General features: G+C 42.1%; 1 protein-coding gene across 2 annotated transcripts; it reads left to right on the top strand.

Moving 5' to 3' along the window:
- The first annotated feature begins 24,024 nt into the window (after nt 1-24,024).
- On the top strand, nt 24,025-118,308 carry ONECUT2 (one cut homeobox 2). Of its 2 annotated transcripts, XM_060761312.2 has the most exons (3): nt 24,025-26,658; nt 90,042-90,131; nt 105,720-118,308. In XM_060761312.2, exons 1-3 carry the CDS (start codon nt 25,257-25,259, stop codon nt 106,004-106,006), a joined length of 1,779 nt encoding a protein of 592 aa, XP_060617295.2. In that variant the 5' UTR covers nt 24,025-25,256; the 3' UTR covers nt 106,007-118,308. The 2 variants fall into 2 exon arrangements, with proteins under 2 accessions (XP_060617295.2, XP_060617296.2); XM_060761313.2 differs by lacking the exon at nt 90,042-90,131.
- The last annotated feature ends 2,542 nt before the right edge of the window (nt 118,309-120,850 follow it).

The following is a 120,850-nucleotide window of genomic DNA, read 5'->3' as shown; positions in this document are numbered from 1 at the left end:
CCCTCTGAATAACTCTTGCCAAGAAAACTCTGTGAAAAGTTCACCTTAGTGCCTTTCCACACAGCATATAACCCAGAACATCAAGGCAGAAAATCCCACAATACAGTATCTGCTTTGAACTGAATTATCTGAGTCCACACTGCCATATATTCCAGTTCAAATTGGGATTTTATTCAGCTGTGTGGAAGGGGCCTTAGGGACGGAAATGACGTGAAGGCAGAAAACAACAACAACAGCAGCAACAACAACAACAACAACAGACAGTCCTAACTGTTGAATCAGATGCAAAGAAAATATGGCTGGGTTAAAATCAATCATATTTATGAGAAATCAAAAAAATTAATTGCATTATGAAAAGCGTGAGATTTGGGAATGTCATATACCTTGGATTGAGATGGACCCCAAATTAAAATATTCAATTTGGCACTTGTATGGCATTGTATTGCAAAGTGCCACAGAGCTGGGTTGCTGTGGGTTTTCCGGGCTGTATGGCCATGTTCCAGAAGCATTCTCTGCTGACGTTTCGCCTGCATCTACGGCAGGCATCCTCAGAGGTTGTGAGGTCTGCTGGAAACTAGGAAAATGTTGGGGTTTTTTTTGTTTTATTTTGTTTTGTTTTTTTGTTTTGTTTTTATTTTTTAAAAAACTAGGAAAATAGAGTTTCCCACAGACCTCACAACCTCTGAGGCTGCCTGCCATAGATGCAGGCGAAAGGTCAGGAGAGAATGCTTCTAGAACATGTCCATACAGCCCGGAAAACTCACAGCAACCCAGTGGTTCCGGTCATGAAAGCCTTCGACAACACATTATCACCAAGTTGCTTATATGTCAAAGATTTTCGGTGATGCACAACATGTTTCTTTGTCTGCGGATATCTATCTTAACATCACACTTAATTATGAGATATATTTGTAAGTTTACTAGAGCGGCCTCCGTCTCTTTCGGCTGTTTAACTCGGTTTTCTTGGAGTCACTACTAGAAAATAAACCGAAATCCAAGCAGTAGAACAAATACACCGGCGAGGATCCAGTTAGTTTGAATCTCGGGGTCTCTTTGGTTTCCTGGGAAGGGAAATAGAGAGAGAGTCGCCGAGACTTTCTATTTTTCTTTCTGAGTTGTAGGTTTTTCGGGTTTTATGGCCATTTTTCTAGAAGTATTCTCTCCTGACCTTTCGCCTGCATCTATGGCAGACATCCTCAGAGGTTGTGGGGTATTTTTCTTTCATTCCTTTTCCACTTCTTTCTTCCTTCGCTTTCCATTTGGAAGTACTTCTCTCCCTCGCCTGTCAAGGAAAACTCAATTTCCCAAAGGCTTCCAGGGACAATCCGTATGGCTGGGCTCCAGTCCTATAAATGGCGTGGTCTCTTCTCAAATAATATGTTGTTGTGAGTTTTCCGGGCTGTATGGCCATGTTTCAGAAGCATTCTCTCCTGACGTTTCGCCAGAATGCTTCTAGATGCAGGCGAAACGTCAGGAGAAAATGCTTCTAGAACGTGGCCATTCAGCCCGAAAAATTCACAACACCCAGGGCCCTTCCACACAGAATATCAAGTCAGAAAATCCCACAATATCTGTTTGGACTGAGTTATCTGAGTCCACACTGACATATATTCCAGTTCAAAGCAGATAATGTGGGATTTTGTTCAGCTGTGATGCTTCTAGATACAGGCGAAACGTCAGGAGAGAATGCTGCTGGAACATGGCCATACAGCAGGGAAAAATCACAACAACCCAAGGCCCTTCAACACAGAATATCAAGGCAGAAAATCCTACAATATCTGTTTGGACTGTGTTATCTGAGTCCACACTGACATATATTCCAGTTCAAAGCAGATAATGTGGGATTTAGTTCAGCTGTGATGCTTCTAGATGCAAGCGAAACGTCAGGAGAGAATGCTTCTGGAATGTGGCCATACAGCCCGGAAAAATCACAACACCCCAGGGCCCTTCCACACAGAATATCAAGGCAGAAAATCCCACAATATCTGCTTTGAACTGGGTTATCTGAGTCCACACTGACATATATTCCAGTTCAAAGCAGATAATGCGGGTTTCATTTTTCAGCTGTGTGGGAGGGGGCCCAGTGATTCCGGCCATGAAAGCCTTCGACCAAATACAACATGTTCTTTCTGTACCTTTCTACTTCCCAATTTAATTAATTGTTTGAACAAATGCGTAATTGAGTGATCTGGAGGCAGAAGGGATGCGCCTCCTCCTGTTTTGTTTTCCTTCCCTCGGTGTCTTTCTTTCCCTTCTTCTTCTTCTTCTTCTTCTTCCCTTCCTTCCCTCCCTCTCTCTCCCTCCCATATTAAGAATTTCAAACTCTCCCTGATGTCCTCTTCGGTGGGTTAGAATAGAAACAGGATTAACTTTCTCTGACCTTAAGAGAAGGTGACATTTTCATCTAGCCGATTCCCAGCAACAGCCGCGCCGGTGGCTGCAGCAAGAAACAAGAGTCCTGGAAGGAGAAGGAGAAGGAAAAGAAGAAGAAGAAAAAGAGAAAGGGGGGAAAACAGAGGGAGGGTGGGAGTTGAAAAGATGGGCAGGGGGAGGCTTTCACAAAACAAAAGAGGACCAGCGGGTTGGGAAAGATAAGATCGCCCGACAAACAAGGAGAGAGAAAGAGGGAGCGAGGTGTCGTTTCAGAGGTCTTGCTTCAACACAAGGGGAAATGCCAGCCTTGGTTGCCTAACCCTAACCCCCCCCCCCCCCCCAGCCCCAAAAATGTTTGTTTTGTTTTGAAATTGGAGAAGAATATCATGAATTCCGCATCAAAACACGATTTCCCGGTTGGGAAAAGACTCCTTGCTGACAACAAATAAAGAAAAACTTTCACAAACAGGGGAACTCCAGACAAAAAACAATCAGGGACAGCTAATCACCTCTCAGCAAACTGCTAGGCCATGAAAGTGGAAGTGTTTTCTCGGAAGCTGTGTGGCTTCCGTTTGGGAAAAGACTCCTTTCTGACAGTAAATAAATAACAACTTTCAAAAACAGAGGAACTCCAGACAAGAAACAATCAGAGACAGTTAACCACCTCTCAACAAAGGAATCCTCCAGGCAGTAGGAAGGCACACTTTGAAAGGGCTAGGCCATGAAAGTGGAAGTGTTTTCCAGGAAACTGTGTGGCTTCCGGTTGGGAAAGGATTCCTCCCTGGCAGTAAATAAAGAACAACTTTCACAAACAGGGGACTCCAGACAAGAAACAATCAGGGACAGCTAATCACCTCTCAACAAAGGATTCCTCCAGGCAGTAAGAAGGCACATCTTGAAATTGCTAGGCCATTACATGCTAATCAAGGTAGCCAAATGAAACATTCACCTCAGCAGGAGTCTACTGAATACCATGAAGCAGTGGACAAGTCTACATAAGGACCACCAAACGCAGCATTGCCCAAACACGAATCAAGGAACATGAAAGGCACTGCAGACTAATCCAACCAGAGAAGTCAGCCATAGCAGAGCACCTGATGAACCAACCTGGACACAGCATTTTATCTGAGAACACAGAAATGCTGGACCACTCTCACAACTACCATGTCAGGCTACACAGAGAAGACATTGAAATCCACAAGCAGGTGGACAATTTCAACAGAAAGGAGGAAACCATGAAAATGAACAAAACCTGGCTACCAGTATTAAAAAAAATCTAAAATCATAACAGTAAAAAAACAAACTTTCAAACACAGGGGAATTCCAGACAAGAAACAATCAGGGACAGCTAAGCACCTCCCAACAAAGGATTCCCCCACGCAGTAGGAAGCCAGACTTTGAAACTGCTAGGCTAATGCTAATCAAGGTGGCCAATTGCAACATTTACATTTACCTCAAACAGACAAGACTTCTTTCTCCCACCTTGGACATTCCACAGATATAGAAACCCAATTTCCCTAGTTTCCAACAGACCTCACAAGCTCTGAGAATGTCTGCCATCGATGCAGGTGAAACGTCAGGAGAGAATGCTTCTGGAACATGGCCACACAGCCCAGAAAACTCACAACAACTCAGCTGTTAGGAATTGTGGGAAACATCTGGAGGGAGGGTCCAAGTTTGCCCATGCCTGCTCTACACTGTGGAGTGAATTCAGTTTGAGACAGCACTTTAGCTGCCTCAGTGCCATAGCATCATGGATTTTGCCCTTTTATAAGGCCTGTAAGCCTTCTCTGCCAAAGAGTGGTGGAGACTCGCCATACTACAAATCCCAGGATTCCATACCATTGAACCATGGTAGTTATTAAAGTGGGGCCAAACTGCATTCATTCTGCAGTGTAGCTGAACCCTTAGATTACTTCCCAACCATCAGTTCTCAGGACTGAGCGAACAGATAGAATTTGGGTGGCCTTCTTCTAGCCCTAGAAAGCCCTTTCCTCTCTTTTCTTAACAATAGATGTTTCTAGGGGTTTTCCCCTTTCTTTTCGCCTCTTTTCTCCTCTATGCAGTGTCTCCTAACTTTTTAAGGAAAGTGGGAAGAGAGGGAAGCATGCTGACAGGTGGTCAAGTTTAGAGTACACCTCAATCACCACCCATTTTGGGCACCCGGCCTTAGAGGATTATTATTATTATCATTAATATTATTATTAATTATGAGAGAACAGTTTCGGCAACTTGTTTCTTTCGCCTCTTATCAGGCTCTCCTCATTCCAGAATACAATCCAAACCGGAGGATGCTTTCCTTGTTCCAGCAAGTCAGGTTTCCATCCATCTAAATTGAGCTGGATATGTGCCTTTTTTCAGTTGTTCCTCTCTTAGGCCCCTTCCACACAGCCATATAACCCAGAATATCAAGGCAGATGATCTACAATATCTGCTTTATTTGAGTCCACATTGCCCTATAATCCAGTTCAATGTGGATTTTATACTGCTGTGTGGAAGAGGTTAAAGTCTCTCCCCCCCCTCTCTCTCTATATATATGTATATAGCTTTCCACTTCTGCTTTGAACTGAATGATCTGAGTCCACACTGCCGTATCATCCAGTTCAATGTGGATTTTATACTGCTATGTGGAAGAGGCCTAAGATAGATAGATAGATAGATAGATAGATACACACACACACACACACACACACACGCACACACTAGCTGTCCCCTGACACGCTTTGCTGTGGCCCAGTCTGTTTATATGTGTTTTGTGTGTATGTATGTGTATATGTGTGCATGTGGTTTTGCGCATGCGTGGTAATGTATTTTTATTTATTTATTTTGGCTTTTAAAGTCTCTTCCGCTGTGTTTTTCAGTGTTTTTTTATGAGTGATAGTCACTCCTTGGCCTGATAGGTGTATTGTGTCCAAATATGGTGCCAATTGGTCTAGTGGGTTTTGAGCTATGTTAATCCCACAAACGAACATGGCATTATATATATCTATATCTATCTATCTATCTATCTATCTATCCATTCATCCATCCATCCTGCTTTTCACTTCTGCTTTGAACTGAATGATCTATGTCCACACTGCCATATCATCCAGTTCAATGTGGATTTTGTACTGCTGTGTGGAAGAGGTCTTAGTCATATACATACATGTATATACATATACATATACATATATATCTGCTTTCCACTTCTGCTTTGAACTGAATGATCTATGTCCACATTGCCATTTCATCCAGTTCAATGTGAATTTTATACCGCCTGGAGTCTCCTTTCGGTTGAGAGAGGCGGTATATAAATATAGTAAATAAATAATAAACAAATTATATTGCTGTGTGGAAGAGGCCCAAGTCACTTGTGTATCTCCTGCTTTCCACTCCAACCCTTCCTCTCCCTTCCTCCCTTCAACTCCTCAAAACCATAACTCTTAAAAATCTGGGCCCCTCCACTTGGAAAGGAAGATCCATTCCTTCCCATTCTGTCACACAAGAAGACATAATCAAAGCCCTTTCGACAAATGGTCATTCGGCTTCTCTCCAGGGAAGGAGACCCCGCCACAAACTTCAAGGCAACATGTTCCACTGGCCAACAGCTCTTACCTCCAGGAAGTTCCAGAGAGGAGGGAGCAAGCTTGTTTTCTGCTTCCTTGGAGACTAGGACGTGGAACAATGGCTTCAAACTACAAGAGAGGAGAACTTGAGGAAGAACTTCCTGACTGTGAGAGAGCCGTTCAGCAGTGGAACTCTCTGCCCCGGAGTGTGGTGGAGGCTCCTTCTTTGGAAGCTTTTAAACAGAGGCTGGATGGCCATCTGTCAGGGGTGATTTGAATGCAATATTCCTGCTTCTTGGCAGAATGGGGTTGGACTGGATGGCCCATGAGGTCTCTTCCAACTCTTTGATTCTATGATTCTATGATCCTGATGTTTAAGGACCTCATCACATTAGAGAATGAATCCACTTTAAATCCGGTTTCTGCCTCCTGCAGACTTCTGGTGTTTGTAGTTTAGGGAGGAGCCTTTAACAGCCTCACTAAACTACAAACCCCAGAACTCTGCAGGAGGTAGAAACCGGGTTTAAAGTGGATCCATTCTCTAGTGTGATGAGGCAGCGTGTAGAAATTATTTTTCCTTCCATTTGGATCCATTGCTTTGTGTCCGGATTTTAAGTGGATTTTTCCCCTTCTAGTGTGATGACGTGGCTTTAGAGCAGTGGAAAAGAAGCTTTCCCCTTCCTCAATGGGACATCCTTTCCAATCTTGCGTATCTTTCTCTTGTGCCAACCTCAAAAGAGAAGCTTTCTCCCTCCTCGCCCTCCTCGCCCTCCCGTTTCCCCTCCATCCAGGAAAGTGTCTCTTTTCCATCTCTACCCCCCTTCCAGGATCCCAAGGCCTTTGGAAGACGAGAAAGCTCTCTCTCCAAGGGTGGCCTTTCTGCCCCTTCCCTGACCAGTGCCAGGAAGGGACAGGCAGACTGGCAGATCAATAGGTCTTCCTGCCCCTCCTTGGCATTCATCCCTATGGACTTGTGATTTATCTGTCTCCTTCTCAAAGGCCAAGAAGCGCCACTCGTGGCCTCCTCCACGCGGGGCCTTCCTGCCACAGTGCCAAGTTCCTCCTGCCTGCGGGTGATGGGCTTTGTGGACTCCCACGGCCCTTGCCACTGAGTTAGAGCCATGGAGCCAAAGCAAAGGACTCTCCCTGCCTGGCACGGCTTCTTTTCTCTCCCCCTCGTAGGAAAAGGAAAGGAAACGGACTTACCTTCAGCTGGAGTTGGGGCAAAGGGACATAGAGATAGAGATATAGAGGTGCTCGATTCCCAAGGCCGGCGAGGACGAGGTCTGTTTGGGGCTCGGGCAGATGCACTCAAGTCGCCAGGCGAAGCCGAGGGCCGGCAAGGCGATAGATTAGCATGGGGTCAGCAGCACACACGGGTTGGATCAATACCCCGCACTCACGTGCCAGATGGTTTGGGGAGAAGGGGGCAGGGAAGGGGGGAGGAAGGGAAAGAGAGGGGGCACCCCAAACCCAAAGAAGGGCGAGAGAGAGAGAGAATGGCCCACTCCTTGGTCCTTGGTTTGGCCCAGACCTGTTGGAAGAAGAAGCACTGCAAAAGGGAGCACGTCCTGTGTTGCCGTGTTGAAACTGGGCTATTGTCATAGCCTCACTCAATAGAAGAAGGCCGAAGTAGAGACCGACATTCTGGATCAACATATGTTGTGGAATATACACTGTAACCCAGGATATGTATCGATCCATAAGTATCCTGTGTCGGTCTATCTGTGTACTATAAATATAGATATCTAATGTCCGCCTATCTCTGCTAAATATAGGGAGACAGGGTAGGTATTTATGTACATATACATAAAGACAGTATGTATGTAAATATACATAAAGACAATATTTTTATGTACCTATTTGTGAGTGTGCGTGTGGATACACAATCTGCTATCTAGCTAGCTATACATCCTGTGTATATGTCTATATGTGTGTTTGTGTATCCTGGTCTATGTATACCATATAGAGAGAGACACAGGGTATTTATATAAACACATAACATATTGCAGATTATATATGTGTGTGTGTGTGTGTGTGTGTTAATTTGCTATCTATATATCCTGTGTATGTGTTTATATGTGTGTTTGTGTATCTTGGTCTATCTATACCATATAAAGAGAGACACAAGGTATTTATATAAGCAGATAACATATTGCAGATTATATATGTGTGTGTGTGTGTGTAAATTGCTATCTATATATCCTGTGCATATGTCTATATGTGTGTTTGTGTATCTTGGTCTGTCTATACCATATATAGAGAGACCGCAGGATATTTATAAACAGATAACATATTGCAGATTGTGTGTATATATATATATGTGTGTGTGTGTGTGTGTGTGTGTATATATATATATATATATATAATTTTCTATCTATATATCCTGTGTATATGTCTATATGTGTGTTTGTGTATCCTGGTCTATCTATATCATATATAGAGAGAAGCAGGGTATTTATATAAACAGATAACATATTGTAGATTATATATATGTGTGTGTGTTTAATTTGCTATTTATATATCCTGTGTATGGGTCTATATGTGTGCTTGTGTATCTTGGTCTATCTATACCATATATATAGACAGGGTATTTATATAAACCGATAACATATTGCAGATTATATATGTGTGCGTGTGTATAATTTGCTATCTATATATCCCGTGTGTATGTATGTACACACACACACATATATATAAATGTATATGTATTTGTGTATCTTGGTCTATCTATATTATATAGAGCGAGACACAGGGTAGATATTTATATAAAAAACTAACATATTTTAGATTATATAGGTTTGTGTATAATCTGCTATCTATATTTCCCGCTTGTATGTGTATATTTAGAGAGAGAGAGAGAGAGATCCTGGTCTATATACTTTAGATAGAGAGAGAGATTGGGTAGATATTTATATAAATATATAACATATTGCAGGCTATATATGTGCCTCTGTGTGTGTATTTATCGATCTACCCCGCGTGTGTATCTGTGTGTGCATATATGCGTGTGTGTTTCTATCTGTATCTCTCTATATTATGTACGTCTATCTATATTTAATACGCATATATATTAAATATATAAAAATATTAACTATTTATTTAATAAAAATATAAATATATTATATATAAAATCTATAGTATATAAATCATATATATATATAATATTACATAAATAGATAATTTATAAAATAGATAATAGATAAAATCTATAGTATATAAATCATGTGTATATATATATATATAGTATTATATTATACATTATATAAATATATAATTTATAAAATAGATAATAGATAAAATCTATAGTATATAAATCATATATATATTACATAAATAGATAATTTATTAAATAGATAATAGATAAAATATTATATATAATATTTTATATTTTATATATTTGTATATTTATATTTTATATAATATATATTTATTAAATAGTTAATATTTTATATATATTTAATATAATGTGCAGATTATATATGTCATTCTATGTGTGCGTTTGTGTGTATGTAGTTAATATTTTATATATATTTAATATAGTGTGCAGATCATATATGCCCTTCTATGTGTGTGTTTGTGTGTATGCGTGTATGTATATAAATATATCTGCAATCCATCGACCGCATTTTGCTGATTAGGAGGAGGAGGAGGAGGAGGTGAGGAGTTGGACATCTTTCCTCCCTTCCAAAAGAACTCAAGAGGGTTTCCAGCCCTCTTTCTGCGTGGGTCTGCTCCCACAGACCAAGGCAGGCAGGCAGGTGCACACGTGCAAGGGGAAACACCCGTGTGAGAGACAAAAGAGGGCAGCGCTGGACATCTGTCCTTTTCCCAATCCCCGATAATGAAGCAGCGAAGTCCTGCAAGCAAGCCTCCCTGTGGCTCTGGCCACATTTACTTCCAAGTAAGCCATAAGGAGTGAGTGGGCTGACCGCAGGAGTGGACCCTTCCCTCACGACCGGCCTTTGCCGAGCCAGACTTGGAGCAGAATCAATATATTTGCGGATGGGGAAACATTTCCATCGAGGAGGGTGAATTTCAATCTCTCCCACTGAAACCAGCAGCACTCCATTCAGGCTGCTTGGGTGACTGGCTACCGTGGAATATTCTCTGATTTTATATTAATATTTAATTTAATGCCGTGCATATATGAATGAGAAAATCTGTCTCTTTATATATATTTGATCTCCTTCCTCGCCTGCGGAAGGAGAATCCATACACAAGGATGCACAAATCTTCCTTGTGTGTGTGTGTGTGTGTGTTTCTCAAATATTAATGGTGGGGATTGTGGGAAGGATCTGAATTGACTTCTGAATTGAGTGGTCACCTTTTTGGGAGGAAAGGAAAGCCAGGAAGGTTTCCAGCGGTTTCCAGTGGGTTTCCAGTGGGTTTCCGTGGAAGGAAACCCACTGGGCGACCTGGGCCGCATCACACTCTCTCAGCCTCAGAGGGAGGCAAAGGCAGTGAACCCATCTCACCAACAAAACCCTATGGTAAGTTCACCTGAGGAGGAGGGTCAGTCACCAGAAACGACAGGAAAGCACAAAACAACTTCTCAGGACAGAAAAGAATAGCAAATGGGGGAAAAAATGACAAAAATAATAGTATCCCCACTGATCAGTCGCCCACGGGCTGAGAAAGGTGGTATACAAATATAGTAAATAAATAGTAAATAAATAAATAAATACGAAGATTGTGGATTGCTGTGAGTTTTCCGGGCTGTATGGCCATGTTCCAGAAGCATTCTCTCCTGACGTTTCGCCCACATCTATGGCAGGCATCCTCAGAGGCTGTGGGGTCTGTTGGAAACTAGGCAAGTGGGATTTATATATCTGTGGAATAATAAAGAACTCTCGTCTGCTTGAGAATGTTGTGAATGTTGCAATTGGCCAACTTCATTACCATTTAATGGCCTTGCAGTTTCAAAGCCTGGATGGTTGCTGCCTGGGGGAATCTTTTGTTGGGAGGTGTTAGCTGGCCCTGATTGATAAATATGACCCTGTTTATATATGAAAAGACACGCTGTGACTTTGTCCAGAAAGGAATACAAATAAATGGTAGAAAAACAGAGTCGTATTTATAAATCAGGGCCAGCTAATATCTCCCAACAAAAGATCCCCCCTATGAAAAGACACGCTGTAACTTTGATAAGCATACATACACGCATAAATACATACACATATACTCTCTTGTTCACGGTGAAGGACAAAAATGTAAACAAACGTCAGAATTATAAGATATTAAGGGTGTGTGTGTGTCTATATTGATAGATAGATACATGATAGATGATTGATAGATAGATAGATAGACAGATAGATGTGTGTGTGTGTGTATGTATGTATGTATGTACGTACGGCCTCCACGGTGGAGAGCAAAAATGTAAACAAACGTCAGAATTATAAGATATTAAGGGTGTGTGTGTGTCTAGATAGATAGATAGATAGATAGATAGATAGATAGATAGATAGATAGATAGATAGATAGATAGATGTGTGTGTGTGTGTGTGTGATCGGACTCCACGGTGGAGAACAAAAATGTAAACAAACGTCAGAATTATAAGATATTAAGGGTGTGTGTGTGTCTAGATAGATAGATAGATAGATAGATAGATAGATAGATAGATATGTGTGTGTGTGTGTGTACGGCCTCTCCACGGTGGAGAACAAAACATGTAAACAAAAGTCAGAATTATAAGATATTAAGGGTGTGTGTATATGTGTGTGTGTGTGTGTGTATGTGTGAGTGTACGGCCTCCACGGTGGAGAACAAAACACGTAAACAAAAGTCGGAATTATAAGATATTAAGTGTGTGTGCGTGTGTATATGTGTGTGTGTGTGTCCTCCACGGTGGAGAACAAAAAATGTAAACAAAACTCAGATATTAAGGTTGTGTGTGCGTGTGGTGTGTGCATATAAATTCACACACACATATACATATATACACACCCTTAATATCTTATAATTCTGACTTTAGTTTACATTTCTTGCCCTCCACCGTGAACAAGGTTAAAAATGGCAAGAGTAGGCACTTGTCGCGACCTTTAAGCGAGGTTTTCAACTCTGTGTTTTGAGCACAAAATGTCAATTTCCGATGGAATCCGTGACTCGAACGAAAACATTGTTCCTTCTTCAATATAAACGCATTTACATTGGCTTCGAATAATCATCGCCAGAGCTACAAGTAGCAGTTAAAAGGGTGTGTACATATTTAAGGGACACTGTGTGTTTCTAGGTCGGGGAGGAGGAGGGAGAAATCTCCCAAAAAGCAAGGTTTCCAATCCCTAATCATAATAATAATAGCAACAACAAATACAAATACAAAAGCGAGCATAGTGATCTTGTTTGCTGTGTACTAATCTTGTGATGTGTCTAATAATTAATAATAATAATAATAATAATAATGTAATAATACTAGCACCTTTACTAATAGTATTAATGATATATATATAATTATATATAATATATATATTAAAAACCAGAAGGTTTCCTAGCTGCTCTTTCTGCTGTTTTCCTTTTTTCGAAATCCAACGCAGGGCTCTTTCAACACAAAGGGAGCCGCTGGCCTGGTTTTCGCTTGGAAACGGTGTATTGATCCGGAGGTGGGGACAGCCAACGCGCCTCACCTTTAAACCCTCGCCCACGTGACCGCCGACAGAAAACGGGTTTATTTATTTCTCTGCCTGAATGCTCCCCTCCCCTTTGGAAAAACAAAAAAGAAACCTATTGCGTTTTTCTCACCCGAAATGAAGGAGAATGTGGAAAAAAAGGCCGATGTAAACAAGAGCCTCTCTTGCTGGGGAATGAAGGCGCTTAATCAACCTTTTTTTCATCTACACTGTAGAATTAATGCAATTTGACCCCCACTTGAATTGCCCTTGTTCATTGCAATGGAATCATGGGATCTGCAGTCTGGTGCCTTTGGCAGAGAAGGCTGGTACATCACAAAACGACAACTCCCACCACCCATTTATTTATTTATTTATGACATTTCTCACCCGAAGGGGACTCAGAGCAGCTTACAAGTTATATGTACATACAATATATAATATTATTAGCATAGCACAATATATTACTATATTGTACTATTACCACTATACTGCAATATTACTAGTAATATTACATGTAATATAAAATATATAATTATTATATTGTATTATTGGTATTATATTGTATTTCAGTATGATGATCAATATATTATAATAATTGGCATAGCACACTATTAGTTTTATATATTACTATATTCTTTACCACCATACTGTAATATTATTAGTAATATCACATGTAATATAAAATATATAGTTATTAAATTATTATATTGTATTACAATATGATGATCAATATATTATAATGATTGGCATAGCACACTATTAGTTTTATATATTACTATATTGTACTTTACCATCATACTGTAATATTATTAGTAATATTACATGTAACATCAAATATATAATTATTAAATTATTATATTGTATTACAATATCATGATCAATATATTATAATGATTAGTATAGCATAACATAAAATATATAATTATTAAATTATTATATTGCATCACAATATTATGATCAATATATTATAATTATTAGCATAGCACACTATTAGTTTTATATATTATTATATTGTACTATACCACTATACTGCAATATTATTAGAAATATTACATGTAATATAAAATATATCATTATTAAATTATTATATTGTATTATTAGTAGTATTATATCGTATTATAATATTATGATCAATCTATTATAATGATTTGTATAGCACACTGTTAGTTTTATATACTACTATATTGTACTTTACCACCATACTGTAATATTATTAGTAATATTACATGTAATATAAAATATATCATTATTAAATTATTATATTGTATTATTAATAGTATATTGTATTACAAAATTATGATCAATATATTATAATGATTGGCATAGCACACTATTAGTTTTATATATTACTATATTTTACTTTGCCACTATACTGCAATATTATTAGTAATATTACATGTAATATAAAATATGTAATTATTAAATTATTATATTGTATTATAATTAGTATTATATTGTATTGCAATATTATGATCATTATATCATAATGATTGGCACAGCACACTATTAGTTTTATATATTACTATATTGTACTATACCACCATACTGCAATATTATTAGTAATATTACATGTAACATAAAATATATAATTATTAAATTATTATATTGTATTACAATATTACGATCAATATATTATAATGATTAGTATAGCACACTGTTAGTTTTATATATTACTATATTGTACTATACCACTATACTGCAATATTATTAGTAATATTACATGTAATATATAATATATAGTTATTATATTGCATCATTATTAGTATTATATTGTATTACATTGTAATATTATTATCAATATTATATTTATATACAATATATTATATTATTAGCACAGCACAATATTAGTATTATATATTACTATATTGTTGCTATGGGGAGGGGCTTCCCACTGATGACCCAGGAGAAATGCTAGAATGTCTTCCTGGCTTCCCTTCTTCACTCTGGCTCCAGAGCTGGAGCTGAGGAGAGGAGCTTCCCACTGAGGACCAGGAGAAAAGCTGGAACTGTCTTCCTGGCTGCCCTTCTTCACTCTGGCCCCAGAGCTGGAGTTGGGGGAGGGGCTCCCAACTGATGACCCAGGAGACATGGTGGAACTGTCTTCCTGGCTCCCCTTCTTCACTCTGGCCCCAGAGCTGGTGCTGTGGGGGGGGGGGGGGGAGAGGAGCTCCCAACTAATGACCCTAGAGACATGGTGGAACTGTGTCTTCCTGGCTCCCCTTCTTCACTCTGGCCCCAGAGCTGGTGCTGAGGGGGAGGGGCTCCCAACTGATGTCCCAGGAGACATGCTGGAATTGTCTTCCTGGCTTCCCTTCTTCACTCTGGCCCCAGAGCTGGTGCTGTGGGGGGGGGGGGGGGGGGAGAGGGGCTCCCAACTAATGACCCTAGAGACATGGTGGAACTGTGTCTTCCTGGCTCCCCTTCTTCACTCTGGCCCCAGAGCTGGTGTTGAGGAGAGGAGCTCCCAACTAATGACCCTAGAGACAAGGTGGAACTGTGTCTTCCTGACTCCCCTTCTTCACTCTGGCCCCAGACCTGGTGCTGGGTGAGAGGGGCTCCCAAATGATAACCCGAGAGACATGCTGGAACTGTCTTCCTGGCTCCCCTTCTTCACTCTGGCCCCAGAGCTGGTGCTGAGGGGAGGAGCTCCTAACTGATGACCCAGGACACATGGTGGAACTATCTTCCTGGCTTCCCTTCTTCACTCTGGCCCCAGAGAAGGTGCTGGGGGGAGAAGCTTCCAACTGATCACACAGAAGACATGGTGGAACATGCTGGAACTGTCTTCCTGTCTTCCCTTCTTCATTCTGGCCCCAGAGCTGGTGCTGAGAACAGGGGCTTCCCACTGATGACCCAGGAGACATGCTGGAACTGTCTTCCTGGCTTCCTTCTTCACTCTGGCCCCAGAGCTGGTGCTGGGGGGAGAAGCTTCCAACTGATCACACAGAAGATATGCTGGAACTGTCTTCCTGGCTTCCCTTCTTCACTCTGGCCCCAGAGCTGGTGCTGGGGGGAGAAGTTTCCAACTGATCACACAGAAGACATGGTGGAACTGTCTTCCTGGCTCTCCTTCTTCACTCTGACCCTAGAGCTGGTGCTGGGAGGAGGGGCTCCCAACTGATGACCCAGAAGACATGGTGGAACTGTCTTCCTGGCTTCCCTTCTTCACTCTGACCCCAGAGATGATGCTGTGGAGAGGGGCTTCCCACCGATGCCCCAGGAGACATGCTGGAACTGTCTTTCTGGCTCCCCTTCTTCGCTCTGGCCCCAGAGCTGGTGCTGGAGGGAGAAGCTTCCAACTGATGACCCTGGACACATGGTGGAACTGTGTCTTCCTGGCTCTCCTTCTTCACTCTGGCCCCAGAGCTGGTGCTGGGAGGAGAGGGTCTCAACTGATGACTCAGGAGACATGGTGGAACTGTCTTCCTGGCTTCCCTTCTTCACTCTGGCCCCAGAGATGGTGCTGAGGGGAGAAGCTTCCAACTGATGACTCAGGAGACATGGTGGAACTATCATCCTGGCTTCCCTTCTTCACTCTGGCCCCAGAGCAGGTGCTGAGGGGAGAAGCTTCCAACTGATGACTCAGAAGACATGGTAGAACTATCTTCCTGGCTTCCCTTCTTCACTCTGGCCCCAGAGCTGGTGCTGAGGAGAGGAGCTCCCAACTGATGACCCTGGAGACATGGTGGAACTGTCTGGAACTTAAACCATGGAACTTAAACCATGGCAGTTGAAGTGTTGCCAAACTGCTTTAACTCTACACTCTTGAAACCACGGTTCGGGTAGGAAAACTTTTGTGTAAGTCACATTCTCTCAGCTCCACACAAAGTCCAAGGCAAACTAGGCTTTGGTTAGTTCTTCCAAGACCCCCCCCCCCCCCCAATAGCTTTGCCTTAGGATTTCCATAATTGAGGCCCATCCGTGTCAACACGCCCTTCCCTGGGAGGCATGAGTTGGAGTTACTTTCCAGGAAACGGGTTTAGGATCGCCGAGCGTTACTAATCCTAGTTAATCGTTTCAATCTGACGTGGTCCCCCCCTCGCTGCCTCCTCCCCCCTCCTCCTCCTCCTCTTCCTAAGCCAGATCATTGGGACGTCCATTCAGGCGTGAATCGGTTTCACTCCCAGCAATTACAAGTTGGGGAAGGAGTTGAAGCAACATTGGTTTCAAGGGAGGATCTACACCAAGCATGGGCCAACTTTGGACCCTCCAGGTGTTTTGGACTTCAACTCCCACCATTCCTAACAGCCTCAGGCCCCTTCCTTTTCCCCTTCAGCCGCTTAAGCGGAAAGGGCCTGAGGCTGTTAGGAATGGTGGGAGTTGAAGTCCAAAACGCCCGGAGGGCCCAAAGTTGGCCCACGCCTGCTATAGAATGAAATAGATTTGATGCCACTGTAACTGCCATGGCTCAATGCTATGGAATCCTGGGAGTTGCCCCTTGGCACCAGTACTCTATGGCAGAAAAGGTCCCAGACCTTGTAAAACTACAACTTCCTTGATTCCAAAGCATTGGGGAGGCATCAGTAGAGAAGCCATTGATGGGTAAATCATTGGGTGCATCAATACCTCCCTTCTCAGTTTTCGAAGGTTTTCATGGCTGGAATCACTGGGTTGTTGTGACTTTTCTGTACGGCCGGGTTCCAGAAGCATTCTCCCCTGACATTTCACCCACATCTATGGCAGGAATCCTCAGAGGTTGTGAGGTCTGTTGCAAACTAGGCAAGTGAGATTTATGCATCTGTGGAATGTCAGGGTGGGAGAAAGAACTCTTGTCTGCTTGAGGCAAGTGTGAATGTTGCAATTGGCCAGCTTGATTAGCATTGAATGGCCTTGCAGCTTCAAAGCCTGGATGATTCCTGCCTGTGTAGTCTGTTGGAAAGTAGGCAAGTGGGGTTTATATATCTGTGGAATAATGTCCAGGGTGGGAGAAAGAACTTTTGTCTGCTTGAGACAAATGTGAATGTTGCAATTGGCCACCTTGATTAGCATTGAATGTCCTTGAAGCTTCAAAGCCTGGCTGATTCCTGCCTGTGTAGTCTGTTGGAAACTAGGCAAGTGGGGTTTATATATCTGTGGAATAATGTCCAGGGTGGGAGAAAGAACTCTTGTCTGCTTTAGGAAAGTGTGAATGTTGCAACTGGCCAACTTGGTTAGCATTGAATGGCCTTGCAGCTTCTCTTCTGACCATCTTACCTTCCAGCTTTCACCACTATCCATAGAAAGAGGACTGCCTTGACAAGCCTGACTTGTCTGCTTGAGGCAAGTGTGAATGCTGCAAATGGCCACCTTGATTAGCATTTGATAGCCTTGCACCTTCAAAGCCTGGCTGGTTGCTGCCTGGCATGGGGATCCTTTGTTGGGAGGTGTTAGCTGGCCCTGATTGATAAACATGACCCTGTTTTTCTAGCTTTTTTTTTGTATTCCTTTCTGATCAGCGTGTCCTTATACACACACACACACACACATATATATGCACACACACACACCCAAACACAATCACACACACACACACACTTGTTCACGGTGGAGGACAAAAAATGTAAACAAAGGTCAGAATTATAAGATATTAAGGGTGTGTGTGTGTCTATGTGTGTGTGTGCCTATGGCAGGCATCCTCAGAGGCTGTGGGGTTTGTTGGAAACTAGGAAAATTGGGTTCATATATCTGTGGTATGTTCAGGGTGGGAGTATATAAACCCCATTTTCCTAGTTTCCAACAAACCTCACAGCCTCTGAGGATGCCTGCCATAGATGCAGGCAAAGCATCAGGAGAGAATGCTTCTGGAACATGGCCATACAGCCCAAAAAACTCACAGCAACCCTTCCTTCTCTGGTTGTGCCTTATCAAACTAAGACTCCCAGGAGTCCATAGCATTGAGCCATGGCAGGTAAGGTGGGCTCATACTGCATTAATTCTACAGGGTCGATGCCCCCAATAGTCTCAGTCTTAAACCAAAGTGCAGGGAATGAAACCTCAGTAAATTTCCTTCTTTGTAAAAAGACCAATTTCTTCTCCTTGAATTCAATTCTGGGTATTTTTGCCTATAGGACTATTTACTTTTTTAAAAAACAACAGGCTTGTAGAGTATGTATTGACAGTTCAATTGTCAAGCAACTAGTCCTCAAACCCGCTGCTTCTCAAAAAGCCCTCTTGGATTTAGTGGAACAATCCCACTAAATTCAGATTCAGGTTTGCAAGTTTCCCATCCGTAGGTGACAGCAGTGGTTCTCACAACCTCTGAGAATGCCTGCCATAGATGCAGGAGAAAAGTCAGGAGAGAATGCTGCTGCAACATTGTCGGGAAAACTCACAACAACCCAACAATGGAAGTGCTTTCTTTTGAGGATTAACTCAGACCATCTCTCCAGAAACACTGGGTTGCTGTGAGTTTTCCGGGGCTGTATGGCCATGTCCCAGAAGCATTCCCTCCTGACGTTTTGCCCACATCTATGGCAGACATCCTCAGAGGTTGTGAGGTCTGTTGGAAACTAGGCAAGTGAGGTTTATATATCTGTGGAATAATGTCCAGGGTGGGAGAAAGAAGTCTTGTCTGTTTGAGGCAAGTGTGAATGTTGCAAATGGCCACCCCCGATTAGAAATGAGTGGCCTTGTAGCTTCCAAGACTGGCTGGTTGCTGCCTGGGGGAATCATTTTTTAGGAGGTGCTATCTGGCCCTGATTGGTTTTTGTCTGGAAACAGAAACAGTTCTGAGTTGTTGTGGTTTTTCCTTGGTATATGGCCATGTTCCAGAAGCATTCTTTCCTGACGTTTTGCCCACATCTATGGCAGAAATCCACAGAAGTTGAGGGGTCTGTTGGAAACTAGGCAAGTGGGGTTTATATATCTGTGGAATAATGCCCAGGGTGGGAGAAAGAACTCTTGTCTGCTTGAGGCAAGTGTGCATGTTGCAATTGGCAAGCTTGATTAGCATTGAATGGCCTTGCAGCTACCAAGCCTGGCTGATTCCTGCCTGTGTAGTCTGTTGGAAACTAGGCAAGTGGGGTTTATATATCTGTGGAATAATGTCCAGGGTGGGAGAAAGAACTCTTGTCTGCTTGAGACAAATGTGAATGGCCACCTTGATTATCATTTAATGGCCTTTTAGCTACCAAGCCTGGCTGATTCCTGCCTGTGTGTTGGGAACTAGAAAAGTGGGGTTTATATATCTGTGGAATAATGTCCAGGGTGGAGGAAAGAACTCTTGTCTGCTTGAGACAAATGTGAATGTTGCAATTGGCTACTTTGATTAGCATTTAATGGCCTTGCAGCTTCCAAGCCTGGCTGGTTGCTGCCTGGGGGAATCCTTTATTGGGAGGTGTTAGCTGGCCCTGATTGATTTTTGTCTGGAAACAGAAACAGTTCCGAGTTGTTGTGGTTTTTACTTGCTATATGGCCATGTTCCAGAAGCATTTTCTCCTGACGTTTTGCCCACATCTAGGAAATTGGGGTTTATATGTCTGTGGAATAATGTCCAGGGTGGGAGAAAGAACTCTTGTCTGCTTGAGACAAATGTGAATGTTGCAATTGGCTACTTTGATTAGCATTTAAGGACCTTGCAGCTTCCAAGCCTGGCTGGTGGCTGCCTGGGGGAATCCTTTGTTGGGAGGTGTTACCTGGTCTCGCTTGATTCTTGTCTGAAAACAGAAACAGTTCTTCCCTTTCGCCTTGATCAAATGAGATGACAAGTGGCTAGTAAGGGAAATGATCAATAATTCTTTTGCTGATCTGTATTTATTATTCGATCTCCTTAGGGATGGTCTACCAGCTTTCTTAGGGCGCATCTACATGGTAGAATTAATGCAGTTTGACCCCCACTTTGAACCATGACTCAATGCTATGGAATCCTTGTAGTTGTAGTGGCTTTGCTACTTGGCAAAGAAGGCAGAAGACCTTGTCAAATGGCAACTCCCCAGGATGGGATCTTGGGAGTTGTTTAGGTGGAGACAAGAACCCTGGCAAGATCTCTTCTCCTTGCCTGCTCTTCAATGGTGGTCGCCTCCCCAAAAAGTGGGGCTCTCCCCCTTTCCTTCCTTCCTTCCCCCTCCCTTCCCAAGATGTGTTTTTTTCTTCTCCTGAGCCAAGTTTCCCCTAACAGCTGGAAGTGGTTGGCAAGGGGCTGTCTTAAGGAGACCCCCCGCTCTTCCTTTGACAGCTGATCAAAAGAAAATAGGTCACGCTTTTCAAACTTCTGTCCCCTCCTGCCCTTAATTACTGTCTCTTTAAACAAAGGCAACATCTGCGCAACCTCCGCCGCTTTGCAGGCCTTCGGCAAGCAACCTGCTCCAAGGTCCCCCTCCCCAACTATTTTTCCCCCCTCCCAGAAGCGGTTAACTTCTTGGACTTTTGGAAATAAAATCGGAAGAATAAATCTAGATACACCCTACAAGCCAAAGTTTGTGTGTTTGGGGGGATTTGCACTTGATACACATGACCACCAGAAAATACTAGGGGGGGGGGGGGGGGTTTGGGGGGGGGGGAGGGGGGTTGGACCTGGAATCCTGGACTTATATCGTTCACCCACATCCAGAAAGCATTCTGAACCCAACCAATAATAGATCTAGACCAAACTTAGCACTCAACTTGCCCAACTTTGGATACTGGTGGGATTTGATTGACCTTAGAGGTTTGGGAGTTGTAGTTCACCTACATTCAGAGAGCACTGAGAGCCCAAATGATCATGAATCTGGACCAAACTTGGCACACAGACCCAACAGGTCCAACTTTGAATACTGGTGGGGTTTGGAGGGAATTGACCTTGAACTTAGGGAGTTTTAGTTCCCCTTCATCCAGAGAGCATTGTGAACCCAACCAACACTGGATCTGGACCAAACTTGGCACAAAGACCCAACATCTCCAACTTTGAATACTGGCTACTAAGGGTTTGGGGAAAATTGACCTTGAATTTTGGAAGTTGTAGTTCAGCTACATCCAGAGAACACTGTGAACCACACAGACAATAGAATTGGACCACATTTGGCACACAAAGCCAACATCTCCAACTTTGAATACTGGTGGGGTTTGGGGAAAATTGACCTTAAATTTTGGGAGTTGTAGTTCACTTACATCCAGAGAGCACTGTGAAGCAGGTGGACAATGGATGTGAACCAAACTTGGCACACAGACTTACCATCTCCAACTTTGAATACTGGTGGGGTTTGTTTGGGGAAAATTGACCTTAAATTTTGGGAGTTGTAGTTCACCTACATCCAGATAGCACTGTGAAGCTCTCTGGATGTAGACAATGGATCTGAACCAAACTTGGCACACAGACCCAACATCTCCAACTTTGAATACTGGTGGGGTTTGAAGGGAATTGACCTTGAACTTAGAGAGCTGCAGTTCCCCTGCATCCAAAACCCAACTGTTAACCCACCTGTGAACCCAACCAACAATGGATCTGGCCCAAACTTTGCAAAAAGACCCAACATCTCCAACTTTAAATACTGGTGGGCTTTGGAAGGAATTGACCTTGAACTTAGGGAGTTGTAGTTCACCTACACCCAAAGAGCACTGTGACCCCAACCAACAATGGATCTGAACCAAACTTTGCACACATATCCAACATGCCCAACTTTGAATACTGGTGGGGTGTGAAGAGAATTGACTTTGAATTTAGTGAGTTGTGAGTCCACCTACACCCAGAGAGCACCTTAAACCCAACCACCAGTGATGGATGTGGGCCGAACTTGGTATATATACCCAACATGCCCAACTTTGAATATTGGTGTGACTGGAACAATTTTGGGAATAGATTCAGAGGCTGTTAGGAATGGTGGGAGTTGTAGTCCAAAACACCTAGAGGGCCCAAAGTTCGCCCATGCTTGCTGTAGACCGAACTAAAAATTTATGGAGTTTTGGACCACCCCAGATCATTTCCCAGCAAAGGTGGGCTCTGTCGGAAAGAGGAGATTTGCTGGACACCAACAGTCGTGGACTTTGAGCCCGAGGAGAAAAAGCCAAGCCTCTGTGTTTGCACCAAGACCGATCCCGACACGCGTGTTTCCTGGAGGGAAGGGGGGGGGAGGAATCCCACGAGGAGTGGAGAGAGGAGATAGAGCTCCCGCCATCTCAGTCCTCGGTAGGAGGAGGGGCAGCAGGAGGAGGAAGGAGAAAAGGAGGAAGAGGAGGGGAGGTTGGAAGGGAAATGTTCGGGTTCTAGTCGCACACTTGGAGTGGGAGTGTGCCTCCCCCTTCCACACTGAGTGAGCGCTCCTAAACGTCCAAGCCAGGCGGGGGCGAGCCTCGGGGCCGCGCATAGGAGCGCCCATACAGACCCAGATGTTCTGGGCCTCTCCTCTTATTCTCTCCAGCTAGGATGCGAGAGAGAGAGGCAGGCAGGTATTGGGAGAGATGGGTTGATAAGCTCTTCTCCATCCCTTCTATGCTGGCTGCGTCTTGGTACCCACATCCCTCCTTTCCTTTCCGTTCCTTTCCTTCCCCCACTCCCAGCCACCTTTCCCCCTCCTTCCCTCTTTCTTTTCTTCCCCCCTTCCTCGGTCCTTCCTTCCCTTCTTCTTTCCTTCCCTTCTTTCTTCATTCCTTCCCTCCCCCCTTCCTTCCCTTCTTCTTTCCTTCCCTCCCTCCTTCCTTCCGTCCTTTCTTCCCTACTTCCTTCCTCCCCTTCTTCCTTCCTTCCTTCCCTCCCTCCTTCCTTTCCTCCCTCCCTTCTTCTTTCCTTCCCTTCTTCTTTCCTTCCCTTTTTCCTCCCTTCTCTCTCTCCCTCCCTTCCTCCTTCCTTCCCTCCTTCCTTTCTTCCCTCCCTCCCCCTCCCTCCCTTCTTCCTCCCTTCCCTCCCTCCCTTTCTTCCTTCCATCCTTCCCTTTTTCCTTCCTTCCCTACTTCCTTCCTCCCTTCCTCCTTCCTCCCTTCCCTTGCTCGCTCCTTTCTTTCTTCCTCCTCCTTCCTTACCTTCCTCCCCCTCCTTCACTTTTTCCTTCCTTCCTTCCCTACTTCCTTCCTCCCCTTCCTCCTCCTTCCTTCCTTCCCTCCCTCCCTCCTTCCTTCCTTTCTTCCTTCCGGGCGTGGTTGCCACCCCCTCCCCCTCCGTCTCCGCGACCTCCTTTGTGCGGATTCTTCCCCCCTCCCCCTTCATCCACAACCAAGCCTTTCTGGCTCTAAGAGGCCAGAGACAGAGAGAGAGAGAGAGGATGGACGCGGTGCCTCGAAGCCCTCGCCCTTTCCTTTCCTTTCCTTTTCTCTTCTCTCTGTCTCTGTCTCTCTCTGTGTCTCTGTCTCTCTGTTCTCTTCGGCGTTGGATTCCGCTGCCTCGGAAATGGCCAGGCCCTCTCGCCCGGCCTCCAAAGGAAGGCTGGCCCTGACACATGCCCCTCCCCTTCTCCCGTTGCGAGCTCCCATTGGCCACTCCGCCGGCGCCCCCTCCCCGCCTGCTCGCCCAGGGTGGTGCTGAGTGGGCGAAGGGCCCGTCCGTCGTGTTTGGAGGCGCCTGGCCCTCCCCCTGGCCTTCTCCCCCTCCCCTCCTCCGCTCCTCCCTCCCTCGCCGGGGCTGGGCCGGGCTTGGCTGCTCTCTCTTCCCAACTCTGGACAGCTCCCGCTCGACCCAAACAGACGACGTCAGAGCAGGCGAGGGCTCGGACATGGCGAGGAGGGCGCCGCAGCCGCAGCAGCAGCAGAAGGAGAGCAGGCAGCGGCCGGAGCGGCGGAGGGGCTGCTGCTGGCCGGGCTGAGGAGCCGCGGGGGCGGGCGCCTTCCCTCCCTTCCCCCCTTCCTTCCTTCCTTCCCTTCCTCCCTCCCTTCCAGATCTCTCAATCTCTCTTTCTCCCCCCTCTCTTTCTCCCCCCCTTTTGACACGCAAGCAGCACACATTCACACCCGCACCGCCGGACGGAGAGGAGAGGAAGGGAGGCCTTCCTCCGGAGAGAAGCCCCCCGTGTGAGGGAGGAGGGGGAGAAAGGGAGGAAGGGAGGAAGGAAGGAAGGAAGGAGCCTGGCTTGGCGAGAGGCAGCCCAAGCCAGGGAAGAGCCCTCCTTTCCCCAGGCCCCCCAAAAAGGGGAAGGGAGGGAAGGAAGGAAGGAAAGGAGAAGCAGGAAAGAGCCTTCTTTTCCCGGGGCCCCCCAAAAAGAGGGAGGAGGAGAGCAGGCAGCGGCCGGAGCGGCGGAGGGGGAAAAGCAAGAAAGAGCCCTCCTTTCCCGGGAAGGAAGGGAGGAGGAAGAGGAAGGAAGGGAGGAAGGAGCCTCGCTTGGGCAAGAGCAAGAAAGAGCCCTCCTTTCCCCGGGCCCCCCATAAAAGGGGAGGAAGGGAGGAGGAAGAGGAAGGAAGGGAGGAAGGAGCCTCGCTTGGGCAAGAGCAAGAAGGAGCCCTCCTTTTCCCGGACCCCCCAAAAAGGGAGGAAAGGAAGAAACCTCGCTTGGGCAGAAGCAGGAAAGAGCCTTCCTTTCCCCGGGCCCCCAAAAAGAGGGAGGAGGAAGAGGAAGGAAGGAGCCTCGCTTGGGCAAAGGCAAGAGAGAGTCCTCCTTTCCCCAGGCCCCCAAAAAGGGGAAGGGAGGGAAGGAAGGAAGGGCAAGCAAGAGCTCTCCTTCCCCGGGAGCCCCAAAGAGAGCGAGGGAAAGGGGAAGGAAAGGAGGAGAGAGCATCAGCCTCCATCCCGAGCCCAGGAAGAGCCTTGCCGGCCCAAGAAGGAAGCCCACGCCAACGGGCCGAGGAGGTCTCCCCTTCCTTCCCCTTCCTCCTCCTCCTCCTCCTCTTCCTCCTCTCGCTGCGCCCATGGACTGAATGAAGACCGCCTGCCCCCCGCTGCCTCCCGCCTCCTCCTCCTCCTCCTCCTCGGCCTCCTCCTCCTATCGATGCCTCCTCACCAAAGAGCTGCTGGGGGACAGCTGCGCCATGAACGCGGAGGCCACGCTGAGCCTGGAGACGTTGGGTCCGCTGCACGGAGGCCATGAGCCGGAGCTGATGGGCAGCCCCAGCCCGCACCACCACCCTTCCAGCCGCAGCGGCGCCGGCCCTTTGCGGGGTCCCGCTCCCCCTCCTCCTTCGCACCAGGAGCTCTCCTCGGCGGCTGCAGCGGCGGCAGCGGCGGCGGCGTCGCGCTCGGCGATGGTGAGCAGCATGGCTTCGCTGCTGGAGGGCGCGGGGGAGTTCCGTCCGGAGCTGTCCATCCCGCTGCACCACGCCATGAGCATGCCGTGCGACTCCTCTCCTCCGGGCCTGGGCATGAGCGGCACTTACACCACGCTGACGCCGCTCCAGCCCTTGCCGCCCATCTCCACGGTCTCGGACAAGTTCCACCACCCGCACCCGGCCCACCCGCACCACCCGGCCCACCCGCACCACCACGCCGCCGCCGTGGCCGCCGCCGCGCACCACCACCACCACCACCACCACCAGCACCACCAGCGCCTCTCCAACGTCAGCGGCAGCTTCGCCCTCATGCGCGACGAGCGCGGCCTGCCCGCCATGAACAACCTCTACGGGCCCTACAAGGAGATGGGCGCCGCCGCCATGGGGCAGAGCCTCTCGCCGCTCGGGAACGGGCTGGGCCCGCTCCACCACCCGCAGCACCCCCAGCCCGGCGCCCTCCACAACTACGGCAGCCCCGGCGGGCACGACAAGATGCTGGGGCCCAACTTCGAGGCCCACGCGGCCATGCTGACCCGCGGGGGAGGAGGAGGAGGCAACGGAGGAGGCGGAGGAGGAGTAGGAGTCGGAGGGGGGAGCGAGCAGCACCTCTCCCGGGGCCTGGCGACCCCCCCGGCCTCCATGATGGCCCACCTCAATGGCATGCACCACGCGGGACACCCCGGGGGCGGCGGCAACGGGGGCGGCGGGGGCGTGGGGCACCCTCAGGGCCACGTGGGGCCCGTGCTGGGCCGGGAGCGCCCGCCCTCCTCCTCGGCGGGGCCCCCGGGCGTCAACAACGGCGGCGGCGGGCAGCTGGAGGAGATCAACACCAAAGAAGTGGCGCAGCGCATCACGGCCGAGCTGAAGCGGTACAGCATCCCGCAGGCCATCTTCGCCCAGCGGGTCCTCTGCCGCTCTCAGGGCACCCTCTCCGACCTGCTAAGGAACCCTAAACCCTGGAGTAAACTCAAGTCCGGGCGGGAGACCTTCCGGAGGATGTGGAAGTGGCTGCAGGAGCCCGAGTTCCAGAGGATGTCGGCCTTGAGACTTGCTGGTAAGTCGCCCACCCTGTCTCCCTTTCATCCCTTTCCCCTCGCTTGGCTGGCCTTGAAAAGGGTTGCTGTGAGTTTTCCGGGATGTATGGCCCCAGGGAGCGAGTGAGTTCTCGCTGTTAGCCCCAGCTTCTGCCAACCTTGCAGTTCGAAAACATGCAAATGTGAGTAGATCAATAGGTACCGCTCCAGCCTGCAGTCATGCTGGCCACATGACCTAGGGGGCACCTACAGACAACGCCAACTGTTCGGCTTAGAAATGCAGATGAGCACCACCCCCTCCCCCAGTCATGCCGGCCAAATGACCTAGGAGGCGTCTACGGACAACGCCGGTTCTCCAGCTTAGAAATGGAGATGAGCACCACCCCCCAGTCATGCCAGCCACATGACCTAGGAGGTGTCTACGGACAATGCCAGCTCTTAGGCTTAGAGATGCAGATGAGCACCACCCCCAGTCATGCCGGCCAAATTACCTAGGAGGTGTCTACGGACAACGCCGGCTCTCCAGCTTAGAAATTGGTATGAACACCACCTCCCAGTCATGCCGGCCAAATGACCTAAGAGGCATCTACAGACAATGCCAACTGTTCGGCTTAGAAATGCAGATGAGCACGACCCCCGAGTCATGCTGGCCAAATGACCTAGGAGGCGTCTACGGACAACGTCGGCTCTCCAGCTTAGAAATGCAGATGAGCATTACCCCCCCCCCACCCCCAGTCATGCCAGCCACATGATCTAGGAGGTGTCTATGGAAAATGCCAGCGCTTAGGCTTAGAAATGGAGATGAGCACCATCCCTGCCCCAGCCATGCCGGCCACATGACCTAGGAGGTGTCTAGGGACAACGCCGGCTCTCCAGCTTAGAAATGGAGGTGACATTTCTCATCTCTACGGACACGATGTCAAGGGAAAAACTTTGCCTTTACTATGGCCATATTTCAGAAGCATTCCCTCTTGACGTTTCGCCCTCATCTGTGTCAGGCATCCTCAGAGGTTGTGAGGTCTGTTGCAAACTAGACAAGTGGGGTTTATATATCCGTAGTAGGTCCAGGGTGGGAAAAAGACCTCTTGTCTATTGGAGGCAAGTGTGAATTTTGCAGTTGGCCACCTTGATTTGCATTGAAAAGCCCTGCAGCTTCAAAGCCTGGCTGCTTCTTGCCTGGGGGAATCCTTTATTGGGAGGTGTTAGCTGACCCTGATCATTCCCTGTCTGGATTTCCCCTGGTTTTTGAGCGTTGCTCTTTATTTACTGTCCTGATTTTAGAGTTTTTTTAATACTGGTAGCCAGATTTTGTCCATTCTATTGACATGTTCCACATGCTTGTGGATTTCAATGGCTTCTTTGCATCGTCTGATCATTTACCTAGTTTCCAACGAACCTGACAACCTCTCAGAATGCCTGTCATAGATATGTGTGAAAGGTCAGGAGAGAATGCTTCTGAAATATGGCCAGACAGCCTGGAAAACTCACAGCAACCCAGTGAATCCGGCCATGAAACCCTTCCACAACACATTGATGTTGACATATTTGCGAGGATGTTGCCTTGAATTGTTTCCCCGCTGCTCTCTTTACTTCAAGGTGTTTGTCCCCAATCTCGCCTCCTTCTTTCCTGTCACCATCTTCCCCTGTTTTTGGGTCTGTCTCTCTGAGACTAGTAAGACACAATGGAGCAAGAGATCCCACCTAAAGGTTAGGATGGTAAGAGCTGTCCAATGCCTTGGAGCCTTGTGGAGTCCTCTTCTCTCTGGAAGGTTTCTAAGCAGAGGCTGATGGCCATCAGTTGGGAGAGCTTTGGTAGTATTTCTCTGCCTGGAAGAATGGGGTTGGACTGGATGGCCTTTGGGGTCTCTCTCAACTCCATAATTTCCTGATTCTATAATAGCCAAGCTCTATGACTTCACCAAATTTGCTAAAGTTCTTTAGATGATAAGACAGGCATGGGCCAAGTTGGGCCATCAAGGTGTTTTGGACTTCAGCTCCCACCATTCCTAACAGCCTCAGGACCCTTCCTTTTCCCCCTCAGCCGCTTAAGCGGCTGAGGGGGGAAAGGAAGGGTCCTGAGGCTGTTAGGAATGGTGGGAGCTGAAGTCCAAAACACCTGAAAGGTCCAAAGTTGGCCTATGACTCTGCTAAGACCATGACTGCTTGTTTGTCCTCAGCCTCACCTCCCCTTTTCACCCTTTTGCCATCTGCTCCTGGTTTGGTTCTTTCTTTCTGGGACTTCTCAACACCTGCCCTTCCTCTCCCTTCCTTGCAAAAGGAAAAATACAAAAACCCATGAGGTTTTTCAACCTCCTCTTGGGAAAGATCCAAAGCAACACTTGGTCTCCAGAAACCACATAATGGGATTAGAAAAATTGAAGGATCTTTCTCCTAAAGAGGACACCTGGTTGCTTCTTGGCTTTTGGGACACCAAGTGTGTGTGTGTTGTGTTTGTGTGGCTATCCCCAGATATCCAAGCTCTGCTGTTTGGGTTTTGACACATGAAAAGGCAAAAAAATCCTCAACCTTTCTGGAGAAAGAATGAGGTGAATTGTGGTAGGAGGAAATGTGTGAGGGGTGATATCCTTGCAAACACGGAAATATGGATTTCTCACCCCTCACTCCCTTTGTCCCAGGTATGCGCCTATCCAACACAGAAGATGAAAAATACATTCAAACCTACATAGAGGCAGTGGTGAGAAGGGGGGGGGGGGAGAGGTGCTGAGAATGTAAAGCTGCCAGATGCGTGGATCAAAAAGCTTCGGGGCTCTTCTGGAGGGGAAGGAGAGGAAAGAGGGGAGGGGGGAAAGCTGTGTGTTTTTTCCCCTTCTTTCCTTTTGGCATGAACAGATTGGATCTACAATTGGAGGGATGGGGGTGGGGAGAAAGAACAATCACTTTTGGGGGGATATTGTTCTTTTGATGTGTGCCGAGTTGTTCGTGGGCGCCCTCTAGTGGCACCCGGAGGAAGTCTTTCCCCATTTCTATTGTTCTTAAAATGGCAAGGCGTTTAGTGGATTAAAGGTTTGCCTTGTATAGGGTAAGGTGTAGTCCAAATGATTGATATATATATATATATATATATATATATATATATATATATATATATATATATATATATATGAAAGACAGATATACATAGCAGAATATATTGTATGTGATTGATATATATATATCTATATATATCACTAAGAAAGACAGATATACATACCAGAATATATTGTATGTGATATATATATATATTACTAAGAAAGACAGATATACATACCAGAATATATCCTATGTGATGATCTACACATCAGACACTGTGTGTGTGAATTTGCTTGTATGTATGTATATCTATAGTGCTAAAAAAGATATACATAATGGAATATAGTTTATGTGATGATAAACATACCAGATTGTGTGTGTGTATGTCTGTGTGTGTGTGTATACATACATGCACACTATCTAGTATATTTATCATCACATATATTATATTCCGGCATGTATATCTTTCTTAGCAATATACTATGTGTCTACATAGTGTCTGGTGTGTAAAACATTACATACAATATATTTTGGTATATTTATACACACACACACACATATATATATATAGCTGAGATAATCAGATTCTCTGTGTGTGTGTGTGTGTGTGTGTGCATATATGTATATATATATAGCTGAGATAAATATACCAAAATATATTGTATGTAATGTTCTACACACCAGACACTATGTAGACACATAATATATTGCTAAGAAAGACATACATGCCGGAATATAATATATGTTGTGATAAACATACTAGATAGTGTGTATGTATGTATGTGTGTTTATATATATATATATATAGATAGATAGATAGATAGATAGATAGATAGATAGATAGATAGATAGATATAGATAGGGAGAGAGAGAGAGAGAGCTGTGATAAATATATCAAAATATGTTGTATGTAATGATATGCTAAGAAAGATATGTATACTGAAATGTAATATATGTGATGATAAACATACAGGATTGTGTGTGTATGTGTGCGTGTGTGTGAAGCTGAGATAAATATGCCAAAATATGTTGTATGTAATGAGCTACACACCAGACACTGTGTGTGTGTGTATTGCTAAGAAAGATATGCATACGGGAATATAATATATGTGATGATAAACATATCATACCGGATTATATATATATACCAGAATATATTGCATGTGAATATCTAAACAGCAGATACTGTGTGTGTGCGTTGCTAAGAAAGATATACATACCGGAATATAATATATGTGATGATAAACATACCATATATACATATATACATATACACACAATATATATTCTGGTATATCTATCTCATATATATATGTGTGTGTGTGTGTGTGTGAGAGAGAGAGAGAGAGAGAGAGAGATACCAGAATATATATATTGTATGCAATATACATACAAATCAGATGTTTATATGGGGGGGGGGGGGGAGCGTAGAGAGCTAAGAATAATAGATATAAATATTGGAATATATTGTAAGTGATTATTTATATCCCAGATGATCTATCTATCTATTAATCATCTGGTATGCAAATCACATACAGTAATTTCTGGTAGGTATATCTACCTTTCTTCAGAAATTCAATATGTATGTATGAATATCTATAGTGCTAAAAAAATATGCATAATGGAATATAGTTTATGTGATGATAAACATACCAGATTGTGTGTGTGTGTGTGTATTTCTTCAGCATTTCTTATGTATGAATATCGATAGTGCTAAAAAGATATGCATAATGGAATATAGTTTGTGTGATGATAGACATATCAGGTTGTGTGTATGTGCCTCTCTTTCTCTCTGTGTATAAATATATATGTTTATATGATTGGTGGGGGGGGGGGGGGAGCGTAGAGAGCTGAGAATAATAGATATAAATACCGGAATATATTGTATGTGATGATCTAGATACAAAAGATGATGATCTATCTATCTATTAATCATCTGGTATGCAAATCACATACAACAAATTCTGGCAGGTATATCTACCTTTTTCTTCAGCAATTCAATATATATGCCTGGGTGTTAGAATATATATATATGAGATAAATATACCAGAATATATTGCATGTAAATATCTACACAGCAGATACTGTGTGTGTGTGACAAATGGCAGGTGGCTATATGTGTTTGGCAGATTCTCTGGCATAATTGTGTTGAGTGGCATAAAGCCTGGAGATGTCAGAAGGAATGTTAGGTGGTGTAATCGTATAAATGAGGTGCTAATTTTGCTATGTGTATACATCCCACGGAAAAATAGACTGCATCCTTCACTGAACCCGGCTTGGATCAGAAACATACGTGGGTGTCTCTAATGCCCCCACCTTCCGTCCCAAAGTGATCTTAGATGCCCGAAGGTGTCCAAAAGGGAGCTCGTGGATCCCTACGAGAGGGGGGGGGGTCTTTTGTTCCACGCCTTCGCCCCAAATTGCCCCTTCTTGAAGGCGAACCCTCCATCCCCACGTGCCGCTTGAGCGTGTTTACAAATGCATATGGAGACCAGGCGGAATCCCGCCTCTTTTCCCTGCCAATTGCCTCATTCATTCACCTGGAGTTTGATTGATTCTGGGCCGGAGCAATTAATCGTTGGCGGGTATTGATTAGGGAGGGAAAGGGAGGGGGAGGGAAGGGAAAGGAGAGAGAGGCAGTTCCTTACCCTTCGGGTTTTCCTTCCCACTCCCCACTCTTTTCTATGCATTGGCACCCATTATTGTTCTGATTTTTTGAAAGAAAGGGAAGGGTGGTGCGTTTTGGGGGCGATTTATTCGCCCCACGCAGCCAGGTCGCGTGGGGCGAGACCTCCTTTGTTCCTCCCTCCGTGGACTGGATTCAAGCCATTGTCACCCACGTCCTTTTTTCCTCCTCCCCACTAACGAGGCGCTTCGGAAACCCCGTGTCGCCCCTTCCTCCAAACTCATTGGGATAATTAACGTGAGAAAGGGTGAAGAAAAAAAAAGCCGCGTCTGAATTGGCCTTATCGACCCGGCTTTTGCGTGGTCTTCCCCTGTTTAATAGCGAAGCTTGTTTGGCGCTAATAAAACAAAGCGCCGGGAATGCCTGGCCCTGGCTGCGGCGTGGGGTTTCCTCTCCTTTGCCTCCCACTCTCGCCCCCTTCTTTCCAATGGGGCTGCTTCCCAACCAGACTGCTAACTGGAGCGAATTAGAGGGAGCGGTCTATCCCCCCTGTTTAAAGAGCTCCATTGGCTACCTTTCATTTCGGGTCCCCATTCAAGACCTACAGAGACCCGAACTGTTTGGGACCCACATTTCCTTCCATAGGGAGGCCCTCCTCTCGTCCCACCTCCAACACAAGTGTGGTTTAGGGCCTTCTCTGTGGTGGCACCTAGGCTCTAGAACTCGCTACTCAGGGAGATCAGGCAAGCACCCACCCTGACAGCCTTCAGGCCCGCATTTCCTTCTAGAAACCTGCACGATCTCTTCCATGGAGAAGCCGTCCTCTCACTCCCACCTTCATCACAAGTGTAGCTTGGGCCTTGGTGGTGGCCCCTAGGCTCTAGAATTCGCTACCCAGGGAGATCAAGCAAGCACCCACCCTGACAGCCTTTAGGCCCGCATTTCCTTCTAGGAACCCGTAATATCTCTTCCATGGGGAGGCCGTCCTCTCTCTCCTACCTCCATCACAATTGCGGCTTAGGGCCTTCTCTGTGGTGGCCCCTAGGCTCTAGAACTCACTACCAGAGAGATCAGGCAAACACCCACACTGACAGCCCTCAAGCCCACATTTCCTTCTAGGAACCTGCACGAGATCCCCGTCTCGCTCCCACCTCCATCGCAAGTGCGGCTTAGGGCCTTCTCTGTGGTGGCCCCTAGGCTCTAGAACTCGCTACCCAGGGAGATCAGGCAAGCAGCCACCCTGACAGCCTTCAGGCCCGCATTTCCTTCTAGGAACCTGCACGATCTCTTCCATAGGAAAGCCCTCCTCTCGCTCCCACCTCCATCACAAGTGCGGCTTAGGGCCTTCTCCATGGTGGCCCCTTGGCTCTGGAGCTCGCTACCCAGGAAGATCCGGCAAGCCCCCACCCTGACAGCTTTAGGAGAAGCCTACAAACTTGGCTTTTCTGGTATGCCTTTGAGGGATTAACAACAAATCCCCATACCATGTCCGTCCCAGTGCAAAACTGTCCTTCGGATGCACCTGGCCTCATCCCTCAGTGCAGATTAACCCCATTGTTCATCCCATCTGGGTCTCCCCCTAGTTAGTTACACTACTGGATTTATCTATCTCATCCATGGGTTTTATAATTGTACCCTTTGCATTTGGCCCAGCCCACTGTTGGCCTTTTATCATTTTATATCTTATGTTTATGCCATTGTATTATTTTGTTTTTGTTTGCACTTTATTTGATGTTATTATCTGTTGTATGTATTTTATTTTGCTTTATTGTAATCCTTGGCCTTGGCCTCGTGTTAGCTAGCCGGAGTCCCCCTGGGGAGAAGGTGGCGGGGTATAAATAAAAATTATTATTATTATTATTATTATTATTATTATTTGAAACACAGTAAGATGAGTCCACAGCAGACACTCTGCTGGCTGTTGCATTGGATCACACGTCGGTCACTATTATTATTATTATTATTATTATTATTATTATTATTATTTATTCGCCTTGACTAGAGGAGACCCACAGACCTATGGAGACACTCGGGAAGATTCATAGGGGTCAAGGATTCAATAGCCATAGCATTCAAGCCATAGGACTCAAAGGGTCTACTTCAGGCATGGGCCAGCTTGGGGCCTCCGGGTGTTTTGGACGTCAACTCCCACCATTCCTTAAGCTGTTGAGGGGGGAAAGGAAGGGGCTGAAGCTGTTAGGAATGGTGCGAGTTGAAGTCCAAAACACCTGGGAGAGCCCAAAGTTGGGTCATGCCTGTGCTAAGACCATGACTGCTTGTTTGTCCTCAGCCTCACCTCTCCTTCTCACCCTTTTGCCATCTGCTCCTGGTTTGGATCTGCCTTTCTGGGGCTTCACAACACCTGTCACAACACAACACCTCCCTTGCTTCTGCAATGTAGTCTAGTTTCCAACAGACCTCACAACCTCTGAGGATGCCTGTCATATATGTGGGCGAAATGTCAGGAGAGAATGCTTCTGAAACATGGCCATATAGGCCGGAAAACTCACAGCAACCCCTTGATTCCGGCCATGAAAACTTTCCACAACACATTGACATGTTTGCGAGGATGTCTCCTTGAGTTGTTTCCCCGCTGCTCTCTTTGCTTCAAGGTGTTTGTCCCCAACCTCGCCTCTTTCCGACTGTCCCATCTTCCCCTGTTTTGGGTCTGTCTGTCTGAAACTAGTAAGACACAATGGAGCAAGAGATCCCACCTAAAGGTTAGGACGGTAAGAGCTGTCCAATGCCTTGGCGCCTTGTGGAGTCCTCTTCTCTGGAAGGTTTCTAAGCAGAGGCTGATGGCCATCAGTTGGGAGAGCTTTGGTTGTATTTCCCTGCCTGGAAGACTGGGGTTGGACTGGATGGCACTTGGGGTTTCTCCCAACTCCATAATTTCCTGGTTCTGTAATAGCCAAGCTCTATGACTTCCCCAAATTTACAGCACATGGGCTTTGCTAAACTGCCTTAGATGCTAAGACAAGCATGGGCCAAGTTGGACCCTTCAGGTGTTTTGGACTCCAACTTTCACCATTCCTAACAGCCTCAGGCCCCTTCCTTTTCCCCCTGAGCCGCTTAAGCGGCTGAAGGGGGAAAGGAAAGGGCCTGAGGCTGTTAGGAATGGTGGGGGTTGAAGTCCAAAACACCGGAAAGGTCCAAAGTTGGCCTATGACTATGCTAACACCATGACTGGTTGTTTGTCCTCAGCCTTGCCCCCACTTCTTGCCCTTTTGCCATCTGCTCCTGCTTTGAGTGTGCCTTTTTGGGACTTCTCAACACCTGCCCTTCCTCTCCCTTCCTTGCAAAAGGAAGAATACCCATGAGGCTTTTCAACCTCCTCTTTGGAAAGATCCAAAGCAACACCTGGTCTCGAGAAACCACATAGTGGGATTGGAAAGGCCTTTGGCCCCTCAACCTTTCCTAAAGAGGACACCAGATTGCTTCTTGGCTTTAGGGGCATCAGGTGGGTGAACTTCTCCTAAGAAGGACACCAGGTTGCTTCTTGACTTTAGGGACATTAAGTGTTGTGTGGCTGTCCCCAGATGTCCAACCTCTGTTGTTTGGGTTTTGGTCCCCCAATCTGACACATGAAAAGGCAAAAAAGTCCTCAACCTTTCTGGTCTAGTTAGCCATAGGGTCTACTCTAGCCATACAAGTCAAGCTTTAGGAACTAGAATTTCAATTAAAATAACCTAGTTGACTTCCAAAGGGTTTTTTTTTTCTGTGTCAGGAGCGACTTGAGAACTGCAAGTCGCTTCTGGTGTGAGAGAATTGGCCGTCTACAAGGACGTTGCCCAGGAGGGGACATTGCCTGAATGTTCTGATGTTTTACCATCCTTATGGGAGGCTTCTCTCATGTCCCCGCATGGGGAGATGGAGTGTAAAGGTGCCCCATGGCCACCCCGGGACTGAAAGAGATGGGAATAATAATGAACCTGGACAATGGAGAGCATCTTCGGAGCCTCTGATCTTGGTGGCAAAATTCCTCCTTCCCCTGAGTCAAAATGTGTAGGGTTTGCTTTGATCCATTATTTATTTATCATTTATGTACTGTACTTATACGCCATCTTGAAAGGGGACTCAGGGCAGCTTACAAACTATGGCAGTAATTCAATGCCATATTCAGACAATAACAATATCAATAAAACACAATATTATAAAACTGTAAAAATCTCGCCTGACACTCCTTGGCCTACTTTTTCTACTATAGAGAGCCATGAGTCCCCAGGGGGAGATAGGGTGGGATATAAATAAATTATTATTATTATTATTATTATTATTATTATTATTATTATTATTATATGAAACACAACAACATGAGTCCACAGTAGACAAGATCGCTCTGCTGGCTGTTGTATTGGATCACACGTCGGACACTTCCCATTATTATTATTACTAATTTTATTATTTGATACTCAACAAGATTGGTACACAGCAAACAAGATCACCAAGCTGGCTTTTGTATTCGATCACACCTGGGACACTTCACAAGTGTCTAGGACTGTGTGATGTATCAGCGTATAGATCCAAGTAGGGTAGCCTTTTGCAGCTGACAGATGGTAATTTTGTCAGCTCCCATTGTTTTTAAGTGCCGGCCAAGATCTTGAGGCACTGTACCCAGTGTGCCGATTACCACTGGGACCACCTTGACTGGCTTGCGCCAGAGTCTTTACAGTTCTACCTTTAAATCTTCATATCGGATAAGCTTTTCCAGTTGTTTATCTCGTCAATTCTGATGTCTCCTGGGATTGCAACACCGACGATCCATACTTCGGTTTTTTCCAGGACAGGATTGTGATGTCAAGAGTATTGTATTCCTATTCCTATTCCTATTCCTATTATTATTATTATTATTATTATTATTATTATTATTATTATTACTATTACTATTATTATTATTACTATTATTACTATTATTATAATTATGTTATTGTTATTATTACTATTACTACTGTTATTATTATTATTATTATTTGAAGCATAACATGAGTCCACAGCAAACAAGATCACTCTGGAATCATCTCGTTGTGTGTCTAATAATAATAATAATCGCAGTAATAATAATAATAATAATAATAATAGTAATTTTGGTGTGAGAGAATTATTATTGTTATTATTGTATTGTCGAAGGCTTTCATGGCCGGAATAACTGGGTTGTTGTAGGTTTTTTCGGGCTATATGGCCATGGTCTAGAGCAGTGGTTCTCAACCTGGGGTCCCCAGGTGTTTTTGGCCTTCAACTCCCAGAAATCCTAACAGCTGGTAAAGTGGCTGGGATTTCTGGGAATTGTAGGCCAAAAACATCTGGGGAACCCAGGTTGAGAAGCACTAATCTAGAGGCATTCTCTCCTGACGTTTCGCCTGCATCTATGGCAAGCATCCTCAGAGGTTGTGAGGTCTGTTGGAACCAGGAAAAAGGGTTTATATATCTGTGGAATGACCAGGGTGGGACAAAGGACTCTTGCTCCAGCAGACAAGGTACAAACCCTTTTTCCTAGTTCCAACAGACCTCACTACCTCTGAGGATGCTTGCCATAGATGCAGGCGAAACGTCAGGAGAGAATGCCTCTAGAACATGGCCATATAGCCCGAAAAAACCTACAACAACCCATTATTATTGTTATGGGCTTCCCTTTTTCCCCTTCGTGAATATTCATCCCGGGACGAGGGAAGGGAGTAGCGAAAATCCCCCAGACCTTGTTCCTTTTGAGCAGATGTTCTGCTGGGAGCGGATTTCCCCTTTGCGCCAAGGGATCCAAAAGGCGCATCTGCACTGTCGAATGATTGCAGTCCTATCCCACTTCAACTGCCATGGCGCAGTGCTATGGGATCTTGAGATTTGTAGCCTTGGTTGACATTCGTAGACCTCACTACCTCTGAGGATGCTTGCCATAGATGCAGGCGAAACGTCAGGAGAAAAATTGCCTCCAGAACATGGCCATATAGCCCGGAAAAACCTACAACAACCCGTTCGTAGAAGCCTTTCTTCTTTCTCCAAGTCCCAGAGCCGCGTTGAGTGGCCTTTCTTGTCTCAGAGGCCCCTTCTACACAGTCCTTATATCCCATGATCGGATCCCAGGCTTGTTTGTGTATGTGTGTGTGTCAGGAACGACTTGAGAAACTGCAAGTCGCTTCTGGTGTGAGAGAATTGGCCCTCTGCAATTCAAGGATGTTTTACCATCCCTGTCGGAGGCTTCTCCCATGCCCCGGCATGGGGAGCTAGAGCTGACAGACGGAGCTCACCATCTCCCCCGGATTCGATTCTCTGACTTGTCCATCGATCCACCGACCTGTCCCTCCGACCTGTCCATTGTGACACGAGGCTCCCTCCGGATCCCAGGTTGTCTGCTTTAGAACTGGATTATATGAGCCTGTGTGGATTATATGAGCCTTTAGAACTGGATGGATCCGATCCTGGGATATAAGGACGGTGTGGGAAGAGCCTAAAAGAGCTTAATCGAATCTCGCGGGACAAGAAGGCGCGTGGAGAGGGGGGCGTGGATGCTGGGGTCGGAAAGGCCCCCGAAGGGGACTTGGGGCAGAAAGAGAGAGAGAGAAGGGAGGGAGGGAGGCGGACAGAGAAAGGACAAAAGCCCTCTCCCTATGAATTATTGAATGAAGGCTCGCTTGGAGGGATTGCTGAGAGGACGGGGGCACCTTTGGGGCGGGGAGGGGAGGGGGGTGTTTGCAGGGCAGGTGACCCTGTGATCGGAGTGGAAAAGGCAGCCGGGAAAGAAAAGAGGAATTAGAAAGAGAAGGATATTGGGACCTTTAGGGATGAAGGAAAACACTGCCTATTTCTCAAGTGCAAAGGTATAACATTGAATACCCCAAGTCAGGCTTGTCAAGGCAGCCCTCTTTCTATGAAAGCTGAAAGGTAAAATGATCAGAAGAGAAGCTGCAAGGCCATTCAATCCTAATCAAGCGGGAAGGCCATTAAATGCTAATTGCAACATTCACACCTGCCTCTCACACCAGAAGCGACTTGCAGTTTCTCAACGACAAAAAAACCCCCAAAAAACCCTGCCTCAAACAGATCAGCCAGGTTTTGAAGCTGCAAGGCCATTCAATGCTAATCAAGCTGGCCAATTGCAACATTCGCACTTGCCTCCAACAGTCAAGAGTTCTTTCTCCCACCCTGGACATTATTCCACAGATATATAAACCCCACTTGCCTAGTTTCTAAAAGACTACACAGGCACGAATCAGCCAGGTTTTGAAGCTGCAAGAACATTCAATGCTAATCAAGCTGGCCAATTGCAACATTCGCACTTGCCTCCAACAGTCAAGAGTTCTTTCTCCCACCCCGGACATTATTCCACAGATATATAAACCCTACATGCCTAGTAAGGAGAAGGCCTTACTGGTACATTATTTCAACTGTTATGTTTATTCATATCATGATCTGATCACCATGCTCAATATATTCCATATGCATGGGGGTATTGGGGTAATGATACAAAAAGTTTGCTAGGGTAGACCCTCTTTCTCTCAGACTCAGCCCCCCCCCCAATCAAACTCACCCCCCCCCCGAAACAAAATCCTGGCTAGGGGCCTGGGTGGGACAGAAGGCAAGGAGGAAAGGAGGGAGGCCTCATTACAGATAGAGAGACCCAGTCCAGGAAGCTACAGCTCTGAGATTGCAAGATTTAGGGGCTGTTGAAGAGAGCGAGATGGCTATAAATCAGCGTTTCTCAACCTGGGGATTGAGACCCAGGGGGGTCGCGAGGAGGTAGCTGAGGGGTCGCTAAAGGACCCCTCAGAAAACACAGTATTTTATGTTGGTCGTGAGGGTTCTGTGTGGGAAGTTTGGCCCAATTCTGTCTTTGTGGGGTTCAGAATGCTCTTTGATTGAAGGTCAATTATAAATCCCAGCAGCTACAACTCCCAAATGTCAAGGTCTTTTTTCCCCAAGCCCTACCAGTGTTCACATTTGGCCATATTGAATATCCGTGCCAAGTTTGGTCCAGATCCATAATTGTTTGAGTCCACAGTGCTCTCTGGATGTAGGTGAACTACAACTCCAAAACTCAAGGTAAATGCCCAGCAAACCCTTCCAGTACTTTCTGTTGGTCATGGGAGTTCTATGTGCCAGGTTTAATTCAATCAATCGTTGGTGGAGTTCAGAATGCTCTTTGACTGTAGGTGAACTATAAATCCCAGTAACTACAATTCCCAAATGCCAAGGTCTATTCCCCCCAAACTCCACCAGTGTTCACATTTGGACATAATGACTATTTGTGCCAAGTTTGGTCCAGATCCATCATTGTTTGAGTCCACAATACTCTTTGGATGTAGAAGAACTACAACTGCATAACTCAAGGTCAATGCCCACCAAACCCTTCCAGTATTTTCTGTTGGCCATGTGAGTTCTGTGTGAAACGTTGGGTTCAATTCCATCATTGGTGGAATTCAGAATGCTCTTTGATTGTAGGTGTACTATAAATCCCAGCAACTACAACTCCCAAATGTCAAGGTCCATTTTCCCCAAACTTCACCAGTGTCCACATTTGAGCATACTGAGTTTTTTGTGCCAAGTTTGGTCCAGATCCATCATTGTTTGAATCCACAGTGCTCTCTGGAGGTAGGTGAACTACAACTCCAAAACTCAAGGTCAAACCCTTCAAGCATTTTCTTTTGGATGAGGGAGTTCTGTGTGCCAGACATGGTTCAATTCAATTGTTGGTGGAGTTCGGAATGCTCTTTGACTGTAGGTGAACTACAAATCCTAGCAACTACAACTCCCAAATGACAAAACATTCCCCACCCAACCCCATCAGGATGCAAATTTGGGCATATTGGGTATTTATGCCAAATTTTGTCCAGTGAATGAAAATACATTCTGCATATCAGATATTTACATTATGATTCATGACAGTAGTAAAATGACAGTTATGAATTAGCAAGGAATATAATGTTATGGTTGGGGGTCACCACAACATGAGGAACTGTGTTAAGGGGTCACGGCATGTGGAAGGTTGAGAAACACTGCCATAAGTCATATTAGACAGCAGTCCACAACAACCCTGGTCCATTTGGTGATGATTTTACAAAAATGGCTGTCTGTGTGTATTCCCTTCTCCTCCCCCATTGCTTCTCCTTTTTTCCCCTTCTCCCTCCTCTCGCATTTATTAAAAATTCATGCTCAACCCCCACAGGGCGAGCTGGGCCGCTGGGCCGGGCTCATTTCTTTACATATTTAATGTCTCTTTGGGCTGTTTGCCCAAGCAGAAACCCTCTTGGAAAAAGGCAAAGGCCAGCCAGAGAAAGAGAGAGGGAGAGAGAGAGAGAGAGAGAAAGGAGAGAAAAAAATAGGTAGGTGCCCTTTGGTAGATTATATTCCCATATAAAAAAGCACACTGTGAAATCAAACCCCCAAAAGTGCATAATAGTAATGATAACAAGAACAACACCAATTTTGGGGAGTTTGTTTGCATTATTTAAAAAATGTTCCTTTTGTTCCTTTGATAGGTTATATTCCCTCCCAAAATACACTCAGTGAAAGCAAACCCCCCAAAAGACCATAATATTATAATAATAGGTTGCTGTGAGTTTTCCAGGCTGTACAGCCATGTTCCAGAAGCATTCTCTCCTGACGTTTCACCTGCATCTATGGTAGGCACCTTCAGAGGTTGTGAGATCTCACAATCTGTGAGGAGGCCCGCCACAGATGCAGGTGAAATGTCAGCAGAGAAATCTTCTGGAACATGGCCATACAGTCCGGAAAACTCATAACAATGCAGAACTGTTTCTGTTTCCAGACAAGAATCAATCAGAGCCAACTAACACCTCCCAACAAAGGATTCTCCCAGGCAGCAACCAGCCAGGCTTTTAAGTTGCAAGGCCATTAAATGCTAATCAAGGTGGCCAATTGCAACATTCACATTTGTCTCAAGTAAGTCCCCAAAAGGGCATAATATTATAACAATAGGTTGCTGTGAGTTTTCCAGGCTGTCTGGCCATGTTCCAGAAGCATTCTCTCCTGACGTTTCACCTGCATCTATGGCAGGCATCCTCAGAGATAGTGAGATCTCACAATCTGTGAGGAGGCCTGCCACAGATGCAAGTGAAATGTCAGGAGAAAAATATTCTGGAACGTGGCCATATAGTCCGGAAAACTCACAACAACACAGAACTGTGTCTGTTTCCAGACAAGAATCAACCAGCTAACACCTCCCAACAAAGGATTCTCCCAGGCAGCAACCAGCCAGGCTTTTAAGCTGCAAGACCATTAAATGCTAATCAATGTGGCCAATTGCAACATTCATGTTTGTCTCGAGCAAACCCCCAAAAGACCATAATATTATAATAATAGGTTGCTGTGAGTTTTCCAGGCTGTCTGGCCATGTTCCAGAAGCATTCTCTCCTAAGGTTTCACCCACTTCTATGGGAGGCATCCTCAGAGGTTGTGAGGTCTGTTGAGAACTAGGCAAGTGAGGTTTATATATCTGTGAAGTAATGTCTAGGGTGGGAGAAAGAATTCTTGTCTGTTTGAGGCAAGTGTGAATGTTGCAATTGGCCACCTTGATTAACATTGAATGTCCTTGCAGATTCGAAGCTTGGCAGCTTCCTGCCTGGGGGAATCCTTTGTTGGGAGGTGTTAGATACATAAACCCCACTTGTCTAGTTTCCAACAGAGCTCACAACCTGGGATGATGCCTTCCATAGATGCAGGCAAAATGTCAGGAGAGAATGCTTCTGGAACATGACCATACAGCCCGAAAAACCCACAAGAACCCTAAGTAAGTGAGGTTTATATATCAGTGGAATATCCAGGGTGGGGGAAAGAACTCTTGTCTGCTAGAGGTAAGTGTGAATGTTGCAATTAATCACCTTGATTAGCACTGAGCAACCCTGCAGCTTCAAAGCCTGGCTGATTGCTGCATGGGGACCTTTGTTGGGAGATGTTAGCTGGCCCTGATTGATTCTCATCTGGAATCTCTCCCCTGCTTTTTGAGTCTTGCTCTTTATTTACTGTCCTGATTTTAGAGGTTTTTAAATTTAAATATTAGTAGCCAGATTTGGATCGTTTTCGTGGTTTCATTTCCATAATAATAACAGGTGTATTGTGTTAGTGGGGTTTTGGGGAGAAAGAACTCTTGTCTGCTAGAAGTAAGTGTGAATGTTGCAATTGATCACCTTGATTAGCATTGATAAGCCTTGCAGCTTCAAAGCCTGCCTGGTTGCTGCCTGGGGGAATCCTTTGTTGGGAGTTTGTTTTTGTTTGTTTCTTAATTCTGGTTGCCAAATTTGGTTCATTTTCATGTTTTCATTTCCATAATAATAATAGGTTTATTGTGTTAGTGGGGTTTTGGGGGGAAAGAACTCTTGTCTGCTAGAGGTTAGTGTGAATGTTGCAATTAATCACCTTGATGAGCATTGAGAAGCTTTGCAGCCTCAAAGCCTGCCTGGGGGAATCCTTTGTTGGGAGGTGTTAGCTGGCCCTGATTGATTCTTGTCTGGAATCAATCCCCTGCATTTTGAGTCTTGCTCTTATTTACTGTCCTGATATTTGAGTGTTTTTTTTAATACTGGTAGCCAGATTTGGTTCATTTTCATGGTTTCATTTCCATAATAATAATAATAATAATAATAATAATAATAATAATAGGTTTATTGTGTTAGTGGGTTTTTGGGGGGGAAAGAACGCTTGTCTGCTGGAGGTAAGTGCGAATGTTGCAGTTAATCACCTTGAGGAGCATTGAGAAGCTTTGCAGCTTCAAAGCCTGCCTGGGGGAATCCTTTGTTGGGAGGTGTTAGTGGGGTTTTGGGGGGAAAGAACTCTTGTCTGCTAGAGGTTAGTGTGAATGTTGCAATTAATCACCTTGATGAGCATTGAGAAGCTTTGCAGCTTCAAAGCCTGCCTGGGGGAATCCTTTGTTGGGAGGTGTTAGTGGGGTTTTGGGGGGAAAGAACTCTTGTCTGCGAGAAGTTAGTGTGAATGTTGCAATTAATCACCTTGATAAACATTGAGAAGCTTTGCAGCTTCAAAGCCTGCCTGGGGGAATCCTTTGTTGGGAGGTGTTAGCTGGCCCTGGAATCAAGCCCCTGCATTTTGAGTCTTGCTCTTTATTTACTGTCCTGATTTTAGAGTGTTTTTTAAAATATTGGTAGCCAGATTTGGTTCATTTTCATGGTTTCATTTCCATATTAATAACAACAACAACAACAACAACAACAACAACAACAACAACAACAACAACAACAACAATAGGTTTATTGTGTTAGTGGGGTTTTGGGGGGGAAAGAACTCTTGTCTGTTAGAGGTTCGTGTGAATGTTGCAATTAATCACCTTGATGAGCATTGAGAAGCTTTGCAGCTTCAAAGCCTGCCTGGAGGAATCCTTTATTGGGAGGTGTTAGCTGGCCCTGATAGATTCTTGTCTGGAATCAATCTCCTGCATTTTGAGTCTTGCTCTGTATTTACTGTCCTGATTTTAGAGTGTTTTTTTAAAATACTGGTAGTCAGATTTGGTTCATTTTCATGGTTTCATTTCCATAATAATAATAATAATAATAATAATAATAATAATAATAATAATAATAGGTTTATTGTGTTAGTGGGGTTTTTTGGGGGAAAGAACGCTTGTCTGCTAGAGGTAAGTGTGAATGTTGCAATTAATCACCTTGATGAGCATTGAGATGCTTTGCAACTTCAAAGCCTGCCTGGGGGAATCCTTTGTTGGGAGATGTTAGTGGGGTTTTGGGGGGAAAGAACTCTTGTCTGCGAGAGATTAGTATGAATTGTGCAATTAATCACTTTGATGAGCATTGAGAAGCTTTGCAGCTTCAAAGCCTGCCTGGGTGAATCCTTTGTTGGGAGATGTTAGTGGGGTTTTGGGGGAAAAGAACTCTTGTCTGCTAGAGGTTAGTGTGAATGTTGCAATTAATCACCTTGATAAGCATTGAGAAGCTTTGCAGCTTCAAAACCTCCCTGGGGGAATCCTTTGTTGGGAGGTGTTAGTGGGGTTTTGGGGGGAAAGAACTCTTGTCTGCTAGAGGTTAATGTGAATGTTGCAATTAATCACTTTGATGAGCATTGAGAAGCTTTGCAGCTTCAAAACCTGCCTGGGGGAATCCTTTGTTGGGAGGTGTTAGCTGGCCCTGGAATCAATCCCCTGCGTTTTGAGTCTTGCTATTTATTTACTGTCCTGATATTTGAGTGTTTTTTTTTAATACTGGTAGCCAGATATGGTTCATTTTCATGGTTTAATTTCCATAATAATAATAATAATAATAATAATAATAATAATAATAGGTGTTTGTGTTAGTGGGGTTTTTTTTTTCCTGCTGGCGAGGCGGGGACTGTCTTGTTGGGTCTCCCTCCCTCTCGGGGAAAAGGCAACCCGGCAGTTAATTGTTTTCACCTTTGCGATAAATATCACTTATGCAAAAGCAGCCCCGCCAGGTCTTCCCACTTCCTCGCAGCGGCATCCTCCTCCTCCTCCTCCTCCTCCTCCTCCTCCTCCCCACCTTCCTCTCCCCAGCCCGAAATTTAACGATTTTCCAATTAGAGGGGAGAGAGAGAAAGAGGGAAACATCACAAGAGGAGCTGTGGGGGGAGGAGAGGGGTGGAGGAGCCCGAGAAAAGATGCCCCGTGGATGCAAACACACTCCTCTCGTGGGAAGGGGGAGAAAGGACTCAGCCTTGGCCCATCGGGGGGAGAAGCTTGGCTGCCGGTTTCTATAGAGGCGAAGAGGAGCGGGGGGGGGGGGGATGAGTAAAGCCGCAGCTTCCATTAACACCCGGTGCTCCTTAATGACCCCCTCCTCCTTTTCCCTCAAGGGAAAGAGGAAGGGGAGAGAGGAAGACCTTCAACCTTCAACCTTCCTCTTTCCCTCTCTTCTCTTGCCAGGTTCTCAATGCGTCATGACGATTTTTGCGCATTTTTTGGACGCAAAATTCAGCTAACCCTATAAAAAAAAGCAGTGTAGTACGTGGACTGCACAGATTACACAGGCAGGAATCAGCTAGGCTTTGAAACTGCAAGGCCATTCAATGCTAATTTATTTATTTATTTATTTATTATTTAAAAGTTTTGTATACCGGCCTTCTCACCTCTCTTGAGGGACTCAGACCGGTTTCCAACCATAATATCACATACAATCAATAAAACATCATAATACATATTACAGTAAAACATTAAAACAGCAATTACAATCAATAACTATAATGGTCAGTCGTCACACTAAAATCGTTGCTCCTCATCCTCCATCCATATCTCAGGGTGTTGGCTCACTCGTCAAATGCCTGTCTCCATAACAAGTCTTCACCTGTTTTCTAAATGTCAGGATAGAAGGGGTGGTTCTCATCTCTAGTGGGAGAGAGTTCCAGAGTCGAGGGGCCACCACTGAGAAGGCCCTGTCCCTCGTCCCCACCAGACACGCTTGCGAGGCCGGTGGGACCGAGAGCAGGGCCTCTCCAGACGATCTTAATAATCTTGATGGTTCATAGGGGAGAATACGTTCGGAGAGGTAAACAGGGCCAGAGTCATTTAGGGCTTTATAGGTTAACACCAGCACTTTGAATTGTGCTCGGAAGCTAACTGGCAGCCAGTGGAGCTGGTGTAACAGCGGAGTGGTGTGCTCCCTGTACCCAGCACCCGTTAGTAGTCTGGCTGCCGAGCATTGGACTAACTGCAGCTTCCGGGCAGTCTTCAGAGGCAACCCCACATAGAGAGCATTGCAGTAGTCTAAACGGGATGTAACCAAAGCGTGGACCATCCTGGCCAAGCTGGCCAATTGCAACATTCACACTTTCTGTGTATTGTCGAAGGCTTTCATGGCTGGAATCACTGGGTTGTTGTAGGTTTTTTCGGGCTATATGGCTATGGTCTAGAGGCATTCTCTCCTGATGTTTTGCCTGCATCTATAGCAAGCATCCTCAGAGGTAGTGAGGTCTGTTGGAACTGGCTACCAGTAGTAAAAAAACTCTAAAATTACAACATCACAACAACAGAGAGGAAACAAACAAGGACATCTAATCACCTCTCAACAAAAGTTTGCTCCAGGCACTGTCAGACCATTATATGCTAATCAAGGTGGTCAGTTGAAACATTCATACCTAGCTGCAGCAGACAAGAGTCCTTTGTCCCACCCTGGTCATTCCACAGATTATATAAACCCCTTTTCCCTAGTTCCAAGCAAGGCAAACCTTTGTAAAGCAGGTTTCCCAGTCTCATTTTTGCTGGAATCAGACACACACCTATGTGACACAAGTTCTCTCCTCACTTGTTTAATATTATACATCATCTTTTTTTAATTAGCCATTTTGCCTTTTGTGCCTACCCGAAGGACTCCCTAAGGCTTCCTCTGGACCCCTGAACCAAAAGTCCTCCCTAGAAATCAGGGTGGATGTGCCTGACTTTTGCCTAAAACTATTTAACCTCCAGATGTGAAAATTCCTCCTTTAATCCCAAAGCAACCAGATGTTGATGCCGTGCTCATCAATTATGGAAGATCCAGACCTGCCTGTGCAGTAATATATGGCAGCACTAGAGGAGCCAGGCTTAAGCACCTTTAAGCCCCATTGATTGCAATGGGAAGATTTAAAAACAAGGTTCAGCCCCTTTGCCATTGGAATCAATAGGACTTGCAAATGTTTAAACAGAGGCTGAATCATGCCTGTGTTTGCTCATAGTATTTGTTTCATTGAATACATGCCCATTTATAGATTTTTCTCACAGAGCTTGTTTTCTTCTTCTTTTTAAAGCTTTCCTTGTACTGTTTTGCATTAAATTGCAATTTTCATTCCATTAGCTTCGGGCTGGGGATATAGGAAACATACATTGGGATGGGTTCTAGGCATAAAACACAGGAGATTCAAGTACAAATATATATATATATATATATATATATATATATATATATATATATGAATACTAAAGTTGGGATTGTCCAACTTTAGTATTTATATGGATGGCTGGGAAAGTTGGGCAGTGAAGAAAGCTGATAAGAAGAGAATCAACTCATTAAAAATGTGACACTGCAGGAGAATTCTTTCTGAAATGCCAAAATAACCACTGAATGATTCTAACAGCACATCAAGTTTGAATTTTTCCTAGGAACCCAGATGACTACATTGAGTCTTATAACACTTCTGGCATATTATGAGAAAACTCATTCGAAAAGACAGGCATGCTTGGCAAGGTATAAACCAAGACTCAATTGCTCTCATTACACCAGATCCTGTTTGATCTTAGAACCTAAGCAGGGTAAGTCCTGCTTAGTCTTTGGATGGGAGGCCGCCATCAAATACCACAGTGGTTCCCAACCTTTTTTTTGAGCAGGGACCTCTTGGCCAGGGGCCACTTTGACCAGGAACCACTTTGACCAGGAACCACTTGATCAGGGACCAATTTGACCACAGACCACTTTGACCACGGACCACTTTGATCAGGGACCACTTTGATCAGGGACCACTTGATCAGGGACCACTTTGACCAGGGACCACTTTGACCAGGGACTACTTGAACAGGGACCACTTTGACCAGGGACCACTTTGACCAGGGACCACTTGACCAGGAACCATTTTGACCAGGGACCACTCTCCAGCATTAGTACAAAAAGGGTTACGAACCAGTTTGTGGTCAACTTTAGATTTGATTTGGATATTTGGGGTGCTGATTCAGAAATTTGCATTGGATAGACCACATCAACTCTAGGGTCTGATGCAGAGCATATGCCATCCAATAGTTGCCATCTGCTCACCCACAGAAAATCATATTTCATAATCGAGAGCTGATGTGGTAGTAGTAATCTTTCGTGGGTAATCAGCCTCTCCCTTCCTGACATCCCTGTTTCCTAGGCACTATAAGAGGGTTTTGCAAGACCAGTCACTCTCGTTGCCATGTAGTTTTGAGGTCAACGGTGTAGTAATGGTGAGGCCATGGACCACAGGTTGGGAACCATGGAAATACCAGGTGTTATGGGCTATGTTTCAGTGGAAGGAACTGGCAAAACTATATCTGAATACTCCTTGTTTAAGAAAACTCTATGAAATTCATGGGATAGCCATAAGCCAACTGGCAAGTTGAAGGCGTATACACACACACACTCAAGGTAGATGACAGTAGGAAAAGAAGGAAGACCACATTACCCTACAGTCTTGCTCAGACTCAATCAAAAATATCATAATCCCGAGTTTACAATGTCTGAGGAGGGCTGTTGATAAGGTGATTTACAGGTTTCTCATTATAGGATGTTCATGTTGAAATCAATTTGATCGCAACTAACTAACTAACTACTGTAACAACCAGAATCAATGGTTTTAAGGTACCCAGTGAATACAATTATGTCTGGGAGCTTCTCCACACTCATCATTGAAATGGCTGAGAGATACTAAAGAGTTTAACAAAGGCCTTACCTACTTATCTTGATAGGGAAATCCATAATGGGTAATATCCATACATTTTAGGATATTTATAAAGACATCCAGGATCGGCCATTGTGACTGCTATAGCCAGCATCTCGAAACTACTACGTTTATCTCATTTAAGCTGCAATTTACACATCACATTAGTGCTGGCTGTTAAGCACTATTGGTTTGGAGATCATTAAAATAACTAGGTGGACAAAACTATGTAGGTGTTGTGGGGAGCAATTCCCAGTGAAGCTATGGCTACCTATTTCTGATTGATCGTGAAATATTTGTGTCTGTAGACGGAGTCCATTAGTTTCTTATGCTTGAAAGGTATAGGTCTAAAGATACTTAATGGCTGTATTTCGAAGCAAAATTTGTCTGTAATATCAGCAGAAGGGGAATAAAATGGCATGAATTAACCTGAAAGAATAATGATATTCTTGTGAATGTTTGTGTGTGCATTATGTAATTTGTTAATTGCTTTAAGATTTGGACTACTACACATAAGCAATCCATAAATATTTGGACTAAGAGGATAGTGGAGTCCTTATTTGAAGGTCTTTAAACAGAGGTTGGATGGTTATTTTGCATTTCTGGGCTAAATGATCCTTGCCGTACTTTCTAACTCTATGATTCTGATTTAACTGCCCCAACTTAGTAAATACAATAATGCTCATTCTAATAGATTTCCTTTGAGTTACAGTATATATTTGCATCTTTAGACATGCATGCCATGTTTGATATGTGTGTGTGTGTGTATGTGTGTGCGCGCGCGCAATTGCACCTAAATAATTGCTCTGGTTATTATTATGCCCATTAAAATGGGCTCCATGCAAAAGGAGCTCATAAAAAACCAGGCCTAACTGCAATTGCCTGAAGCTGATCAGCGTACTTATTGTATATTGATTTCCTCACCAAAGGTGAAGACAACTGTTCAACCATCAGCAGTGACTATGTCTTTAATGAAGAGTTCCTTTAGTGTAGTAAGGCTCATGTATAAGACTGCTGATGCATTGCGTTCCCTCACTTTTAGACATGTCATGGAATGAATTTCAAATTATGTCTGGATTTGTATGTACACTAGCCTCTGATTCTTATTCATGCTATTAACTTTTGTTACAAGATAACTAATGGACATATTACAAGTAGGTTATTCTTAAACATAAAGTCACACTTAAGGCTGTTTATATAGATGCACACAGATGCATATACAAAGAGCTTCCCCACCTTTCACAAGGTAGCATGCTTTATAATAGCATCCAGCATTATATTCTGTATTTTGAACAGGATATCCCCAAATTAATTTTGACATAGTTTTACATAATTCGGTACATCAATTATTATTATTATTATTATTATTATTATTATTATTATTATTTTACTGACACAAAAACACAGGATTGTCACAGCAAACGAGATATATATGCTGGATTTTGTACCACAAAATCACACGATGAACCCTTCCCAAGTGTCTAGGACTGTGTTCATATATTTTCGAATGATGTGTGCAGATCCAAGTAAGGTGGCCTTTTGCAGTTGACAGATCATGGTTTTGCCAATGTTTATTGTTTCCAAATGCCAGCTGAGGTCTTTTGGCATGGCACCCAGAGTGCCGATTACCACTGGGACCACCTGTACTGGTTTATGCCAGAGCCTTTGCAGTTTGATTTTGAGATCCTGATAATGGCTGAGTTTTTCCTGTTGTTTTTCATTAATTTGGCTGTCACCTGGAATGGCAACATCAATAATCCAAACTTTTTTCTTTTCCACAATCGTGATGTCTGGTGTATTGTGTTCCAAAACTTTGTCAGTCTGGAGTTGAAAGTCCCTTAGCATTTTTGTGTGTTCATTTTTCACGCTGTTGGCGTTTCGGAGGAAGATTCGAACAAGCATTTGACTAAACAGTGAAATTGAACATAGGAATACGGAACAATGGATAATGAGAGTGGATTCTGATTTTATTGTTGAGGCTTTATGAATACTGTTGTTAATTGTTGATATTATAATCTGTTTTAATTGCATTATACTGTTTTGTGATATTTTGCATTGTTGTGTAAACCGCTTTGAATCGCCTAAGGGCTGAGAAAAGCGGTATAGAAATAAAGTAAGTAAGTAAATAAATAAATACCTCTGAGGATGCTTGCCATAGATGCAGGCGAAACGTCAGGGGAAATGCCTCTAGAACATGGCCATATAGCCTGAAAAAACCTACAAAATACTGATCTTTCACTAAATAACCAACCAATCACACTTAAGAGACAAAGCTTTTATTGATCATGCAATTATCCAAATAACCAGATGATTATTATTATTATTATTATTATGTTTATTTATATCCCGCCCCCTCTCTCCAGGGGACTCAGGGCAGCTTACAACATAAATAATATAATAAGTGCAATACAATAAAATGCAGAAAATTGAATAAACAATTAATAACACATCAATAAATAAAAAGACAAAATACAACACAATCAAATAACAAAGATTAATAATAAAATTGTGAGCATTAGATTAAAACACAGTCATGCTGAAGGCTTGCTACCATAAATCCAGGAGTCCCCGGTAGTGCAATGGGTTAAACCCTTGTGTCAGCAGGACTGAAGACTGACAGGTTGCAAGTTCAAATCCGCGGAGAGCGCAGATGAGCTCCCTCTGTCAGCTCCAGCTCCCTATGTGGAGACATGAAAGAAGTCTCCCACAAGGATGGTAAAACATCAAAACATCTGGGTGTCCCTTCGGCAATGTCCTTGCAGATGGCCAGTTCTCTCACACCAGAAGTGACTTGGAGTTTCTCGATTATTAGAGTGATTAACCAACAGAACTATTTAAATGTTGCAGTTAGATACAAGTCTTCCAGCTTCTACTATGTCGCTGCACACAAACACATTCCTTTAACTAATTGGACACTTGATACTGGTAGCTATAGTAAAATCATATAACTGTATCTGTTCCTTCGTCCAATATGAGTTATTTCAAAATACAAACCTCAATCTCTGATATTGTCTATGATTCTGAAACAGCGAGACCATAATGTTCTTTTGTTTGGCTTTATCGGGAATGCTGAATGCTGTGCCTGACAAGTAGCATGTGAGGACTGAGCAGTTAACTCAGTTTATAGGTATTTGGAACAATATGAAAGTTGTCCTTTTTGAAGGATTATTAAACTGCGCACGTGAGCTTCCTCTTGGTCCACACTGCAACATCCTTGGGTAAATCCCTTGTATTGAGACTATTCCAATTTCAAAGATTGGTAAATCAAAAGCACAGCTTGCTTGCACATGCCTAACTAAGAGATCCCTGAAGTAGAATTTAAATCTAGAATGTCTATTATCCTCTTGAGTGCCTTGGATGCTTATATTGAGACAATGCACTTAATGAAAGGAAGATTTAGTGCAGGGTGGCAGGAACTTGATAAAATAGAAACATAGCATAGAAAGCAGGCCTGGACGTGATTCCTTTCACCCACAACATGCTTTAAACTCCAGCTGCTCCATCCCTGGCATTTTGTATGTTGCCTGAGAGTTCAAGAGTTTGCCATCCAAAATATATGGAGGGCAAACATTCCTTACCTTGAAATGGGTTCCTAATGCCAAGTTAGACCATTGGTCCTTGTAAGTTCAGGTGGACATTGTCTAGATCTTCAGATATTGCTTGACCATAATTCCCAGCATCCCAAGAAAGCATAGCCAAGGGAGAGGAATGGGGAGAGTCCAGCAAGATCTGGAAGGGTTCAGGATTCTTATCTTTGTTGTAAACCTGCACTAGCCTATTCCATCTCTTGGTGGCTTTCCCCAAGTTCTGAGATTGTTCTGTGAACTGAGATCTGTTACTGAAGATGTAGGACATTGTATCATCAGTTTAATACTTTCATTTTTTGGACAACAGCTTCCAGAATTTCTCACCATCCCCACAATCTAAACTAGTGTGTTTGTAGGTAGGAATTCAAAGAGGCATAGTCCAAAAAAGGAACTTTTGTGGCAGTCTTCAGTGAATGCCCAGGAAGGAGGTACAGGTTGAGTATCCCTTATCCAAAATGCTTAGAGCCAGAAGTGTTCTGCATTTTCATTTAGAATGCCTTTGTGTGTGTGTCAGGAGCGACTTGAGAAACTGCAAGTCGCTTCTGGTGTGAGAGAATTGGACCCCTGCAAGGACGTTGCCCAGGGGAGGCCTGGATGTTTTGAAGTTTTACCATCCTTGTGGGAGGCTTCTCTCATGTCCCCGCATGAGAGAAGGGGAGCTCCACGCATGGGGAGCTGGAGCTGTCAGAGTGAGCTCATCCATGCTGTCCTAGGATTCAAACCTCTGACCTGTCCGTCTTCAGTCTTGCTGGCACAAGGATTTAACCCATTGCACCACTGGGGGCTCTTTTTGAAACATCTGCATTTGCATAAATGTACATAGGAAGATATTTTGGAGATGGGAACTCATGTATAACCATGAAGTTCACTGATGTTTCATATATACATCATACACATAGCCTGGCAGAATTGAATATAAAATTTATTGTCGAAGGCTTTCATGGCCGGAATCACTGGGTTGTTGTAGGTTTTTTCGGGCTATATGGCCGTGTTCTAGAGGCATTTTCTCCTGACGCTTTGCCTGCATCTATGGCAAGCATCCTCATTAGCTCGAAGGATGTTTGCCATAGATGCAGGTGAAACTTCAGGAGAAAATGCCTTTAGAACATGGCCATATAGCCCGAAAAAACCTACAACAACCCAGTGAAGATACAATTATTATTATTTTATAATTATTTCCGGTATTTCTACTCCGTCTCTTCTCTACCCCTGAAGGGGGCACAGGACATTTTGTCAGCGATTCGATGCCGCTACAAATAAACAATTACAACAATACAACAACCATTAAAATATATAAAGCATTAATTAAAAACAGTACATGAAGCATTAATTAAAACAATAAACAATATCATCAGCTGTCTGCCATTCCAGTCAATTTCCAACCAAAGTGCTAATTAAGTCTGCCGTCCAAAAGCCTGGTCCCAAAACCATGATTTCAATTTCTCCCTGAAAGCTAGGAGGGATGAAGCCGATCTTATCTCACTTGGAATCGCGTTCCACAGGCAGGAGGCCACCGCCAAGAAGGCCCTGTCTCTCGTCCCCACCAGGCGCATTTGCATTGGATGTAAAATGATATTTTACATCATTTTGTATATAAAATGATATTTTACATCATTTTCTGCATGAAATTATCATGGACCCAATTAGAAGAAAGCAAAGGTATCATTGTCTCAGACACCCATGTGGACAGTTTTTAGTTTTGGAGGATTTCCAATTTCAGAATTCTGGATGAGGGATGCTCAACCTGTAGTGGCAGGTTTTGCTTCCAGTAGCCCTATCTGGCACACCAATGGGAAGGAATGCTTGAAGCTGCAGTTTTCATCCCTTTGTGACTCTGAATCTTTGAGTCTGGGTCTCTCAATATAAATGCACTGGGTTGATATATACTTTCACATACCTGCATGCCTACTTTACACTAAAACAGGTTTGGGAATCATTTAGCTCTTCAGATGTTTTGCATTGCAACTCCTAGCACTAATCATAAGCTATATTGACTATACTAAGGATGATGGACATTGCAGTCCAACACCTGAAAGGCCACATGTTTCTCACTGAATTTGTGAATTTGTGTCTGTGAATTTTTAAAATGCTTTATCCTCCTTTGGTCCAAGTGCCAGTTTCATTTTTTCAAAATGCTGTAAACTGTTTTTGAGATGGATCTTCTGCTTGTCAAAGTAGAAAAAGAGGTCCTTTGAATGGTTTAGCACACATTTCCAGGAAAATGCTGATGTTTGAATCAGAGTCATAGGTCAGCAGAATGGTCCAGGTGTGTCTGAAGGTCCTTTGTCTGCATTCTAGTGGGAGAAAAGGATCTTGGATAACCGTAACACAGCTGAGAAGGGCCAGAAGTTTCCCAACTGCGCCACCCAAATAGACAATCGGGGGGGGGGGGGGGGGGAGAGTTCCAGGGGTTTCTTTGATGGATTTGTATTCTAATAGATATCACTATATGATTGGTTAAAATAGTATATTTCAGAGAATTTCATAACCCACATTGTGAATGTGTTCAGCTTATTAGTTTAATAATTAGTTTAATTAGTGGGTAGATGCAGGGAATGCCGTGGATGTAGCGTATCTGGAGAAGGCTGAGAGGAGATTTGATAGCCATGTATAAGTATGTGAGAGGAAGTCATAGGGAGGAGGGAACAAGCTTGTTTTCTGCCGCCCTAGAGACTTGGACATGGAACAATGGCTTCAAACTACAGGAAAGGAGATTCCACCTGAACATGAGGAAGAACTTCCTGACTCTGAGAGCGGTTCAGCAGTGGAACTCTCTGCCCCAGAGTGTGGTGGAGGCTCCTCCTTTGGAAGCTTTTAAACAGGGGCTGGATGGCCATCTGTCAGGGGTGCTTTGAATTGGATTTTCTCTTCCAACTGTAGGATTCTATGATTCTAACTCCCACAGTTCCTTTACTTACTTTACTTAGGTGAGTGGTGGATACCTAGGGATACTGTAGAACCCTATTCTTGACCTACGTGTTCTTCCACAGTGAGGACATTGGTTTCCAAGTGGAAGGTGGTTCCAGGCAGAATTGGCTTGATGCACCTTCCTCTCGCCCTGCCTCTTCAAATTCCACAGCACTGCTGGTCACAGCTGACCTCTAGCTAGAGTACCCAAGGGCTAGGGCTTCCCAGTTCTCAGTGTCTATACCACAGTTGTTCAGGTTAGCTTTAAATCCATCTTTCAGTCTCTTTTCCTGTCCACCAACATCCCATTTCCCGTTCTTAAGTTGGGAGTATTGGGACAACCGTGGACAGTCTAGCAGAGTTGATGGCCTAGGAACATTGCTTCAATGCTGGTGGTCTTTGCTTCTTCCAGCACGCCGACATTTGTCTGCTTGTCTTCTATGATTCTAACTCCCACAATTCCTGACAGCCTATTGGCTCACAGCCTCAAAACCTCAGAGGATACCTGCCATAGATGCAGACGAAACGACAGGAGAGAATGCTTCTAGAACATGGCCACGCAGCCCGAAAAACTTACAGCAACCCAGCCTTCTGGCTGTTAGGGAGTGAAAGTCCAAAATACCTGGAGGGAGGGCCGAAGTTGGCCCATGCTTGGTTTAGAGACACCCTCCTCTCCTCTTCCATTTGTTTCTATTGATGCCCTCCCGCCTCCCCTCCCCTCCCCCTCCCTCCCTCCCCCCGCTGCGGTTGTGTCACTTTCTCGAGCCGATGTGTGTCTATGGAGCCGGATCGATGCTGATAATGTTGCGAAGATTAAAAGCGCCTTAATGCGGGCCACAAACAGAAGAGAGGAGCGAGCGCGCGCGACCCCCGCCCGCATTGATCGGCAGAGGAATCCAAGCGCCGGCGCCTTTCCAGGAAGAGCCAGGCGGGGGGAGATTGGGGAAGGGGGGGGGGGGGTTGGGGGCGCCGCCTTTCCCAGCAGAAGAAGCAGCCAAAGGAGACTCCTTTCCCTCCGCCCCGCCTCCCTCCCAGTCTCCCATCCAGGGGAGCCGCTCTTTCCTTGCTGCCTCTTCCAGCCTAGCCTTCCCTTGGGTCGTCGCAGACACAGCCTTGCTTTCCCCGAAACCCCAGGTTCAAGCTGAGTCTGGCAGACTGAACCTACCCTTTCATAGTAAGCTATGGTGATTCCTTGAAGGTATGGTGGAGACCTGGATTCCAATCATCATCACCACCACCGTCACCATCACTATCTCCATCTCCACTGCAAACTCCGTCTCCACCTCTATCACTATCATTATCACCAACTCCATCACCACCATCTCCACCTCCATCACCATCTCCATCTCCACATCTATCTCCATCACCATCTCCATCACCAACTCCATCTCAATCGCCAACTCCATCATCTCCATCTCCACCTCTATCACTATCATTATCACCATCTCCACCACCAACTCCATCACCACTATCTCCATCTCCATCACCATCTCCATCTCCACATCTATCACTATCATTATCTCCATCACCATCTCCATCACCAACTCCATCGCCAACTCCATCTCCATCTCCACCTCTATCACTATGATTATCACCAACTCCATCACCACCATCTCAATCTCCATCACCATCTCCATCGCCACCTCTATCACTATCATTATCTCCATCACCAACTCCGTCTCCATCACCATCGCTAACTCCATCACCACCATCTCCATCTCAATCTCCATCACCATCTCCATCACCACCTCTATCACTATCATTATCACCAACTCCATCGCCAACTCCATCACCACTATCTCCATCTCCATTGCCATCTCCATCTCCTCCTCTATCACTATCATTATCACCATCTCCATTTCCATCACCAACTGCACCACCATCTCCATCACCATCACCATCTCCATCGCCACCTCTATCACTATCATTATCACCATCTCCATCTCCATCACTAACTGCACCATTATCTCCATCTCCATTTCCACCTCTATCACTATCATTATCACCAACTCCATCACCAACTCCATCACCACTATCTCCATCTCCACCTCCATCACCATATTCATCTCCACCTTCACCTCCATTGCCAACTTCATCTCCATCGCTATCGTCATCAACATCTCCATCACCATCATAAGTGTATATTTATGTATACCCAGCTTCCCTCACTTAAGAGTGCATCAAGGAACAATGACATTTGGCACAATGCCATAGTTCAATGCTGTGGAGTCTCAGGAGTTGTAGTTTTACAAGGTCTTTGGCCTTCTCTGCTGGAGAGTACTGGTACATTCCCATGATTCCATAGCACTGAGCAATGGCATTTTTGGAGGAAAAATGCATCATCATAATCACCATCCAGAATGATAAACAGCTAAGGTTGCTTACTGGGCATGGATCAACTTGGGTCCTCCTGGTGTTTTGGACTTCAGCTCCCACCATTCCTAACAGCCTCAGGCCTCTTTCTTTTCCCCCCTCAGCCACTTAAGCAACTCACAAATGTCAAGGTCTATTTCCTCCAAACTCCACCAGTGTTCACATTTGGGCATATTGAGGATCCATGCCAAGTTTGGTCCAGATCCATCATTGCTTGAGTCCACAGTGCTCTCTGGATGTAAGTGAACTAGAACTCCATAAGTCAAGGTCAATGCCTACCAAACCCAGTATTTTCTGTTGGTCGTGGCAGTTCTGTGTGCCAAGTTTGGTTCAATTCCATCACTGGTAGAGTTCAGAATACTCTTTGATTGTAGGTGAACTATACATCCCAGCAACTACAACTCCCAAATAACAAAATCAACCCCTCACCTAAACCCACCAGTATTCAAATTTGGGCTTATTGGGTATTTTGTGAGAAATTTCGTCCAGTGAATGAAAATACATCCTGCATATCAGATATTTACTTTACAATTCATAACAATATCAAAATGACAGTTATGAAGCAGCAAGGAAAATAATAGTATGGTTGGGGGGCACCACAACACGAGGAACTGTATTAAAGTTTGGAGGTATTAGGAAGGTTGAGAAACGCTGGCTTAGAATTAGCTGAGTTTGAATTCTATGTACAAGTTATTTATGGGATCCGGATATGAAACCCCATGGAATCAATGTGTCATTTCCCCGGGTTCTGCCACCCAGGCCAGGGGACAGGGCAAGATGGCAGCTGGCTGACACCCCCTTACGACCCCACCAGGGGTCCTGATCCCCAGGTTGAGAAAAGCTGCCCTAAGCACTCCTTAAGAAGCCATCTTGAAAGCTAAGCAAGGTTAGCCCTGGTTCAGTATAAACTGCCAGATGGTATTACCTGAAAATAGATCCTTGGGCCATTTTGGAGTTTCGGTTGTTTTGCTGGCAGAAGGAAATTGGGAAGAAATTGTGTATGTACAAGCATTCTTGTCTTTGGGTTGTTGTGAGTTTTCTGGACTGTATGGCCATGTTCCAGAAGCACTCTCTCCTGATGTTTCACCCACATCTATGGCAGGTATCCTCAAAGGTTGTTAGATGTCTGCCATAGATGTGGGTGAAACTTCAGGAGATAATTTCTTTATTATTTATTTAGGGCATTTGTCTCCTGTCCTATCTCAACCGCAGAGGGTCTCAGGGCGGCTATTGGAACGCTTCTGGAACATGGTCATACAGCCTGGACACTTCTGGAACATGGTCATGAAAGCCTTTGACAACATATTGAACACCTCTATGGTTCATGCTCTATGCTGGTGGCAGCCATGGCCTCAAATCCAGCTCCAGTTGTGGTTCCATCTGTGGGTCTGCCACCCAGTGAAGACCCCAACAAGTACCAGGTGCTTTGGGCTATATTTCATAGGAAGAAGCTAGGTAAACTACCTCTGAGGATTCCTTACCTTAAGAAAACCCTACAAAATTCATGGGATCACCATAAAAATTGACAGGCAGCTGGGAAGCACATTCATAAACACAAGGCCTGTTGGGTGAAGAAGAATTTGCTCCTGAGGAAGCATGCAATAAAATATGAAAACACCTTGTGGCACCTTAAAAAGGTATGCATTTACAGAGCTTGGGAAGCCTTGCTTTTCTTGGACTAAAGCTCACACAATCCGCCAGTCAATCCACAGTGCTGTAGTCCATGAAAGGCAAGGTTTTCCAAGCTCTACAAATCTAGGATGGCTTAAGCTTGCATGGATTGGAACCCACTACATCAAGATCCCCAACCATATCCAACAATTCAGTGTAGGGTCTGGGTGTTGGAAGAAAGGAGTATGGAAAGAAAGATATTCAGTGCAGGAAGTAGTGAAGGTCACAATGATGTAATTAAAACCATCTGTTTACAAAATACTTGTTGATGCCAAGGGGACTTTGTTGTTCAACTTTTGGTGATCCTTTGAATGAGATACCTCCAAGTCCTTTGAATGAGATACCTCCAAGTTTTTGCTGCCAATGTGATGTGGCTGCAAAAAAAGCCAATGGGATTTTGGCCTGCATCAATAGGAGCATAGTGTCTAGATCTAAGGAAGTAATGCTACCCCTCTATTCTGCTTTGGTTAGACCACATCTGGAATATTGTGTCCAATTCTGGGCACCACAATTCAAGAGAGATATTGACTCTAAGCTGGAATGTGTCCAGAGGAGGGCGACTAAAATGATCAAGGTTCTGGAGAACAAGCCCTATGAGGAGCGGCTTAGGGAACTGGGCATGTTTAGCCTGAAGAAGAGAAGGCTGAGAGGAGATATGATAGCCATGTATAAATATGTGAGAGGAAGCCACAGGGAGGAGGGAGCAAGCTTGTTTTCTGCTTCCTTGGAGACTAGGACGTGGAACAATGGCTTCAAACTACAAGAGAGGAGATTCCATCTGAACATTAGGAAGAACTTCCTGACTGTGAGAGCCGTTCAGCAGTGGAACTCTCTGCCCCGGAGTGTGGTGGAGGCTCCTTCTTTGGAAGCTTTTAAGCAGAGGCTGGATGGCCATTTGTCAGGGGTGATTTAAATGCAATATTCCTGCTTCTTGGCAGGGAGTTGGACTGGATGGCCCATGAGGTCTCTTCCAACTCTTTGATTCTATGATTCTAAGTCACCCATTTCAACCACCCTGTTCTGGTCTTGCAAACTCAAAGCCATGGCTTCCTTGATTGAGTCTACCCATCTGTAATGTGGTTGTTTCTTTCCCTGCTCTTTTGTAGCTTGCCAAGCATTACTGTCTGTGCTTAAATTACTCTTTATGTGGGGTTACTTTGGGTTATTATATTTGTATTTACTGTTATTGAGGCATTGAATGTTTGCTTTTTTGGTTGTTGGTTATTGGGACTGCCCTGAGTTTGCCCCAGGAGAGATAGAGCAGAATATAAATAAAATGTTATTTTATATTATTATTCTAGGGAGTCATGTCTTCTCGTGATCTGTCCAAGGTATGACAGTCTCAGCTGAATCATTTTGGCTTCTGGGAAGAGTTCAGCCTGGATTTACTCTAGTTCTACAATATCCACAGAATTCTTCCCTAGTACCAAATTTTGATGTCCATCAAATTCTACATTGATGCATGTAGCCATTATGATGAAGCAAGTACACTGTCTTGATTTTAGACTTGGGAGATTTAGGTTCCAGTTCCCACAGAGATGTGAGATTCATTGGGTGACCTTGGATCTGTTACTCAACCTGATCTACCATGCAGGGTTGTTGTAATAAAGGGGGAAGGTGGAGAGCCATTCATGGAAAAGTGGGATATCATAATGCCAGTTATGCAGATGGACCAGAGGTGGAAGAATCCAAATTTAGATGGCAGGGCAGACCATGTTGCAACAGATTGCAGTGGAGAATCTGAATTACCATTTTTTTAAAGTCCTAGTGCATTTGTTTTTCCCCACAGGTCATGTGTATTGTGTGTGTATGTGAGATAGAGAGACAGACAGATTCAGAGAAAGAGACGGAAGGCAATAATCCTGCAAACACTTACTTGGGAATAAGCATCATATCAATGAATAGAGCTTATTTAATAATAATTGTCTACAGCAGCGATTCCCAAACTTTAATTCTCCAGGTATTTTGGACTTCATCTTCCAGAAGCCTCATAGGCCTTGGACAATGATCAGGGATTCTGGGAGAGGAAGTACAAAATACCTTGAAAAACAGTGTTTTGGAAGCTCTACTCTGTTCTGTTAGTTGAGGAACATTCATCCATTCAAATAATGTGAAATGATGCTATTCATCCATCTCAGGTCTGTATTTATACATGAGATCACCCTGGTTTCATTTAAGTTTAGACAGAATTTCTAAATGTAGCCACTGGAAGTGCCATTTTCCTTTGAAAGTTAACAGAATTCATTTCTGAATACATGTATTTAGGACTGAGCTGTCAGTTTATCCAAAGATACAAAAAGCAACACCCATTAAGGGAAAATTATGATTTATTGGGTAATTACCATTTGCATGTAAATTACACAATCTGGCAGATTTATTGAGTCTGGGGGGTCATATTTAGAGAAATAACACTTTTGATCCTATTTGCTGTCTTGGAAATGCAAATAGTGTTGTGTCTTTATAATGATCTGTGATTTTTTTTTTTTGCCAAAGACAAGCCAAACTGATTCAAAAAGGAGCTGTCCATGAATAACCACACTTTTCTGTCTCTTCCACATTTCTTTCTGTTTGCTTGTTAATCTAACTTGAGTCATAGTGAAGTCAAGTCTGCAATCCCAGAACTGCTTGTTATGGGGAAAGGAGGGGCATTCATGCAATGAAGGGCTGCAGTGGTCATCAACATCGCAGGACTTGCCCTTATCTCTGGTCTGCCCTAAAGCAAATACCTCAAGTATTAAGAAAAGTAATGTTATCGGTTTGTCTTGATTACTGTGATTGGGACCATCACTGTGAACTTGCCTGCCTAGCAACTAATGTGATCAATGGCTTGACAAAGAGAATTTAATAGTCCTTAATGGTAGAGAATCTCTCTCCCTCCCCCTCCCTTCTCTTCCTCTCCCACTACTTTGGGATATCTCACTTTTCACTATCTGGAGAACTGGAAGCTGCCTAGAACTAAAGCATCTTTGGGGTTCTTTTTGGAGCAACTATACAATTAGATCACATTGGCTTCTACTATATTCTGCCTGCAGATTTGAAAATAAACAGGTAGGAGGGTTGAATGAAAAGTAATGCCTCCACCTTTGTAACTCCTCAACAGATGGCAGTACTGGTATGCGGCAGGTACTGGCTTGTTCAGTAGACTCTCCTTAACAGTTCCATTTTGGCGGGAAGCCTTAGCATTGAATGGTTGTTTTGTTAAAATGCGAAGTATGGAACTCTATGCAGAGGGTCAGTCAATGCGACTTAAGGAATGTGCTGTCATTGAATTCTTGACAGCAGAAGGTGCCATCCCAAAGGAGATTCATCAGAGAATGCAAGCTGTTTATAGTGATTGTGTTGATGTGAGTACTGTGCGTCATTGGGCAAGTAAGTTTAAAGATTTTGAGATGGGAACATGTGACTTGTGTGACAAACAAAGAGTTGGACTTCCTGTGACAAGTTTCACAAGCAAAAGGTTGACAGATTGATTCAGGAAGATTGTTGTATCACTCAGAGAGAAACTTCAAGCATAATCGGCATTTTACAAGAACGTGTGGGTCACATTATTGCTTTGTTTGGCTATTGGAAGATCTGTGCACGATGGGTACCCAGGATGCTAACGCCTTAAATGAAAGCACACAGACTTGAAACTTCAGAGACTGGATCTCACCACCATAGGACATCCTCTATACAGTGCAGATTTAGCACCATCTGACTTCCATCTGTTTCTGAGAATGAAAGAAGATCAGCGGGGACATCATTATGCTTCTGATTTATTTATTTATTTAGACCATTTCTACCCCACCCTTCTCACTCTCAAGGGGGGGGGGGGACTCAGGGCAGCTAACACAGGCAACAATTCAATGCCAACAGTATCAAAACAACAATATAAAACAGCAATATAAAATCCATTACATAACAATTAAACAGTGATATTAATTAAAATTACATAATCATATAGAATAAATCACATAATCATAGGTCATATGATGAAGACATTGAGAGAACTGTGAGACGCTGGTTGCGGAAACAGAGTGTCGACTTCTTCTGTGACTGCTCCAGAAAACCTGTTCATCATTGGCAGAAATGTATCCAATTGTCTGGTGATTATGTGCAAAAGTGAATAGTGGTAGTTAAAAAGCACATTCTAAGGATTACTTCTGCTTTGATTTATTAAAATAGTCCCATCCAAACCCCAGTAACAAAGGTGGAGGCATTACTTTTTATTCAACTCTCGTATAATGAAGATGCCACTAGCTTTCATTATTCTCTCATCCAATGGAAAGAAGCCTTATATAGTGTGCTTTTGGACTTTTCACCATAAAAAGAATTAGGAAGCATGCAAATATAGTAGTATATCTGCAGAACTGATAGCTGCAGAGAGCAAAATATATCCTTTCAAAATGTTTTCTGTGTCCTCCAGAATCCTTTATTTCAATTGGATTTACTATTATCCACAGCATTGTGTGTCCTTACGAAATACAGAAATGCACCATGTATACAGTAGACATGTGCAAAATAAAAACAAAAACGGAAGAGTCGGAAATCAGAAGAAAATTGGAAGTTTTGTAACTTGGAAGTCATATCTGAAGCATTTGTGTGGCCCACACCCAATATTTTAGAATCAAAACTTATCCCATACTTTTTCATTTTAGTTTTGTAAATCTTGGAAGGCTGTCAAAGTTAGTTTCATATTCAGTGCAAGGAAGCAAAGCCATTAATGCCAAAAAAAGCTGTCTGATGCCTGCCTTAGTTGCCATTCCTCTCCTTGGAATTAATGGCATCTCCTCTTGGCATTAGAAGTGATGAAATAAGGGGGCAGTGCATTTTGGGAAGGGAGTGACTCTATGCCACAGAATTAAAAAGGTCCTGTCCTAAACTACATTTCCCAAACTGCATCAGCATCAGAAAGCACCAATCAGGAGAGCAGAGAGAGAAAGAGAAGGCTGTCCCTCCCTAAAACTTTGAAAATTTACCAAAATTCAATGAATAACAGAAACATTATGAAATCTGTAGCAATTTTCACCCTGACAGCTTTAAAAATGAAGGAGATAGAAGCCCCTGAAGTTTCCCAAATGATAGTAATTTATTTATGCGCATGCACAATTACAGTAACAAAATGGTAATGAAATTTCGTTATTCTTGTTATAGTAATAAAATTTTCACTAAGTATACTTTAGAAACATTTTACAAATGAAGCACCAGCAACCCCTTCCCCCCCTTAAGCGGCTGAGGCAAAAAAGGAAAGGGCCTGAGGCTGTTAGGAATTGTGGGAGTTGAAGTCCAAAATACCTGAGGACCCAAGTTTGCCCATGCCTTGGCTAAGCAGTCTCTTTGTTTTATTCCCCCGCTTAGGAGTTTATCTAGCATTGTTCACCTAACTGTGATGATGATGGAAGAGCCCAAGGGAAAAGATCCAAAATGAAGATCTAATGGAAGCCCAGCGAAACCTCTAATGCTTTACACATCAAACTTTCCTGACCTTGCATCCTCTGGATTTGCTGACCTATTGCTCCCATGATCCCACACTATTTGGGGATGATGAGAATTGCGGTCAGGCACTTCCGCAGAGTGCCAGATTGCAATCGGCTGCATCTATAAAACCCATCCTGGAGAATCTGAGCCAAACATACTGTATTCAAGAGCAGTATTTTCCCTAGGCACTGGAGGCAGCCGGCAAAATACTAATATGGTGGAAAAAAATATTAGCATTCATGCCTTAGTGCACTATATCATTTTAAAGATGAATTATTCTCATGGAAACAGGCAGGCTTTGTCGGGGTTATAAGCGTACCTCGACTGTAATTTAATCACATTTGGACTTTGGCTCCAGTAATCGAATATACATACACATTCTCCTTCAGGAAGAGAATAATTTAAATGTATATAGCTAGTATTGACTTTGGAGCATGTCGTAAGTACTAATCATATGAAATCAGGATGGAGCAGAGTTACTTTAAGAGGAAAGAATAATTGGAGACATTTTGTAGAGGACAAACGGACTTAGCTACGGAGATATATAGATATCTGGGTATTTCTTGGCATGTCTCATCCAAACAATTTATACCCCCATCTTTCACAGCCAGAAGTGGCCGATTTCTTGGCGTGTCTCGCCCAAGCAATTTATACCACCATCTTTTACAGGCTGTCAATGGGATGGTGAACCCATTATGGGTTTGAATCCAAACCTCAGAGGAGCTATCCAAGGTGCTTAACCAGACAAATGCAAACCCTCTTTCTATAAATTAAAATATTGCAGCCAAGATGCATGGTGTAAATCTACTTTCACATAGCTAAACAATGGTTGCACTACACCACCCTTGTATGTTTGTAGCCATATCTGTTTTTATTGTAAATCTGTCCATTTTGTAAAGTGCATTGAATTCCAGTTTACTGGAAGGGAGTGTTGCTGAATACCAACACAGTGGAATAAATTATGTATTGGAGATGGAGCAGGCTTGTTTTCTGCTGCTTCAGAGACTAGGACAGTATCAGCTTACAGAAAAAACAGATTGCATTTAAACATTAGGAATAACTGCCTGATAATGAGGGCTGTTTGATGGTGGAATTTACTGCCTTGGTGTGTGATGGAGTCTCCTTCTCTGGAGGTTGGGTGTCCATCTGTCAGAGATTCTTTTATTGTGTCCCCCTGCATGGCAGAATGGGGTTGGACTAGATGGCCCTTGGGGTCCCTTCCAACTCTATGATGCTATAGATCTGCTAATGTGCTTGCTTATTGTACAAATGTGTAATGGTACAATGGAAGACATGACATAGCTATTTCTGTGACCCTAATTAATAAGGTGGAAAACTGAAGGTATGCAGTGGTTCTCAACCTATGGGTCCCCAGATGTTTTAGCCTTCAATTCCCAGAAATCCTAACATCTGGTAAACTGGCTGGGATTTCTGGGACTTGTAGGCCAAAACACCTGGGGACCCACAGGTTAAGAACCACTGTGCTAAGGAATTGTAAACCACCCAGGAATGTGCAGTTACATGAGTAGAAGCTTGTTGATTCATCCCAAATTGGAGTAGATTAATTGACTCAATTTCTGAATGGTGAGTTAACGCATAAAATTATTGATTCAATGGCTCTCCTGTAATCACCCCTTGGGGGTGAGAAGGGCGGGGTAAAAGTGACGGAAATAAATAATCTAAAATAATACTTATGCTCATGTGACATAGTTAGTTACACTTGCAGAACTATCCTTATGCAACCATGCTGGCCATGTATTTGTCCCATTTGGGCTCTCTATTTCACTTATACATGTGTATGACACTAATAGGAATCCCATCACCATTTTCATGTGCATATGGTCCAAAGAAACTCTTAAATGTTTGACTTTTGTATGAGTAGATGTGTGACTGGATTTTGGATTTTTTTTTTCAAATTTGAGAAGATTTGCAAAAATACATACATAATTAGATGTCTTGGAGATGGTGTTGAAGTCTAAACATGAAAATAATTTATATTTCATATAGAACTTATAGCCTAAAAGTAATTATATACATATTTTAAAATAATTTTGTACATGAAACAAAATTTTTGTACATTGAACCATCAGAAAGCAAAGGTATCACTATCTCTGCCACCCAAGTGGACAGTTTTGGAGTATTTCAGGATCAGGTGTGAAACCTACCACTAATGCACAGATCTGCAGTTCAGCACCAAGAAGGAGATGGCAGACTTAGTGAATTAATAGTAGATGCACAGCTGTCAGGTAACAACTAGCAGTGCATTGTGGGAGAAACAGCTTTGTGCAAATGCAAATACTTGTTTCAGTTATTGCTTAGCATTGGAAAAATGCATTTTTTTCTTGCAAATATCTTGGTGGAGCTGTTAATCCCAATGGAACTTTGATGTAGGGCGAGGGTCCACTAACTTGGTGTAAGCACAGAATTTGCATATAAGATTAATCTATTTCTTTGCAAACAATTGTATATGGCTTGTTGTTGAGATTATATATTCCCCATCTTCAGCCAAAAGGTTCAGGAGCCCCCAGTGGCACAATGGGTTAAACCCTTGTGCCCGCAGGACTGAAGACCCACAGGTCGAAGGTTTGAATCTAGAGAGAGTGTGGATGAGCTCCCTCTGTCAGCTCCAGCTCTATGTGGGGAGATGAGAGAAGCTTCCCACAAGGATAAAGCATCAAAACATCTGGGAGTCCCCTGGGCAACATCCTTGCAGATGCCCAATTCTCTCACACAAAAGGCTCTCAGGAAAGTTATTATTGTGTTATTATGTTTATTTATACCCCACTTTATCTCTCCCAAAGAACACTCAAAGTGGCTGTTGTTGCATGCCTTCAAGTTGTTTTCAACTTCTGGTGGTCCTAAGGTGATTCTATCACAAGGGTTCCTGGGGCTAAGATTGTATTACTTGCCCAGAGTCACCCAGTGGGTTTCTGTGGCCAAACAGGAATTCGAACCATGTTTTCCAGAGATGTATTCCAACACCCAAACCCTATAACTTACAATATTACAAAATTCAACTTAGTCCAAACTTACTTTACTCCAAGGAAATCCAAACCTGGAGCTGTTACTCCTTGAATAACCCACAGCACAACAATATATAATGCAGCATTATGAGAAATCCCTTATGATGCACAGGCTTCATCTCTTGTTTTGTTTGCTAAGAAGCTTGACAGAAATACCCTTCCTGGAAGAAAATCAAGCTGAAAATGCCTTGGCGAAGTGCATGTTGGTTCACTAATGAATTATCTAATAGGCTTTCCAGATGGCATACTCTTCAGAAGACCTTGAACCAATGTAAATATTTTAAAATCATGTGCACATTCCCACTTGCAATGCCCTTTTAAGCATGACAGGGAAAGGGCAAGATAAAATGAAACGGCTTTCGGGAATAAAGAGTGGGAAAAAGTAGCACAGTGGTGGAAGAATACAGGAAAGGGGGTACAGAAGATTAAGAGGGTTGATCTGCACACAAAACTTTGGAAAGTAGATTTTTTTTAGAGAGGGCAAGCTGTCTTGGAGATTCTAAAGTTTTAATCCAAAACTTTACCTCTCTTGAGATATGAAGCAGTCACAAAGGTCTTAGTTGAACCACTAGAAATCCTGTTGCAGTAAACATAGTAGGATAGGGGATACTTACTAATGAACTATCCATTTATTTTTGGGATGTTTCCTGTAAGATCAACGAGCATGTTATCATGGACAACTGCAAAGCCATCCAATATTCCCCTCTGATTCTCCTTTCACCCATTTGAATTGTTTAGAAGCAGTTAGTCGCAAACTTTGGTTCTCCAAATGCTTTGAATGTTAGTTTCCATAATTCCTGAGCATTAGTCATGCTGGCTGGGATTTTTGGGAGATTAAGAGTAAGAGCAAATAGGAAAACCATGGATCTGGAGTCTTCAAGGTTGAAGAAGCTGTGTGACTAGAGTAAGCCAAGTAGATAGATTGTTGTTATGTGTCTTCAGATCACCTCCATCTCGTTGGTGACACTTGGCTTGGTAAGAAGAAGTTTGACGTTGCCTTCCTCTATTGGTATTTGATTCAGCTTTCCCCTCCCTGTCCCATAACCCATGGATGCTCAAATCCTATTATATAACTGGTGTAGTAAAATGGTGTTGCTTTTAAGGTTTTAGGATCCCAAATGTAATGGAATTGCTCAGAATATCATTTTGGAGGGTCCTTCCTTCCTTCCTTCCTTCCTTCCTTCCTTCCTTCCTTCCTTCCTAGAATATTTATTTGGAGCTTCACTCAAAGAGCTTAAGAATTTCAGCTCTATCCCCCAGAAGTATATCCAAAACTTCATCACACTAGAGAATGAATCCAGTTTAAATCTGGTTTCTGCCTCCTGCAGAATTCTGGGGTTTATAGTTTAGTGAGGCTGTTAAAGGCTCCTCTCTAAACTACAAATCCCAAAATTCTTCAGAAGGTAGCAACCGGATTTAAAGTGGATTCACTCTCTAGTGTGATGAGGTCCCTAGTAAATTTTCCAAGTGTTCCTCCCTAAGTTCATTCCACAGTTTGAAACACACACCATTACTGCTTACTTTGACAATGAATTGGAAGGCCTATAAAATATTTCCCATCAGGTCCCCAGGGCCTGCATCCACATTAAACACAAGGACAACTTCGATATTTTCCATTTTATATCCATTGGCTGTGTCACAAAGGCTTCTGGCAGCTGTCCAGCTGGTCTCTGTCCTTCCTTCCTTCCTTCCTTCCTTCCTTCCTTCCTTCCTTCCTTCCTTCCTTCCTTTCTCAGCCATTGGATCCTGTGAAGGCATTCTCCAAGCTGAGCCTGCTACTGGGATCTCTCGTAAACACTCATCCATTGATTTGCATTTGTCGAAGAAGTTAAACCAGGGAGAGAAAAGAAAGCCTCTGCCTGTTCCCTCCCCCCTTCTTTTTATGCAGAGCCAGGGAAACCTTTTCTATTGATCCTATTGATCCAATCTTTCCCTTTAAGGAAACCGCATAGTTAAAAAGGAACCCTTCCCTCCCCCTTCCACCTCCACCACACACCCATTCGATAGATTTATCCTTACGCCTGCAATATTCTTTTAAGTAGTTTCGTCTAGGTAACAACAGACAGTATTTAAACAAGTGAGCCAAGCACCGAGCCAGCTATTTCTATCAGAGAGAAAGACACTGGAATTACTAGGGAAATGCTTCCTGAAAATATCAGCACATTGCATACTGCACATGAAAATGTCAAGGAGGGCATTAAGAAATGAATGGAAAATAATATACTGACCCTCCATATCCCCTGCTTCTTCACGCATCTTAGGTACTCTGTGTATTTCTTTGCATTGTGATTTTTACTCTGGCTTTTCCCTCTGGCTCACTGTTCAATTACTGTCAATTGGTTCGATTGTATACTATTATTCAGCTTATACATGTGCACACACATATACTGTACATACATATCCAACCAAAAGTAAATATGTATCCCTTTCAATGGGCTTTATTCCTCCTTAGGGCTGATGAGTTTAATTTGGCATGTACAAGGGAAATCCATCTGTTTGTTGTTTATTCGTTCACTCACTTCCGACTCTTCGCGACCTCATGGACCAGTCCACACCAGAGCTCCCTGTCTGTCATCGCCACCCACAGCTCCTTCAGAGTCAAGCCAGTCAGTTCAAGGATACCATCCATTCATCTTGTCCTTGGTCGGCCCCTCTTCCTTTTTCCTTCCATTTTCCCCAGCATCATTATTTTATCCAAGCTTTCCTGTCTTCTCATTATGTGGCCAAAGTACTTCATCTGGAGATCAATCTGTATCATCTTATAATCCTATATGGTGTAGTAGGTTAAGTTGAAGGAAAGTTGATTGGTCCAAAGTTTCAGAGCTCAACAGGAATTTGATCCTTGGTCTTCCAGTGCAAATTCATTCCTTTGCTACTATACCACACTGTCTCATTGCCATCCTTGAGAGGACAGGTGAGCATGCTCTGAAATCTGGAAAGCTGCACCACATACATTTCATATCTTCTAGAGGGCAGAAGGGCATGGCTGTGGGGCAACTAGATGTGGCAGGTGCATTGCTTGCTTCTTGTTTTCTTTCAGATCTTTTGGGTACGAGCTGGCTGGATGTGTGGTCAGCCCACCCACCCATGCTGAACCATATCATGGCCTTACAAGAAATACATTTTAAATATAGTTTGACTGAAAAAGAATGCCAGACCCTTTAAATGATCAATAGATTGTTAAGACCACACTCAGACCACATACCCCTCAACAACAAATGGTCTGTGGGCTGCACAAGTCCAACCTCTACCTTAAAGGGAGAAGAGGTTTCCTATCTAGTATGTCTTTACTTAATTATTCAGGGTTTTTAGATGTCAGGGCCTGGTCCTGATTCTCAGTGCCTACCCTTTTCTTCCACTCCTTAAGGGAAAGAATAGGAATCCCAGGGCAAGAGTATTTCCTCGAGAAATGTGATATCCATGCTTTCCTCGTTAGTTAGACTTGAAATGCTTTGTTTGAATGAACATTCAGTTTGAATGTTTGAATACAACATACAACTGTGGTTGATGCTTCATGCATCATGTTTAATGCCCCTTGTAGCATCACCCTTGTTAACATCACCAGAGCCATTCCCTTGTGACATGACATAGGGTCATCCCTAGGTCTCTCTAAAATCTCAGTGCCTGGGACAGGCTTGACCTGACAATCTATTAATTAAAGAGTTGTCCAGGTTTTGAAACCATACAAATCTGGGTGACATGTAATGCACCATAAGGAGGAAATCCACTTTTGGGGGGACTCTGCTGCAATGATTGCTTCCCTTTCCTGGTTTGTATTGGCTTGTTTGTTCTATGTATAATTCATTTTATTATGTTCTTTTGAAAAAGGGCAAAATATGGATGCTCTCTGCATTAAGTAATGCATCATTGCTATCGGTCTGAAGAGTTCAGAGGCCAGGGTTCAGCCATGGTTCAGGTTAATTTCACATGAAGCCACATTCAATGGTTTCTGAGCTGTTCCTGGGACACATAAAGGCATTTTCATTTCACTGCCCCAAATCCAGAATGAGCAAATAGTCCCAGTGTTGGGCAATGGCATGGAGAATCCTGTTTACATTGATTGTAGAATTGGCAAGTCAGGTTTGTTCCGTTTGGTTGCAACATCCATATTTTGTTACATCAGTTAAATACTTGTTTTTTGGGGGAAACCTTGAAATAAACAGAACGACTGTTTGCCTTCTCATCTGGTTTTAGTGGTACCACTGATTTGCAGGACAGAAACAGAAATTAGAATTGGAGGAGGGCAAACAATGAAATAAATCAATAAAGCATGTAGCTAAGTTGGTTTATTTATTTACTGTATTTATATACCACTTTTCTCACCCCAGGGGGTACTCAAAGCAGTTTACAACAAATACTGGCAAAATGCAATGCCTCACATACATATAAAACCAAACCACAAATCTAAGCAAAACATATAACTGGGATGTTGTAGGCTCTTTGGGGCTGTATGGCCATGTTTTGGAAGCATTCCCTCCTGACATTTCTCCTGCATCTGTGGCAGGCATCTTCAGAGGTTGTGAGGTCTGTTGGAAACTAGGAAAATTGGGTTTATATATCCATGGAAAGTCCAGAGTGGGAGAAAGAACTCTTGTCTGTTGGGGTTAGTTGTGAATGTTTCAATTGGCCATCTTGATTAGCATTTGATGGCCTGACAGCTTTTAGGTGTGGCTTGTTACTGCCTGGCAGAATCCTCTGTTAAGAGGTGATTAGCTGTCCCTGATTGTTTCTTGTCTGGAGTTCCTCTGTGTTTGAGTGTTTTTCTTTCTTTACTGTTATAATTTTAGAGATTTTTTAAATACTGGTAGTCAGGATTTGTTCTTTTTCATGGTTTCTTCCTTTCTGTTGAAATTGTCCACATTCTCATGGATTTCAATGGCTTCTCTGTGTAGCCGCCTGACATGTTGGTTGTTTGAGTGGTCCAGCATTTCTGTGCTCTCAAACAATATACTGTGTCCAAGTTGGGTCATCAGATGCTCTGCAATGGTTGAAGTAGTTTGCAGTGTCTTTCATGCTCCTTGATTTGTGTTTTGGTGGTCCCTATGTAGACTTGTCCACAGCATGTCCACATAATGGTCTACATAGGGACCACCAAACGCAGTGCCCAAACACGAATCAATTCACACCTAGTTCCAACAGAAAAGAGTTCTTTCTCCCACCCTGGAATTTCCACAGATATATAAACCCAATTTTCCTAGTTTCCAATAGACCTCACAACCTCTGAGGATGCCTGCCACAGTTGCAGGTGAAACATCAGGAGAGAATGTTTCTACAACATGGCCATTCAGCCCGAAAAACCTACAACAACCCAATGATTCTGGCCATGAAAGCCTTCGACAATACATTAAGACATATAACTGCCTTAAAATCAACAAGATAATTAAACATAAGATAAAACAACATTTAGATATAAGAACATAAACATTAAAATCACCTAAATCTAAACATTAAAATCATATGATCCAAAAACATAGACCAGGGCCATTCCAAATGTTGATTGCACATATTCCATATTTATTTCTTGTACGGTGTTACTTTACTAATCAAAAGCTTGGTCCCATAACCATGTCTCTGTTTTCTTTTTAAAGGCTAGGAGGGAGGGCACTGATCTAATCTCACTGGGGAGAGAGTTGCAGATCTGAGGAGCCACCACTGAGAAGGTCCTTTCTCTTGTCCCCACCAACCGCACTTGCGAAGCAGGTGGGACTGAGAGCAGGGCCTCCCCAGATCTTAACCTCTGTGATGGTTCATAGTGGGAGATACGTTCAGACAGGTAAGCTGTCCGAACATATCTCCATTATGTCCATTGTAGCCATAAAGAAACTTCCACAATCATCTCAAACATTACAAGGAAATGGTTACACAATAAGTTGCGCTATAAGTGGAATTTCACAAGGAATAACCAAACCCCCATGAAGTAATAACTTCATTCCTATAATGGGAGCAGCATATAGCATATAGGAATGTCTGACACCATAGGCCAGCTATTTGTAATATTCTGATTTTTTAAAACAATAACTAAATAAAAGTTATTTTTTCCAATTGAAAACTTTAGAGGTAACTAATTCCTTTTGCAGCAATAAAACTGTAACATTGACTAATTACTTGTTAAGAACAGTGTTCCAGATTGTGGTGTTTAAATGGAGAGAGTTATATTGGTTATACAAAACCAGTTAACCTAGTCCCCATTTGTGGGCTGCTTTCAGAAGTCAAGGGTCAAGCAAACAATGACAGTCCACCAGAACAGCCAAAGACAGCAAGACTCTATTCTGCAATCGACAAACACAGCCTGCTGTCTGTTTGTAATTTTTTTCAGGGTTGATGAACAAAATGCTTGCATAACTTTGTTTGCATATCCAGATTGCTGGATCATGTTTTTGATGTCTGAAGAACATCTCTGTAGGTGCCAACACGGAGCGAGCTAATGGAGCATAGCAATCAAGACCTTGTGCCAAGGGACATCATTCTGGGTTTTAGGAGTAGACTGGGAACAAAAAAAAATCCCACAGATGCTTCCCCACATCCCTGGCAACAAAAATGTGGCCATGACAAAGTGAATAACTAGAGTATTGCCTTCCTGAGCCACCTTAAAATAAACCAGAGACGCTGTGCTTGTAGTGTTTTGGAGCAGTGTGATTCACACAAGGCCTACCTCTCAAGGGTCCAAATATGGCAGGACAATGACACCCCCCCCCCAATTGATCCACTTTTCCAACTGCTTTAAACACATCCCAATTTCTCTCTCTTCCTCCCACTTTCCCCTTTCAGCCTTGGCTTAATTGAGTTGCTGCAAAGAGAGTTCAAAGTGCAAAGGTAGTTTGCACGCTGTTCACTCAGTGGGGACAGAGGAGACAAGAGGGTGGAATCTTGCCCTTCCCTGTAGTCTCAGGCAAAAGCAAATTGCTGCAGGCTATTTTAGCTTTTGTGTTTTTCCTCATTAATAAATTCTGCCACCTTGACCACACTCTTATATTTTTGGCCACACAGCCCTAATTTCATCTCTGAAATATTGAAGGCTATAATATTTTGGGGGGAGCAGAAGGGGGGCGGAGGAGGGCTTGGTAATGGATTCCCCCCATTCATTAAAGTTCCAGATCCTACAAAGAGCTGTTTTTCTCCTAAAACCTTATCCTTTAGGAGCCAATTAAAATGTATCTTCAAGCTTCCAGGGGGATAAATAAATATTTGATCTGATCTGCCTTTTATTACTGTTTGTTGCTTTTACTGCAGTTAAGTAGAGTTATAGTTATTATTTCAGATATCTGTAGCTTGCGATTCTCTTTGTGAGTTTTTGTGTAGATGGTTAACCCCACTGAGCTTTTGTAAGGAATAGCAGGGGGTAAATTGGATGTGCTTCTGTTTTTATTTTGTGTGCCATATATACTCGAATATAAGCCAACCTGAATATAAGCCGAGACACCAAATTTTACTACAAAAAACTGGGAAAACTGATTGACTTGAATATAAGCCAAAGGTGGGAAATGCAGCAGCTACATGTAAATTTCAAAATAAAAATAGATACCAATAAAATTACATTAATTGAGGCATAAGGAGGTTAAATGTTTTTGAATCTATATAAAAAATGTAATGTTTGTTTGTGGGATTAACATAACTCAAAAACCACTGGGTGAACTGACACCAAATTTGGACACAATACACCTGTCAGGTCAGTGAGTGACCATTACTCATAAAAACACTGAAAAACACAGCAGAAGAAACTTAAAAAGCAAAAAAACCCACCCCAAAATACATTACAATGTATACATAAAACCACACAAATATACACATATATACACACACAAAACACATATACACAGACTGGGCCACAGCAACGCGTGGCAGGGGAAGGCTAGTATTTACATAAAATTGAAATTTAAGATAAGACTCCCCAACTCTAATTAAACCATTATTCTAACCTTCTTCAATATAACTATCCTTCCAATAATAATGAGAGGAAAATTATAAATGTTATAAAAATAATTATTATAAAGTAAAATAATGGAAACATAATAATAACAGTAATAATAGAGTAAAATAATAAATGTAATAATAATAATAGAGTAAAATAATAAATGTAAAATAATAACAACAACAACAACAACAACAACAACAACAGAGTAAAATAATAAATAACCTTGACTCGAGTATATGCCGAGGCGGACTTTTTCAGCCTACAAAAAGGGATGAAAAACTAGGCTTATATTCGAGTATATACAGTATATTCATGGCATCATATCTACTCCCTGAGTTAATTCTCGTTACCAGCAAATGGGATCAAAAAGCAGTCATAACTTGGAAATATACTTTTTTGAGATAACATTTTTTATTAGATTCATCCCCTCTTATAGGCTTCCCAAAGGCTTCTTGCTGTACATCCCAGGAACAAACTGCTGACTTAATTAGGCCTGTGACGGATCAAAAGTAGCTAGAGAAGTCTGAAAATGGTAGCCTGAAAAGGTCACTATTTCAGGTTATGTGTCTATTTTGTGGTGTACTGTGAAATAAACCATATTTAGTTCACATTTGATCAGTCCATACACTGCCTTGCCAGAGAAACAAAATATGACATGCAGATGAACAATGAATAACAAGTAGTTCACTCTTCATAGTTCAGAACACATATGTACAATGTGATCAGTTGTATCAACTCACATAATGTTCTTTTATGGGCGATTTATAATGGTCTTTCGTTGTCCATGTAGATAAACTCTTTCAGCAGCTCATGAAGTAAGAGCACACTCCAAACTCTGTCTCTCTCTGCTTTTCTCTCTCTGCTGTTCCAAGCACCTGCATGGCTCAAGCCTGAACAAAAATGCAACAGTATTCAAAAGTCCCAGGCTCAGCCTGCTCCCTGGGTATAGTCTGACTAATTAGCTTCATACATCTTATTTTACAGGACACACACACACACACACTGATTCCTTACATGCTCCAACATATTTGATAGGGTTTGATCTTGCTTACATGAGACTGCGGTTAGAGTTACTAGATTGAAAACAGGAGAGGGCTCTTGTAACATTAAGGGTCGGGTTGAAGTAGGCATTTCAGCATTCTTGTTACCATGTCCAAATATTCTGACTTTTAGAGACCTGCTAAAGATACAGAATCCACCAAATTTATAATTTTGTAAATACTATTGTTTGCTCTTATGCAGATCCTGATGTTTGCATTGAGGGCAGTGCTTTGTTTCTTGGTCAGGCTGAACCTGTATTGGTGACAGCAGATGATGCATGAGCTTCTTGCATTTGGCAGCAAGTTACAGGGTCCAGCTGCAGAAAAGCCATCCTGAATGGTCACATCAATTTCCAGAAGACTTACCTGGCCTTCATGCAGTCATATTTCCACCACTAGGAAGTGTTTTCAGACCTATTTTTATAAATCTTTTAGGAGCCCCAGGTAACACAATGGGCTAAACCCTTGTGCCAGCAGGACAGCTGACCGAAAGGTCAGCAGTTTGAATTTGTAGAGTGGGGTGAGCTCCTCTCTGTCAGATCCAGCTTCTCATGTGGGGTCATGAGAGAAGCCTCCCACAGGATGGTAAAACATTCAGGTGTCCCCTGGGCAACATCCTTGCAGATGGCCAATTCTCTCACACCAGAAGCGACTTGCTGTTTCTCAAGTCACTCCTGACATGAAAAAAAAATCTTTTAATAGCCTCAATGTTTTTCTGATTCGATATCATTCTTATTATTACAATCTATATCTTTTAATCCTGGTAACCTACACTGAAGGGAGGTACAAAATAATTCAAAGGCAACCAATCCGTAATGCAAAGGCAACAAGATGGAGGATACTCACAATAACACCAAACCTCTTTGCAACCTTTTTACCTTTGTTTGGTACTATGTCCAGATAGCAGATCATTTCTGTCTGTCTGGGGAAAAAGTGCATTTGCTTGCTTGTTTGTTTAAAACAGCTTCAAGCCTACCTCTTAATCTCCAGAATTAATGAGGCAGCTCACTGATGGAAAATATAAGATTGCAATAAACCTTCCAAACAGCTTCAAATAAAGCAATCAATGTGTGCACTTGAGGAAAAGCAGCAGCATCTTAAAGGAAAATTGAACATCAGTATAAGAACAAAAGAAGTGGCTAGCTACACCGTTGGAACTAGTTCCATCTAGGTCAAAACTGTGCGCTCTGGCAATAGATTCCACACAAAGGTCTTTCTCAGCTCGATCTGGACATTGGGGAATTGAACCCACGATTTTCTGTGTGCAAAACCCATGCTCTTCCACTGAGCTATGACCCCTACCATTTTGAGTGCTTTCGCTGAGATAAGGCTCAGAAAGCAGGCACGGGGAGAGCAAGCAGTGTAAGGAAAAAGTTCATTTATTCTATATCTCTTAAGGCAGCTCAAAAAAGAGACTCTAATAAAATAATCTGAAAACCTTATAATAGTGAAACACAGTTAACCAAGTCATTGTGTTAAAACACTTTTTTGGGTCTATCCTAGCAAAGTAAGGCACGTAAGTAAGGCATGTTACATTTTCATAACTAAAATTTTTACTGATTACATTTAAAAGTATATTCAAACATACATATAATATACATGCAGTGCCCAATCTCTAGCTAACTGCACAAAAGTTTCAAAAAGTGGAGTATTTATTTATTTACAGCATTTATACTCTGCCCTGAAGGGGACTCAGGGTGGATCACAGAACACATACACAGCAACCATTCAATGCCCTTAAGTAAAAGATAAAGGTTTTCCCTGGACATTAAGTCCAGTCATGTCTGACTCTGGGGTGTGGTGTTCATCTACATTTCTAAGCCAAAGTGCCGGCATTGTCCATAGACACCTCCAAGGTCATGTGGACGGCATGACTGCATGGGAGCCCCCAGTGACGCAGTGGGTTAAAGCGCTGAGCTTGTTGACCGAAAGGTCACAGGTTCGATTCCGGGGAGCGGCGTGAGCTTCCGCTGTCAGCCCTAGCTTCTGCCAACCCAGCAGTTCGAAAACATGCAAATGTGAGTAGATCAAGGTACCGCTCCGGCGGGAAGGTAACGGTGCTTCATGCAGTCAATGCACTTAGACATACAGAAAAGAGATCTGTGTCGGCTTTTTAGCTATGTCGAACCTGCATTCACTATTTTGATGAAGGAGGAGGAAAGAGAGGGAAAGAGGGATGAATCCTTATGTGCCTTCAAACACACCTGGAAGTTTTTTCTTTATAATCAAATTGTGATGGCACGCCCGAGCCTATGGGAAAACTATAGTGTCTGGCTTTACTCGGGGGGCTATCTGTATACCATCTGTTAAGATTAAGACCCTTTAACACAGAGAAGCACTTTAGGCAAGGTGAAAAGATAACCAAATGAGTTTACTGAAACAAGATGAATAAAGGGTTAACTCCACCCGGGACTACCATAAGGTAACTTAATACATTACAAAAGGAGATTTTGCTGGTTGCAGGCTATTAAAAGATTTTTCTGGAATATTTGAAAGTCTCTTGCCTCTGGTGCAAAGCAACGGTTATAAACTGTCTCAATCTTCTTCCTTGTGAAGCTTAGGCTGGCCAAAAGCTTCTGTTGTCCTTTGGACTGTTGATATAAAAACACTGCTAAATGGAGGTGCTAAGAATGCCTGTTTGAATTTCTTGGGCCTAGGGTACTAGACAATCTCTGCATCTCTGCTGCAGAAAAAAGGAGGAGTCCAGCAAAGAGCTCTGTATAGGGAAATGGAAAAGAGAGGAAAAGGCAGTGCATGTAAGCAATCACATACATCTCCATAATCTCCATAATAGATGTATTGTGCAAATGGGAAAAGTTCTAGAGATAGCATAAATAGATTCGAGACGTGCAAGAAACCCTTACTCTCTAAATCAAATGGGTCATGGGACTTAATGCTTGGTTGAAAAATGTTTTCGAATAGGATCTGAGAGCTATTTTGTCCTTGCACAGATATATGGAAAACAATGTCTCTTCCCTGGGTGAGACTTTTCTCTTCCACCTTATTGTCTTCCTCCTTCTTTCTTCTTTTGCTTTTCAAGACTTAGGCAAAACCCAATTGATGGGAAAATATTGCTTGCCCACACCCCTCATATTTTTGTACAGGAAGCATAAGCTTTACCCCATAAAACATACTGTTGACAGACCTTTTTAAGTCATGAGTCAACACTGTTGATACAAAACCCATAAAGATGTGGGGAGATGTGTGTGCTTATCACTTTGTTCTTGTTGAAATATGAAAAAAAGAATATCTCAATAGACAATTCTGTTTGGGGGGGCATGTTTCAATACATCTGTCTTTGCTGAGGATAAGTTTTGGAGATCTTCTTTTCTTCCCTAGTCTCTTACAACTTTAAACTGGCCCGATGCCCTCCCCAATCTCATAACCAGTGTTGAAACTAACTCTTATCAATATCTCTTTATGGAATGGAGAAGATGACATTTTGTCCTTAGCTTCAGGCAGCAAAATGTCTTGAGCTGACCATGCTCTTCAGAATCAGACTTGCCTTTTATTTTTCTTATTTTTTATTTTTTACTGGAAAGCCTTTCCTGGTATAAGGGAATGCCATTTAAACCCTGCGAACAAAACAGCCTTGAGTGCTGAAGTGAAGGGTCCTTTGTCTATGCCTGTTCTTGTCAGCCCCCCTCCCCCTTTCATTGATTTCTGGCTGGGATTTGCATGTGAAGAGTGTCTGGGATTGCACTCTTATCTCAAATAGCTCCAGTAATAAGGCAAAATATTCAATAGTCAACTAGACTTTCATTGATTTCAACTGTAAGAAGAAGGATGGCCGGTAGAGAGTGAGAAATATAGAACCAAAGCTGCTAAATTGTGAAAATATGAGATTGCAACCATATCAGTCTGTGCCTGGTAGGCCTATTTTGGGGGTGGTTTGGGGGACTGTATGCAGTCATGCAATCACTGACAGTGGATACATACTGGGATGAGCACCTTCATTATTGCACCTCTCTTCATTTGTGCAGTTGCACCAATTTATCCAACCATGATATCATGAGCATACTTCTGCATTCCTTCGTAATCTCACCTTCATGCACCTCCACATCTCTGTCATATTTTAATAGTAATTTTTCAGTTTCAACAATGCTTAATAAAAAAAGAGTTAAATATAACATTAAACTAAATAATCAGAAAACAGATAGCTTGGGATGGGGGAGAGGAGGAACGGGGAGAATCCCACCCACTGATGTCACTTGATTCCTAACACAGAAGTAGAGTGAATCCATCACACACGGTAGGTGACAGAAACATTGCAGGATTACGTTGCTGGATTATGAACTATTGACAGGTTCTTCCTGTCAACCGCAGTGGATGGATTAATCATAAGAAGAAGGTAGACAAGCAGTGGGATGCACATGGCATCATGAGATAAGGATGTGACGGTCCAGCTTCAATGCTGGTTTGCCTGCCTTGTGCAATAAAGTCCAGAGAGAGAGAGAGAGAGAGAAAGTTCAGAAGGATTAAAAACATCCTAGTTTGGGGGGAAACTAAAGTTCCTACATACTTCCACATGCTTAAGGACAGTTTAGGGTGTTCTAAAGAAAAGATGGAAAATAAAGCATAATCTACTTGGGGCATGTACAGCATTGCTTTCTATTCAAGGAAATACATCTCTCTATAGCACAGAACATTCATTATATGAAAAGGATCCTCACATTCAGTCTCCATCTGCTGCAGATAGATCTGGAGAAGAGTCCCATCTGAAACACAGGAAGGCTGCTACCAGCATAGATCTCCAGACCAAAAATACCCTTTGAGATAATCTACCTGCCCTTTCTTAATGTAGAATGATTAATTTTGGAAGCCCTACAAAATAAATGCAAACCAATGAGGCATAGCATCACAGTGCTGACCCTTAAGCGTGAACATATGGAACAAATACTTGAGGGTGGGGCCCATCTTCCAATTAAAAAAAGGAAGTCCTTGAAATGCAGTGTAATGTAGTAGTCAGAGTGCTTACCTAGGAATATAGAAATCCAAGTTCTAGACCCCTTTGAACTGAAAATCTCCCTGGGTGTTGTTCAGACATTTGCCCTGTCTCTTTTTCACTTTACATTGTTATGAAGAGAATGAAGTAGGAAAACCATATATGCTACCTTCATCTCATTGGGGAAAAAACAAGTCTAACTTAGTAATCATAGAATCAAAGAGTTGGAAGGAACCTCATGGGCCATCCAGTCCAACCCCCTGCCAAGAAGCAGGAATATTGCATTCAAATCACCCCGACAGATGGCCATCCAGCCTCTGTTTAAAAGCTTCCAAAGAAGGAGCCTCCGCCACACTCCGGGGCAGAGGGTTCCACTGCTGAACAGCTCTCACAGTCAGGAAGTTCTTCCTCATGTTCAGATGGAATCTCTTTTCTTGTAGTTTGAAGCCATTGTTCCTTGTCCTAATCTCCATGGAAGCAGTAAGCAAGCTTGCTCCCTCCTCCCTGTGGCTTCCTCTCACATATTTATACATGGCTATCATATCCCCTCTCATCCTCCTCTTCTTCAGGCTAAACATGCCCAATCTATTTATTAATGAATTTCTAGCCAATTGCCCTCTTTATTTTTAAACCATTTAAAGAGGGGGAGGCAAGATGCAACTCAAATATTGAAATAATGCAATCAAATATTATGGCCCTCTGGTGGCACAGTGGTTAAACCGCTGAGCTGCTGAACCTGCTGACTGAAAGGTTGGCAGTTCAAATCTGGGGAGTGGGGTGAGCTCCTACTGTTAGGCCCAGCTTCTGCCAACCTTGCAGTTCAAAAACATGCAAAAGTGAGTAGATCAATAGCTACTGCTTCTGCAGGAAGGTAACGGTGCTCCATGCAGTCATGCCAGCCACATGATCTGAAGTTGTCTATGGACAATGCTGGCTCTTCAGCTTAGAAATGGAGATGAGCACCTCCCTCCATGACTAGACTTAATGTCAGGGGAAACTATTACCTTTTAATCAAATATTGATTGATTGATTTTATTCAAAGCATTTTTATACTGCTCATCAGATGAAAGTCTCCCAAAGAGACTTAGGAGCAATCAATAAACAAGACAGGCTCTACCTGCAGGCTTGGGATCAAAAGTAGGTGAAAGGAACCACTTCCAGTGGCTAATTGGGAAGGAAGTGATACTTGGTGTAAGAAAATGGAGAGCATAAGATCCTTGAATTATGTAATGCATATAGATCGAATCCTTACCATGCCAAGAGAAACAGTAAAATGCAGTTGAAATTTATATTGTTTTGATAGTTTTTAGTTATGTAGTGGTCTCTCTTTCCCAAGGTTTTTGTTTTGTTTTGCTCATTTTCCTCCTCTCTCTTTGTTCTTTTTGGTGATTTATTTATTATTTATTTACATTATTTATATACCACTTTTCTCACCTTGGGGGGACTCAAAGTGGTTTACACAGAAATAATGGCAAAATTCAATGTCTTACATACGTAAACCAAATCACAAATCAACACCATATAACTAAGCATAAAATCAATAGGACAATTACAACACAAGATAAGATAAAAGGACATTTAAAACATGAATGCTTTTCTGATTTGGTTATACAGTTGGCCCTCTGTTTCCACAGAGTCTGCATCCATGGATTCAACCATCCATGACTTGAAAATATTTTCGAGAACTCCCAAAAGCAAATTTTAATTTTGTCATTTTATACAAGGGGCACAATTTTATTACACCACTGTATATAATGAGATTTAGCATGCATGGATTTTGATATCTATTGGGGTATACTTTCATGGTCAAACAGCTCTTACCTCCAAAAGTTCTTCCCAGTGGACTGGTGTCACTAAGAGGGTGTGAACTGTACTGGGAGAGAGCAGCAAGACAAGATAAAAACCAAAATGATTGTCCACAAAATTTTTGTGCAGAAAAGTATTATTTTAATAAAAAATATCACTGTATTAAGATATAATAGCAAAATAATCTTTGTTTATTTTGCTCATTTTCATGTTTCTACAGGAGTAATACCCAATGCAAATTTACTTTTTCAGATTTCTAATGTGCATATGATCAGGTTAGGGCTCCTATTAATACCATGCAACAATGATTATTCGATTCTCATGGTTTCATCTGCATGCACTACAAGCGCACTTTGCTGGTTTTGGGTTGTTGTAGGTTTTTCGGGCTATGTTCTAGAAGCATTCTCTCCTGAAGTTTTGTCTGCATCTATGGCAGGCATCCTCAGAGAATGCTTCTAAAACATGGCCATATAGCCCAAAAAACCTACAACAACCCAGTGATTCCGGCCATGAAAGTCTTCAATAATACATTGTTGGTTTTGTTGCTGCTGGGGCTTTTTTAAATGGCTTCTGATTTTGTCAAATTTGGTATTTCAGGTACAACATTGTGATATGACCTGGTACAGGAGGTGGTCCAAGCCCCGGGGGGGGGGGGGGGGTGGGTGTGAAGCTACTACACTAGGTGATACCAACCCTAATGATGCCATTGGTTCTTCCTGATGCCCAGTAGTTCTTCCTGATAGTTAGTAGAATCTCCTTTTTTGCATTATAATTTGGAGAAGGAGAAAGTTTTCAGGTGGACTATGTATCACTAGAGGGAAGGATATTAGAGGCAAAGATGAAGTACTTTGGCCATGAGAAGACAGGAAAGCTTAGAGAAGACAATGATGCTGGGGAAAATGGAAGGAAAAAGGAAGAGGGGCCGACTAAGGGCAAGATGGATGGATGCTATCCTTGAAGTGACAGGCTTGACCTTGAAGGAGCTGGGGGTGGTGACGGCCAACAGGGAGCTCTGGTGTGGGCTGGTCCATGAGATCACGAAGAGTCAGAGATGACTGAATGAATAAACAACAAAAATGTGTCATCTGTAAAAATGGAGGGAGATTGCCTGTTGATATCTCAGTTGCTGGAGAATGAAAGCTGGAGAGTACTATTATATTCACATCTTGGTTGTGGGCTTCACTTAGGCAACTGGACATCCCTTTGGTTGTGGACTCAATCGCATGTTGGACTCAATAGCATAGTTCTTCTTGTGCAACATAAGTTGCACAAGAAGAACTGATGCAACATAAGTTGAACATGGGGCATCTACTGATGCAACATAAGTTGAACATGGGGCATCTACAACCACACTGTGGTCACAATATTTGAACTAGAAGTAGAACCGTGGGCGATGCTTTGCTATGGTTTCTAAATCAAAATGAACACCCACGTTTCTTCATAAGGTACAGGAGAAATCCTTCACTAGTAGAGCCAGACCTAGCATTAGGCAAGATAAGATGGCCACCTCAGGCACAAGATTTTGAATGTCAGGAAAGGGTACCACATTCTTAATCATACAAATTATTTAGTTCCATGTTTGTAACTTCCAGGAAAAGGGGTGGGAGGCATTTGTGACATTTTTATTCCTGGAGCAACAGCATCAATTGTCCAAACTAGGATAATATGCATGCTGATTTTTGAAGGTGAGGAAGGGCACACTATTCACTACATGCCCTCAGGCAGCAAAATGTCTTGGGTCAGCCCTGACTGCTGAGTTGAGGACTTTTAGCTTGAATTGTTAACATTTGAGTGCCTGTTTTGCATTGTTCCTGGAGAGACTTGCGGGGATATTCCTAAGGTTAAAAATAACAGGCACGCTTAATGTGCAACTAGTTGACGGAAATAAGCAGATAAATATGTTTACCGTCCTAACCTCCCCCTTACACTATGTTTATTTGTGTCTTCATTCCAATTGTTTCTTGTTACATAATGGTTTTGTACACAGCGGAGTACTTAAACTAATTTATATCGATCTCAATTGCTCTCATTTGTGCATACTTAATTCAGAGAGGTAATCAAATTGATTTCTGGGGCCTACTTTTTAAGAGATTGTACTAACACAGATATACAAGAGGTTGCTGTAACTAAATTAGAAGGAAAAGGAAAACATTTTAAACCTCTGGAAGCCCCCTTTTGACAGTCATTTCATTGTGCTCAGCATTACTGACATAATTGAATTTCCCTTTGCTTTGAGGTCTGTTTGAAATCAGACTGAGAAACTGGTTTGGAGGGGGTTTTTTCAGCTCCATTGGGCAGATACTAGAATCACTCGATGTGCATAGAAAATAATGTAGAATATATCAATATGAAAAGATTTTTTTTCCTTTGCAGAAAATATAAAGTGAATTACAAAACTATTGACTATGGAAGCGAGGCAGTCATATTTCAATGAAAAAATTCAATGAATGAGTATGGCTGTGCTTCTTACCCTACTTACAATGGAGTAAGCAGACAGAACTCTAGATTTTTTTTATTTCTGAACTCAAGTAGGGTAACTGGGAAAGTAGGTACTTCCCAGCAACTGGGCAACATGAAACCCATTGGGATGGACAAGAGCAGTCTATTGAGATCAAGAAAGAAGGACAAGGGGATAGATGTGTATTTGAAGGGTGTTAACTCTCCCCCTCCAATTCTGACTATGCTCACAGTGTGGAGCCCTCAACAGCATTGTAAACCTACTTAACATTTATGGCAACCAACTTGGGTCCCATCTTCAAGGTATCTCATTATGAACTTACATGCAAAACACAGGTATTCCAACATCTGCAAAAGTCTGAAATACTTATATTACCAAGCATTTCAGAAAAGGAATGCTCAACTTGTATAGCAGATGCTGAATCTGTTTGGAGGCTGTGTTTCAACACCTTGGATAGCTCCTTTAGTCTGAAGCAGAATCAATGCTGTGCTGATATTGTCACTATTAATGAACACACCACTGATTCTGATTCATATAGAGCTGGTTCCTACATCAATATAACACAAAACTTAACCATTAGGATTTTTACCTATGCCTCCTCTCTTTCCACATTTGATTCCACTAGCTCTCCCTCCACATTCTCCCCTTTCCTACCTAATCTTCAATCATACTTCCATTTCATCAACTGTTCTTCCATAGTCCACAAGGTCCATCTAGTCCAAGTCACTGCCATGAAGAATATACAACTAGACCATGCCTGGAAGATGTCAATAATAATAATAATAATAATAATAACAACAACAACAACAACAACAACAACAACAAAAACTTTATTTATATACCACTTTATCTCCCTGAGGGGATGTCAGGGCAGTTTCCAAGTAACATCACCAAAACATACAGAGTAAACAGCATAACATAAAATTAACAAAACAACATAAGCATAAAATTATCACAATAACACATATATATTAACATAATCCCACCTGTACAGAGCAATTAAAGGCTAGGCCGAGCTAGTGCAAACTCAAAATATGAGGGGACCAGGAATTAAGTACAGTGCTATAACAGGCTAACAGCAGTAGCAGGTACAAGTCTATGGCTGCTCATTTCCAGGGACTATTAGAGGGATAACTGGAGTAATAGGTAGGAAATATAAGACCATATTCAACAATGTTTGGGGCTGGGCTAGAACTGGTCATTCTCAAAGGTTTGTTGGAACCATCAGGTCTTCAAGCTCTTATGAAAGGAGGGAAAAGATGGGGCCCCTCCTTTTATAAGAGCTTGAAGACCTTTAAACATAGAACTTCTGTTTAAAGACCTCCAAAGATGGAGAATCTATCACCTTCTAGGGCAGTCTTTTCAACTGTCAAATAGATTCCACTGGGAAAAACCATTATTCATAATGTTTGGGTGGAATCTCTATTCTTGAATCTATTGTTTTGTGCTCTGGTCCTGGAGCAGCAGTAAGCGAGATGGCTCCATCTTCTAAGACAGCTGTCATATTACTTTTCGGTCTTCCAGGCTAAACATATGAGGCTCCCTAAATAATTCCTCATAAGGCTTAGTTTCCAGAAGTTTAACTATCTTTGTCTTTGAACTGTGCTGCTTAGGAACAGACACGTACAGTTGGCCTAGAAAGGCCTTTTCCTAGACACTTCCTCCCATAGATCTGAGAGAGCAGACTTAGTCTGCAAAAGCTTATTCTATCAACTTTGTTCTCTCAGGTAATCTCAAAGGTGCTTACAAGACCCCTTTCCATGTTTATGTTCCAAATTAATGCAACTATCCTTTACATTTGAATGAATAAGCTTTCTTGAGACCCAATTTTGATGGACAAATAGTTAGTAATGATGTATTGTCGAAGGCTTTACCTCTGAGGATCCTCACTACCTCTGAGGATGCTTGCCATAGATGCAGGCGAAACGTCAGGAGAGAATGCCTCTAGACCAGGGGTCCACAAACTTTTTAAACAGAGGGCCAGGTCACAGTCCCTCAAACTGTTCGAGGGCCGGATTATAATTTGAAAAAAACATGAATGAATTCCTATGCACACTGCACGTATCTTATTTGTAATGCAAAACACTTAAAAACAATACAATAATTAAAATAAATAACAATTTTGACAAATATAAACTTATTGGTAGTTCAATGGGAAGTCTAGGCCTACTGTTGGCTGATGAGATAGGATTGTTGTTGTTGTGTGCTTTCAAGTCATTTCAGACTTAGGTTGACCCTGAGCGAGGGCCGGGTAAATGACCTTGGAGGGCCGCATCCAGCCCCCGGGCCTTAGTTTGAGGACCCCTGCTCTAGACCATGGCCATATAGCCCGAAAAAAAACCCCTACAACAACCCAGTTAGCAATGATGATCAGCAACTGGTAAAAGACAGGGGCTCTCCAAGCTGCAGGAAGGGGAGCAGGGTCTATAAATGGGTCTATAAATGTACCATCTCCAAGGCATCTTCAGTAGTATTTGCTGCTCTACAGATAAAATTGTGTCTGCAGGGCAAGCAGATTTTTCTTCTCTCCCATCCCAGAGTTTATGAATGCATTTAAATCTTTCTGTGCAGCATAAATGGATGGGAGGGGTATGAAATAAATTCTGGAAAGAGTTGTAATTCAGTAATGGAACTAATGCTTTGTATGCAGAAAATGCCAGACTCCCAGGTTCAGCTCTACAGTACAATTGCATAATTTCATTGCAAAGAGACAAGTGCCGCTGACAGCATGAAAGAATTCGTATCAGAAAAACTACAGCGAATGCCAGTAAATTATAAAAAGATGAAATCTGTCTCAGTATAAGGCAGCTCTGTATGTCTGGGAGGGTTGGGGTAAGGTTCTCAGCAAAGTTTTAAAGTTTGCTCTTGGATACGCTGAAGAATTCTGCTATGGTGTGCACTGCATATTGCAGCAATCCCTCTGTATCCACAGATTCTTTATCCATAGATTCAACTACCCATGGCTTAAAAATATTCTCTCCCCTCCCAGAAATAATCCAAAAAAGAAATCACAATTTTGTCATTTTATGACACTGTTTTACTATGTCTTTGTATATAATGGGACTTGAAAATTTATGGGTTTTGATATCCACGGGGGGTCCTGGAACCAAACCAAGGGTCCAGTGTAGTGTATCATTCATTGGTAATGTCTCTTTATAACTGGTTGAAAAAATTCCATCAACACCAGTCTTAAAAAACTAATAAACTTATTTTCCCCAGCCTCTTGCCCTTCAAGTATACTGGACTACAACCTTCATCACCCTGGCGGCCAGGTTGTCAGTGAGCAAGGACACATCTGGACAACATCAGGTAGAGAAATCCACTCAAGACATGCAAGAGAACTTAAATACCATATATAATAGAACATTATCATATACACACATGCACACACACATATATAAATATATATGATAAAAGTACCATAGCAATACTAGTCATAGCAGAATTCTAATGCAGAACCAGCACAGAGTAGTGGTTTGACTATTAGACTAGGAGCCCAGGAGTCAAATCCTTGCTCAGCCATGGAAACTCCTTGGGTGACTGTAAGAAAATCGTTCTCTCAGTTGTTTCCCAGCCTTATAAAGGACAAGCTTTCTGTCCCTCGAATAAGGCAACTTTGGTTTGAATCACAGGAAAGGAAACATACACCTCCCTTTTATTTATTTATTTATTACACTTGTATACCGCCTTTCTCAGCTTATCGGCGACTTTTCTCTTCCTTTAATGGTGCTTCATTTTCCATACAATGTACCCTCCAACTTTCCTGATTTTGCCCAAGAGTCCTGATTTTTCTGTCATCCAACTTTCTCAGCTGTGTTTTAAATGTCTCCGTTGCTGCCTCCCCTTCCACTTTCTCTCTTTGTCCTCTGCTTATTTCAATTGCTGCAAAAAAGAGTTTCAAATGCAAAGATAGTTATGATACATGTGAAAGCTGAAAAGGGACAAAAACTCACTCCTCCCAGTAGGCCCAAGCAAAAGCAAATTGTTGCAGTCACTTCTTGGTTGTGTGTTTTTGTTGATAACTTTTGTCATCTTGATCACTCTAATATTTTTGGCCACACATTTCCCCGTTGGAGGCTATGCATACAATTTCTCAGTTGATTTTGGCAACTCTTGATTATTGCTAAGTACAGCAGATCCACTGTTTCAATTGTTGATTGGTGAATAATTCAATGAGTCAACTTTAATCACAACTAACAAAGTCATAGGACTGAGCCCCTTGTGAGTGCAAGCGCAGAGACTTCAGGGACAGCTCAGAAAGATAGCTTAAGAATCATGAACTTCCCTGCCCTCCATTAATCTCACAACAGGATCAGCTAATATGCGAACACTTTTAATGTCAGCATTAAGTGTGATTTTTTTTTAGTATTCTGCAATGGTTAGGCTTGTGAGCCTGTTTCATTAAAGCTCTCACACTAATTGAACTAGCTTTCCAGTTCATACATATAGAGTGATTCATTAATCACTTGTCCTCATTACGCATCTGATCACTTCTCCATAATGCGTCCAAGGGGGACATTACGATGCTTTGCTCAGAGTTAGGGGATAGATTGTACAATTAGTTGTACGTTGTCACCCTGATGGTTGCAAAAAGATAGGCAATTTTTCCCTTATGGGCAAATCTGATGTCACACCTTTCAATCAACAAAGGTTTTGCCACATATTCTAGGATTACATACACATCTGTAATCATCTAACAGCTATAGGATCAAGCTGCAGCTTGCACAAGTGATTAGACTACAATAGACATAAAAAGAACTGAAAAAAATATTTTTTGGAATAGTATTTAAAGAACATCCCAGCCAGCATGGCAAGTAGCCATGTTATCTACATTTCTGGGAAGTTTCCTAAAACAAGACAGTTGAGACCAGTAATTTGAGTGTTGGACTTGAATACTGTGAGACCAGGGTTCAAATTATCTAGTCAACCATGGAAAGCCACCTTATGACTTTAGGCAAATTACACTCTCTAAGCCAGCATTTTTTAACCTGGGGGTCGGAAACCCTAAGGGAGTCACAAGTGGGTGTCAGAGGGGTCACCAAAGACCATCAGAAAACACAGTATTTTCTGTTGATCATGTGTGGTAAGTTTGGCCCAATTCTATCATTGCTGGGGTTCAGAATGTTCTTTGATTGTAGATGAACTATAAATCCCAGCAACTACAACTCCCAAATGTCAAGGTCTGTTTTCCCCAACCTCGAACAGTGTTCACATTTGGGAATATTGAATATTCATGCCAAGTTTGGTCCAGATTCATCATTGTTTGAGTCCATAGTACTCTCTGGATGTAGATGAACTACTACTCCAAAACTCAAGGTCATTGCTCACCAAAACCCTTCCAGTATTTTCTGTTGGTAATGAAAGTTCTGTGTGCCAAGTTTGATTCAATTACATTGTTGGTGAAGTTCATAATGCTCTTTGATTGTAGGTGAACTATAAATCCCAGCATTTACAATTCCCAAATGACAAAATAAATCCACCACCCCCCAACCCCACCAGTATTCAAATTTAGTTGTATCGGGTATTTGTGCCAAATTTGGTCCAGTGAATGAAAATCCATCCTGCATATCAGATATTTACATTATGATTCATAACAATAGCAAAATTATAGTTATGAAGTTGCAACAAAATAATTTTATGGTTGGGGGTAACCACAACATGAGGAACTGTATTTAAGGGGTCATGGCATTAGGAAGGTTGAGAACTACTACTCTAAGCTAAGAGGAAGGCAATGGCAAACCACCTATGAATAAATCTTGCCAAGCAAACCATAGGGTAAGTTGTGATAAGTTGAAGTTGTCATGAAAACATGTAACAAAAACAGTACATTAAAAAAAAACCAAAGAAATCCCAGCGAAAGCATACCCATGCCCTTCAGACAAAATACATTTCAATGCTTATTAGTATTCAAAATCCACGTGTTCTAGTATATTGGAATCAAGTGGCATGTGGCTGGCTATGTGTGGACCAACCTGTGATGAATATGTGAGTGACTGAACTGAAGCCATGAACAATGTGCAATCTGAAAGGGAATTGAAGCAGCTCTAGCTTTTTTATCAGGATACTAGTCATATCCAGCTCCCTTAGCTATTCCTCTTAGGGCATATTTCCCAGACCTTTTCCCATTTTGACCACCTTCTTTGGACACATTCTCACAAAATTGAATCCTGCATAATAAGGAGATGTGCAAAATTTCCAAAGGTAGAGCAGTTTCTTGATTGCAGCAGTGATTCCCTTTACAGAATGTGAATGCTCTGTTTCAAGTTTGGAGAACTTTCTTAACAGGGATTTGTCTCAGTTCCTCTTGACAGGTTTAGATTCATCATTTGTATTTGCAGCCAGCCTCAGGTATTCTAGTTACCAGGTGTTGGGTTGCTAAATGTCTAATGAGAGCTGAAAATATTCTTGTTTGACATGGCTTTTCTTCTCCTCCTGGCCTTCTCCCAAGGCTTTTTCTTCTGAGAAATGACCTGATGCTGCGGCAGTTTACTTCCCTGGCTGTGAATGCTAATGATTTTGCAAAACAGCTCACTGATAACTTCTATACAAACCTTTCTGATGTCTTAGTCTATCTCCAGATATTCCTTCTATTTCTGAATTTCAGGCTAAGGGCTTGATTCTACAAGGTTAACCATAATGTAAAAGTCCTGCACATAGAAGGCTCCACTACAGCTCCCCATTTCATCACCCCATGATCATTCCTCATATTCTAACATTTCATAGGTAAAACCCAGGGTGCATGCAACCAAGCAACACCAGAGAGTGGCCAGGAAGGGGAAAGTTATAATTAAGAAAGGACACACAAGCTAGGAGGGGCTGCAGGAGTTTCCTTTTGCCTAAGTCTGCTGGGAAGGGCAAGCCTCTGTTTCTAGCTCTCCACTAACCACATTGAATTGAATGATTATAATTACTTTTCATTCTAAACTTACTTGGGAAACTATTTTTTGACAATTGTTCAAATATTCCCACATATTCTTACACTTCTGCACTGCAGCGGATATAATGGATTCTTTTCCGTTAATTAAATATCATGTGGTGGCAAAAAAAGACAATGGGATTTTGGCCTGCATCAATAGGAGCATTGTGTCTAGATCCAGGGAAATCATGCTACCCCTCTATTCTGCCTTCATCAGACCACATTTCCTGGAATCACACTATGTCCAATTCTGGGCACTGGAATTGGAGGGAGATGTCAACAAGCTGGAATGTGTCCAGAGGAGGGCTACTCAAATGATCAAGGGTCTGGAGAACAAGCCCTATGAGGAGCAGCTTAAAGAGCTGGGCATGTTTAGCCTGCAAAAGAGAAGGCTGAGAGGAGACATGATGGCCATGTATAAATATGTGAGGGGAAGTCATAGGTAGGAGGGAGCAGGCTTGTTTTCTGCAGCTCTGGAGATGCAGAACAATGACTTTAAACTACAGGAAAGAAGATTCCACTTGAACATTAAGGAGAACTTCCTAACTGTGAGAACTGTTCAGCAGCTCTCACAGTTAGACTCCTTCTTTGGAGGCTTTTGAACAGTGGCTGGATGGCCATCTGTCAGGGGTGCTTTGGATGCAGTTTTCCTGCTTCTTGGCAGGGCGTTGGATTGGATGGCCTACGAGGTCTCTTCCAACTCTATGATTCTAAGTCTGCTGGGAAGGGCATGGCTCTGGCTCCAAGTCTCCACTAAGCACATTGAGCTGAATGATTGTAATTACATTTTATTCTGAACTCACTTGGTGAACTATTTTTTGACCATTGTTCAAATATTTCCACATATTCTTGCATTCCTGCACTGCAGAAAGTATAATATACTCTTCTCCATTAATTAAATGGCAAGTACTTTTTCTTTTCAAACAGGATAAATTGGTTAGTTGTCCAGCCGGCTGAAAGATAAACAGAAAGGCAGAGGGAGAGGGAAGCAACTTATCTCTCTTGCCCTGGAATAGGGAGGCAGAAGAGCTTTGGATGTAGTAGACAAATTGTCATGGGTTTGCTGCCCTCTCCCTCCCTCTCTTCTTTTCTTGCTTTATTAAAAATCCTTTACACTTACCAATAATTCAATTTGCTAAGTTATCCAAGTACAGAAACATCTCTTCAGAGTGTCTGGTCCAATCTAAGCCTTTTCATAAGAGGGTTCAATAGATTATATTTGCTGCCAATTATGTTCCTTTTAGATATGTATGCGTACAGATGGCTTTGTGACGCTGATGGCTTTGCAGTGAGCAATTTTCTGAGATGTAGGATGTGCTCTGTATCCACTTATCAAACTCATAAGGACATGTTTTTTAGGTAGACCTACCTAGACCTATGTGCAACTAGGCGTCCTTCTTCCTCTTATCTTTTAGATGCCAGCAAAGGCCAACCTATTCTTCCAAGCTTTTAATAGCAATTTAATTGCTTTTATGGTTTTGTTCTCTTTTAACTCCCTTGGCAATTCTGTTCGGCTATTTCTAGTCCTGCTTTTATCTGCTTTCCTTTTTTTTAAGGGGAAGTGTTTGTTTTTATTTACTATTCTTAGCCACCTTGAGGCTTCGAGCACATGGTGAGATACATATTTTATAAAATACAGAGTCTTGGATCCTGAGATGTCCTTCCACGAACAGAAAGGACGTGGCTCTCATAAAGGCTACTTAGAAGGGATGGCACATTCCTCAGTGCCAACCTCTCCGTTGTTTTTGCCTTTAGGTGCATCCCATGGGGGATATGCTATAATTTAGGATGCAGACTGCAATCAATACATTGACTGAGTGGTGGTGTGAAAAATAGAATACTAGATCAATTACCTTCTTGGGCTAAGTGCTGGTTGGGAGAGTGATGGGATCTGTAGTACAAAAAGGTCGTGTTTAAAATCTGGGTTCCTCAAATTTTTTAAAAGTGGGATTGCTTAATTTATCATAAATAAGCAGATGCCAAAAGTGTAAACAACCTAAAGTAGTATCTAGCTTGAAAAGAATTTTTGGAATTGCTATTTACAGAACTCTCCTATATTCTGGGTTGCAGAACAGCTGCTGGAAAAGCCTTGGGCAAGTCTCAGTCTGGTTTGGCACTGCTATATAGTGCAGTCTGTACTGCACTGAAGTGCATTATATAGTCTATACCAGGCATGGGCAAACTTTGGCTCTCCAGGTGTTTTGGACTTCAACTCCCACAATTCCTAAAAGCCTACCGGCTGTTTTCCACCCATGGATGCTTGAATATGTGGATACAGAATCTGTGGATATGGACAGTCAATGGCAGTGTGAAAGGGCCCCTACCATAGTTATTTACCATCTCTCTACTATATATGCTATACTCAGGCCCCAAAAAATTGCCTGTGCAGACTTCACATATTCATGTAAACACATATTCAGGTATTTATATGTAAGACCATGGGATCTCATTGAAAAATTGCCAGGTTTTGGATGCACAGTTGGGGAGCTCAGTGGTGGAAGGAAGGGAATAGCCTGGAATATCAAATGCACGATCAAAATGATCCCCTGCCATGCCGAGCTGTGCTTCTTCCATCATCTAATATCTCACCATGGAGAAAGCTTTCCATTTTTCTCTCTTTTAGAGGAATGCATCTCAGAGGCAAAGGGGAGTAGATGAGGAATAAGACCTCTACAATTTCGTTTCCAGAGCAAACTTAACAGCTGGAGGAAAGTATTTACCGAATTGTGCTGAGAAGCATGCAGCCTTTGCATTATTTAGTATGAGCTACTGATAAGTCTAAGATGCAGGATGCCTCAGGCCATGAATTAGTGATGTTATAAAATAACCTCCCCAAAAAACCTTTTAGGAACTACAGCAAATAGGTAAGAGCTCCCGATCATATTCCATAGCTGTTCTTGGCTTCTCTTGGAACCCGTTTGGAGACAAGCATCATAAATAAATAAGCTAAAATGAAGAAAGATGAAATGTGTGTCCTGGGGGGCGTAGGGGTCTCCTATGGTCCAATTAAACATATAATAATTCCACAGGCACCCAGTATAAAAGGGTGGGAAATTTACTGGAAACTAAACAGAGGATTCTCTGAGCTCCAGCCTCATCAAAACCACAACTAGGGAAAAGAAGAGTGGAAAGCAAAAATAGATGGAAGAAACTATATTAAGCCCTCCACATCCACATAATCTGTATCCACAGATTCAACCAGCCACAGCTTGGAAATATTCCTATTTCCTCCCCCAAAAGCAAACCATGATAATCTAGGTGGCTTGGTATTATATTTGTATTTATTGCTTTATCAGGCATTGAATGTTTTATTTTTGTTGTTGGAATCTTCCCAGAGTTCCCCCGGGGAAATAGGGTGGAATATATATAAAGTTTTATTATTATTTATTATTATAAACTGGATTTTATATGGCAGTGTGGAAGGGGCCTAAGTCAGTCTTGCCAAGAAAACCCTATGAAAGGGTCATCTGATACTAGAATTGGCGTCAAGGCATCTAGCAACAACAAATCTTCTTCAGCCAAAATATTCTGATATATAATATACTGTACAAATACAGATAATAATTTCATTGATTAGTTCCTTTATCATTCATCACAGCTGTATCAGATCTATCCTGGGAAGAGCTCACTTGGACTTACTCCAATAAAGTCAATCCAATAAAGTTAACTTCTTTAGACTAAAATTACGTTGGCTACTCACCAAACTGGTGGTAGGTTTGAGATGGGTTGTAATTCCAAAAAAGTAATTTTTTCTGTGATTAGAGGCAGGCCTGTAGCCAGGGGAAAAAAAAAGGGGGGGGGTTGAAACAATTTTTATTTTCAGCGAATCATGGAGAGTAGGTTCATAATATAAAATAATTTCAATAATTAAAATAATTTAAAATAATTTCAGTTCTGTGACTCATTCTATATTTTATGTAGACTTAATTAGCAACAAAGTTTCAAGTCTAAAAAATCATGATAATTACTTTTAATTGCTAATTTAGTGGTTACAAAAGAATATCACAATGCCTATTGGAAACACTTGAAAACTGTGTCAATACACTTTGATAGATAAACTTTGGTTGAAACTCAAGAATGCAAGTCCTGTCTATTCTTGTCCTATTGTGCTTCTTATATATGTTCTCAAACTCTTAAGAGTTGGAAATGACCTTTCATTTGTTGATACTGGCAATGTTGCAGCAATCTGAAGAAGTTTCTTCACATTTGGAAAAAAAAGGAATATCACATACAAGATATGATTCCAGTGCATTTGATGCTTTTTCTGCAGGTGTGATCTTTTTCCATTTTGCATACAATAGGGCAAACTCTTCCATCAGCGAGTCAGTATCTTGAAGGCATTCATTGTAAAGTTCTGTACATTTGTTCAAGTTGGATTTTAAATGGCCACAATTAATAGGAAGAAACACTTGCAGTACCTGAACTACTTCTCTGTGCCTTGTAAATTTTTCTTGAAGCTGACTGTAGAAAAAGTCTAGAAATGTAATGCACACATTTAGTCTATAATATTCCTGGATGTTGCTTTTACAAGTCTGCTTTGAACAGATGTGAGGAATGCTAACTTCTCCACCCATAGTCTCTACCACCAATCTTGCTGTCTCAAAGATCTCTTGAAATTCTTTCACAGATACTGTGCACATCTACCTGGCTTTTTCTAACAGACTGTGAACATGTTGCAGACTACAGAAAATATTCACATCTACTCTTTGTAATGTTTTGCTAAGCTGAAGAGCTTATGACAGAAAGTTTCTTGAGATGCGTTGGTTACTACAAATTCAGCATTCAGAACAGCTAAAAGAAGGTGTCCAGCTTGGGAAGAAGTCTCAGAGTTGCATAGAAGATTCTCTTTTAGTTCTTCAAGTGTTCTCACCAACACACTGTACAGTTCAACAAAACTTAAACAGTTGATATTGTTTCTTGGCAGTGATTGAGGACTGCTGCAAGTCTTTGCTAAGGCTAGATTTAGTGAGTGTTTAATGAGATTTAATGAGTGTTTTTAGTGAGTGAGCACTGCAGTGGATGTAGAAAGCCATTGAATACTTCTGCGATATAAGTGCCTGTGCACCACTAATATGACCACTCATATTAGCAACTCAATCACAAGTTCAGTCCAGTTTTTCCAGTGTTTTCCAGTGTTTTCAAAAGAATGCATTCAAGTCCTCCACTTGTCATATTTCTTATCTTCACAAAGCCTATAATGTCTTCTCCTACTTCTGCAGCTTCAACATCAATGTACCTTACTTAGAGCGAGAACTGTTCTGAGGTATTCACATCCAAAGTTTCATCTGCCAAAACAGAGAAACACTGTGATGCATTGCATCTATCACCAATTTTTGACTATCTTGTCACCACAAATGTCTATTAGTTCTTTCTGTATTTGAGGGCTAGTATACTGGGCATTCAGAGCTGCAATTTCAAGATGACTTTTCAGGTCAGTATCTCCTGATCTGGCACAAGATCTCAACAAGACCCTGAAATTACCATAATTGTGCAAAGGATCTTCATGGGTTAATAGATCCTGAATCACTGCTCCCTCTTAAAGTCAGTTCTTGTCATCCAAAAAGGACAAGGGTTTCCGCAAATGGCAGAAATTCCTTTCTGTTTTCTTCTGGTTGCATTGCAGTAGTTAAGAAAACAATTTGATGCCCCGCTTTATGCAGTAAGTCTTGGGCTGGCTGCATCTTTTATCAATCCACAGAATGGGTTTCTATCTGCTAAGGCCGGGCATTGTACTTTGAAATGCATTCCTCTCTTATTAAGAAAATATTACTTGGGACTTTATTTCTTGGAGCCATTATTCCAAAGCAGCCAGGCAAACGAAGGTCCCTTCCACACAGCCATATAACCCAGAATATCAAGGTAAATAATCCACAATATCTGCTTTGGACTGGGTTATCTGAGTCCACACTGCCATATATTCCAGTTCAAAGCAGATAATGTGGGATTTTATTCAGCTGTGTGGAAGGGACCATAGATAGAGGAGACATACCACAATGAGCATCATCGATGTCACACCTCTTCTTTGAGCAATATTGCTGATTTGACAGTCCATGGTCATGCTTCCACGCATTTTCATAACCCCACCTCTTTGCACTTTTGTTTCTCTGTATTTTTAGAGCAACGTTGCAGGTTCATCAATAAAAATAAAAATAATTGTAAGATATTAAATAAACACAAAACAGCTCAGGAATAGCAATGGAGAGGCAGGAGAGAATCCCATCCCATGATGCCATTCAACTGCTGGCACAGAAGTAGAATAGACCTTTTGTACTAGGTAGGTAACAGGAATGTTGAAGGAGTGTGAACTATTGACAGGTTTTTTTCCCCATCAGTAGAAAGGAAGAGATTAATCATGGGGAGGAGGCAAATCAGCAGCAGGATGTGTAGTAGGGACCATCACGAAAAACAACAGTCCAGCTTCAGTGCTAGTTTGCCTGCCTCAAGCAATAGTCCTTTGGGTTTTATCTACTTCCTGTTGACATTTGAGAGCCTTTGGGAGGCCATCAAGTCCTCTTGACTTTGAACTCTCTCCCACTGTTCAAACATCATAGCTGCTTTTTCTGAGACACTGCAGATAATTTATATGTACATTCAAAATGGTTCTTCTTTGTTTTGTCGGTATACTTTATGAATCTGGAGGCCAATATCCTTTTTTACTGGGGAGTGGGGAATGGGACATTTTCCTTCTAATCTTGTTCTGCTTGTTGATTTTCCATTTGCAACTGCTTAGCCATTGTGTAGGAGCCCCCAATGGCAGTACTGAAGACCGACAGGTCGGAGGTTCAAATCCAGGGAGAGTGCGGATGAGCTCCCTCTGTCAGCTCCAGCTCCCCATACAGGGACATGAGAGAAGCCTCTCACAAGGATGGTAAAACATCAAAACATCAGGGCATCCCCTGGGCAACGTTTTTGCAGACGGCCAATTCTCTCACACTAGAAGTGACTTGCAGTTTCTCAAATCGCTCCTGACATGAAAAAAAGTCATAGTGTGAACAGGATAATGGACCATCTAAGCTTGGCAGGCTTATTCCATCAAGGTTCTTTTCCCTTTGTAACTAAAGACTTTATCGTGCCAAGCCACTATTTCATGTCAGTTGCACAGTCATCGATATTGCACGCATATTTTCAAGCAATTTTTAAGTTCCAGAAATGGTTATTACTTTTTAAAGGCACATATTTTTGTAAAAAAGACAATAAGATCAGAAATAGTGGTGGGGAGGGAGGGAAAGTGAGAGAGGAGGAGAATCCTGCCCCCCCCCCCCCAAAATGTCCTTTCCTGCCGACATGCCGGCACAGAAGCCGAACAGAGTCATTGCACAAGGTTGGTGATAGCAACATTGCAGGATTGGCTAGTGTTGATGGGTTTTGCCCATCAGTTTTGAGGGATGGGTTAATCATAAGGAGGAGGCGGACAGGCCACAGAATGTGCATGGTATCATGTGATCTTTGGTGATGGTTCTGCTTCAGTGAAGGTTTCATCCCTCATGTGATAAAGTCCTTATTCAGATTTTTACATCCTTTTCCTGAAAGATTATCAGACCACTGAAGAGCCTATTGAGGTATTTCCATTGCCTCAATGATTGCAGACTAATGAAGGGCCATCTCCTGGTTTGAGAGGGACCTTTACCAATGGCTGTCAATGAACATCTGCTTCTTCAGTGGATACCCTCTCAGCTATGAGTGGCCTTTTGAATTTTCCCATAGTACCCCCAAAATAGTATAATACTGAGGTATTGTGGGAAATTTCAAATAGTAGATGGAGATGGCCCTTCATTAGTCTCTGCATGAGAATTTGGAGAATAGTCCCACCTCCAAATTGATTCTTCCAGGTCCCCCAAAGAAGTTTGAAAGCCAATAGAAGAATCAAAATCCTCAGCCAAGTGACTCCAAATATCTTCTCATGTATCTGATATTAGAGGGCAGTGAGCCCATTGGCAATCTTATGTGCTTTTTCAGCACAGAGTCCACTAAAAGTCTGAACAAAAACCTCAATTGCAGCACTTTCTGGAATTTTCAAGCATAATGTTTTTTTATTGGATGCAAATAACAAGCTTGTAAAATGATGTTCCAACCTGCCCTTCTGCGTTTCAAACCAGAGGACCTCAGCTTTTTAAATGTGTTCCTGGCAAGGCCTTTGAATGCTCAAGGTTTTGGAGGGAGTGGAGGGGGGAAATAGTCTTGGCTCAGCTCTTGTCCCTCTAACCGTGTGCATTAACTTAGCCGATTAATGTTGCATTTACTCTGCACAGTACAACAGAGCCGAGCAGGAAATGGAGCACCATGGAGTTCAAAGGAGTAGATATAAAATATTAGGTCAAGAACATCTGACCCACTAGGCTAAAAGAGTTATCTGTTCCAAATTAATTTTAGTGTACTGTTAATGTGTATCCATTTGCTTCAAGGATATGCTTTATATATTGCTTAGGGATATTATTGCATGAATATGATATCCAATTGTAGTTGAGCTGTTGTTGATAGAAGATACATACCGGGCTGAGCATTTCAATATTGCATCTCTCTTCAATTGTTTAGTTGCGCCAATTTGACATTTGTGGTCCTGTGATTGTTATTGGTTTTGTACAGAACCTCGTAACTGGTTTTTAACCAGAAAATACTATTTTTTTTGTAGCCTGCTTGGGAAAAAGCTCATCTTTTAAAAATATTAGAATCCTTTCGTATGACCCAGCTGAAATGTATATTAATAATCTTGCACCATGATAAGTGAAGCATTAAGCAAACCGGTCTAGTTCAGCAGTCTTGAGAGATGGGTGCATTCCTGACAGAACAATTATGTATCTACTTATTTGGAAATATGTCCTGCTAAACATAATGAGAGTAAATATGCATCGGGCTGCTTTTACAAAGAAGGAAATGACAATGCACTGTTGCACTACACTCCTGGCTTCAAATCACCAACCTCTTTTCTGTTTTTGAACCACTTAGGTGGACAGTAAGCTGGGCTTTTAAAAAAACAGCTATTTTTTAACAGCTATTCACAGTCGGGAGCTCAACCCTGACTCAGGCTTTGAACTTGCCACCTTTCGGTCGGCAGTGATTTATTGCTGCTGTGCTACCAGCCCAGCTCAGAGTCTACACTACCAGATAATCTGGGATAAGAAGATAATCTGGGATGAGATCCTGGGATATAGGATAGTGTATACCTAGTCTTAGGTCATATCTGCATGCAAAAACAACTAAATGCAATCACTTTTTTCCAGCTCTGTAAGAATATGATGGTTCTGCATTATTTCCAGCCTACATTTCTTCTTTGGGCTTTTGTTCAGAAAAAAATGTATTGGCATAATGATGAAGAAGAAGTAGATCATGCTAATGATGATATGGGATAAAAAGAGGAAATACTGGATTTGAAAGTGCTGAGTGTGAACAAATGCAGCTCATGCTTTGGTTTGTGATATGGACAGAATGTGAGGTCAAAAGTGGACGGGGAATTTGAAAGAAGAAAGAGAAATCATACAAAAAGAGGAAGGGGGCAGAGAGAGAACACAGATGTTTGGAGACTTTGGAACACCAGACTTTGGATTATGAATGCATTATGTGTACATCCATTGTTCACCCCAAAAGGAGTTCATATGTATTTCATAGGGTTGCGGGCAATAGATGATGCACAGGCAAATACCATATAAGCATGATAGAATGTTCATGGTCACATTTGAGGTGCCTACCTCCAAGAAGACCAGAGGACTAGTAGATAAAACCAGCAACAGCTGTTGGGAATAGACTAGGAAGGCAACATATCCCAGCATCCAGGAAAATTATGACATCACTAGCATAGGCTGTATGGCCATATTCCAGAAGCATTTTCTCCTGATGTTTCACCCACATCTATGGCAGGCATACTCAGAGGTTGTGAGGCATCTTCAGAGACCTCACAACCTCTGAGGATGCCTGCCATAGATGAGGGTGAAACATCAGAAGCGAATGCTTCTGGAACATAGCCATACAGCCCAGAAAACTCACAGCAAACCAGTGATTCTGGCCATGAAAGCCTCTGACAACACATCACTAGCATAGTTTGGCACTTCTCACTTTCCTGCCCTGAGATCAGGAAAGACAGCAGTAGTAGAGGACACATGCAAAGTGGAATGGGGAAACCCAGCTCATCCCAAGTGTAATCATAAGAAATCAGGGGGGCACTTGCTTTTGTCATTTGCTCACTTACAACTGTACTTGAGAGAGTAAGAATAGTTTAAATGGAAAAGGAAACACCATGATCAGGTAGCCAACAATCAATCAATATGGCTAAATCCATACAATCTGGTTCCTTCACAACATGCTGGCTTACAACTCCCAGAATAGATTGTTGAGGGTTTCTAGGAAACGTAATCCACCAGGTTGAAGAAGGCTGAGATGAGGAGAAGTTGAAGAAAGATACAAAAGTTTGTGTTGAATGCAGAAAGTGGTAGAAGCTAGAGAAGGAACTATCCCATGATTAGAAGTAATTTAGTAAGTGTGCTAGAGGGAATGGACAGGTGTTATGGCTTGGAATAGTCTAAGTCCCTGCTCAGTGCAGGATCTCCAGGTAGAATAACTTTAAACAAATAGAGAATGCTTCCTTATTGTGCTCTAGATAGGCTCATAACTTCCATTCTGACTTCTCTGCTTAGGAAGTCCAGCTTTTAGTGTTTCAGTAACCTTAACTTATAGCATTCTTGTTTAGCTTCACAGAAACTTAAATATCAGCAACATTTTACCAACATAACTTTATGCCACTTAGCACTTTTGTCCTCAGACTATTTTCAGTCCAACTGAAACTACAACGACCTGGTATCCCAGGGCAAAGCGGTGTGCTGGCTTCCAAATAAGCTCAAAAATTTTGATCCATAAATAGATAATGGAATGTAGTTCCATTTGTTTTAATCATCTGTTTTAAAGGGTCTAGATTTCATAAGAAAATAATAGTTTCCATTAGTGCTATAAGGTGAAAACAGATGACAACGTGTATTAATATGCATAAAATTGTTAATGTTGATAATAGTGTTTAGTTGTCTATATTTCATCTTAAGTTGAAAGCATGAATTTTAAACTCATGTCATGTGGTTTGGTCTCTGTCCTGTGTGATTAATGTATATTTTACATAAATGTTTTGATCTGTATCTTTTATGAACTGAATTTGAATGTGTGTTTGTAGAATTTTTAGATAGCATTTGTGTGTTTTTAATTGTGCTGTGAAGGTATTTAATAATGTTTAATGTTTATCAGGGAAGGGTCAATTTTGATGTTTTATACTGTTTTTTATCAATGGCATTGAATTATTGCCAACACTGTGAACCACCTGAGTCGTCTTTGGGGTTGAGAAGGGCAGTATACAAATTTATTTATTTATTTATTTACCATATTTATATACCGCTTCTCTCAGCCTGAAGGCGACTCGAGGCGGTTTACAATCGGCAATCAAATACCACAAATAAAAAAATAATAGAACAACAAAAGAAAACTGTGAATATCAGCAATGTTGCATTGACTTTCTAATAATGTGACATTCAGCATCATTTCAGGAAAGCTTTACAACACCATCAACGTAAAAGTTTTATGACTTTCTCCAATTCTTTCTGACCTCTTAGAATGGAGGCAGAGCCTGTAAAAAAAAGTTAGGGTGCCTCCAGTGGGGTCCTTGCTGTGCCCAGAAGCTGGTGTGCGGTTTCTATCATGGAAGGAACCCCTTGATTATAGCACCAGGCAGTTGCCCACTCTGCTTGTATGGCAATAGCTGCCTTGTTAATTACACACTTGGTACAAACTGAAAAGGTACATATAGTCTGCATCAGTCACTCTGAGTCAGAGGAGATGGGCCTGAGCGGGTGGGATATTGACGTTTCTGCAATTTGCACAATAAAGTTTAACAGTATACATCTACTCTAAGGTTTCATCAATGCTTTCAATGTATCACCTGCTCAGTTGATTGGTACTTATGCATACATTGATTCTTCTTTTCTTTTCTCTTTCTATTTCTCCCCGGCAAGCATGCAAACGCAAAGAACAAGAACCAAATAAAGATAGGAACAACTCCCAGAAGAAATCTCGTCTGGTTTTCACCGATCTCCAACGCAGAACACTTTTTGCCATCTTCAAAGAGAACAAACGTCCATCCAAAGAAATGCAGATCACCATCTCGCAACAGCTGGGCTTGGAACTTACCACTGTCAGTAACTTCTTCATGAATGCGCGGAGGCGGAGTCTCGAGAAATGGCAGGATGATTTGAGCACCGGGGGATCTTCCACAACCTCCAGCACTTGTACCAAAGCATGATCAAAGAACCGAATCTAAATTGGGCACAACTCAACTAAGATATTTGAAAAGGAATGGATTCTTAATGGGGCCCTTCACTGGTGATTTGAAAGCACAATTCTCTTAAACAGTAACACCAATTTACAACATGGGGACATTTAATTTAATTTAAAAGACTACCAGTTTTTTTGGGGGGGGGCTGTTTTAATGTGCAGGTCAACAATACACTCAAGGCAGACTAAGCATGTCTCAAAGAAAAATAGGTAATTCATGACCCAAGTTCATCCAGGGCCAGCATGGCAGAGTCAATCAGAGCTTCTAACAAAATCATTCGCTTTGAGGTCAATGGGATCCATGAACAAAATAGCACCCAGAGTAGCAGATTATTTACCAAAAGAATTCAAAACATGTCTGACCTATTTTGTTTTCAGGCTGCTTAGATTCTCCACACCAAAGCTCACAATCATTGAAACATACAGGTTCTGAGCACAAATTTGAACTAGACCTAACAACATAAGGTTTTTCTTTCAGAAAGTCAGGCATTGTTACAGTATGATCAGTATGATTTGACTTAACATGCTTGGCTTTGTTTTAAAAAAAACCTAATTGTCTATTAATGTATGGTCTTGGATCAGTACAATTTGGTTCCCTTGAACCCAAACTATCAAGCACAAAGACAATAGACTAAGAAAACAGGACCAGCTCGGGACTCTTTGCCTGTTCTTACAAGACGTGCTCGGAGTTAGGGGGTGTTAGTGAACATGTTGGTTTCAAGCACACTTTTGCAGGTCACAATTTCTATTTGTACATAGTGCCGACACACACTCAGGAAGCCAGTCATAATGTTACCACACATAGGGCAAATGCAACACTTCTCCAGCTCTAAGTCTTTCTTTGTTACGAGGCATCTAACTTCACTGTGTCATCATCATTATCCTAAGAACACGCTTTTCTTTGCCACATCAATTCTGTATTCAAGTTAGTTGGTGTTTTTAGGCAGGAGAATAAAGCAAATACCTTGACGATGTCACTCACTGACCACTGGAGCACGTAGTTAGACAAAAGGCTCTCCAAGTCTTGTCATGGACAAAACCATCATCACCTCTCCCTTCATCTAAGAATGCAACACGCCAAAGATAGCAGGATACTGCAAGCCAAAGATCATTATACCTTTGCCATTCTTCTAACATCATTGTCTGTGTCATCATTGCCATCTTTGTCCAAACAGTCAGGTTTGAGAATCCATGTGGGTCAAAAGTACAGGTCTCTTTCAGTTCACCCTTCCAGCGAACTGAAAAAGTTCTCTGCAAGTGAAGTCGCGTTGCTCACTTTCAACTGCATTAGGGTACAGTGTTCACACACCGAGACACACACCATCTTTCTCATCAGAATTGCTCTGGTCATACAATGTGCATATTTACCAGTGAATAGCCCCCTTCCTTGGAACACCACTTGAGTGTTCAATAGCAAGCCAAATGCTGTTAATGATCCTTTAAAGACACTTGAGACTCTTTTATGTACTACTTAATCGAAACCAAAGAAACTTTTTTCTGCACCTACTTCTTCTGCAACAAACTGTTCCGTTTAGGGGAAAATAATAAAGAAATGAATAATAATTAAAAAATAAAATAAAACCAAAATAAGGAAGCACGTCAGGAAAAAAAATACCAATGATAACACACTGTGTTTTGACAGACATCTTGGGACATTTTTAGGAAGCAGAGTTCAAAGAAAGGGTTAACAAGAAAGGAAAACGAATGGAAAAGCCAACGGGATTGCTGCTTCATTTGACAACTCAGTAATCTTAAAGTTGAAGATTGTCTTTAATTTGTGCCTATGCAGTTTTTTCAAAAGAACAAGGAACAGAGCAACCGAGACCTCAACAGCTACAATACCAAAGAATGAGGATTTCGCATGACTTTAAGTTCAGTTCATTATCTCCCCTTGCACAGCTAAAATGCTTATAGCACCATTGATCTGTGTAAAGGTAAATTGATTCTGTTTCTTTTAAGCAACAGCAAACAAACACACAGAAGGGATATTTTTTCTAAGTTATTTTCTTTTTTTCCAGTTTCTGCTCCCACATGGAATTTTACTATAGAATTCCATGGGCTCCAAGTATAAGATGTTGGGATACTAAGCTAAGCAAGCTCCTCTAACCAGAACTGGTGTTTGAGGAAGACGCTTGCCAGTTCAGCGTCAGCTTTGTTGAATGGGTTGTGTGTATTTCATGCTTTTCAATGACAAATCTAAGCAACGGGAGGGAGGGAAATGTTTTGTGAATGCAAATGAAATGATGTTTTGTTGGTTGCTATATGGAATAATCATGTGTTTCTGAGAAACAGCCCATGCCACATCATCTTTATAACCCAGGGAATGATTAATTGTTTTTTTTCCCCATCTGATCCTCAAGAAACAGTGATCACTGAATTCTGACCACCCAGATCCATTTCTCCCCACTAGATCTGTGCTTATGAGAATAGAGAATCCTCTAAATCTGGTGTTCATTATCTCCCCACCACACATCTACATCCCTGTATTGCTTTCTTGTAAACATCTAGGTCTTATAAATACCATCATTAGACCACTTCTTCCCTATGAAGACTGTTAAGCAACTATGCCAAGAAATCCATGGGCTTGTAAAGGATTCTGAGATGAGACCTTATTGCACATTCTCAGTTCAACCTGGGCAAGATTGTCTTGCCTTGCTGAACTGTAAATATGCCCTATAACACACTAAATCCCATCTGTGCAACCACAGTTTGCGGGGAAACATTAGCAGTGGTAAGCAAATCATTATTCTTAGGAAGGTTGTTTCCAGGACTATTGTCTTTAGAAACCCCTAATCCAAATTGTTCCACAAGGTGGGAACTCACTGATCTAGAGTCTTCCTTTATTTTTGCACCAATTTTTAATGTGGGAAGCTTTTCCACAATTCACCAGAATTCATTTCGCGTACTTTGTTATACTGCAGGAAAAGGATAGTGAAGAGGAATCACTACTATTAAAGCCTCAGGTCTTTTAGTTACAACAACTTTGTGTTTTGCAGAGGGTCACGTGCCCAATTTTTATTTACTAATATATCCTGATATTTAAAAACTAGAGGAACATGTTGTGTGCACAAATACATAGATGTATATGTACCAGTTGTACATGGATCCATTTACACACACACACACACACACACAGAGAGAGAGAGAGAGAGAGAGAGAGAGAGAGAGAGAGAGAGAGAGAGAGAGATGCATTTACCAGCTACCCTGAACCCCATTATTGCTCTTGGCTACCAAATCCATATTGGAAACCAGGAACAGCTCTAAATTGTACCTGCTAAAATCCAGGCATCTGGCACATGCAACCAGCCATGATCAATCTATGTTGTTTAAATGCTATCTACATGAAATGAAGCATTAAGCAGAAATATTTCCCAAGTCTATTTCACCAATCTACAAATGGCAGCTAACAGCTTTAGCCAGTTTATCACTGATAAGCATGTGCCATACAGCTTTCATTCTAGGCGCCAAAAATATTCAGCTCCTCTGTCCCCTTTTCTGATCCTAATCTTTTGTACTTTTGCTTTCTTTTGCCAACCAAATTTTGTTTTGTTTTGTAGCTGAACTGTTGGAACATCCTGTTTAATTTTGCTTTCCAATCAGCCACGTCCAAAGTGCAAATACATTTACAGGGGACTGCCAGCCATTTAAACATGTTTTGTGCATATACTGATCAAAGCTTGTGTCTATTTGCATTGAGTACTGTCTGTTCCATGTGCACAGTTTCAGAAAGAAACGGTAGCGGAATAGTATCCCAACATCTTTCTTTACTTTTATACTTGGAGTTTTTTTTCATGGGCACATCCAAGATGAATTCAACTTTCAAGAAACCTTGGATATTGTTTAATCATCTGTGGAGGAACAAAGAATGTGCTTGATTACTTCGGTTGAATAGCTTTATTCTGGATCTCTCTTAACTAAAGCTAAATCCAAAGACCTACGAAGGACAAAAACCAGCAAAACGTAAAGCTCAGACCGACTTACGGGAATAGCAACCTCCTTTTTTTAAAACCCAAAAAAGAAACAAAAAACAAAAAAGAGGAGATGTGGCAATGACATAGCTATGGGGGAACAAAAATTCTGATGTTTTTTTTTTCTTGCTTGTCACCATATTTAAGTATTTTGTGATTTTTATAGATTATTGCTTGGCCTACTCGCTATTTATTATGGGATTTGTTTTGCTTTGTTATTGTTTGAAAAGTTACACGGTCATCTTCAAAGCCTTTATTTCTTTCCTTTATATGTTTTGGGCTGTAATGAGTAACACTAATGATCAATCATGAGATTTATTTTAGTTAGATAGAGAACCAAGCCCAACATCTTAGCTCTGCTTAAATATGTATTCCAAGTCAAGGTCCTATTGATTCCATTGGCGTCAGGACACAGTCTTGGACTTTGAACATAGATTTAGCTGGTGCTAAAGCTGGAGGGCCAGAAGTCTACTGATTACCTTCTGTGATGATTTTGATGACATTCCTGATTATTTTGGTTGCAACCCACCTGGATTTGGTCCTAACCACATCCCATTGAAATTAATGGAGCCGGTACCAGGGTATAGAAGTTTGGTACCATCACCAAGTTCAATGGTATGTGCATGCGATCATCTCCCTCTGGGTTGTGCCTTTAATTTGCTAGTGTTAATTTTTGCTTATTTATCAATCTTAGAAGTGTAGTGCATCCTAGATGCAAATCTGAGGTTAGCACATACATTTAATGTTCGGGAGAGGTATTGGTACAGCTTCCAGAATCTGTTACAGAAACAAGGTGAAAGATGGCAAGTTACCAAAAATGATTAAAGATGTCCCCCACCTTTCTCCCCGAACAAGGGTATGTTTTATATATTATAATCACCTTCAATGGTTTATAAAATGATCAGTTTTAAGTTATTTAAGTTAATTCCTCCTCACCTCACTAAAAAAAACCCTCTCAAAACCAAAAAAAGTGAGGCTTACTTTTTAATTATTATTACGGCACGTAAAAGCCTTCATAATATAACTTATTTATTTAACTTATTCAGCATCTACTAAAGGTGCCCTTGTATAGTTTATATTTTTTTTATGAAATCAGCGTAAAGCACTACAGTTTATTTGCTGTCAGAACAACAGAGTGATTTTTTTATTTTTTATTTTTGGACAAGCAAGGAATATTTTGTCTAAAAACCATGCATTCAGGAACAACAGGGGATTTTTTTAAAAATGAAAACCAAGACACTACAACACTTTGCCTGAACTTTGTGGCTTTTTAAAAACCTAAACCTAAGCTGGGGGGATAAAAATATAAAATAACAACAAGCAAAAAAATAAAATAAATAAGTAAATAATTTTTAAAAAAGAGAGAAACCCTTAAAAGTAGCTGCTTCCAAGAATGAACTTCGTGTGTGTGTAAAAAAAAATAAAAATAAAAATAAAAGGATTTAAAAAAAACAGGAAAAAAAGGAAAAAAAACTTTCTATTTCTAGTGAGAACCAAAGAGGCTACCTCACTGACTTTTTCCATTTGTAATTTTAATCGTGTTGATGATACCAAAGATACCAAAGATTTCTTTCTCTGTGCGGTCTGCATTTTGCTTGTGCTCTTTATAGTTTTCACTTTTTCTCTTTTACATCCAGTATGTACAGCTGCAACTCAGATACCCCCAACCACCCCAAGAAAGTCTGTTCAAGGGAACTGCTAATTCTGACAAAATCCTTTTCTGTGTTTCACTTTCTGCCACCACCCTTTCCGCTCCCAGCCTCCCAAAAGGAGGCATTTCTAATAGCTTGATTTTAAGCACCTATTGCCTGATGCTGTCACGGTGTTCCATGTACAGAGAAGACTTTTGCCTGGAGTTGCCTCATGGCATGTTTCTCCCTTTCTCAAGTAGCCTGAACCACATGGACAGGGATGCACATTTCCATCTGAAAGTGCCTGAACTGGGTGGCTAAGGAGGTGTATGGATGAGGATGGATAGAAAGGGTCCTTGACTTTGTGGAGAAATGTTGTGAGCCAGAGAAGCTACCTTCAATTATTCACCACATAGCAAGGTCTTCACAGTTGATTTTGTTTTTCAGAACAGTAAGCCCAAACCTCCATGATAAGTCATCTTTGAAACATAGTTTCAAAAGCAGATTGTGATATGATGTGGTCAAAATCTGATGTTTAGTAGGGTGTAGGAAGAGAAATACTACCTGGAATTCTTGTCCAAATTGCTGTTTAGAGCAGTGGTTCTCAACCTGAGGTTCCCAGATGTTTTTGGCCTACAACTCCCAGAAATCCTAAGAGCTGGTAAACTGGCTGGGATTTCTGGGAGTTGTAGGCCCAAAACATCTGGGGACCCAGTTTGAGAACCACTGCTTTAGAGCAATGGTTCTCAACCTGTGGGTCCCCAGGTATTTTGGCCTACAACTCCCAGAAATCCCAGCCAGTTTACCAGCTGTTAGGATTTCTGGGAGTTGAAGGCCAAAACATCTGGGGGCCCACAAGTTGAAGAACCACTGGTTTAGAGTGTAGATCACCACCTCCATCCTGCAAAAGACGGAGGAGTAAATATAGTTCTCCATGTTCATACTTTGGGCCAATGTGTGGCTGTAAATGAACCAGTCTGAGTAACATTTAGATTCACTCATGGGACACAATCCAAAAAACCCTAAATATACCAAATCCTATAATTCCAAATTTACATGCTTAAGATGTAGGCTGCAGTGCAAAACACACAATCTCTAAGTGTGGATCAAAGGAGTAAATGGGCCAGAAATCCTTAGCTGTGCCCTTGAGTTTGTGTTGGAGTCCTCTTTTACTGGGAAGAAACACTACTGAAGGTCAGTAGGACTAAATTCAGGTGAATATCTTATATTTCCCATTGTGCCCACCTGGTTCTAGGTGCATTCAAGTTTTTTCTGGGCCATACCCATTTATAGGTGGAATTCAATGTTCCTGCACATATCCAAATCTCTGGCAGAGTTGGTCCCCTCCCATAGAAGAGAAAGCTCCGCAAGCCACCCCTTTAAAAACAATAGATTGTCCTCTGTGTTGAAGTGACAAAGGAAAATTCCTCATACCTGCAAGCAGTATGCACAGGCATATTAAACACACACGTCAGCTTTCTGTACATGGAACTACTGGGTCAGGTTATATGTGTTGTTATTATCTCGTGGGACCTAGAAAACAAAAAGAGACAGTTGTGTTGAATATGAGTTCTCTTTGGTTATCCTTTTTCTTCTTGCTTCTAGAGAATTATTCTTACTAAAGTTTATTTTATTTTCTCCTGACAGCTGCTAGATACTTTTTGGATGTTTCTGGGGGATTTCACATAGGATTCATGTAAAAGCATTTCCCCTTGGAGATATAGTTTAGGGTTAAAAATCTAAAATTGGAACATGATTGTCTCTTGCTGAGATAGAATTCCTGACCATGGAGAAAGCTAAATGAAACCTCCACAATCCAAGACATTATTCCATTAAATAGTGGTTACTAGGAAGCAAAACCAAGTGTAGGCAAAGCTTGAAATTTAGCTTTTGTTGGACCACGCACTCCCATGAATCCCACAGCCAATATGGCTATAGGCTATATTGGCTGAGGGCATTCAGGGAGGTGTAGTCTGAAAAAGTAATGTCTGGGAATAGGATTTCAGCTTCAAAACTTGTATAGTTGTGGTTTGCCCTTTATGGAGGGTAAAATATGTTTACTCTCTGGAAAGGTGTCTGATTTATGGTCATCTGGTTTAAAGATTTCCCTGTTGTGAGGTATACTGTATATATATATAAAAATCAGAGAAATATTCCAAATTGGATTGTTGTAGGTTTTTCAGGCTGTATGGCCATGCTCTAGAAGTATTCAAAATTCATAGGCACTGGACAATATTCTACATCAGGAGATGTAGCTATTGTGATGGAGCTCCATCATCATATCTACATCATATTCCCCTTCAGGAAAAAAACCTCTAGCCTTTCAGTAAAGCAGTCTCCACCAGGGAAAAGATTTCCAAGGCCCAAGGAAGCAGGACAGCGTATGGTGACATTTCCATGCCCTTCCCAGCAGAAAGGCAATTTTGCACAGAAAAAAAAAATCCCAAACTGTGAACAGATTTCAGATAATATGTAGTTTTCACTGACTTTCTGCCAGTGAGAAGGAAATTGCTTAGATTACCCATTTTGTTCCTTCCAGATAAAAATTAGCAATGAATTGCATCATAAAAATAAAATCATTAAAATAGGACCTTGTGCCTTGTCTGGGCATTTTAACAGCAGCAGTTCAAGGCAAAAATTCCACCCATTCAGAAGAAGTCTCCCTTTGGGAAGGAACTGTGGATAGTGAGGGAAGCATTTAACACCTATCCATCCCATGTATGCTCTTAGTGGTCTTATAAATATCAGTCTCTGCAGATATAATATTGCTTCAAACTACAGGAAAGGAGATTCCACCTGAATATTAGGAGGAACTTCCTAACTGTGAGAGCTGTTCAGCAGTGAAACTGTCTGCCCTGAAGTGTGGTGGAGGCTCCTTTGGAGGCTTTTAAACAGAGGCTGGATAGCCATCTGTCAGGGGTGCTTTGAATGTGATTTTCCTGCTTCTTGGCAGAATGGGGATGGACTGGAAGGCCCACAAGATCTCTTCCAACTCAACTTATCTATGTTTCCTAACATAGCATCCAACCAGATAAAAGAATTACAGGAGGGCTCAAAAGCTTGCTAGCCAAGACTTTTTGGTTGGTTATAATAAAAATATTGCCATTCTATGGATACCTTTCATATAAAAGAGCACACCTACCTACTATGTTTATGGTAGGACTGGGACGGTGCTATGGTATGTATTAGCAAACTGAATTATTACTCCTAGAATAGTAATCCCCCAGTTTACTTCTTCCAGTAAAGTAATAGCAGCTGAGCACTATTTTCAGTTTTATGCCCACACACTGTCTTTTCCAATGGTTCAACACAATGAAGTTCCACACTTTGAAATATGATTTTTTGCCTTTTTAGAAAAACCCCTCCCCTCCCCACTCTGTAACACATTCCCCCCTCTCTTAGACCCTACAGTGTACATTTTGTGGCAATATGCCTTCAACTTAGAGCTATAATGACTCTCAGGATGCCTTCCATGTGTGGAAGAAAATGATAGATCCTTTGTGTTAACCCTTTCCCAGCCTGGCCTTCTGCACACTTTGTGTGTCAAGGAGGACCAAAAACAACCTGGACACAGAAAATGGTCAGAATTGGCAGGACCCCTTGACAGCAATTGCATTTCCTCTCAGACTCATGCTTCACGTGCAAAGTGTGAATTTACCACAGGACGAGTGCCTTGCTTGAACCAAAGCAACGATTTTGCCAGTCTAGACCTCTCTGTGCTTTTTTTTTAATTCTTCCTGTGAATACCTCAGCGTCAACTGGGCCGCCATATTGTAACTGGTGAGCTTATTGTACTGTGGTGCTTTGCAATGCAACCCTGCAAAGAACATCATTTGTAATAATAATGATGATGATGATGATAATGATAATGATGATGATAATAATACCAAAGGTCCTTTCCCTCTTTTCTCTCCTCTCTTCACCTCTCTTCTCTTCTCTAATTCTTCATGGTTCCAAAGCTTTAAAATATAAAACCTGGGCATGTTGGCAACGCAGACCGCTCAATTCCTTACCGAATTTTCTCAGATATACCTCATAGATAATAGTGTTTAGAGTAATGTTATTATAGCGTATGTAATAAATTATTCACTTGTTTCATTTTGGTAACTGTGATTTAAAAGAAATTTAAAAAGCTTTATACGTTTTAGGTTGTGCTTTTGTAATAGACAGGAAAAAAGGTGCGCTTAAAGATGTGTGTCCGTCTTTCTTCCCTTTGGATTTTTATTTATTCTGGATTGGGGAAAGTTGCAGAATGAGCCCAAAGTTTACAGTTTTCATATTTTGCTGACGAAACAATCTGTGTTAATTTGCTCTGTTGAAAAAAAAAGTATGATTATTTTCCACATTTGTGCTACTTGGTCTGAACAATTACTTGTTCTGTGTTAACGGTGTAGTATTATAATTAGCAACCGCTATAATTTCAGTGCTATCATTTTGATGCATGAGGCATAAGGAAGAAAAACTTAGCAGTGTAATGCATTGTGGTTCTTAATAGCAACTCTTTTCTCTTCATTTGGAAATAGATGTTTCCCTTTCATTTAATGAAATTTATTTATGCATGGGAGCCTGTTATCCGTTAGCGGTCGTGGAACAGTTTGTGTATACATGCATTTAGACTGTGGAAATGTGCACAGTTCTGTCTCATGAAGTTGAAATATCAGTTTGGCAAAAAGAAGGTATTTCTTTTGGGATATACTTTGAGATCAGTGCACATTTGGAAAAGGAAAGGACACCCAATCCAAATTGGATTCAATGTTAACATTTAAAACAAAATATTAACTCATTGGCAACTCCCTCTTTCTAAGACAAATATCTTTTTACATGAGGGCAGTTTGAAGAGATATGTCTTACTGGAGATATGAGTGAGCTCAGCTGTGCATTCTTTCCCAATACAAAAGCAGTTCCTTTGGCTTTATGGTAAAACAGACTCACAAACAGCAATATCACTGCAGATCTGAGAAGCAGGGCAGCTCCCAATTTGCTGGGAATGAACGGCCATACACTTGTTGTGCTATTTTAACAAAGCACAAACCAAACACAATCAGAATTAGCAAGCTCTGTTACAGTCTTGTTGTGCACTCCAACAACAAGATACTTTCTTAGCTCAGTTTCAATTGCTGCTCGTCTATTTTTCCTATGCAACTATATTTCCGTTCTCAAGTATTTCCAAAGGATGTTTGTTTGCTTCATTTTGTAGCACACCAAAAAGAAAACAGAGGCAGTATTTGGGAGGCTATCACAGGACTAAGTAAGGCATCAAAGAAGCTAATGGTTTAGTAAAGATGTGTATTTTTTGGAGTCAGGTCAAAAATACTAACTGTGTTCGAAGCCATTTTGCTAGCTTGACCAAGCAACTGAATCTTGACTTAATTTTCAAGGCTGTCTGTAGATTCCAACTCTTAAAACAAATCCATGTCTAGTTTGACCCATCATGTTGGAATCAAAGCACAACATTAGCTTAACCATATGGATAGAATAGGCAGATCCTAAAGTCTTCCACAGCTCTTGAACCAGACCTGACATGGATAACATCTCAAGCATTTTGAGATTGTGCTGCAAAAAGAGTGTCATTTAATAGAGGACTATGGGGTGCATTCATGTATTATGTGAGACTGTCCTTGGTCCACTTTGCCCTACCAAGAGCTGCCAACAATTCCTCATCTAGACTTGAGAAGAACAAACAAAATTCCTCACCAGCAGCACATTGGTTATCCTTTACTTTGTGTGTCCATCACTGATAGCTTTGGATAGATGTTCTGCCCATAAACCCATGTATCCAAGCACCACCATAAAGCCAAATAAACTGCTAAGAAAGTAAGTACACTTTACTTTCTTTAGGAAAGTGCAACTTAGGGATAGGAGTGTGTGGAAAACAGCAGTCTGCTATACAAGACAACGTCCAACATGAACATCAGTAGCGTGTTTATATGTCTTTTGTCATTAAGAATATACCTGGACGTGTGCTTACATTAGTGCAAAGGAACATATTTTTGTTTGGCCTTATAATAGTAGATTGTGATAAATGAAAGCTTTGTACTATAGTCTGTTTATTTTTGTTTTCCTATTTATCTGCCAAAGATGGTAATGGATACAAGGATTTTAAATAGGATTTTTTTTGTAAGACAGTTAATGATTGTAATAGTGTTAAAACTTCCCAAAAGCTTTATATGTTCTTCCGCAATAAGCCAAACCAAATATTTGTTTCAAGGAAATTCCAGTCATGCTAACAGAGTCACAAACCATACTTAACCAAAAATGCCGTTTGTTGTAATGTTTGCATAATGTTCAAATGCATTTTTTTTCTTTCAATCCAAAGGAAATAAGGGGTATATGAGAGAATGGCAACGCCTACCATTGTTGAAACAACCAATGGGTGGCCCAAACTTACTAAATTTTGCCAAGAAAACTTGTAATTTAAGGTATATTTTATAATGCCGTTATATGTCTTGGGTTTTTTGGTTATTTTTTATTTTATTTTGTGACGGTGATATGTTAAATCGAGTGTTCCAGACAAAATAAAGTAGCTACAGAATGAATGTTATTTTATTATTAAATGGTTTTTACTCAGTTATTTGTGCCAACAGACATCCTTTACCTTAATAACAAATTACTGTATATGTGTCAAAGTCTTAATTTATAGTTCTTGATGTGAAAATAAAGAAAAAAACACATATGGTTTGTCAAAGTTGAATAAATGGAGAGAATCCTACCTTTTTTTGGCGTTTTCGCGCAAGAAAGTGATGCTATTATGTGTGCTTTTTCAGTTAGGAGTAGAATTGCAACACGGGCCATTGGTAGAACTAGGGACATGGCTGATAGAACATCTTTTCCAAAACTCATACCTACAAGATACCCCATGGCCTATGGCCAAGTTGGTGAAATGAAACCACAGTTGTTTTTTTGGCATCTCCACCATCACCATACAATTCCACTTTTGAAGGAAAAGGGTTGCACACAGATACATGCAACCCTTGATCTGCACACACCTGCACAGTTAGGACTTTAGAGTCAACAGAAGCCTTGTCCAGGTAGTCTTTCTAAAGAGGTGATGAGAGCAGCATGCTACTTCTTTCCCCATGGCATTGCCTTGCTTTCCTGAAAAGCAATAAGGTTAAAATGGAGTCTCCTATATGCATGGAAGCCTTCCATGTGATTCTACATTCTGCTGTTCTTGTGTGGAGAACCTCCACAGTCAGAAGAGGCTCTTCTCTTCAGACTCACTACTTTTAATGTAAGCAAACTAACAAAGGAGGAAGGCAGGCTTAGCAAACTCTCATCCTTACACGTTGGTTTAACCCAAAAGATCATAGAATCATAAAACTGCAAGAGACCACAAGGACCATCCAATCAAACCTTCAACCATATAGGAAGAAACAAAGCACTCCCTGCAGATGGCCATCCCATCTCTGTTTTAAATTTCCCAAAAAGGAGACTCCATCACTCTCTGTGTCAGACAGCTCTGGCCATCAGGAAGTTGTTCCTAATGTTTAGGTAGAATCTTCTTTCCTGCAATGTGAATGGATTGCTACATGTCCTAGAACAGCTGAAAACAAGTTTGCCCCCTCCTAAATATGACATACTTTCAAATATTTAAACACAATCATCCTTTCTTAACATTCTCTTTTCCCAGCTAAACATACCCAGCTCTCTCAGCTGCTCCTCATAAGACTTGGCTCCCAGACTTTTTGGTTGCTCTTCTCTGGACACATTCCAGCTTGTCCATAGTCTTCTTGAATTGTGGTGCCCAGAACTGGAAACAGTTCTTGAACAGGGTGGGAATGATGCATCCTTCCAAGTGTTGTTCGACTACAACTTCCGGCAGCTATAGGCAACACAATTAATGATGTAAGTTGCAGAAATTAGCAAACTAATGACTTTTGTATGACCACAAAATTCTGAGCTAGCTAGAGTTCCCCATTTTTTTCACTTTGTTGACTGCCAAGAGGATGGTTTGTAACTCAGTGATAGAGTTCATCCATTGCATGTAGAAAATCCCAAATTTGAAAGGCCCGTGTGCAAAACTTTGTCAAGTCACTGCCACTGGAAGACATCACCAAGCAATTGCTTGAAATAATATAAGGCAATTTCTCATGTTCATACCACCGCACTGCAGATTGAGGTAGATATTAAAGCAAACAGAGTGACAGTTAAAATAGCATAATAAAGGGAAGTAACTTAATCTAAGCACCTGTATTGAGAAAGGGAATGATTAGTTAAAATGATTTAGCCATTAGTTCAAACGAGAGAAAGATTACACACTTTATACAGAACAGCCTTTCCCGATCTGGTGTTTCACAAATGTTTTGGACTAACATTGCCAGTTTTCCATGCTGGTTCGAGGAAGATGGGTAGTGTAGTCCAACATATCCATAGAGCATCAACTCTGGAAAAACTGCACAACTGACTCAGGAGAGAAGAACATCAGAGTGAATACATACATATATAAAAACATATATTAGTCTGTCAGTCTAGTACATCTGTACAATTCCTTGCACACAGGGATGCTTCACTGTTACAACAATCCTTATGGAGGTCCATTCCTTGAATTAATCAAGGAAAAGGAACACTTATCATTCGCCATAAGCATTGCAATCCTGTAGAAGATTGAACTCTGCATGCTTTTTATCAAATAATAGCAAACACAGCAGGAAAGACAAGGAACGATTATACTGTATAGGTTAAATATCCCTTATCCAAAATGCTTGGAACCACAAGTGTTTTTGATTTCATTTGTTTCTGATTTTGGAACATCTCTATTTGCCTATAGATACACATGAGATTTCTTGGAGATTGGACCAGTCTAAACTCAAAAATCATGTAACATTATGCACACATTGCCTGAAGATATTTTTACAAAATACTTTAAATATTTTTGTGCATGAAACAATCTTTGTGTACACTGAACCATCAGGAAGCAAAAGGATCACTTTCTCAGCCACCCTTGAGGACAATTTTTGATTTTGGACCATTTATTTATTTACTTCATTTATATCCCTCCCTTCTCTACACCGAAAGAGACCAGAGCAGCATTACAAATTAGGCAGCAATTTTATGCCAAAACATAAATAATAATAATAATAATAACAACAACAACAACAACAATCTTTATTTGTACCCCGCTACCATCTCCCCAAAGGAAGCACTACAAGTGCCATGTGCAGACAATACATAAATATAAATACAATGACATAAGTATAATCAACAGTGCATAAA

This window comes from Anolis sagrei, chromosome 2, assembly GCF_037176765.1.
Source record: "Anolis sagrei isolate rAnoSag1 chromosome 2, rAnoSag1.mat, whole genome shotgun sequence".
In the NCBI taxonomy this organism is placed as follows: domain Eukaryota; kingdom Metazoa; phylum Chordata; class Lepidosauria; order Squamata; family Dactyloidae; genus Anolis; species Anolis sagrei.
The sequence above is the reverse complement of the archived record's forward strand: the minus strand, read 5'-3'. Positions and strand labels throughout refer to the sequence as shown.

Excerpts from the sequence above, each read along its gene's own strand:
- ONECUT2 (XM_060761312.2), top strand. The coding sequence starts at position 25,257 with ATGAAGACCGCCTGCCCCCCGCTGCCTCCCGCCTCCTCCTCCTCCTCC. Across the intron at positions 26,659-90,041 it reads GTCGGCCTTGAGACTTGCTG|CCTCTTGCCCTTCAAGTATA; the intron begins GTAAGTCGCCCA and ends TATTTTCCCCAG. Across the intron at positions 90,132-105,719 it reads ACACATCTGGACAACATCAG|CATGCAAACGCAAAGAACAA; the intron begins GTAGAGAAATCC and ends CTCCCCGGCAAG.